Here is a 101,155-nt window from a genome sequence, read left to right on the forward strand (position 1 = left end):
CAGCCAACAGCGAGTTGCAGTAATCCAGACGGGAGATGACAAGTGCCTGGATTAGGACCTGCGCCGCTTCCTGCGTGAGGCAGGGTCGTACTTTGCGAATGTTGTAGAGCATGAACCTACAGGAACGGGTCACCGCCTTGATGTTAGTTGAGAACGACAGGGTGTTGTCCAGGATCACGCCAAGGTTCTTAGCACTCTGGGAGGAGGACACAATGGAGTTGTCAACCGTGATGGCGAGATCATGGAACGGGCAGTCCTTCCCCGGGAGGAAGAGCAGCTCCGTCTTGCCGAGGTTCAGCTTGAGGTGGTGATCCGTCATCCACACTGATATGTCTGCCAGACATGCAGAGATGCGATTCACCACCTGGTTATCAGAGGGGGGAAAGGAGAAGATTAATTGTGTGTCGTCTGCATAGCAATGATAGGAGAGACCATGTGAGGATATGACAGAGCCAAGTGACTTGGTGTATAGCGAGAATAGGAGAGGGCCTAGAACAGAGCCCTGGGGGACACCAGTGGTGAGAGCACGTGGTGCGGAGACAGATTCTCGCCACGCCACCTGGTAGGAGCGACCTGTCAGGTAGGACGCAATCCAAGCGTGGACCTTGCCGGAGATGCCCAGCTCGGAGAGGGTGGAGAGGAGGATCTGATGGTTCACAGTATCAAAGGCAGCCGATAGGTCTAGAAGGATGAGAGCAGAGGAGAGAGAGTTAGCTTTAGCAGTGCGGAGCGCCTCCGTGACACAGAGAAGAGCAGTCTCAGTTGAATGACTAGTCTTGAAACCTGACTGATTTGGATCAAGAAGGTCATTCTGAGAGAGATAGCAGGAGAGCTGGCCAAGGACGGCACGTTCAAGAGTTTTGGAGAGAAAAGAAAGAAGGGATACTGGTCTGTAGTTATTGACATCGGAGGGATCGAGTGTAGGTTTTTTCAGAAGGGGTGCAACTCTCGCTCTCTTGAAGACGGAAGGGACGTAGCCAGCGGTCAAGGATGAGTTGATGAGCGAGGTGAGACACGCCAAACACTGAGGACATGTTAGTTTGGTCATGTTGCATAGGCAGTGCCGATGAGAGAGAATGAGAATATAATTAAAGAGAAGTATCGCCCGCCCTCAACTCAGATGATTGCATATAGGTTGATTTAAAAGGGAGAATGTGTGTGTATTTATATGAGCTGATACTGTACATGTCAGTGTCCACGGCCCTGCCTATGCCTCTGTGTGTCTGCATTTGTGCATGCAGGTGTGCGTGTGTGCGTGTGTGTGTGTATATTCCGCTACACTTTGTATTTATGATATGTGTCTAACCTGACCAGGCCTTGGAGATGGATGAGATGAATAAAGGTTATACGTGCCACCTGCAAGTCAATAACTGTGATTAATATGACAGGGGCACTTAGGAGCTGCATGTGTCCTCATACGTATGTTACATGGAAAACACAGGGCACATAAAAGCCTTAAAAGGAATCACATTAATTTCTCTCATGTCCTTGGCTGATGTATGAGATGGTGATGGCATCACGTTGTGAGTGAGGGAGGTAGAGGTGTGTCACGTGTGTTCCTACTGCGTACTGTATAGACATAGATTAGGAATCACTGGCCACTTTATAGAAATGGATCACGAGCCACATTAAAAATGTTCCGTATCTAGCGTTACTCATCTCATATGTATAAACTGCACTCCACACTATTCTACGGTATCTTAGTCACTTTTAAATTGTGTTTACATATTGAATCACCCATTCCATATGTATATACTGTATTGTATTCTATACTACACCACTGACAACAGCCATCTCCAGCACATCAGAGGCTGCTGCCTATAGACATAGATTAGGAATCACTGGCCACTTTAAGGAAATGAAACACTAGCCACTTTAATAATGTATCTGTATCTTGCATTACTCATCTCATATGTGTAAACTGTACTCTATATTATTCTACGATGTCTCGTAGAATCACGTCACTTTAATTATTTGTAAATATTGCATCACCCATCTCATATGTATATACTGTACTCTATACTATGCCACTGTATCTTAGTTCAATGCCGCTCTGACATATATGTATATATATTCTTAATCCATTCCTTACATAGATTTACGTGTATTTTGGGTATACAGTTGAAGTCGGAAGTTTACATACACTTAGGTTGGAGTCATTAAAACTTGTTTTTCAACCACTCCACAAAATCCTTGTTAACAAACTATAGTTTTGGCAAGTCGGTTAGTTTGTGCATGACACAAGTAATTTTTCCAACAATTGTTTACAGACACATTATTTCACTTATAATTCACTGTATCACAACTCCAGTGGTTCAGAAGTTAACATACACTACATTGACGGTGCCTTTAAACAGCTTGGATAATTCCAGAAAAATTATGTCATGGCTTTAGAAGCTTCTGATAGGCTAATTGACATCAGTCAATTGGAGGTGTACCTGTGGATGTATTTCAAGGCCTACCTTCAAACTCAGTGCGTCTTTGCTTGACATCATGGGAAAATCAAAAGAAATCAGCCAAGACCTCAGAAAAGAAATTGTAGACCTCCACAAGTGTGATTCATCCTTGGGAGCAATTTCCAAACGCCTGAAGGTACAACGTTCATCTGTACAAACAATAGTATGCAAGTATAAACACCATGGGACCACGCCGCTCAGGAATGAGACGCGTTCTGTCTCCTGGAGATGAACGTACTTTGGTGCGAAAAGTGCAAATCAATCCCAGAACAACAGCAAAGGACCTTGTGAAGATGCTGGAGGACACAGCTATATCCACAGTAAAACGAGTCCTATATCGACATAACCTGAAAGGCCGCTCAGCAAGGAAGAAGCCACTGCTCCAAAACCGCCATAAAAAAGCCAGATTACGGTTTGCAACTGCACATGGGGACAAAGATCGTACTTTTTGGAGAAATGTCCTCTGGTCTGATGAAACAAAAATAGAGCTGTTTGGCCATAATGACCATTGTTGTGTTTGGAGGAAAAAGGGGGAGGCTTGCAAGCCGAAGAACACCATCCCAACTGTGAATCATAGGGGTGGCAGCATCATGTTGTGGGGGTGCTTTGCTGCAGGAGGGACTGGTGCACTTCACAAAATAGAAGGCATCATGAGGATGGAAAGTTATGTGGATATATTGAAACAACATCTCAAGACATCAGTCAGGAAGTTAAAGATTGGTCGCAAATGGATCTTCCAAATAGACAATGACCCCAAGCATACTTCCAAAGTTGTGGCAAAATGGCTTAAGGACAAAAAAGTCAAGGTATTAGAGTGGCCATCACAAAGCCCTGACCTCAATCCTATAGAAAATTTGTGGGCAGAACTGAAAAAGCGTGTGCGAGCAAGGAGGCCTACAAACCTGTCTCAGTTACACCAGCTCTGTCAGGAGGAATGGGCCAAAATCACCCAACTTATTGTGGGAAGCTTGTGGAAGGCTACCCGAAACGTTTGACCCAAGTTAAATCATATAATGGCAATGCTACCAAATACTAATTGAGTGTATATAAACGTCTGACCCACTGGGAATGTGATGAACGAAATACAATCTGAAATGAATAATTCCCTCTACTATTATTCTGACATTTCACATTCTTAAAATGAAGTGATGATCCTAACTGACCTAAGACAGGGAATTTGTACTGGGATAAAATGTCAGGAATTGTGAAAAACTGAGTTTAAATCTATTTGCCTAAGGTGTATGTAAACTTCCGACTTCAACTCTATGTTGTGAAACTGTTAGATATTACTTGTTAGCTATTACTGCACTGTCGGAGCTAGAAGTACAAGCATTTCGCTACACCCGCAATAACGTCTGCTAAACACGTGTATGTGACCAATAAAATTTGATTTGATTTGATAACTAGTAGAAAATAATAATAGAATGTGACATCATCTAGAGATACCGAACCTCTCTCCAGAGACTAATCTATAAGGAAGACCAGGAGGACAGTAAAACATTATGTTCTTGTGTGTGTGTAATCAGCATTTGCTATAGTGTTTGTGTGACACACTGTTCTCCCTTTTTCTGTGTGGATTGTTTTCACATGATTATACAGGTCTTTATATAGCTGTACATGACTCCCTCCATACTGTTATGCCCCAACGTCTGTGAAGAGAAGGACCTAGTTAACCTTCAGCTTGCCCAGAGGGCTAATATCAATACTATGCATGCCAGTCTCTCTTGGCTAAGAGTTGAGGAAAGACTGACTGCATCCCCTCTTGTTTTTATAAGAAACATTAATGTGTTGGAAATTCCAAATAGTTTGCATAGTCAACTTACACATAGCAATGAAGCAGGAATTCCCCAGGGTAGCTGTTTAGGCCCCTTGCTTTTTTCAATCTTTACTAACAACATGCCACTAGCTTTGAGTAAGGCCAGTGTGTCTATGTATGCGGATGATTCAACACTATACCCGTCAGCTTCTACAGCGACTGAAATTACTGAAATCACTTAACAGAGAGCTGCAGTTAGTTTTGTAATGGGTAGCAAGGAATAAGTTAGTCCTAAATATTTCCAAAACTAAAAGCATTGTATTTGGGACAAATAATTCACTAAACCCTAAACCTCAACGACATCTCGTAATGAATAATGTGGAAATTGAGCAGGTTGAGGTGACTAAACTGCTTGGAGTTACCCTGTATTGTAAACTGTCATGGTCAAAAAATATTGATACAACAGTTAGGTAAGATGGGGAGAAGTCTGTCCATAATAAAGCGCTGCTGTGCATTCTTAACAACACTATCAACAAGGCAGGTCCTACAGGTCCTGGTTTTGTCACACCTGGACTACTGTTCAGTAGCGTGGTCAGGTGTAACGAAGAGGGACCTAGGAAAATTGCAGTTGGCTCAGAACAGGGCAGCACGGAAAAGTACATGGAGAGCTGACATTAATGACATGCATGTCAATCTCTCATGGCTCAAAGTAGAAGAGATTTTGACATCATCATTACTTGTTTTCGTAAGAGGTGTTGACAAGCTGAAGGTACCGAGCTGTCTGTTTAAAATACTAGCAGACAGCGCGGACACCCATGCATACCCCACAAGACATGCCACCATAGGTCTCTTCACAGTCCCCAAATCCAGAACAGAATATGGGAGGCGCACAGTACTACATAGAGCCATGACTACATGGAACTCTATTCCACATCAGGTAACTGATGCAAGCAGTAGAATCAGATTTAAAAAGCAGGTGAAAATACACCTTATGGAACAGCAGGGACTGTGAAGTAACACAAACATAGGCACAGACACATGCATACACACACATGATAACATACACACTATACACACACAGGTACACATAGATTTTGTGTTGTAGATATCTGGTAGTGGAGTATGTGCCTGAGGGCACACACTTAGTGTGTTGTGAATTCTGTAATGAATGTATTGTAATGTTTTTAAAATTATATAACTGCCTTAATTCTGCCGGATCCCAGGAAGAGTAATGGGGATCCATAATAAATACAAATACAAATACACACTCACCGCACCAGACAAGCCACCAGGGTTCTTTTCACAGCCCCCATGTGCAGAACAAATTCAAGTAAATGTACAGTATTATACAGAGCCATGATTGCATGGAACTCCATTCCATCTTATATAGCTCAAGTGAACAGCAAACCTGGTTTCAAAAAACAAATAAAGCAACACCTCATAGCACAATGTACCTCCCCCATGTGACCTACTTGTTGAGGGTTTGTACTGGCATGTATGTGTAACTGATATATGCACACACACACTACATGTTAATGTTTTTAAATGTATGTAAATTGAAAAGTATTTTGTCTGTAATGTCTTTTTCATTATGTGCCGGACTCCAGTAAGACTAGTGGGGATTCTAATAAAATCTCAAATAGAAATCTGGAACTTTACTGGAACTCTACTGAGGTGAAATATTTATGGCCATGAACAGCAGATGCTCAGGGTTCCAGTCCTCTACTGTATATTCATTACTGATCTGCCCTTGTCTTCACCCGCCATCTCTGCCCTGAACACATGACACCAACAGTGGATGAGCACTCTGTGACCTCCATGGCCTCCACACTCAAGGAAAGGCACTGATCAATACATGTTATATGAATATGTGTTTATTGACCATATTTGCCCTTGTCGAGGTTATCCTCTAATAAGTGAGCATTACGCAAATCCCCAATGACGTGTTGTTTCAAATGTGCTTCAAAGCCTCGTAAACATCCAAGATTCCGCTGACTGGGGACAGACTGGGAATTGACTGGGCGCAAAAGACATCAGAACTTCTAATGTTAAACAAACACAGTTTTCTTGTCACTCACTATGTATGAACTAATCTAAACTCCTGGCAAGACCCAAGTAGGACCACAGCAATCAAAGCAGACATGTTGAAACATGCCCTGGCAGCAGGTCAGATTCTGCAGGCTCATGGTCTGAGCTTTTTGGTCTATTTTTACCCTGTCCATGGTTTCTTCATTTAGCTCCAGGTTCACATTTCCCCCTTCCAGCTCTCTAGGAGCCTTGCTCTAACCTCCTTTATATCCATCACCTGCCCTGCATGCCGGCCCGGCCTACACAAACGGTTATGAAGGTTTAATTGCCTAGCATTAAAATTTCAGAGACCCCTGTTCCATCCTCCTGCATGGTGTGACAGGGGAAGAAGATGAAGTGACTGCTGACAGCATTAGGTTCTGGAACCACAAAGTTCAATGCATCAAAGCGTCATGGTTTAATGCTAACTCTGCTACTACACAGACACTCAACTGTGAGATTTTCATCGCTTTATAACAGGGATGGACAACTCTGCTCCTGGAGGTCTGCAGTGTGTGCCGGTTTTTATTCCAGCCCAACAGTCACAAGTCTGGTTCAAACACTTAACTTACCATGGGCTTCAATCATGGTCTTCTTCGTGGTCTACAACACTTTCTTCCCATCTCCTTTTCTACATTCTGCTATCTCCCTCCCTGGCTATTGCACTCTCTGTACTCCTCTTCTCTAGCACCCTCTAACAGCAACCTGTGTCCTTACAGTACACCATAGAGCTAGATAGAGGACTCATTTTTATATCTGTGCCATTATAACGGCTGTGACAGCATGGGCAGCGCCGTTGAGGCTACAGCCTATAGGAATTCCCACCCAGTCGACTACTTCAAAATGGAGGAAGCATGGTGGAAGCCCTCAATGGTAATGTTCATGCCAAAACGGGTTATATCCATGATGAGTCTTCTATCGCTATGGCTCACATCCCTATGTTCCTCTCAGAGGAACAGTCAGTGTAGTGATACAGCAGCCGATGGGGAACACAGATCTGAGAGTCTGTTATTTATTGTGCAGAAATAGGCAAAAGGGATGAGAGAGTCTCTTCTAGCTCCTTCTCCCTGCTTTCCTTCCCTCCCAGCCCAGAGAATGCAATCACTCAGTAACTGTCATAGAGTATCTACAAAACATGGGACAAACTTGTTTAAGTTGCCATGCAAGTGGTAAAAGTGCTTTTAGAGTTATGGGAGCAGTTTAGAATGAGAAAACATGTGTTTTTATTGTATGTACAGTATGTATGTTGTACAATATGTTTTTATATAAAATATGCAGCCATGTGGACAGAGTTACCAACAGTACAGCAGGTGTCCTGTTATAATGGGTCATGCATAATAGTCTGTGTTATGTGTACATCTACGTGTGACAGTGTCAATCCTTTCTTGGTCTTACAAAAAAAGAAAAAAACCTTGTGTGTCCAGCAGCACAATAATGACATTCCTCTAACAAGATATTGAGAACGCTAAGCCACAGATGAGCAAAGTAAAGAAAATTATATCAATAGCCAGTGTGAAAACACAGAAAGACAGAAGGCAGACATTGTGATCTCTAAGCAACATCTACAGAGAGAGAGAGAGAGAGAGAAGGAGAGAAAGAGAGAGAAAGAGAGAGATAACGGAAATCATGTAGAATAAAGGGGTGGGAAAATGTGCTGCCCTTGATAGATGATCATGCTTGTGTTGCCTAGGTAACAAGCCCTGTTAGGTAACTAGGTTGCCATGGTGCCCATTTCTGCCAGTGATGGAGACCTGGCCTTCCTGTCCATGATCAAAGCTCACCAGCACAGAAAGGAACTCATAACACTGGACTAAACAGTGCTGCACTAGAGGGCAAATGTATTCACCCATTCACTGGTCCTCAATTGAAATTAGGGCCAAACACCTGGAACATGTACAATAACTGCACCTGCATGTCCATTGGTGATTTAATGTAGGGATACATTTGGCAACGATACAGAGTAGATACTGACACAAAGAAATAAGCAACCAAACAACCAAATAAATAACCAAGTAAACACACAGCGAGACAACCTTGGATCCTCGGGTGGATGTCCTCAGTGTAATCAAAAAAAGAGAAACTGAACTTATATACAATTCCAAATGAATTGTGTGAACACAGTACAGCACACTCAAAATAATATATATTATGGAACTAGCCACGCAAATGAGATTAACTAGCTAATTTAAAAATGGTGTAATTGCCACACAGATAGATTCTACTCCAATCGTTCACAGGCCTTGTTATGCTGCAGTAGCTGTATATCAGGACCCTAGTAGTCCCCTGGCCTTGGCCCATTATCAGTGTGCCATATACACTGAACCACTAAATCATCTGGATAGGCTGATGGTAGTGGCAGCTAAACAGTAGAAACTATCTTGCCAAGTTCAATGGGTTAATACAAGGCATATGCTTTGCTTGTCTCACAGCCTCCACATTTATTTTTCAGGAACATTTACTACTACTGCGGGTTTCTTGTAACTTTAACAGTGACTCAACCGGTGTAGGTGTGTTTGTGTGACTATGTGTGGGAGAGTTTCTCTGTTTGTTTTCAGGTGCAGCACCTCTGAGGTCATATCGTATTTGTCTGGATACTGCTTAAGCTAAATGTGTATATGTTTATCAGATTACTCTGACTGACTCCTCTCTCAAGGTGGTCTGACACAATCATCTGATTACATGTGTGCCAGTATGAATGTAATTTTTGCCTCCAATGTTCTGATGTGTCCTCCTGTGCAGATGGTTTCCATGGGAACAGGACCAGAGCGTCAAGCCGAATGCAGAGAGTATATGGATGTAATAAACATTCAAAACATGCGCTGTTCAGATAGAAGTGTGTATGTGAGAGATAAAAAACAATAAATGAATCACTCAAACAAAACATATAAGCACAAAACTCAAAGGGAGAACATATTTAATTACTTTTTATTTGTTTATTTATGTGGTTCTTTTTGTAAGGATCATCCAGAAAAGCTCAGCTAGAATACATATCTTGAAAGGGAACATAAGAATATGTACCTGTGTTGGTCGACAGATGGGGCATGACAAATTAAAGCAAACAGCTGGCATTCTTCCAACATACACTGAGTTGTGTGAACAATGCACATCATATGTTCACACAGGCAGTTATTTTAGCATCTTAAAACCCCTTCTTATACAAGCACTAACTTCAAACAATAACTAACCTCAGCACTAAGGTTGGTTAGTTGCATTCACTACTGAACATCTTTCTACCTAATTTGACATATATTTTGCAAGATGTTGGAGTATATGATATACTGTACTGTGGTTTGTTGCTAAGAAAAATAACAACCTTGGAAAAAACATGCAACTCAAATAGCAAACGTTTACTAAACACTCTGATCCCTAAAATATGGCACCATTGAAGAGGGAGGAGTCTCCCTGTTGCATAATTGTGGCCTGCACTGTTCCATGCTTCATTCCATCTCTTGGATAGGTTTGTGTTTGTAGATCAAAAGTGTGCATTGGTATGGCAGTGTTGTAGTGTGTAAATACAGCTTCATGTCTAAGTTGACTAGTTCCCTATAGGAGGAATTTAAAGTCTTTACTTGGCTGGTTCCTCTTTACCGTGTTAACTGAGCTAAGTAGTCTGGTCTAAAAACTGACTTTAGAAATACAAACGCTTTACATTATGCAGATCTCCACCCCAACCCCTTACTGATTAAATAGCAAATATTCTCAATTCAAGTTCTATATAATGAAATACACTGGTCTGTTGTTCAGTGCAAGAGATCTTATCTACTAAACCCAATAGTTTAACCTGATGTCTAGTTTGGAGCGCTGGTTGAATGGTTTATTATATAGGCAGTGTATATATTGTCTGTGGCAGCAATCTTATGCTAAGAGCATTTGTGAGCCAAATGAAGAGGTTATTAGTATTGATAGACTAGTCATATATTCCATTATTAGGCTACCAACCTTCAGTAACTATGTGGGTAATGTATCTTTTGTGTGTTTTGAAATCCCATGTAGGAAATAATGTGGTGAATAATCCCCCTGGGAGTTGGTAAAAGGAAAATGTGACGACTTTGCAGCAAAGTGTATTTTTCTTTATAATATGGCCATTCAGACTGAGTTAATGGAAACAGTGGAAAACTGTTCCTCAGCCTCCCTCACTTACACGTCTCAATGCCAATAATGGTATCTAGTACCACAACTTGCTCATGCAACATATTGGTAATAACCTGGCTCTTTGACACATTAAGCCAGCTGACAAAGGAGATATTAGTCCATATTCTATAGCTAACTAGAAAAGCAAAGCCCAAAGCTTGTGAAAACATACGCTTGTGAAAACAGTGTGGAAATAGTGTAACACATACAGTACTGTTGAAAGAGAGTTCAGAAACCAACCAACAAGTTGTCATTTACTACATAGTTACAACATGGGTAATCATTTTGTTCTTATCCCATCAAAACCAGTTTTGCGAGTGCTTATGCTTATGTGAGTGCTTGATCTCTGTTAGTCTCATGGTCACATACTGAACAGTAAGTACATGCATATAAAAACCTTGTTCTGAGTGCAGTATATACTGCATATGAAATCCACCGCACATTGTCTGGATGACGGTTTTCCACCTTGCAGCAAGTTAACATAGTAATATTTGCAAGAAATACCTCAAATAAATGTTTCTTTCCATTGCTGATAACTGCAAGGTTCCCTTTGCAGGCATAGTACCATACAGCCAATACATATTTCGGCAAGAAATGTGTCAATTGTTTGTATAACTGGGGATAACAAACTAATTTAAAGCACAACTACAGCTGAATTTAGGGCAAGTGATATTTTATGACATAAAAAACAAACATCATTGTTGCAGTCATGATCACTTTGCTGAATTCATTTTTTCTTACACTCAAACCGTAATGTGTAGAAAGTGATGGCAATCAATATTTCTCAAAGGAAAGTTGAGCGTAAATATCTAAAAAAGGCAACTTAGATGTGGTATGACAAAAACAGCCTGAAAACAAGTATTTGGCAAGTTTTAACTCAGGGATAAACTGACTGTGTTACTGGGGTCAACATGACACTCTTGATTATTTCTCCAACATAGTTACATGAAGTCAGACACAAGGAAGAGAAGCAGATATACAACACTTATAGAAAACAAACAAACTTCAATAAACACATACACGCACACACGCACACACACACAAAGACACACACACAACGTTCATTCTTACTCAAGTGTGTACAGCATGAAATCAACCAGTCATAGGTACAGCAGCCAATGAGAAAGGTTTGAGAACCACCACCAACTCTTCTGGGTGACATTTAAGGCTGGGCAGGGGCTGGCAGCATGTCCAGCTGTCCACATCAACACCCCCCTGGCACTGGTCATCTATGTACAACAAACAGACTAAGAGCATTATCAGTCGGGGGATGGGACGTTGTGGCCCACACACAGTGTGGTTGGGACACCATGGTTCATAACACAGACTGACTGGTCTGTGTTCTGTGATCGCCTGGCCCGGCCTGGGCGGGATGCTAGAGAGAAGAGAGACAGAAGCGTTATTACCCAGGGCCTGCTCCTGCTGGGCGAGGGCCTGCTGGGCGAGGGCCTGCTGGGCGAGGGCTTGGGTGAGAGTTAATGGTGGATGATGCTCAAAGTGCAGAGGGAGGGGCAGAGATGAGATAACTTTAGAGGAGTTTAATGTGTGCCGCCGGGCTGGCATCCCATGGTAAACCAGCTAGTTTTACCATGCTTCACCCATGCTTAGCCAATGCATCACACCTCTTAGTGTAGACTGTCTGTATAAATAGGTTGTTTTAAAGGGAAGTCTTATGAGTATGTTCAAACCATGCTTTCATTTATAATCCCCTTTAGATGTTGTTGAGGGTTTAGTCGTCACCATGCTGTGCATTCTGCCATGCATCTTCCAGGCCACTCTGGGTTCAGACTTGATTTCACTCCTGTTTAAGACCTCCCATTCACTTAATTTTGGTTTCCAAAAAGCTTGGTACACCAGAAGAGAGAAAGGGAGAAATACATTGACATACATTCAATCCATTCAATGAAATACAGACCCCTCTGACAGGTTTCATACAAAATTTATTTCATGCTAGAGTTGTATTCTTCAACTCTTTTTTCCTATTGATTTCATGTTGCATAACATTGTGCATGCAGTTGATTTCCCCCCATGTTCTTAATTGCAAATAATCATTTTATGTTTTAAAATATACATATATTTTTGCTGCTTTCATAGTAGCTAAAGGTTGTTAGTGAAAGATGGTCAGACACATCCTGACTCAACCAGATTCTTTATGATTTATTTTCTAGTTTTCTTTAAAAAAATAACACTGTTCAAATTATATATATAGTATGTGAGAGTAACAATGGTTCACTATGATACGTTCTCCATAAATAATTGATCGCATACATCAATACGTATAGCAGTAGACAGAAACATAGATTACTAATTTAGCCTAAATGATTCTTCTCATTAAGATCCAGGATCACAAGCATGCCAACATAAACAAGTTCAAACGTTATTTTAGCTTTTCACAACATAGAGAGCTTGCTGAAATATGTATATTCTCCATCTTTCTACAAATCTCTAGTTAGGAAATAGTGGTCAATATGACCAGAGCTGCCAGGTAACATGTACTCTGTACCACAAAGAAAAAGAGGAAGAAATGTGAAAAGAAAACACTCTGTCATTGAACACCTTAATAGTCTGGCTACATAAATTGTATGCAAAAGTGAGGAAACGTTAAAATAAAAATATATTCATCATACGGATAGTCGTAATAGCTACTAGTCCACCATGCAACTCATGCTAAATAAAAAGAGTCATGTTTAACTGATGGTATTGGGTGACATAAATGCCATTAGCAGTTATTCTTATTGTCCTCTACTTATTGATTTCATTCCACCCTTTCTTGCCATTCAGGCCAAGATATCAGACCAATGTTCCTTTGTTATTTGTCTTTCTGTCCTCCTACAGTTCTTCATTGAGAAAAAGTCCATACAAAAACAACAACGAACAAAAGCAAAAAGGACTTCATCGATCTTGATGTTTGAGAGAAAACCTGTCCTCCAAAGTGAGACGGGTGAGCTCACTGTAAGAAGCCTCTGTATCTACTGTTTCTCTTCCTCACTGTGAATGTGGCCCTGTCAAGCCTTCCATCCGTGGAATCAAGAAACGTTGGAGAGGGGGATTTCTCCCAAAGCGTTGGTTTCTCCCATTCAGAGTCAGACTGTAGTGTGCCCCCCTCAGGTCACTCTGAGAACTTCTGCCTGCATATACTTAACTAAGACAGTCTCCTCTTTACAGGGATCTGTGGTAGAGAATACACGGGAGGGTTGGGTTGCTCAGCATCAGCCAGGCATTGGTCATTCTTAAAAGGTGGAATGCATTTGAGAAAAGTAAGCCAATGGGGGGGGGGGGTTACAGAGAAAGAGGACCTCTAACAGATGTTAAAAAAAATAAAATAACTTGCTCTGTGGTGATCCAGGAGAGGGAGAGAAAACAAGGGACAGAGATATAGAGAAGTGAAAGAAAGAGACAAGCTGAGAGGACAGCAGAGGAACAGAGTGTGTCTGTTGTGTCGGAGCTGTGTCCATGCACACCACGTCCCTGAGGGGGAACAACCCCAAGAGAGAAAGACAGGATTGTAGCAGGGTAGGAAGATCGACAGAATAAAAGACAGACGAGCAGAACAGGAGAAGAAGTCAACCAAAAATAGGAAAAGTGAACTTCTCTTTGAAGTAGCTACTTTGTGGTTGTGCTTGTGGTGGGAAGATACATTCTTTACCTTGTAAAAAAGTATTATGAAATAGAATATAGATAAGCAAAAATATATATCTTGACTACTGAATCTATTGATGGTTTGCCTTCAATAAAAACATGACTAGGTTCCAATAATTGATGTGTTAGAGTACTTCACCTACAGTGAATATTTACAGCTGGGTCCTTTTCACCATTTGGATGGGCTATACAAGAGTATTTAGAGAATATTATCTCCCATTCATAGGTGTAGAGTTCTATATGAGTTCTTCCAGATCTTTTGGAATCTACCTGAGCTGACCTACTCTTTCCTATGGATGTCAAAATTCCATATTTCTGGTATTAAAGACTCTCTTCCCATTATCAGTTTTGAGAAGGGACAGTTTACAGAGACAGAGAACAAGCAACACAGATAGATAACCACAGAAAAAAAGAAGAGACGAAAGCGAAAAGCTGAAGACGGAGAGAAAGGTCCAGAGGACAAAAATGGGACAGACCGATACAACACGGTGGAACAGGAGCTAGCTGCAGATGGGGTTCCTATGGGTGGGTAACAGGGAGAAGGGCAGAGGTTTAGAGGGGACCTTAGGAGACCGCCCTGTGTCACTGACCACTCCAGTACCAGCCCCCCATGCCGACAATGGTGCTAAGGCTATAAAGCATTTGGTAACCTTTGTTTTGGGAGAGACAGAGTTTCCAGGGTGTAGTGTAACAGTATGGGACCTCTATCTTTCAAATAATTTCCTTTCACTCTTTTTTCAAAATGTATAATGTTATTGACCCAGGCCAATTGTACACACGTATTACCATTCATGCATTCTCTGTTTGATTAAGGCCCCGGAAGCATGCAGAGAGCAGTTGGGGGGGGGGGGGGGGGGGGGGGGGGTTGAGGCACGGCTCGGAAAGAGAAGGCACATCAATGTATTTTCTAGCAGGGTTGAGAACCCAACAGCCATTCTGGCTCCAGGCACGAACACTTATCTGACGCTTATTCAGCTAGTTCAACATAAAGATACATTTGTGGTTTACAATATCAAATGGAGAAGAGAGGCTGACAGTATCCAGTCTGCTTTGTAATACTGTCTATAAGAGTGCTGGCACAGAGCCATATTCAGCTAGACTTCAACATGTATCTACTGCAGTACAATTATATAGTGATCTTGTTACATAATCTTATGACATGCTGTTATTTAATAACAATAGCCTGTCATCTATTTGTGAAGCAATGATATAAAAATAGTTATTTGCTGAAGTTATTCGTTGTTAGATCAGAGGTAGGACGCTGTTGAAAATGTCCGTCTTGCTTCTCACAATACTTGTCATAGACTGTAATACCATGTGGCCTCTCTTATTCCTCACCATACTTCACCCCTTACCACCAGCTACATTTCTTCTCCAATGCCAACCATCAGCTGGACAGGACATGCAGTGTTGAGTTAAGAGTCAAGCACAACACATTCCAATATGGAGCAACAGAGAAACAGGTTCACTTTCCATTGGCAACATATACACAGACAATCACACACAGACACAGTCGCAGACATACCATACACACACTCAGAAGCACATTCATAAACACATGACATAGAATATACAACAGTGAGAGCATGTGTACTCTTAGCTGCTGTTAGTGATCATCCTACTTGATTCATGTAATGGATCAGTCTCATGAAGTGGACACAGTGGATTACAGTTGTGTTTGTGTTATGGCTCTTGAGAGTCACTGAACTTGTCCACCCAAAACAGATCATGCTCACAAAGAGCGGTTCACTATGGAAGATAGTGGGATTGTGTGACCTTTCGGACAAAAAAAGCTCCACTGTGCACTAGAAGAGGCAGGATAAAAAAGTATGTGTAAACTGTATACTGTATGGAGGCTGTAGCAGGTTCTGTCTTAGCTAGTGTCTGGGAACTTGGCTGGGGATGATGGCAGGTGAGATTTAGCAATGCTATTAGCCCATGACAACAAGATACAGTATTATGTGCTTGTGATTCATCTCCCTACCCTCAAAGCAGCTAATTTAAGAAGCTGCGGATGACACTGGCATTATAGTTTGATACTGCAACAATTGTGGAAACAGCTTTTTCTTCGTCTTTTTCAGAGTTGATTCATCATAGAAGCCTTTGGTTTGCACTTGTCCTGCCTTTGCCTGGTGTAACTGTAGACTAGAGGATATGATGAAGGCCTGATGTTATTGTAGAGCATAAGTATAGTAAGGATCTCTCGGTGTGATGAACAAGGCAATTCTTTGATTGTGCTATTCTTTAGTGTTAGAGGCTGGGGCGTCAGGTTGTGAGTGTGGCATGGCCGTCCTCTTGGCCACATACCCACCCAGCTAGCTGCAGCAGAGGGTAGCCCTGGGGGCCCTGGGGGCCGAGCGGTGGGCATGGGGGCGCCGGCTCCGCCAGTGACCTCCCCTGGGAAGGGCCGGCTACCGGCCAATTAGACACAAATCAAGGATGGGGGTATGATGAAAGGGGGAGTGATGGAGGGAGGAACAAACAGATCAGACAATGAGTAGAGGGAAAACAAGGAAAAACAAACATACGACAAAGAAAAACAGAAAAAGGGAAAGTTAAGGTTGGCCCAGGGGGCAGTGTGATAGTCTCGGTGATAGTGAACAAACCAAATGGAGAGTATGGAACACCCAGAGATGGAGAGGAGGGTTGGCAGGGTAACATAAAGAACATTTTCAAGAAAATCCCAAAACAGAAAAACAAGACCACTAATTAATGATTTGTTTATATATTTGTTCAGTAACTTATTTCATGAGGAAGTAAATAAATTAAAGTAAGAGTAATAAAGATGATTCAGTTTTAATGAAAGAGAGAGAGAAGAGTTGGACAGAGAAAAAGGCTAGCGTCCAAATGCCAAATAAGAATGTTGGGGGTGATGGTTTTTTGTTGTTGTTTTTTTTCACCTTTATTTAACCAGGTAGGCCAGTTGAGAACAAGTTCTCATATAGAACTGCGACCTGGCAGATGTTGTGTCGCTCAGCAGTAGTATGTGGGTGGGGGACCTGAAGTTGTTTGTGTTGGAACTGTATAGACAAAGATAGTAGGGACAAGACCTACTGTGAGATAGCAACAACAAAAATAATGTGTGTGCTCTCTAAAGTGTCTTTTTGTGTCACGTTTCAGACTTACAGTACAGCTGTGCAGTTTCTCCTCCCTGAGTACACATGAAAGTGTGTTTGTGCTTGACTCTAAGTGTGTTCCCTGAGGTGTGTTCCCTGAGGTGTGTTCCCTGAAATGTGTTCCCTGAAATTTGTGCACTGAGGAAGGTGTGCCCTGAGATTTAAGCCCTAGGATGTGTGCCCAGATGTAGGGCCTGTGTCAAGGTGTGTCATATTACGTACCCTTCCTGACTCTGGCCACCGTGTGGCCTGGCCGCCCGCCCATGGCCAGCAGGAAGCAGGGCTGCTGCTCGGACTGGTCAATAGGGCTTAAGATCTGTCCGTCGTCAGGTGACATGATCTGGTCTATGTGGGGACAGTCTTCATTGGCCAGTGCTGCTTTTTCTGCCTCCTTGGCTGACTCCTTGGCTGACTCCTTAGCTGACTCCTTGGCTGACTCCTCGGCTGACTCCTTGGCTAACTCCTTGGCTGCTCTCTTGGCTGACTCCTTGGACGTTTCCCCGTTCACTTTGGGATCTTGAAAAACAGCTTGTGGAGCTGAAACAGAGGGAGAAGAACTTAGTGGTGATTCCTCAATGGTGTGGAAGAGGTTGTGTTAGCACCGGCATTTATGTGCAAGCTTGGCTGTTTTTTTAATCAACCAGGTAACACAGTTTTGAAGCACAATCATCAAACATTTTAAAATGTCAAATAAACATTGACCTTTCCCAACTGCCACAAATCCCATCCACTGGAGCTTCAACAAACAAAAACTCTTCAGACTTGCTGCTCAATTTGGCACAGAATATCTGCTTTCTTTGGTTTCCCAAATCCCTCACTCTCAAAACTAACAAGCTCCTGTCCTGGAAATGTACCACCTGCCTTTACAGACATAGCAGTGACTATGTACAGGTCAATAAAATAACCATAGTGCCACACGATTCTTCATCTTCAGCATGGTAAGTAAAGGTAGTGGAGTTCTAAGCCATTACCTTCTGTACATGACCAACTCAAAACAATGGAACAGGAAACACTAACATTTGATCATCTAGGCCTCACATGTCATGCCTCGTGGGCCTTATAATCATTACATCTCCAGACTGAACCACACAGCCCAGACCACCACTGTCACCGCTGTAGTAAAACATTATTTGTGGGTAACACTTGCAGATATTAGCAATGGTGTCTCTGCTGCATTGACGCTCCACCCCATTACACATTACAGTAATCCATCTGCTCTTGTCAGCGCAGCAGGCAGCACAAAGACCCTAGCCAGCCACACACAGCCATTGTACGTGTGATGCAGACCCTCTGGGATAGAGGGAGAGGAAGAAGGGGAGAGGGAGTGAGAGATGAGTCACTTTCTTCAGAATAGTTCAATGAATAGACACCATTCTCTAACTCCCTCACCTTTTCCCTCTCTGTTCCTCCCCTTCTCCCTATCCCTGTTGACTTTTGTCTTTTTTTCATCCCCCTCTTATTTCCCCCCATCCCCTCATTCATCTTTTGGATATCTGTATCCAATTCATGGGCTCTATTGATTGGCTGTTGGCCTCGTAATCGTGCATGTCTAATGTGATGAAGTGGCAGAGGATTTGTCCAGATGGTACCTCTTTACGGGAAAGAGAGGGAGAGTAAAGATGACACAGCAGTAATGAACATATCACTGAGATCTGTCCATCACTGGCATCGTGGAGGACAACACTTCCAAAAGAAGCATGATGCATTCTGGTCATCTTGGTCAGTCATCACTACAGCCTGAAGCCATCTTACTCTCTACTTTCTACTGCACTAACAACATTTATCACAGAACCATACTCATCACTTCTCATTCAAATGTGTTGCCACACTGCACAACTACAGAGGAGATATACAGCGAGATACTGTATGTAAGTTAGCGGACCTGGTCCAGAAGTGTCTGTGTTGCACGTGTGGTTAAAAACAGCTCACTAAATAAAAGATGACAGAGGGTGGTTTTTTTTACTGCACTGGCTTGCTGACTGGAACTGCACTCTCATAGTCATCCCAATGGCATTTCACCGGGTCCTCACTGGTCCCTTACTGTGTGTCTGTGTGTTTTGACATTGATTAGTAAAAATAGATGTGTTCATTTGTTTAAACTTCAAAACAATAAGCACACACCATATTCAAGTATGCAACAAAGTAGTGGATGTCATAAATAAGCAAGTAGCTACGTTGTCTGTGTGTGTGTGTGTGTGTGTGTGTGTGTGTGTGTGTGTGTGTGTGTGTGTGTGTGTGTGTGTGTGTGTGTGTGTGTGTGCGTGTGCGTGTGCGTGTGTGCGTGTGAGTGCGTGCGTGCGTGCGTGTGTGTGTGCGTGTGCGTGTGAGTGCGTGCGTGTGTGTGTGTGTCGAGCTAGAATGCTCGATCACATCAGCTGCTCAAGGGACCAGCTTTATGAGGAGTACAGTACAGCACTTAAAAAGTTATGTAACCTTTCCCAGCTCTCTTATTCAGAGGAATTGAGCTCTATAGATAGTGTAGACTGCTGTAAAAAGTAAATTGATGCATTGCATATTTGGCAATCCTAGTCTATTCCTCATCCTAATCAAACAGCCCATGCCTCTTGTTCAAAGACTGGAGGACTCAGACAGAGTTCTCACTCCATGGGAGGCCATATATAGAAAATGCCAACTCATGTGCCAGAATCACAACATTCACATGCATTATTAATTTCCCCCTGAGCTGAACCCAACCCATCTTGAGGGCTCATGCTTAGCATGTTCCTGAATGTGTGTGTATTCATGTGTTATTACATACATGTATCCCTTATAGTAACTTTGGAATAATGTCCATGTAATGTAAAGTGTTGCTCTGTTAAATTACCATTCAGTGACATCATGTACAGTAGATGGATGAGCTGGTCAAACTGTTTTCTGATTGGGTGCTAAATGAGTTTCAGATTGTCTGCTTATTCCATCATTCTGCATTCAGCCCAGTGTGAATAATAGGAGAAGCAAGTGAATAGCTGCAGTTCGTGGCAGAACCTGAGTCTTATTGTGCAATGTGCGTTGCTTGGACACTGTTGTCATGGCAACATGCATTGGCACAGAAAAAAGATTGGGGGAAATTAAATAAATGAGACATTAAGTGTAACGATTGTTCTCCTCCTTGTCTGAGGAGGAGCAGGGATCGGACCAAAACGCAGCTTTTGTGGAATACATAATGATATTTTATTGAAACAAGACGAACACGAAACACACTTGATAAATTACAAAATAACAAACGACGTAAACCGACCTGAACATGAGAACTTACATATAACGAAGAACGCACGAACAGGAACAGACTAGACAAAACGAAACAGTCCCATGTGGTACAAACACTGACACGGAAGACAACCAGCCACAAATCCCAAACACAAAACAAGCCACCTATATATGATTCTCAATCAGGGACAACGATTGACAGCTGCCTCTGATTGAGAACCATATTAGGCTGAACACAGAAACAGACAAACTAGACACACAACATAGAATGCCCACCCAGCTCACATCCTGACCAACACTAAAACAAGCACAACACATAAGAACTCTGATCAGGACGTTACAGTACCCCCCTCCTGAGGTGCGGACTCCGAACGCACCCCTAAAACTCAAGAGGAGGGTCTGGGTGGGCATCTGTCCGCGGTGGCGGCTCGGGCGCAGGACGAGGACACCACTCCACCATTGTCTTTGTCCCCCTCCTTAGCGTCCTTTGAGTGGCGACCCTCGCCCCCGACCCTGGACTAGGAACCTTCACAAAGGTCCCCCCTAGATAGAGGACACAGCTCAGGACAGAGAGGTAGCTCAGGACAGACAGGTAGCTCAGGACAGAGAGGTAGCTCAGGACAGAGGGGCAACTCCGGACTGAAGGGCAGCTACGGACTAGTGGCAGCTCCGGACTGAGTGGCAGCTCCGGACTGAGTGGCAGCTCCGGACTGACCACTCAGGACTGAGTGGCAGCTCCGGACTGGGTGGCAGCTCATGACTGAAGGGCAGCTCATGACTGAAGGGCAGCTCATGACTGAAGGGCAGCTCATGACTGGACTGGAAGGCGGCTCTGGCAGCTCCTGACTGGCTGGCGGCTCTGGCAGCTCCTGACTGGCTGGCGGCTCTGGCAGCTCCTGACTGGCTGGCGGCTCTGGCAGCTCCTGACTGGCTGGCGGCTCTGGCAGCTCCTGACTGGCTGGCGGCTCTGGCAGCTCCTGACTGGCTGGCGGCTCTGGCAGCTCCTGACTGGCTGGCGGCTCTGGCAGCTCCTGACTGGCTGGCGGCTCTAATGGCTCGGGACAGACGGGCGGCTCTGACGGCTCGGTACAGACGGGCAGCTCTGACGGCTCTAATGGCTCGGGACAGACGGGCGGCTCTGACGGCTCGGGACAGACAGGCGGCTCTGACGGCTCGGGACAGACGGATGGCTCAGATGGCGCTGGGCAGGCAGGCAGTGCAGACGGCGCTGGGCAGGCAGGCAGTGCAGACGGCGCTGGGCAGACGAGCAGTGCAGGCGGCGTTGGGCAGACGGCCGACTCTGACCTGCTGAGGTGCACAGTAGGCCTGATGCGGGGTGCCGGAACTGGTGGTACCAGACTGGAGACACGCACCTCAAGGCTAGTGCGGGGAGCAGGAACAGGGCACACTGGACTCTCAAGGTGCACCGAGTTAGGTGGGTGGTTCTGTAACGGCAGTCTAGCTCTTCCTCCTCCTCAGACGAGGAGAGGCGAGAAGGATCGGAGGACCAATGTGCAGCGTGGTAAGTTTCCATGATTTAATAAGCACGAAAACTATACACAATACAAAATAACAAAAATAACTAACCGTAACAGTCCCGTGTGGCACAAACACTGACACGGAAGACAACCACCCACAAATCCCCAACACAAAACAAGCCACCTATATATGATTCTCAATCAGGGACAACGATTGACAGCTGCCTCTGATTGAGAACCATATTAGGCTGAACACAGAAACAGACAAACTAGACACACAACATAGAATGCCCACCCAGCTCACGTCCTGACCAACACTAAAACAAGCACAACACATAAGAACTCTGATCAGGACGTTACATTAAGAATGAGAGAGGATGTTGGGAAGGTGAAAACAATCATTGTTTTTACCACCTCCAGAGAACGTACATTATGGCAGTGCCTGGTGAAACTCTAACTCTCATTGGTCAAGATCATAGAAATAATGAGACTTATGCACATCCTGTATCATATGACTAGGCAAAGTCAGGAAGTCAGGAAGTGTTAATGTTTTTCCTCTCTCCTCCAGCAGACAAGTCATTATGTCACCTCTGGTTGTTCTCTCTGCAGGGAGTCAGGTCAGATGATAGGCCCTAATGGCTCAGTGTGTAGACGCCATCTGACAGGCTGCAAAGTAAAGGTGCAGATAGAGGTCAAGGTCATCTAAATGTGTTTGTTACAAACAAATAACTATCACTGAATAGTATTGTTGGAATCTAATCAGTAGAGACACCTTGTAAGTGGGACATCTTGGATACACAACTCTCCAGGGAAAACATTCATTATAAAGTTAAAGGATTCTATTATAAACAGTAGTACAGCCAGCGAGCGAGGGGTGCAGTGTTTTTTTTTGGTGTGTGTGAGAGTGCTCAGAGGGTTGTTAGTCATAGATGTAGCGTGGAATGATGCTTGGCCGTAACATGTGGCAGTAAATAAGGAGCCATCACCAGATGCACTCATGGCCACTTCAGGCCCTCGTGGCAGTGCATACATACACACCACTCACACTATTTCATAGAAGAGGGAACTTCATGGAATCTGTTGGGCCCTATCCCTATCATGAGTAGGCGATGTACAGTATATCAGCCTGTGAGTAACTGAGAATCCGCCAAAGCTGCTGGTGCTCACCACAGCTGGCCTGGTCATCCAAGCAGAAAAACATGAAACAGCAACACAGTCATCATCCATCCAAGGGACTTCCTGAAAATTGATAGGTTCTCTGAGGGAAACCCCCACTCTCTGCTGTCTTTGTCCAACTTCCCCTATGAGTCACACAGGTTAGACACACAGGTCTCCAGGCAACCAGGCTGTCTCTTTTGCAGTAATTTCTAGAGTGCGATATCACTGGTGCAATGTTAGTTAAACAAGTTAACTGTGAAATAATGGCATTCGCTGTTAAAAAATATATATACAGTGGGGAGAACAAGTATTTGATACACTGCCGATTTTGCAGGTTTTCCTACTTACAAAGCATGTAGAGGTCTGTCATTTTTATCATAGGTACACTTCAACTGTGAGAGACGGAATCTAAAACAAAAATCCAGAAAATCACATTGTATGATTTTTAAGTAATTAATTTGCATTTTATTGCATGACATAAGTATTTGATCACCTACCAACCAGTAAGAATTCCGGCTCTCACAGACCTGTTAGTTTTTCTTTAAGAAGCCCTCCTGTTCTCTACTCATTACCTGTATTAACTGCACCTGTTTGAACTCGTTACCTGTATAAAAGACACCTGTCCACACACTCAATCAAACAGACTCCAACCTCTCCACAATGGCCAAGACCAGAGAGCTGTGTAAGGACATCAGGGATAAATTGTAGACCTGTACAAGGCTGGGATGGGCTACAGGACAATAGCCAAGCAGCTTGGTGAGAAGGCAACAACTGTTGGCACAATTATTAGAAAATGGAAGAAGTTCAAGATGACGGTCAATCACCCTCGGTCTGGGGCTCCATGCAAGATCTCACCTCGTGGGGCATCAATGATCATGAGGAATGTGAGGGATCAGCCCAGAACTACACGGCAGGACCTGGTCAATGACCTGAAGAGAGCTGGGACCACAGTCTCAAAGAAAACCATTAGTAACACACTACGCCGTCATGGATTAAAATCCTGCAGCGCACGCAAGGTCCCCCTGCTCAAGCCAGCGCATGTCCAGGCCCGTCTGAAGTTTGCCAATGACCATCTGGATGATCCAGAGGAGGAATGGGAGAAGGTCATGTGGTCTGATGAGACAAAAATAGAGCTTTTTGCTCTAAACTCCACTCGCCGTGTTTGGAGGAATAGAAGGATGAGTACAACCCCAAGAACACCATCCCAACCGTGAAGCATGGAGGTGGAAACATCATTCTTTGGGGATGCTTTTCTGCAAAGGGGACAGGACGACTGCACCGTATTGAAGGGAGGATGGATGGGGCCATGTATCGCGAGATCTTGACCAACAACCTCCTTCCCTCAGTAAGAGCATTGAAGATGGGTCGTGGCTGGGTCTTCCAGCATGACAACGACCCGAAACACACAGCCAGGGCAACTAAGGAGTGGCTCCGTAAGAAGCATCTCAAGGTCCTGGAGTGGCCTAGCCAGTCTCCAGACCTGAACCCAATAGAAAATCTTTGGAGGGAGCCGAAAGTCCGTATTGCCCAGCGACAGCCCCGAAACCTGAAGGATCTGGAGAAGGTCTGTATGGAGGAGTGGGCCAAAATCCCTGCTGCAGTGTGTGCAAACCTGGTCAAGAACTACAGGAAACGTATGATCTCTGTAATTGCAAACTAAGGTTTCTGTACCAAATATTCAGTTCTGCTTTTCTGATGTATCAAATACTTATGTCATGCAATAAAATGCAAATTAATTACTTAAAAATCATACAATGTGATTTTCTGGATTTTTGTTTTAGATTCCTTCTCTCACAGTTGAAGTGTACCTATGATAAAAATTACAGACCTCTACATGCTTTGTAAGTAGGAAAACCTGCAAAATTGTCAGTGTATCAAATACTTGTTCTCCCCACTGTATATAAACACTACCGGTCAAAAGTTTTAGAACACCTACTCATTCATGGGTTTTTCATAATTTTTTACTATTTTCTACATTGTAGAATAATAGTGAAGACATCAAAACTATGAAATAACACATCATGGAATCATGTATAAACCAAAAAGGTGTTAAACAAATCTAAATATATTTTATACTTGAGATTCTTTAAATAGCCACTCTTTGCCATGATGACAGCTTTACACACTCTTGGCATTCTCTCAACCAGCTTCACCTGGAATGCTTTTCCAACAGTCTTGAAGGAGTTCCCACATATGCTGAGCACTTGTTGGCTGCTTTTCTTTCATTCTGCGGTCCAACTCATCCAAAAATTGTCAATTTGGTTGAGGTTGGGGGATTGTGGAGGCCAGGTCATCTGATGCAGCACTCCATCACTCTCCATCTTGGTAAAATAGCCCTTACACAGCCTGGAGGTGTGTTGGGTCATTCTCCTGTTGAAAAACAAATGACAGTCCCACTAAGCCCAAACGAGATGGGATGGCGTATCATTGCAGAATGCTGCGGTAGCCATGTTGGTTAAGTGTGCCTTGAATTCTAAATAATTCACAGACAGTGTAACCAGCAAAGCACCCCCACACCGTAACACCTCCTCCTCCGTGCTTTACAGTGGGAAATACACATGCGGAGATCATCCGTTCACCCACACCGCGTCTCACAAAGACGCGGCCCTTTGGTCTGGAGTCAAATTTGGACTCCAGACCAAAGGACAAATTTCCACCGGTCGAATGTCCATTGCTTGTGTTTCTTGGCCCATGCAAGTCTATTCTTCTTATTGGTGTCCTTTAGTAGTGGTTTCTTTGCAGCAATTCAACTATGAAGGCCTCATTCAAACAGACTCCTCTGAACCCTGAAATTTCCATCCGTAACTATAACATTTTCCGACAAGATAGAACTGTCAAAGGGGGCGGTGTTGCAATCTACTGCAGAGATAGCCTGCAGAGTTCTGTCATACTATCCAGGTCTGTACCCAAACAATTTGAGTTTCTACTTTTAAAAATCCACCTGTCCAGAAACAAGTCTCTCACCGTTGCCGCTTGCTATAGACCACCCTCTGCCCCCAGCTGTGCCCTGGACACCATATGTGAATTGATTGCTCCTCATCTATCTTCAGAGCTCGTGCTGCTAGGTGACCTAAACTGGGACATGCTTAACACCCCAGCCATCCTACAATCTAAGCTAGATGCCCTCAATCTCACACAAAATATCAATGAACCCACCAGGTACAACCCCAAATCCGTAAACACGGGCACCCTCATAGATATCATCCTAACCAACTTGCCCTCCAAATACACCTCTGCTGTTTTCAACCAAGATCTCAGTGATCACTGCCTCATTGCCTGCATCCGTAATGGGTTTGCGGTCAAACAACCACCCCTCATCACTGTCAAACGCTCCCTTAAACACTTCTGTGAGCAGGCCTTTCTAATCGACCTGGCCCGGGTATCCTGGAAGGATATTGACCTCATCCCGTCAGTTGAGGATGCCTGGTTGTTCTTTAAAAGTGCCTTCCTCACCATCTTAAATAAGCATGTGTCACGTTCTGACCTTAGTTCCTTTGTTATGTCTTTATTTTAGTTTGGTCAGGGAGTGAGTTGGGGTGGGCATTCTATGTTGTTTTTCTATGTTTTGTTCTATAGGTAATTTTCTGTGTGTTTGGCCTAGTATGGTTCTCAATTAAAGGCAGGTGTCAGTCGTTGTCTCTGACTGGGAGCCTTATTTAGGTAGCCTGTTTTCTATTGTGTTTTGTGGGTGATTATTTTCTGTTCTGTGTTTTTGTTTCACCGTACAGGAGTGTTCGTTTGTCGTTTTCTTGTTTTTGTTCAGTGTTCATTATTTTCGTATTAAAACAATATGGACACTTACCATGCTGCACATTGGTCCTCCTCTTCTTCCAACCACGACAAGCGCTACAGAATCACCCACCAACCAAGGACCAAGCAGCGTGGTATCGGGCAGCAGCGAGTTCTGGACTCCTGGACATGGGAGGAGATTTTGGACGGTAAAGGACCCTGGGCACAGGCTGGGGAATATCGCCGCCCCAAGGCAGAGCTGGAGGTAGCGAAAGCTGAGCGGCGGCGATATGAGGAGGCAGCACGGCTGCGCGACAGGTACGAGAGAAATTTGGGGGGCACACGGGGAGTGTGGCAGAGTCAGGTTGGAGACCTGAGCCCACTCCTCGTGCTTATTGTAAGCAGCGCGTTACTGGTCAGGCACCGTGTTATGCGGTTAAGCGCACGGTGTCGCCAGTACGTGCCCATAACCCGGTGCGCTATAGGACAGCCCCCCGAAAGTGTCATGCGAGTGTGGGCATCCAGCCAGGGCGTATTGTGCCTGCTCAGCGTGTCTGATCTCCGGTACGCCGTTTCAGTCCAGGGTATCCTGCGCTGGCTCTGCGTGCTGTGTCTCCGGGGCGCTGGAAGGGTGCAGTGCGTCCTATGCCTGCGCTCCGCTCATGCCGGGCGAATGTGGGAATTGAGCCTAAGGGGGAGGTGCGCTTAGTATGCACCAGATCTCCAGTGCTCACCCACAGCCTGGTTCAACCTGTGCCTGCACTCTGGAGGGTCCGGGCTAGAGTAGTCATCCAGCCTGGGGGAGTGGTGCCAAGGCTGCGCACCAGAGCTCCAGTGCTCCCCCACAGCCCGGTCCTTCCGGTGCCTCCTCCAAGCACCAGGCCTCCTGTAGGTCTCCCCAGCCTGGTGGGTCCTGTGGCAGCCCCACGCACCAGGCTGTCTCTCCGTCTCCTCCCTACAGGTGCTTCCGTCTGTCCTGAGCTGCCCGTCTGTCCTGAGCCGCCTTAGCTGCCTGTCTGTCCTGAGCCGCCTGAGCCGCCCGTTTGTCCTGAGCCGCCTCAGCTGCCCGTCTGTCCTGAGCCGCCTGAGCCGCCCTTCAGTCAGGAGCCGCCTGAGCCGCCCTTCAGTCAGGAGCCGCCTGAGCCGCCCTTCAGTCAGAAGCCGCCTGAGCCGCCATTCAGTAAGGAGCCGCCCTTCAGTCAGGAGCCACCCTTCAGTCAGGAGCCGCCCTTCAGTCAGGAGCCGCCCTTCAGTCAGGAGCCGCCCGTCAGTCCAGAGGCGCCCGTCAGTCCAGAGGCGCACGTCAGTCCAGAGGCGCCCGTCAGTCCAGAGGCGGCCCGTCAGTCCAGAGGCGCCCGTCAGTCCAGAGGCGCTCGTCAGTCCAGAGGCGCTCCTCAGTCCAGTGGTGCCCTTTACTAGGGTGTCCAATCCAGGGTCGGTGACGAGGGTCGCCGCTCCTAAGGTGTCACAGAAGTGGGCCGAGACTATGGTGGAGTGGGGTCCTCGTCCCGCTCCAGAGCCGCCACCGCGGTAAATGCCCACCCAGACCCTCCCCTATAGGTTCAGGTTTTGCGGCCGGAGTCCGCACTTTTTGGGGGGGAGGTAATGTCACGTTCTGACCTTAGTTCCTTTGTTATGTCTTTATTTTAGTTTGGTCAGGGCGTGAGTTGGGGTGGGCATTCTATGTTGTTTTTCTATGTTTTGTTCCGTAGGTAATTTTCTATGTGTTTGGCCTAGTATGGTTCTCAATCAGAGGCAGGTGTCAGTCGTTGTCTCTGATTGGGAGCCTTATTTAGGTAGCCTGTTTTTCATTGTGTTTTGTGGGTGATTATTTTCTGTTCTGTGTTTTTGTTTCACCGTATAGGAGTGTTCGTTTGTCGTTTTCTTGTTTTTGTTCAGTGTTCATTATTTTCGTATTAAAACAATATGGACACTTACCACGCTGCGCATTGGTCCTCCTCTTCTTCCAACCACGACAAGCGTTACAGCATGCCCCATTCAAAAAAAATTGAACCAGGAAAAGATATAGCGCTTGGTTCACTCCAGACCTGACTGCCCTTGACCAGCACAAAAACATTGTGTGGCGTACTGCATTAGCATCGAATAGCCCCCGCGATATGAAACTTTTTAAGGAAGTTAGGAACCAATATACAGTGGGGCAAAAAAGTATTTAGTCAGCCACCAATTGTGCAAGTTCTCCCACTTAAAAAGATTAGAGAGGCCTGTAATTTTCATCATAGGTACACTTCAACTATGACAGACAAAATCAGGAAAAAAAATCCAGAAAATCACATTGTAGGATTTTTAATGAATTTATTTGCAAATTATGGTGGGAAATAAGTATTTGGTCACCTACAAACAAGCAAGATTTCTGGCTCTCACAGACCTGTAACTTCTTCTTTAAGAGGCTCCTCTGTCCTCCACTCGTTACCTGTATTAATGGCACCTGTTTGAACTTGTTATCAGTATAAAAGACACCTGTCCACAACCTCAAACAGTCACACTCCAAACTCCACTATGGCCAACACCAAAGAGCTGTCAAAGGACACCAGAAACAAAATTGTAGACCTGCACCAGGCTGGGAAGACTGAATCTGCAATAGGTAAGCAGCTTGGTTTGAAGAAATCAACTGTGGGAGAAATGATTAGGAAATGGAAGACATACAAGACCACTGATAATCTCCCTCGATCTGGGGCTCCACGCAAGATCTCACCCCGTGGGGTCAAAATGATCACAAGAACGGTGAGCAAAAATCCCAGAACCACACGGGGGGACCTAGTGAATGACCTGCAGAGAGCTGGGACCAAAGTAACAAAGCCTACCATCAGTAACACACTACGCCGCCAGAGACTCAAATCCTGCAGTGCCAGACGTGTCCCCCTGCTTAAGCCAGTACATGTCCAGGCCCGTCTGAAGTTTGCTAGAGAGCATTTGGATGATCCAGAAGAAGATTGGGAGAATGTCATATGGTCAGATGAAACCAAAATATAACTTTTTGGTAAAAACTCAACTCGTCGTGTTTGGAGGACAAAGAATGCTGAGTTGCATCCAAAGAACACCATACCTACTGTGAAGCATGGGGGTGGAAACTTCATGCTTTGGGGCTGTTTTTCTGCAAAGGGACCAGGACGACTGATCAGTGTAAAGGACAGAATGAATGGGGCCATGTATCGTGAGATTTTGAGTGAAAACCTCCTTCCATCAGCAAGGGCATTGAAGATGAAACGTGGCTGGGTCTTTCAGCATGACAATGATCCCAAACACACCGCCCGGGCAACGAAGGAGTGGCTTCGTAAAAAGCATTTCAAGGTCCTGGAGTGGCCTAGCCAGTCTCCAGATCTCAACCCCATAGAAAATCTTTGGAGGGAGTTGAAAGTCCGTGTTGCCCAGCAACAGCCCCAAAACATCACTGCTCCAGAGGAGATCTGCATGGAGGAATGGGCCAAAATACCAGCAACAGTGTGTGAAAACCTTGTGAAGACTTACAGAAAACGTTTGACCTCTGTCATTGCCAACAAAGGGTATATAACAAAGTATTGAGATAAACTTTTGTTATTGACCAAATACTTATTTTCCACCATAATTTGCAAATAAATTCATTAAAAATCCTACAATGTGATTTTCTGGATTTTATTTCCTCATTTTGTCTGTCATAGTTGAAGTGTACCTATGATGAAAATTACAGGCCTCTCTAATCTTTTTAAGTGGGAGAATTTGCACAATTGGTGGCTGACTAAATACTTTTTTGCCCCACTGTATACAGGCAGCTAGGAAAGCTAAGGCTAGCTTTTTCACGCAGAAATTTGCATCCTGTAGCACAAACTCAAAAAAGTTCTGGGACACTGTAAAGTCCATGGAGAATAAGAGCACCTCCTCCCAGCTGCCCACTGCACTGAGGCTAGGAAACACTGTCACCACCGATAAATCCACTATAATCGAGAATTTCAATAAGCATTTTTCTACGGCTGGCCATGCTTTCCACCTGGCTACCCCTACCCCGATCAACAGCCCTCCACCTCCCACAGCAACTCGCCCAAGCCTTCCCATTTCTCCTTCACCCAAATCCAGATAGCTGATGTTCTGAAAGAGCTGCAAAATCTGGACCCCTACAAATCAGCCAGGCTAGACAATCAAGCTAGACCCTCTCTTTCTAAAACTCTCTGCCGAAATTGTTGCAACCCATATTACTAGCCTGTTCAACCTCTTTTTGTATAGTCTGAGATTCCCAAAGATTGGAAAGCTGCCGCGGTCATCCCCCTCTTCAAAGGGGGAGACAATCTAGGCCCAAACTGCTACAGACCTATATCTATACTACCCTGCCTTTCTAAGGTCTTTGAAAGCCAAGTTAACAAACAGATTACTGACCATTTCGAATCCCACCATACCTTCTCCGCTATGCAATCTGGTTTCAGAGCTGGTCATGGGTGCACCTCAGCCACGCTCAAGGTCCTAAATGATATCATAACCGCCATCGATAAGAGACATTACTGTGCAGCCGTATTCATCGACCTGGCCAAGACTTTCGACTCTGTCAATCACCACATTCTTATCGGCAGACTCAACAGCCTTGGTTTCTCAAATGATTGCCTCGCCTGGTTCACCAACTACTTCTCTGATAGAGTTCAGTGTGTCAAATCGGAGGGCCTGTTGTTCGGACCTCTGGCAGTCTCCATGGGGGTACCACAGGGTTCAAATCTCGGGCCGACTCTTTTCTCTGTATATATTAATGATGTTGCTCTTACTGCTGGTGATTCTCTGATCCACCTCTATGCAGACGACACCATTCTGTATCCCCCTCTTCAAAGGGGCCCTCTGGCCCTTCTTTGGACACTGTGTTAACTAACCTCCAGACGAGCTTTAATGCCATACAACTCTCCTTCTGTGGCCTCCAACTGCTCTTAAATGCAAGTAAAACTAAATGCATGCTCTTCAACCGATTGCTGCCTGCACCTGCCCGCCCGTCCAGCATCACTACTCTGGACGGTTCTGACTTAGAATATGTGAACAACTACAAATACCTAGGTGTCTGGTTAGACTGTAAACTCTCCTTCCAGACTCACATTAAGCATCTCCAATCCAAAATTAAATCTAGAATCGGCTTCCTATTTCGCAACAAAGCATCCTTCACTCATGCTGCCAAACATAACCTCGTAAAACTGACCATCCTACCGATCCTCGACTTCGGCGATGTCATTTACAAAATAGCCTCCAACACTCTACTCAACAAATTGGATGCAGTCTATCACAGTGCCATCAATTTTGTCACCAAAGCCCCATATACTACCCACCACTGCGACCTGTACCCTCTCGTTGGCTGGCCCTCGCTTCATACTCGTCACCAAACCCACTGGCTCAAGGTCATCTACAAGTCTCTGCTAGGTAAAGCCCCGCCTTATCTCAGCTCACTGGTCACCATAGCAGCACCCACCCATAGCACGCACTCCAGCAGGTATATCTCACTGTTCACCCCCAAAGCCAATTCTTCCTTTGGCCGCCTTTCCTTCCAGTTCTCTGCTGCCAATGACTGGAACGAACTTCAAAAATCACTGAAGCTGGAGACTCATATCTCCCTCACTAGCTTTAAGCACCAGCTATCAGAGCACCTCACAGATCACTGCACCTGTACATAGCTCATCTGTAAATAGCCCATCCAACTACCTCATCCCCATACTGTATTTATGTATTAATCTTTCTCCTTTGCACCCCAGTATCTCTACTTACACATTCACCTGCTGCACATCTACCATTCCAGTGTTTAATTGCTATATTGTAATTACTTTGCCACCATGGCCTATTTATTGCCTTACCTCCCATATCCTACCTCATTTGCACATACCGTATATATACCTTTTCTACTGTATTATTGACTGTTTGTTTGTTTATTCCATGTGTAACTCTGTGTTGTTGTATGTGTCGAACTGCTTTGCTTTATCTTGGCCAGGTCGCAGTTGCAAATGAGAACTTGTTCTCAACTAGCCTACCTGGTTAAATAAAGGTGAAATAAAAATTTATAAAATAAAAAAACAGCTGATGTTGAGATGTGTCTGTTACTTGAACTCTGTGAAGCATTTATTTGGGCTGGTAACTCTAATGAACTTATCCTCTGCAGCAGAGGTAACTCTGGGTCTTCCATTCCGGTGGCAGTCCTCATGAGAACCAGTTTCATCGTAGAGCTTGATGTTTTTTTGCGACTGCACTTAAAGAAACTTTCAAAGTTCTTGAAATGTTCCATATTGACTGACCTTCGTCTCTTAAAGTAATGATGGACTATCATTTCTCTTTGCTTATTTGAGCTGTTCTTGCTATAATATGGACTTGGTCTTTTACCAAATAGGGCTATCTTCTGTATACCCCCTTACCTTCTCACAACACAACTGATTAGCTCAAACGTATTAAGGAAAGAAATTCCACAAATTCACTTTTAAGAAGGCACACCTGTTAATTGAAATGCATTCCAGGTGACTACCTCATGAAGCTGGTGAGAGAATGCCAAGAGTGTGCAAATCTGTCATCAAGGCAAAGTGTGGCTATTTGAAGAATCTCAAATATAAAATATATTTTGATTTGTTTAAACTTTTTGGGTTACTACATGATTCCATATGTGTTATTTAATAGTAAAGATAAAGACAAACCATCGAATGAGTAGGTGTTCTAAAACTTTTGACCAGTAGTGAATAAATGTTTTATTTTTTTTGTTTCTGAGAAGCTTTCTATTCTGCTACCTGGCCTATACATCATAAAAATAAATTTGGCAATCAGCCAAATGAACAATATGTCTGCAGGCTTTAAACTTGTTTCATAGCCCTGCAGTATTTTTCCTGAGACACCACACACTCAGATAAGTTAACTAGGAAATATAATAAATGTGTGATTCATAAATTGTAATGTATTTTCCATCTGAGTGGATGAAATAGGCTATTTAACATCTGCTGTCAGGATGGCTGGCTAATGCATGTGCCCCTGTGTTACCTTTGGTGTTTTCATCACTGCATTAAACTGGTCAGGGTAGAGATGAAAAGGTAATTGAGGGGGAGATTGGTCTGGTGTGGTATATGGTTTGGTCTGGTGTGGTGTGGTATGAGGTTTGGTCTGGTGTGGTGTGAGGTTTGGTCTGGTGTGGTGTGAGATTTGGTCTGGTGTGGTATGGTATGGTATGAGGTTTGGTCTGGTTTGGTATGAGGTTTGGTCTGGTTTGGTGTGAGGTGTGGTCTGGTCTGGTGTGGTATGAGGTTTGGTCTGATGTGGGATGAGGTTTGGTCTGGTGTGGTATGGTATGGTATTGAGGTTTGGTCTGGTGTGGTATGAGGTTTGGTCTGGTGTGGTATGAGTTGATAATGTCTGGGGAGTGGGCAGTGGAGTTGATGACATATGTGTATGAGTGGAGTGGTCACTGGTCAACATACTGCCATGTAGGGGCTTTCCACATTCAATGGCTCCTGGTGTGGAGAATGGCTGTTTTTCTGACTGGTGAGTTAGCAGAAGGAGGAGGAGGTGGAGAGAGGAGGATAAGGATGAGGAGGAAGAGGAGGAGGTGTGAAGGCAGGGGAGTTCAGTCAGTTCATTGAGAATTTCTTTTCTTTTCATTGAGATTCAGATGGACATTCGGCAGAAGGTTTTCCTACCTGCTCTGTTTATTTCTAAGATCTCTTCTGGTGGTTCTTGTGGGGCCAGGGGCCATGTGTCGTCCTGCGTGCTGTGGTGAGGTGAGGTTACCTCCGACCTACAGTAATTGGGGGAGCCCAGAAGTGGGGCGCGGGGGATATGCTTGTTCTTTTTCTTTGGTAACTTCTGCTTGGCCATCGCCAGGGAGTAATACATCCCAAAGTTATTGACAATAACAGGCACTGGCATGGCGATAGTCAGCACACCAGCCAGAGCACACAGCGCTCCCACCAGCATGCCAGACCATGTCTGAGGGTACATGTCTCCATAGCCAAGGGTTGTCATGGTCACCACCGCCCACCAGAATCCAATAGGAATGTTCTTGAAGTGCGTGTGCTCGCTGGCTCGGGGATCATTGGGCTTGGCACCAATCCTTTCAGCATAGTAGATCATAGTGGCGAAAATGAGCACACCCAGGGCGAGGAAGATGATGAGGAGCAGGAACTCATTGGTGCTGGCTCGGAGTGTATGACCCAGGACACGCAGTCCCACAAAGTGCCGAGTCAGCTTAAAGATCCGGAGGATCCGGACAAAGCGTACCACACGTAGGAAACCCAGTACATCCTTAGCCGCCTTGGAAGAGAGCCCACTCAGCCCCACCTCCAGGTAGAAGGGCATGATGGCAATAAAGTCGATGATGTTGAGGGTGTTACGGAAAAACTCCAGCTTGCTCGGACAGAATGTCACTCGCATTATGAACTCAAATGTAAACCACAGCACACAGACCCCCTCTATATAGGTGAGGAAAACCACGGTCTCAGTCTCCTGGTAGACCCGCGTGCTGTTGTCCAGCGGGTCAATTTCCGTCCGGTTGATGATGGGGTTGAAGGCCTCATGTGTCTCCAGGCAGAAGGTGGTGATGGAAACCAGGATGAAGAACAGGGAGGCAAAGGCTATCCACTGCAGGGGAGAGATGAGAGGGAGGGAGAGAAGGAGGGAGAGGGAAAGAGAGAGGGAGAGATTATAAGCGAGGGAGCTTCGAATACAAACGTGAAGGAACAGAGCACTAAAACACCCCCACAGCTCTCTTCAGTTCTACAACACAAATCTAGGTCAGTACTCTTAACTGTGTATCACTTGAAAGGGCGTGCACCTAAACTGTGGTGCTCCGGTAAGAGAGTTGTTAGTGCTGTTGGAGCCTACACGGAGGAGGGGAGGGACGGAGGGGGACGTTATGTACTGTACAGGGGAAAGCTTGTTTCTGGGTCAGCTTTTGCGCCAGTACTTAAGGTATTTTTTCCGGGAGGACACTGTGTTCACCATGGCATCTGGCCCAAACGATAACATGTGACGGTGCCACCTCATCAATTTTGAATGGTGCTTTAATGCATAGTCCTTAATGTATAGGCAGATATACACTGCTCCCCATAGATTAGGGCTGACAGCAGTACTGCTGCTGCCAGAAGAGGCTGATGGGGTTGCATAACTCCACTTAACACCACTGGACTATTAAAGCGATGCTGCAGAACTTTTGTATAATTTCAGCCAGTAGTTTTGAAAGTGGCGCTCATGAGCCAAAACAGGTCCCAGTTTTTTGTGTACTACATCATCCAATTGTGTACTACATCATCCAATTTGTGTGATATGTTACGAATCCAATTCGTACACTATGTTAAGAATTTGTTTTGCTTAAGATCCCGGACTGTATCTTTAAACAGGTCCAGGTCTGAGAGGAGGCAGGCACTGCCAGGCACATACACTACAACCACACTACAGTAGTGATAGAGCCAGGGTCCTACCTGGACATGAAGGGCTTAGTGATTACATTATAGAAGAACAGATTACAATTAGGCTATTTTTCTAAGACGGGTGCACCTCAGTTATTTTTGTGCATGGTCCACAACTTCCAACATCCTTGACCTTCAACAAACTGAGCCAAAGCAATGTCAATATAAAATTACATTTACATTACATTTAAGTCATTTAGCAGACGCTCTTATCCAGAGCGACTTACAAATTGGTGCATTCACCTTATGATATCCAGTGGAACAACCACTTTACAATAGTGCATCTAACTCTTTTAAGGGGGGGGGGGGGGGGGGGGGTTAGAAGGATTACTTTATCCTATCCTAGGTATTCCTTAAAGAGGTGGGGTTTCAGGTGTCTCCGGAAGGTGGTGATTGACTCCGCTGACCTGGCGTCGTGAGGGAGTTTGTTCCACCATTGGGGTGCCAGAGCAGCGAACAGTTTTGACTGGGCTGAGCGGGAACTGTACTTCCTCAGAGGTAGGGAGGCGAGCAGGCCAGAGGTGGATGAACGAAAATGTAAATCAAATTGATCTTTTCAACTCCAAACAAGAATTTACAGTATAGTACACGCACACCTTACAACCCTGATACTTACAATAACAACAACAACCTCTCAAGAGAAAGGATTCATTGACAAAAGAAGCAAACCAGGGTGTTGAGAAATTAAGTGGTCTAGTTAACCTCCAGTGACCGTTGAGAGGCTTGTATAATGGAAAAAGGCACAAAAAAACATATTCTAGTTAACCCTTTACACTGAACCTATGCAGTGCCTTTTTCCAGTAGGTTTCATTCAGGGTAGTAAATGTACCTTGTGTTCCACTGATACAATCAGATACAGAATCAGAGACAGAAAAGACAATAAAGACAGTCTGACCGACTCATTAAATTGAGAGAAAGTCATTACATTTAAAGAAACTGTGCTAGAGCGATTCACTCTGACACGGTCTATTGTTGTTGAAGGTTTTGCAAGCTGCAGGCCCTACTGCAATGTGTACTATTGAAACAGATAAAGGGGTACATTAGATATGCCACCTCCACCCGCCTGAGGCAGCAGAGGCCTGGAGATGACAGCACACAAGACAGGGAGAGTGATGTCTGAAAGACAAAAAACCCACTGCGATATCTTTCTTAGAAACACACATTCATTCACACTCTCACTCTCATTCTCTGACACACATGCAACACACACTAGACATTGACAACAACAACCACAGCAGCAACAACAATAACAAGATAGAACATAATAACAATAACAACAAGATAGAACTGCCAAAGCGGGAGGAGTTGCAATCTACTGCAGAGATAGCCTGCAAAGTTCTGTCATACTTTCCAGGTCTATGCCCAAACAGTTTGAGCTTCTAATTAAAAAAATGTATCTCTCCAGAAATAAATCTCTCACTGTTGCCGCCTGTTGTAGACCCCACTCAGCCCCCAGCTGTGCCCTGGACACCATATGTGAATTGATTGCCCCCCATCTATCTTCAGAGTTCGTTCTGTTAGGTGACCTAAACTGGGACATGCTTAACACCACGGCCGTCCTAATCTAAGCTAGATGCCCTCAATCTCACACAAATCATCAAGGAACCCACCAGGTACAACCCTAAATCCGTAAACATGGGCACCCTCATAAATATTATCTGGACCAACTTGCCCTCCAAATACACCTCTGCTGTTTTCAATCAGGATCTCAGCGATCACTGCCTCACTGCCTGCATCCATAATGGGTCCGCGGTCAAACGACCACCCCTCACCATTGTCAAACGCTCCCTAAAACACTTCTGCGAGCAGGCCTTTCTAATCGACCTGGCCCGGGTATCCTGGAAGGATATTGACCTCATCCCGTCAGTTGAGGATGCCTGGTTGTTCTTTAAAAGTGCTTTCCTCACCATCTTCAATAAGCATGCCCCTTTCAAAAAATGTAGAACTAAGAACAGATATAGCCCTTGGTTCACTCCAGACCTGACTGCCCTCGACCAGCACAAAAACATCCTGTGGCACGAGCATCGAAAAGTCCCCGCAACTTTTTAGGGGAGTCAAGAACCAATACACACAGTCAGTTAGGAAGGCAAAGGCTAGCTTTTTCAAACAGAAATTTGCATCCTAACTTTGCATCCTAACTCCAAAAAGTTCTGGGACAGTCCATTGAGAATAAGAGCAAGCCTCCCCAGCTTCTCCTCCACCCAAATCCAGATAGCAGATGTTCTGAAAGAGCTGCAAAACCTGGACCTGTACAAATCAGCTGGGATAGACAATCTGGACCCTCTCTTTCTAAAATTATCCGCCGCCATTTTTGCAACCCCTATTACTAGTCTGTTCAACCTCTCTTTCCTATCGTCCGAGATTCCTAAATATTGGAAAGCTGCCGCGGTCATCCCCCTCTTCAAAGGGGGAGACACTCTAGACATACTGGGAGACACAAACAGGGAGAAACAAACCCAAACTTTTACAGACCTATATCCATCCTGCCCTGTCTTTCTAAAGTCTTCGAATGCCAAGTTAACAAACAGATCACTGACCATTTCGAATCCCACCGTACCTTCTCCGCTGTGCAATCCGGTTTCCGAGCTGGTCACGGATGCACCTCAGCCACGCTCAAGGTACTAAATGATATCATAACCGCCATCGATAAAAGACAGTACTGTGTAGCCTTCTTCATCAACCTGGCCAAGGCATTCGACTGTCAATCACCACATTCTTATCAGCAGACTCAACAGCCTTGGTTTCTCAAATGACTCGCCTGGTTCACCAACTACTTCTCAGATAGAGTTCAGTTTGTCAAATCGGAGGGCCTGTTGTCCGGACGTCTGGCAGTCTCTATGGGGGTACCACACGGTTCAATTCTTGGGCCACTCTATTCTCTTTATATATCAATGATGTCGCTCTTGCTGCTGGTGATTCTCTGATCCACCTCTACGCAGACGACACCATTCTGTTAACAAACCTCCAAATGAGCTTCAATGCCATACAACACTCCTTCCGTGGCTTCCAACTGCTCTTAAACGCTAGTAAAACTAAATGCATGCTCTTCAACCGATCGCTGCCTGCACCCGCCCGCCCGACTAGCATAACTACTCTGGACGGTTCTGACTTAGAATATGTGGACAACTACAAATACCAAGGTGATGGCTAGACTGTAAACTCTCCTTCCAGAATCATATTAAGCATCTCAAATCCAAAATTAAATCTAGAATCGGCTTCCTATTTCGCAAACAAAGTGTCACGACTTCCGCCGAAGTTGGTCCCTCTCCTTGTTCGCGCGGTGTTCGACGGTCGACGTCACCAACCTTCTAGCCATCACTGATCCATTTTTTATTTTTCATTGGTTTTGTCTTGTCTTCCATCACACCTGGTTTCAATCCCATCAATTACATGTTGTGTATTTAACCCTCTGTTTCCCCCCATGTCTTTGTCGGTGATTGTTTGTTGTATGTTTTGTGCAAATCATGTTCTGGTGGGTGACAGGTTTTGTACCCGTTTATATTATTTTTGTATATATTGGTTTTCTGAGTTTTTTTAGCATTTATTAAACTGCTCCGTTTATACCAAGTTCACTCTCCTGCGCTTGACTTCTCTTCCACCAGCACGCACCCATTACACAAAGCATCCTTCAGTCACGCTGCCAAACATACCCTCGTAAAACTGACTATCCTACCAATCCTTGACTTCGGCGATGTCATTTACAAAATAGCCTCCAACACTCTACTCAGCAAACTGGATGCAGTCTATCACAGTGCCATCCGTTTTGTAACCAAAGCCCCATATACCACCCACCGACCTGTATGCTCTCGTCGGCTGGCCCTCGCTACATATTCGTCGCCAGACCCACTGGCTCCAGGTCATCTATAAGTCTTTGCTAGGTAAAGCTCCGCCTTATCTCAGCTCACTGGTCACCTTAAAAACACCCACCCGTAGCACGCGCTCCAGCAGGTATATCTCACTGGTCATCCCCAAAGCCAACACCCACTTTGGCCGCCTTTCCTTCCAGTTCTCTGCTGCCAATGACTGGAACGAATTGCAAAGATCGCTGAAGTTGGAGACTTATATCTCCCTCAATAACTTGGGAGATGGGCATTTCACCGCGGTGGCGGCTCTGGTGCGGCACGTAGACCCCGCTCCACCTCTGGCTTGGCCCACTTGGGTGGCGCCTCTAGAGCGAGGACCCTCGCCACCGACCCCGGACTGGGGACCCTCGCAGCGGGCCCCGGACAGGAGGGCGACTCTGGCAGCTCCGGACAGGAGGGCGACTCTGGCAGCTCCGGACAGGAGGGAGACTCTGGCAGCTCCGGACAGGTGGGCGACTCTGGCAGCTCCGGACAGGAGGGCGATTCTGGCAGCTCCGGACAGGAGGGCGACTCTGGCTGCTCCGGACAGGAGGGAGACTCTGGCTGCTCCGGACAGGATGGCGTCACTGGAGTGGAGAGACACACAGGAGGCTTCGTGCCATGGATCATCACTGGAGACTTCTTGCCATGGATCATCACTGGAGGCCTCGTGCCATGGATCATCACTGGAGGCTTCTTGCCATGGATCATCACTGGAGGCTTCTTGCCATGGATCATCACTGGAGGCTTCTTGCCATGGATCTTCACTGGAGGCTTCTTGCCATGGATCATCACTGGAGGCTTCGTGCCATGGATCACCACTGGAGGCTTCTTGCCCTGGATCACCACTTGAGGGGAGAGACACACAGGAGGCATGGCTCTGGGAGAAGGCACAGGACTCACCAGGCTAGGGAGACATATAGGAGGGTTAATTCTCGGCGCAGGCACAGGACTCACCAGGCTGGGGAGACATGCAGGAGGTCCTTGGCCGAGGCACCGGATACACTGGGCCGTGGAGGTGCATTGGCGGTCTCGAGCACAGATCTGGCCCCACCCGTTCTGGCTGGATGCCAGCTTCCACCCGGCAACTGCGGGACACTGGCACCGAGCACACCGGCCTGTGGATGCTCAGCCGAGACACCGTGCGCATCACCCCATAGCACAGGGCCTGACCAGTCTCATGCTCGCCCCGGTAAGAACGGGGAGTGGGCTCAGGTCTCCAACCTGACTCCGCCACACAAACATTTTTTGGGGCTGCCTCTCGGGCTTCCTTGCAGGCTGTGTTCCCTCGTACCGCTGGTTCCCTTCTCCTGCTGCCTCCGCTCTCCTGGCTGCCTCCACCTGTTCCCATGGGAGGCGATCCCTTCCAGCCAGGATCTCCTCCCATGTGTAGGATCCCTTCCCGTCCAGAATGTCCTCCCATGTCCATTCCTCCTTTTTTCCACGCTGCTTGGTCCGTTGGTGGTGGGTAGTTCTGTAACGGCTGTTGGAAGGAGAGGACCAAGGTGCAGCGGGGTACATGTCCATATTTATTTAATGAACACTGAAAAAACAAAAATACCAAAGAGAATGACCGAAACAGTTCTGGCTGGTGCAGACACACAACAGAAAACAACTACCCACAAAACACAGGTGGGATGAGGCTACCTAAGTATGGTTCTCAATCAGAGACAACGATAGACAGCTGCCTCTGATTGAGAACCACACTCGGCCAAACACATAAAAATATAAAACATAGAACAAAAACATAGAATGCCCACCCCAACTCACGCCCTGACCAAACCAAAATAGAGACATAACAAAGGAACTAAGGTCAGGGCGTGACACCTACCTGGTTAAATAAAGGTGAAATATATATTTTTTAAATAACAATAACCATAACAATCACTGCAGCAACAACAACAACAATAACACTTCAATCCACAAGTGTAAATTAAATTAAATTACTTTGTTTTCACACTGACTGTTTCCATCTGTCCTGTCGTCCACATAAAAATAACCTTCTGGTTGGGTTTCTGAAATGAAGACAGGTTGTGGTAAGGCCAGAAGGAAGAGAAAAGAGTGTTACTGTCCTTGTCACCACAACATTTTCTCTCACAAGCCCAGCAAAGGTGACAGACTTGCTTCCATTCTTTCACTGGTGTGAAAACAAATCAGCAGCATCCCCGCATGGGCTCAATTACTGAGACCTGTCATTGGACTGAGAATCAATTCTAACTGCTGTCAACTTCCTGTGCAGAATATCCAACATCTAAGTCCATGTGACATTGTTCTCAGAACAACCAACATTTTCTTCAACATGGTCAACTATCCGTATCAATACAGCAACATCATTATTAATAATGTATGATATGCAGCTGTTAGAGGAAAGCCTGGAACATTGGAAAAGTATCATATTGTTCACTAATGAGGGAACTTGAGCCGTTAACACAAATTCCATGAGTCCAATTGAACTCTCCAGCGAAAGGAAATGAAACAGCTATCTTTGAAAAATGTTGACTAACCTTTCCTTTATCTTTATTCCATGAATGCCTACAGACTGCTGGTACTGAACATAGAAACAGTACGGTAATATACAGTAGATACGATCACCACATCATTGAGGAACTTCTTGACAGACTGGTATCATGGCATGTGCGCAATATGTATCCTAAATGCATTCTCTAAAAGCTTTATCTTGAGACAAACTGCTAATCTCATATTACAATACATTGAGCCAACATGTGAGCCACCCTTCCTCGTTCTTACCTCTGACCTGCAGCACAAGCAATGTGTGTGCATGCATGAAGGTGTCTGAGCGTGAGTGTGAAAGCATGTGCTTGTTAGCATGCATGGTTGTGTGTGTAAACATCATCCAAGGCAGATTGTGATGTATTTGATCTGGTGTTCTCAACATAACATGTATCAACAACATTTACAGAAAACGAATGAGTGAGTGTCTAACTATAAATGAGAGGCAAAGTGCATTATAACACACTCATGTGAATTACTGTATGTTGTCATGGTTTGGGTGTGGGGGTGTTTCCGTAATAGATGTGTGATTAGCTTGTTGAGTTGTGATAAATCAGTGTTACAGAAAGCCAGGAAGTCATTTGAATGAACCCTTAGGAAGTCAAATTTCCACCCCTGTAATAGGCAAGTGAAAGTAACCCAAAAGACATAACGTATAGATGTATGATCTTAGTTTGAGCTAATTTACTACAGCAGGAAGATAATCCTTCAGCAACAGGAAATTTGAAATATTATGTGGATTATAATTAATGGACATTTTTGTAGGGGTTGATATAATTCTTTCATAAGGGAAAATCAAGTCTGAAATGTCAAAGTGGAAATGACAACCTTCAGAAACCTTCTTTAACCCTCAATTACACTACAAGTTTTAAATGTCCTGCATTGAGGGAAAGCTCTCCTGCAACAGGGGGATCAAATCAAGATCCTTTAACTGTATTATTCCGGTTTGCAGCAAATAAGTAGAAGTGCTGAACATCAGCCATTGTCCTGTTTGCATTACAGGTGAAGGAACCACCTTCACACAGGACTACCTACCTACAATCCCACTCATACAGTACAATCCCATGCACAGAACTGACGCCGACCCAAACATAATGTCTACACTGCAGACTGACCAGAGCAAGCAAGCACTTGCACTGCACCTCTCAGCTCTGAGAGGGTGGTTCTTTTCCCTTTGTGTCTAGGCTGGCAGGCCTCGCCCTTCAGTGGGAGGGAGCCAAAGACAACGCTGAGTTTATAACTGAGAATATAACCTTCCTCCAAGGAAACCAATCAGCAGGCCTTTCTGTCAGAACACATCACACACTCATCAGAGATGGTTATAGGAGCCATACCGTTGGGAAATAAACACCCAGCAGCTTCACTACCAAGCCTCTGCTACATGGAACTGAATTAACAACAACACCACTAAATAAGAAGATTAATGGACAGAGTTTAATAAAGATAGAAATGTGACCATAAGAAATACTGTATGTAAGTCTGAGTGTGACACTTGGCAGTGTGCTGTACCTGCTAGTTTAAGGACACAACCACTGAGCAGAATACTGCATGGATATTAACATTCAATATGGAATTAAATCAATGCTATTGACACCAAAATATTTGGAGATATTTGGATTTTGCTGTGGGTTCTACCCTGCAAATTGTATTGGTCGCATACACATATTCAGCAGATGTTCTTGCAGGTGTAGCAGAATGCTTGTGTTCCTAGCTCCAACAGTGCAGTAATATCTAACAATACACAACAACATCGCAAGCATGTTGTTTGTTTGAGAGGATGCATTGAGATAGTGAATACACAATGTAATTAAGTTAAAAGGCTGCAACGTAGACTGCGCCACAGAAAGCGTGTACATGTCAAGTATATCAAATGCTTAATCAGGAAATGTTTGAAGTAAGTTACAGATGTAGGATCTTAATTTGATCACTTTTTTGTTGCTGAAATGCAAACGTGTGGTGTTTTTGAGTATTAAAAAGACTTCTAAAGTTTGGCATTTCAGACATGATTTGCCCTAACAAAAAATGTATCAACCCCTACAAAAAATGTCCATTAGTTATAATCCACATAATAATTCAAATTTCCTATAGCTGTAAGATTATTTTCCTGCTGTAGCAAACTGCCTCAAATTAAGATCCTATATCTGTATATGCTTCTGTCACAGTGCCATTGTAAGTGTAGGAGACAGCATTGAGTCAATGCTAAACAAAATAAAACTGCAACCAGACCCTTCTCTCCTACAACCCCTCCCACACTCTCCGTCTCTTTTAGACTCATGCCTCCTAGAGATGAAAGCATGTCACGTTCTCTTATGTAACGACCTTTCCCTCCATCCATCTGCCTTTCTCTGTGCTTACTGTATGCATTTGTGACAATGTATTTGCAATGCCTGTTTATGAGTGTGTATTACATGCAGTATGTGTAATTTTAGATAAATACTTTTGTATATATAGTGTATTTGTTTCATGTAAAGTGAGAGAGATGAGAAACAAAGTGTGAGGTGCCGTGTTGCTCAGTTGGTAGAGCATGGCACTCACAATGCCAGGGTTGTGGGTTTGATTCCCACGGGGGACCAGTATGAACAAATATGAAACTGAATGCACTCACTACTATAGGTTGTTCTGGATAAGAGTGTCTGCAAAATATGTTAAATTAGAACCCAGGGGACCTTTTCACATGATGAGGGTGGATAATGTTGTTTTCTGTGAATCAAGGACTGTCTCCGTGGGGTTAAAAAAATCCTGTAATATTTACAGTAACATACTGTACCGTTTTCTTCAGTAACTTACAGGTAACTGGCTCCCAGTAAATTACCTTAAAAACAACATGCATTATTTTTACCGTGTAGGGATCAAGTTACAGGCCTTGCCTAATAATTGTCCATCTACGTTTTAGTACATGAGATGCTTAGCCTTTGTGTGAACTCCCTTGCAGTTCTAGAAAGGCCTTGACTGACCGTTTAAAAGCAGTGTCAATAAATAGAGACATTCTAATGTAACTACCGACAACATAAACAGCTAAGACCTCATCAACAGTTGGTTCAGCCCCTCCTGTATCATCATGTATGTGTTTTCCTTTTGCTATATCGATGTGAATATTGATGTGAATATTGATGTGTTTGATGTGTATTGATGTGTATACAGGGCTCATCTGTGAAAGAGACTTTGGTCTCAGCATGACTCCCTGTTAACTACAATAAAGGTAATAAAAAACATTTGAATCAACGGCTAATATCATAAGTGGCTTTCATTGATAAAAAATGATATTATATCGCCAATGGTCTCAGCATGACTCCCTGTTAATGCTATACAGACAGTCAAGTCCAGAAACAAAATTCATATAACATACACAAGGTTATGCAAATGTAAAAACGACTATATTGGTTTTCTCTCCAACAAATCAACAAATAGCCTACACCAGATCCTTTATACTGTAAAATGAAAGTCATATTGAACTGATTGATTGAACATTTGTTTGGAAGACATTTGTTAGCACAGTAATAGCCATTGGTAACCATGGTTGTTTTTAGTATTAGGTTGTAATTAGATTACCCTGTCAGAGTATGATCTGAGAGTGCCAGTAGAGACAGTAGAGATTGAACCGTGTGCTGCCGAAGCTGTATGATGCCTCAGAATGCTGAGTTAGCTCAGAGCTCCACCACCACCTCCCTCCCTGTTACACTCACCTACTGCAGTCTCTGATGGGAGATAAAACATGAAAAGGTTATTGCTATGAAACAGGCAATCCCACTTAACTGATTTCCTGTATTACTGTGCACATCGAAAAGAGAGAATGCATATGTAGCATTTACTGCACTATAATGAACTATACAAATCCATTCATACATAAACCACAACAGATTTGGTCATCTGAAACTATAGGAAGAAGAATAATGAGAACTTGCACATCTTGACTATATCTTCTTCAAGCCAGCCATATTCAAATATCAAAGGCAAAGCCTTTACTACAACCGTCTATCAATTAGTTTTGGCTCTAAGTTATCTAAAACACTTCAAATAACATGACTTGATAGTGCCAACACATAATGTGGCTCTGTTCCAACTGTTCCAAAGCCTTGCTTTGGGTAAATCACTCACATCGACTATGAAAGCCTCTATTTTGATGAGAGGACAGAAATGATAGAGAATTATTCTTGAATTATGTATACTAACTTAGCTCAAGAGCCCTTATGATTACTGAGACTCAAGCACAGAGGCATAACATACTGTAACATTAATGACAATATATGTAGGCAGATCAACACCCTAGTAAATGATGAGATACTGAAGGACTCAGGCACTTGGCTGAAGTGGTTGGGATAGCAATAAGTGAGCGTTATAAGGAAGCCGTGGTCAGTGCATCATCATGCTATCCCATGGCCTGGGTTTAACGCCTGCTCTCTCTGATTATGGACTCCCCCAGCAACAGACATACAAAACATTTGCCTAGCCAGCAGCATACCACCCTGCATACCACTGCTGGCTTGCTTCTGAAGCTAAGCAGGGTTGGTCCTGGTCAGTCCCTGGATGGGAGACCAGGTGCTGCTGGAAGTGGTGTTGGAGGGCCAGTAGGAGGCACTCTTTCCTCTGGTCTAAACAAAGATCCCAATGCCCCAGGGCAGTGATTGGGGACACTGCTCTGTGTAGGGTGCTGTCTTTCGGATGGGACGTTAAAACGGGTGTCCTGACTCTCTGAGGTCATTAAAGATCCCATGGCACTTATCGTAAGAGTAGGGGTGTTAACCCCGGTGTCCTGGCTAAATTCCCAATCTGGCCCTCAACCATCACGGTCACCTAATTAATCCCCAGTTTACAATTGGCTCATTCATCCCCCTCCTCTCCCCTGTAACTATTCCCCAGGTCGTTGCTGCAAATGAGAATGTGTTCTCAGTCAACTTACCTGGTAAAATAACGGTAAAATAAAAAAATAAAAAATAAAAAATAGGCCATGTGTGTCAGTGATCCCCGTGCTCAGTGCCAGTGTGCCATTCCTCATCATCACTGCTGCCCACACCACTCACACAAAACAATTACATTTTAGTAATTTTGCAGAAGCTCTTATCCAGAGCGACTTACAGTTAGTGCATTCATCTTAAGATAGCCATAGTAAGTAGATTTTTCCTCAATAAAGTAGCTAACAGCAAAGTCAGAGCTAGTAAGAGGGGAAAATCAAATGCAAGAGTTAGATCACAAAATCCTTTTTTATTTTATAAATGGGGCGAGGTGAGGGGGGGGGGGTTGCTGTGGGATTATTTAAGATACTCTTTGAAGAAGTAGGTTTTTAGATGTTTTTGGAAGATGGGCAGGGACTATGCTGTCCTAGCTTCAGGGGGAATCTGGTTACACCATTGGGGTGCCAGGACAGAGAAGCGCTTGGACTGAGATGAGCGGAAGCTTCCCTCCTGTAGGGGTAGGAGGGCCAAGAGACCTGATGTGGCATAACGGAGTGCTCGGGTTGTGGTGTAGGGTTTGAGCATAGCCTGAAGGTAGGGAAGGGCAGTTCCTCTTGCTGCTCTGTAGGCAAGTACCATGGTCTTCTAGTGTATACGAGCTTTGACTGGAAGCCAGTGGAGTGTGCGGAGGAGCGGGGTGACATGGGATAACTTGGGAAGGTTGAAAACCAGGCGGGCTGCAGTGTTCTGGATAAGTTGTAGGGGTTTGATGGCACATCAGGGAGCCCATCCAACATTGAGTTGCAGTAGTCCAGACGGGAGATGACAAGTGCCTGGACTAGGACCTGTGCCCGCTTCCTGTCTGAGGTAGGCTCGTACTCTACGGATGTTGTAAAGCATGAACCTGCAGGAGCGAGTCACTGCTTTGATGTTTGCAGAGAACAACATGGTGTTGTCCAGGGTCACGTCATGTCTCTTTGCACTCTTGGAGGGAGACACCGTGGAGTTGTGAACCGTGATGGAGAGGTCTTGGAGCAGACAGGCCTATATCCATCAGTAATCACCTTGGCCACACATACCAATAGCAAGTGACTGCATACAGTAGGTGTATGTTATTGTCCACAAACATGCCCTGTGATATTGTTGTGGTAGTTGCATCCTGCTGTACAGTATACTGTGTGGCTATCTTGGTTATTTCATATTTGTCATACTAAATCATATTTGTTTAAGTCACACACTTAATATAAATACACTTATGAACATGTGAATAAACATCAGATGAATCTGAGGGAATTCTGACATAATACGTCTAATGTCAGATAAAAACATGACGATCCGTTGAATAGCCTCTAGTCACATTGTTGACAGCGTTATGAGGATATCCCTGCTTCCCTCAGTGAAGCCTTACTTCCCACCTCGTACATAATCAGGCTGTCACCCTGCCTGCTGTCCCTAATGTCTCTGTCCATTTCTGGTCCACCAATTAGCACGGAGCAAGAAACACATTCAGTTTGACTTAACATTCAAATGAAAAACTATCTCAATCAAAACTTAGCTAAAATCACTGTAGTTTTAATCTATTTTCTTTTCATTGAGAGTAAGCTATTGAAAGACATATATTTCATTCAATAATCATAGTGATATTTGAGAGCCACACATTAGTGTTTTCTGTGAAAACTGGGTTGTCCTTAAGTAGGGAAAGTATGTCAACAGGGAGGGCTCAACATTTAAAAAACGGTCTTATATGGGTTATATCTTCAGTGGGATAAATCTGAGTGACACCCCCATGTCAGATGGTATGGTCTGGCTGAGGTAATGGCTATGCCAGCATGTATAGCTAATGAACAAAAGTGATGAATAAACTGGATAAACACTCCCTCACCATGCCAGACCATTCAGGCCGAAACTGGAAAGACAGAAAATATTGTGGTTTTGCAGGTCATGAAGATCAAAATGTTTTTGTGTTTAGGATTTGTCAGATGACTGTTGGGTGTATGTTCAGAGTAAAGGTTGTTGGAGCCCGTGTTATCTTGTAGATGAAGGCAGAACAAGTGAGTGTAACTTTCCTTTCTGTTTGGCAGTGTAATGGTGGCGTGAGAGGCCTGTATTCTATATTTGCCCCAGTTTGAGTGCTTTTAGCTGGGTGCCTCATTCCTCTCTGCATGGAATATTAATTATACAGGAGCGTAGGGACGAACCCCACTGATTTTTAAGGGGTGTCCTGCTCCACTTCTTTTGGGAGCAAGAGCTGCGTTAGATATCTCAGTGACCAGCTTTTGATTGGTTTGTGCATTTCCCTATTGGAGTTGGACTGTGTCGATGTGTATCATGCACATGCTCACCTACATGTGCATGATGTGTGTTCATACAGTTACACGTGAACCTCAATGTACTACAGCATGCCACATGATAGACTAAGAGCTGGTGTTGTTTGATAAAACAATATGTCCATCTATCTCGGCCCCAGCCCTCCAGACGAGTCGGTCTCCGTGTGGATCTCCTTAAAGCCTAGATGACTTCCTGTTAAAGTGTGGCTAGGTTAGCCATGCAGCATGTCTTTAGTGTAATAGGATGCCTCCCTCTCTCTCCATTAATTACCAGGGTCTGTGCCCAACTCTGCTTCTGCGGCCTAATTAACGCTAATCGCTCCAGCCCCCAAAGGAGCAACCAGCCTTGCTATGTTCAGTTCAGCCTGGATCTGTTACTCACTCTGTGGTGGTTAGAAGCTGCCGTCCCAGTCACACTGTCTCTCTAGGGTGATTACGTAGACGTATAGCTACTTTCCATGTAGGTGGACTTTTCTCACTCATTTTAAGTAGAGTGGATCTCATTCTAAACTCAAGCTGTTTCATTCCAGATAGCTGAAGGTCGTGGTAGCTGGCAGGGTGTCTGTATGGTCAGTAGGCTCCTCACGTTAAAGCTGACAGGTCTCCTTTAAAAGCATGATATTGATTTCGAAGCTCTCCCTCCACATAAACTCACTGCTGTGTTTCTTATGTGACATGGAGTGAAACATTACAACCCACAGCCATGGCTGAGTGAAAAGAAACCTCCTACCCATTCACATCCAGCAACTCCCACTTCCACGTCTAACCTGAACAAACCCACATCTAACCTACCTGTCCTAAAACCCCACCAAACTGCATTCAGTCATGCACTTCCTTCTCTCCCAGCTGCACAAAGTCATTTCTCATCATCCTCACCATTTAAACACATTTTACTTAAGTATTTATTTACATCCTTACATGAGCAGCAAATAGATTGATCAATAAACTAATCTAATGACTTGCCCTCTCGCAAATCCAGGCAGTAAGGGCCAAGTCATCAACAGTCCAAGGGCACAAGATGCCTCAATGACCCCTTTCATAAGTAGGACGACAATTAGTTGTAGCCACGTGTCTGAATTATGGTCAGTCTAAGTTCCCTCAGATTGATTTCCAAACTAAAAGCAGGTTAATTTAATGGGGCGGCAGGTAGCCAAGTGGTAAGAGCGTTGGGCCAGTAACCAAAAGGTTGCTAGATTGAATCCCCGAGCTGACAAGGTAAAAATCTGTCGTTCTGAACAAGGCAGTTAACCCACAGTTCCTAGGTCGTCATTGTAAATAAGAATTTGTTCTTAACTGACTTGACTACTTAAATAAAAAATGTATATAGTGCTCACTGGGAGTGTGAGCCATGTCTGAACGCAACATGAGTAGCACTACACAGACATCTAGTTATACAAGCTACACCTGCTTCACATACACAGGTACTGTATGTAACTGCATTTACTTACATCACCACTGCATTAATCACCATGTAATACCTAGGTATTAATTCTGCATGTCAAGTGGGATATAGAGTGGAAGCGCAGCATGTCCGTCAGCAGGGCAGGAGGGTGTATGAGGTGGCAGAGGTGAGGTTGGGTGTTTATTAAGAAAGGTGATAATGAGGCCCTCCTTGTCACCCAGATGAGGTTGGGTGTTTATTAAGAAAGGTGATAATGAGGCCCTCCTTGTCACCCAGATGAGGTTGGGTGTTTATTAAGAAAGGTGATAATGAGGACCTCCTTGTCACCCAGATGAGGTTGGGTGTTTATTAAGAAAGGTGATAATGAGGCCCTCCTTGTCGCCCAGCACCAACAAAAGGGATATAAAAATGTGATTATTTCCTTTCTTCCTTCTATAATTATTATTTACATAGGAGGAAACCAACGTTACTGGAGCAAAAGATAAGGACGGGTGGTCAATATGTTCTTCCTCTGAGATCAGTGTTACGTTTGCCCCTGCTGACCAAAACTGGGCCTAATGAGGATTTAATAACAACTAATCGACTCCCTGGCTAGTTCATCTCACATAATTGATCAGTACAGCAGGATTGTCACAGCAAAATAATCTTGCTGCAACAGGATTTAAACATTTACTCCATAATGTTGCTTGATCGGTCGTTAGGCTATTAGCTGACCAAATTTAGGCTACATGAAAAGTGCAATACTGTTAATGTTAGTGTGGGTTTTCAGTGAATTTATGTAAACCCCAAAGCTCAACTGCATTTCCTGAGGTGCATTCGCAGCAACATAAGTGATCAAATTAAGATCCTACAACTGTAGCTTCACGTTTTGCTCTCACAATGCTCTGTGAAGGCCCTATGGTGTGTCTGTGTACACTGCATGGTCTCTATGGTTCATGTGATCGGCAGTTGCTAAGGCACCGGGACATGGTCATTCATAGTAACTCAACGATTTACTGTCACAATGAAAGACTGAGAATGAGAAACAGGTAAAGAGAGTGAGAAAATGGGAAGGAGGCTATATGAGAGAACCAGAGTGGAGACAATAGACTTAGCTAGTGGAAGAGAGAGGGTAGACTATACTGTTACTGAACCCTGCACTATTGTAATCACTGCCCCTCAGGAGAATTGAGAGGTGCAAAAGATGGAGTCAAGCCAGTATGCTCCAGTCTAAACGAGTAAGCAGATGCACTTATATAAATTGATCTAAGCATTTATGGAAATTGCCAGAGCCAAAGCAGAGGCTATTGCTTGCACTTACTTAATTTGCAAACTGCTCAGTCTCCGAGGAACAGCAAGGAGACCAATAACTAACCAAAACATAACATATATGCTGCATAATGCATATTGATTGATTGAACAGTTGATTGATTATAGATACATTCTGAAGATGTTATATCCTGTGCTGAGCTAGGGGAGGATAGATTTCTGATCCCTGCATCTCCTCACAGCTGTCTCAGGTCAGTAGGTCAGGATCCTTTTGGGTCAGTAAGAGACTACTTTTGAATTGTTTTCAAGTGAAACTAAAATGAATTGGAAATGGGAATACCAGGTGTGATAGGTGTTGTTGTTCAAAGCTAAGTTCATTTACAAGGAGAAGAGACAGAAAGGTCAGGCAAAGCTAATAATTAGGTTCTAAATACAGCTACAAGCCTACAGAACATGGACAGCTCCAAACAGGCAATGTAACTATTGACCATCACAAATATTAATCTTCTTGATCACCATTCTGTTCCAGCCTAGGAAAGAGCCAAGTGCATGTCTTGTTAACTCCCCCACACATCCTGGTCCTCATTAAAAACGGTGAGGGGCATATAAACAATTCAACTCTCATTCTAAGTTTTATTTTATCTAGACCTTGTGAGGTAATTCATAAGACCTCACATGGACTGAAAGCAGGGTGGCTGCATGTTGCACAGCTGAACTGCAGGAAAGGAGGCAGTCGATCAATGCGACAAGACGCCCAGAATGCACATCTCAGAGAGTGAGCGCAGTGCATCATCACTTTGCGATACGTTTGTGTGCGGCGATGGACCGATTAAAGGGGAAATCTGTAGTTCAAACAATAACAAAGCCTTTACCCCACCACTGTTCTGGTAAACAGCTGAGAGACGGGGCTGGAGAAATGTAACCACTTTCAAATTTCCAGACAGGGCTATGGATGCAAGTTCTGACCATTCATGATATCAATATTTTAGGGGCAATACAGTGTTTGTTTACAATTGACTTGTTTAACAATTAAGTAAAACAAGCTTATATTTTGGGTTCTGATGGGCTACGACAGTTGAACTAAGCTAATCAGGAATTTGTAAGTTATATTATTCAATAATCAATGGGTATATGTCATTCATTTAAAAGTCTAAAAATGTAAGTACCAACTTCAGATTTCAACTTTATGTACCAACTTCAGATTTCTATCTTAAAATCCCAATTAATTTTCACGAGCCCTATTAGCAAGATACTATGAATCCAATTTTTATTGGGTGAACGTTGGATGAGCGGCGTGAAAGGAACTATGTTAAAGCAAATATCTCTCTTTCACACACACACACATGCACGAGCGCGCGGGCATGGAGAGAGAGAGAGAGAGAGAGAGAGAGAGAGAGAGAGAGAGAGAGAGAGAGAGAGAGAGAGAGAGAGAGAGAGAGAGAGAGAGAGAGAGAGAGAGATTGTAAAGCATTGTTTTTTTCAGGCCATTAGTAGGCCTATCTAAACTTTTATTGACTCAAGATGACTGATTTCAACCCTTACTTACCCTTGCATATTTAGAAGAATAGGGATCCTCGAAGAGTGCCCAAAGCAACCGCTGCCAACGTCGCCAATGCCCCCCGGATTTGGCATCTGGTCCATCAAGGGCCAACCTATTGATCATTCCCAGCGTTTCCTCATCCCCATCCTCTTCTGAATTCTCGGGGGGCCCACCCCCAAAACTATCCAATGCCTCCTCGGCCTCTCGATGTTGCCGATAAGTCATCCAACAACATGGTTCCACGTCAGTCTCATCGATACCCCAAAATGCCAACTCCTCCTCGTACAACGGGCCGCAAACATCTGCAGGGCAGTGCAACTTCCCGGTCCTATAGTAATTGAGGATGTGGGCAAACACACCCGGGTGCCGGTCAAAGAAAAATTCTTCAATCTTGGGATCATAGTCAAAGTGACTGTGGGCATCGGGCTCGGCGAGCCAAGCTAACCGGGTGCCCGGTAATGTACGAAGGGTGCTACGGTAGGTCTGGTGTCTGATACCTCCCACGTTAATCACAATACGATCGTTCTCGTCGCCTTGGCCCATTGCGTCGCTTAGGCATGTCTCGAGCAGGTTCCAGGCATTAAATTGCAAAATATGTGCGAGGCAACGCAGTGAGATCTGGCCGACACATGAACTCGAGTTGAAAGAGGAAAAGAGAAGGCAGATTTCTTCCCGACTTCTTTTATTCAGCTTGCAAAAAAGCACAGGCTCCACTCAAGCTTTCAGATAAATCCCAACTTTGAATAATACAAAATAAAGCAATGCCTCAACGGATGTTTGATATAGTTGCAAGGTAGGCTAAAGCAAGAAACAGCCTGTGCCTGCCCCAGAAACAGGATGGAAAAAAATCTAAATGTTCATGGTTAAGCTACATCACAAAACCAAAGATGAACACCCCTCGGAAAAGCGTTGATGAAAAATGTGTGTAGGCTATGACTCCATATAATGAAAACCTAGTTCCAAATCCACGCCGTCTTTTAATTAGGGAAACGTACACCCCTTGTGGCATTCAACGAAAGATGAGGGCTGTGGTGCTGAACGGACAGCACCAGTCTCTCTGAGTGCACACTCCTCACACTCCCTCCCTTCCTCCTCCTCTCCTCCTCTCTCTCATCATCCCCCTCCCACTGTCTTTGAGACAAGACTCTTGCACTCCCTAGTCCCTCTTCTTTCTTTATATTCTCCTCCTTGATCCCAGATGCAGGACTGCTACAGGGAGATCAACATTGATTCTTGACAATTACTGTACATGTTCTGTATTCAATAAAGCTCTTGAATTCCTATATGCCTAAAACACAAATCCTTGAATGAGTGCCACTGCAACTTAATGTGTTCTTTTCGAAATTATGTTCACAGGAGAATGAGGAGAGAGCCTGCAGTATATGCTGTATACCATGAGGCAGGGTTGTATAGACTCCTTGTCATGGTTTTGTAATAAACATTAAATAACATTCATTAGTTCGAAAGGATGCACATGTGCATGCAGCTAAATTGATGAGGGGTGTGTCGCGGACAGCTTTTTGGCCTCTGTCAGCACCATGGACAGGTCACATACTGGCTTCCACACAGGTGAATCACCTACATAAATATTTTGAGCATGAAGTTGAGTCAAGTTACTATTTGTAACAGTTAGTGCTCCATATATATATATATATACACTACCATTCAAAAGTTTGGGGTCACTTAGAAATGTCCTTGTTTTTTAAAGAAAATGGGCATCTACGCCTATGTAGATATTCCATAAAAAATCTGCCGTTTCCAGCTACAATAGTCATTTACAACATTAACAATGTCTACACTGTATTTCTGATCAATTTTATGTTATTTTAATCAACAAAAAGTCCTTCAAGGCAGAGTTGCAAAGAAAAAGCCATACAACGCCATGCAAAAGTATTCCTCAAAACTATGAAATAACACATATGGAATCATGTAGTAACCAAAAAAGTGCTAAACAAAATAGATTTTATATTTGAGATTCTTTAAAGTAGCCACACTTTGCCTTGATGACAGCTTTGCACACTCTTGGCATTCTCTCAACCAGCTTCATGAGGTAGTCACCTGGAATGCATTTCAATGAACAGATGTGCCTTGTTAAAAGTTAATTTGTGAATTTCTTTCCTTCTTAATGATTTTGAGCCAGTCAGTTGTGTTGTGACAAGGTAGGGGTGGTATACAGAAGATAGCCCTATTTGGCAAAAGACCAAGTCCATATTATGACAAGAACAGCTCAAATAAGCAAAGAGAAATGACAGTCCATCATTGCATTAAGACATGGAGGTCAATCAATCGGGAAAATTTCAAGAACTTTGATAGTTACTTCAAGTGCAGTCACAAAAACCATCAAGCGCTATGATGAAACTGGCTCTCATGAGGACTGCCACAGGAAAGGAAGACCCAGAGTTACCTCTGCTGCAGAGGATAAGTTCATTAGAGTTACCAGCCTCAGAAATTGCAGCCCAAAAATATGCTTCACAGAGTTCAAGTAACAGACACATCTCAACTAGAGGTCGACCGATTAATCGGAAAGGCCCATTAATTAGGGCCGATTTCAAGTTTTCATAACAATCGGAAATCCGTATTTTTGGGCGCCGATTTGCCTATTTTTTAAATATATTTTTTTAATATATATTTTTTTACACCTTTATTTAATCTTTATTTAACTAGGCAAGTCAGTTAAGAACACATTCTTATTTTCAATGACGGCCTAGGAAAGTTCTGCCTCGTTCAGGGGCAGAACAACAGATTTTTAACCTTGTCAGCTCGGGGAACCAATCTTGCAACCTTACAGTTAACTAGTCCAATGCTCTAACACCTGATTACATTGCACTCCATGAGGAGCCTGCCTGTCACGCGAATGCAGTAAGCTAAGGTAAGTTGCTAGCTAGCATTAAACTTATCTTATAAAAAACAATCAATTCAATGACTGTCATTGCTCCAATGTGTACTTAACCATAAACATCAATGCCTTTCTTAAAATCAATACACAAGTATATATTTTTAAACCTGCATATTTATCTAAAATAAATCCAGGTTAGCAGGCAATATTAACCAGGTGAAATTGTGACATTTCTCTTGCATTCATTGCACGCAGTCAGGTTATATGCAACAGTTTGGGCCGCCTGGCTCTTTGCGAACTAATTTGGCAGAATTTTACGTAATTATGACATAACATTGAAGGTTGTGCAATGTAACAGGAATATTTAGACTCATGGATGCCACCCGTTAGATAAAATACGGAACGGAATAAACGTTTTGTTTTCGAGGTGATAGTCAAAGGTATATGGTTTAGAGAGAAATAGTCGACGCGTTATAATTCCTGTAATAACTTGCGGCTGAACTTGAAAGGGGTTCCTTCGTTATTTTACCGTTCATGTCTTCCATAGAGAATGTCTTGATCTACTTCAAATAAGGTATGTGTTTCGCGGAGGAGCAGACTGACAGGGGACCATGCAGACAAGCTCTGCTTTCTGCACTACAACCTAAAACTTAACTGGGAATATTGAAGACCCATGAAAGCTGGTGGTTCGTTTTAACATATGTTCTCATGTTATTTGAGACTAAATTGATTTTATTTATGTATTATACTAAGTTAAAATAAAAGTGTTCATTGTTCATTCAGTATTGTTGCAATTGTCATTATTACAAAAATGTGTGTGTGTGTACGATATATATATATAAATACATTTTTATTATTATTAATCGGCCGATTAATCGGTATCGGCTTTTTTTGTCCTCCAATAATCGGTATCGGTATCGGCGGTGAAAAATCATAATCGGTCGACCTCTAATCTCAACATCAGCTATTCAATGGGGACTGTGTGAATCAGGCCTTCATGGTCGAATTGCTGCAAAGAAACCACTACTAAAGGACACCAAGAAGAAGACGAGACTTGCTTTGGCCAAGAAACACGAGCAATGGACATTAGACCGGGGGAAATCGTATTATTTATTTATTTTTTCAACCGCTGTCTTTGGGAGACGCAGAGTAGGTGAATGGATGATCTCTGCATGTGTGGTTCCCACCGTGAAGCATGGAGGAGGAGGTGTGATGGTGTGGGGGTGCTTTTCTGGTGACACTGTCTGTGATTTATTTAGAATTCAAGGCACACTTAACTAGCATAGCTACCACAGCATTCTGCAGCGATACGCCATCCCATCTGGTTTGCGCTTAGTGGGACTATCATTTGTTTTTCAACAGGACAATTTCCCAACACAACTCCAGGCTGTGTAAGGGCTATTTGACCAAGAAGGAGTGTTATGGAGTGCTGCATCATATGACCTGGCCTCCACAATCACCGGACCTCAACCCAATTGAGATAGTTTGGGATGAGTTGGACCGCAGAGTGAAAGAAAAGCAGCCAACAAGTGCTCAGCACATGTGGGAACTCCTTCAAGACTGTTGGAAAAGCATTCCGCATTCCTCATGCTTTAATGTTGTAACGGTCGTCATAGTCGTTCTCCTCCTCAGACGAGGAGGAGCATGGATCGGACCAACACGCAGAGTGGGTAGTGCTCATGATAATTTATTAAATCGAAACTGAACACTAACATGAAACAAAATAACAAAATGAATACAACCGACAACAGTCCCGTGTGGCACGAATACAAACACGGAAACAAACACCCACAACACACACGTGAAACCCAGGCTGCCTAAGTATGATTCTCAATCAGGGACAACGATTGACAGCTGCCTCTGATTGAGAATCATACCCGGCCGAACACAAACATCCCAACATAGAAAATCACACATAGACAAACCCACCCAACTCACGCCCTGACCAACTAAATAAATACAAGACAAAAGAAAACAGGTCAGGAACGTGACATAACCCCCCCCCTTAAGGTGCGAACTCCGGGCGCACCAGCATAAACTCTAGGGGAGGGTCTGGGTGGGCGTCTGTCCACGGTGGCGGCTCTGGCGCTGGTCGTGGGCCCCACCCCACCATAGTCAAACCCCGCTTCCGTGGCCTCTTCTCAATGGCCACCCTCCATATAAACCCCATTGGATTAAGGGGCAGCTCCAGACTGAGGGGCAGCTCCGGACTGCGGGGCAGCTCCGGACTGCGGGGCTGGCTGGTCCTGGCTGGACGGCTCTGGCTGGTCCTGGCTGGACGACTCTGGCTGGTCCTGGCTGGACGGCTCTGGCGGATCCTGTCTGGCGGAAGGCTCTGGCTGCTCCTGTCTGGCGGAAGGCTCTAGCGGCTCCTGTCTGGCGGAAGGCTCTAGCGGCTCCTGTCTGGCAGACGGCTCTGAAGGCTCAGGACAGACGGGCGGCTTTGAAGGCTCAGTACAGACGGGTGGCTTTGAAGGCTCAGTACAGACGGGCGGCTTTGAAGGCTCAGTACAGACGGGCGGCTTTGAAGACTCAGTACAGACGGGCAGCTCTGACGGCTTGGGACAGACGGACAGCGCTGGGCAGGCAGGCAGCTCAGACAGCGCTGGGCAGGCAGGCAGCTCAGACAGCGCTGGGCAGGCAGGCAGCTCAGACAGCGCTGGGCAGGCAGACAGTTCAGACAGCGCTGGGCAGGCAGACAGTTCAGACAGCGCTGGGCAGGCAGGCAGCTCAGACACTGGCTGCGCTGGAGAGGAGGAAGGCTCTGACAGCGCTGGACAGGTGGGAGCAACTGGAGAGAGAAGATGGAGAAACAGCCTGGTGCGGGGGGCTGCCACCGGAGGACTGGTACGTGGAGGTGGCACTGGAAAAACCGGACCGTGAAGGAGGACACGCGCTCTTGAGCACCGAGCCTGCCCAACCTTACCAGGTTGAATGGTCCCCGTAGCCCTGCCAGTGCGGCGAGGTGGAAAAACCCGCACTGGGCTATGCTGGCGAACCGGGGACACCATTTGTAAGGCTGGTGCCATGTACGCCGGCCCAAGGAGACGCACTGGAGGCCAGATGCGTTGGGCCGGCTTCATGACACCCGGCTCGATGCCCAACCTAGCCCGGCCAGTGCGGCAAGGTGGAATAGCCCGCCCTGGACTAAGCACGCGTACTGGGGACACCGTGCGCTTTACCGCATAACACGGTGTCTGACCAGTACGACGCCCTCTCACTCCACGGTAAGCACGGGGAGTTGGCTCAGGTATCCTACCCGGCTTTGCCACACTCCGCGTGTGCCCCCCCCAAGAAATGTTTGGGTCTGACTCTCGGGCTCCCAACCGCGTCGCCGCGCTGCCTCCTCATACCAGCGCCTCTCTGCCTTCGCTGCCTCCAACTCCGCCTTGGGACGGCGATATTCCCCTGGCTGAGCCCAGGGTCCTTTGCCGTCCATGATCTCCTCCCAAGTCCACGAGTCCTGTGTCCTCGGTCTCTGCTGCTGCTGCTGTCTGTTCCCACTCTGCTTGATCCTTTTGGGGTGGGTGTTTCTGTAACGGTCGTCATAGTCGTTCTCCTCCTCAGACGAGGAGGAGCCTGGATCGGACCAACACGCAGAGTGGGTAGTGCTCATGATAATTTATTAAATCGAAACTGAACACTAACATGAAACAAAATAACAAAATGAATACAACCGACAACAGTCCCGTGGGGCACGAATACAAACACAGAAACAAACACCCACAACACACACGTGAAACCCAGGCTGCCTAAGTATGATTCTCAATCAGGGACAACGATTGACAGCTGCCTCTGATTGAAAATCATACCCGGCCGAACACAAACATCCCAACATAGAAAATCACACAGAGACAAACCCCCCCAACTCACGCCCTGACCAACTAAATAAATACAAGACAAAAGAAAACAGGTCAGGAACGTGACAGATGCCTGCACATCTAATCAAAATAAATAAAAAACCTGAATGAGTAAGTGTGTCCAAACTTTTGACTAGTACTGTATATACAGTGGGGAGAACAAGTATTTGATACACTGCCGATTTTGCAGGTTTTCCTACTTACAAAGCATGTAGAGGTCTGTAATATTTATCATAGGTACACTTCAACTGTGAGAGACGGAATCTAAAACAAAAATCCTGAATATCACATTGTATGATTTTTAAGTAATTAATTAGCATTTTATTGCATGACATAAGTATTTGATCACCTACCAACCAGTAAGAATTCCGGCTCACACAGACCTGTTAGTTTTTCTTTAAGAAGCCCTCCTGTTCTCCACTCATTACCTGTATTAACTGCACCTGTTTGAACTTGTTACCTGTATAAAAGACACCTGTCCACACACTCAATCAAACAGACTCCAACCTCTCCACAATGGCCAAGACCAGAGAGCTGTGTAAGGACATCAGGGATAAAATTGTAGACCTGCACAAGGCTGGGAAGGGCTACAGGACAATAGGCAAGCAGCTTGGTGAGAAGGCAACAACTGTTGGCGCAATTATTAGAAAATGGAAGAAGTTCAAGATGACGGTCAATCACCCTCGGTCTGGGGCTCCATGCAAGATCTCACCTCGTGGGGCATCAATGATCATGAGGAAGGTGAGGGATCAGCCCAGAACTACATGGCAGGACCTGGTCAATGACCTGAAGAGAGCTGGGACCACAGTCTCAAAGAAAACCATTAGTAACACACTACGCCATCATGGATTAAAATCCTGCAGCGCATGCAAGGTCCCTCTGCTCAAGCCAGCGCATGTCCAGGCCCGTCTGAAGTTTGCCAATGACCATCTGGATGATCCAGAGGAGGAATGGGAGAAGGTCATGTGGTCTGATGAGACAAAAATAGAGCTTTTTGGTCTAAACTCCACTCGCCGTGTTTGGATGAAGAAGAAGGATGAGTACAACCCCAAGAACACCATCCCAACCGTGAAGCACGGAGGTGGAAACATCATTCTTTGGGGATGCTTTTCTGCAAAGGGGACAGGACGACTGCACCGTATTGAGGGGAGGATGGATGGGGCCATGTATCGTGAGATCTTGGCCAACAACCTCCTTCCCTCAGTAAGAGCATTGAAGATGGGTCGTGGCTGGGTCTTCCAGCATGACAACGACCCGAAACACACAGCCATGGCAACTAAGGAGTGGCTCCGTAAGAAGCATCTCAAGGTCCTGGAGTGGCCTAGCCAGTCTCCAGACCTGAACCAAATAGAACATTTTTGGAGGGAGCTGAAAGTCCGTATTGCCCAGCGACAGCCCCGAAACGTGAAGGATCTGAAGAAGGTCTGTATGGAGGAGTGGGCCAAAATCCCTGCTGCAGTGCGTGCAAACCTGGTCAACAACTACAGGAAATGTATGATCTCTGTAATGGCAAACAAAAGTTTCTGTACTAAATATTAAGTTCTGCTTTTCTGATGTATCAAATACTTATGTCATGCAATAAAATGCTAATTAATTACTTAAAAATCATACAATGTGATTTTCAGGATTTTTGTTTTAGATTCCGTCTCTCACAGTTGAAGTGTACCTATGATAAAAATTACAGACCTCTACATGCTTTGTAAGTAGGAAAACCTGCAAAATCGGCAGTGTATCAAATACTTGTTCTCCCCACTGTATAAGCTACTTATACATAGTATACATACTTATAAATAGTATACTCATATACATTTAGTTGCCAGTATTTTAGGTACACCCCTCTAGTACCGGGTCGGACCCCCGTTTCCCTCCAGAACAGCCTGAATGCTTTGGGGCATGGAAACGTTGCTAAATTGGTATCAAGGGACCTAATGTGTGCAGGAAAATATTCCCAATACCATTACACCGCAACCACCAGCCTGTACTGTTGGTACGTATACATGGTATACTTATGTGGAAAAAGTACTTATGTGGAGAGAGGTATGTATATTATGCAGTACAGACACTGCCCTGTTGTGGCAAAAGCTATTACGGGTCATTTCAGTTGTGCCCATTCAATCGTCTGTGTTAAAACAGCTTTCAAGATCATATGAGTTTATTAGCTTACAGACAGAATCCATTACCTTAGCAACATCAGGATACTCCAGATCAGTGATGTGATCTTAGACTGGACTCATCTATTGTCTTGGCCCACGGGTGGTTTTATTTGGCCCCCAAAAAATTCTGAGCTACAACAGTCACTCCCTCCCTAGGAGAGGGGGTGACCTTGATAATTTATTGTTAAAATGAGAGGCTGCTTGGATCTTTAACTTAAAGACCCTTGCTCCCTTCGGTCTCAATGTGGACTTTGATCTGAAGCCATTCTTGTGATTGTTGTGATTGTTGTGACTTTGCCATTGTGGTTGTTTGTAGGCTTGTGTGGTCTTAAGTGAGTCTATGATCGTATGCTATCCATTTGTATTTATTGTATGCTGCTCTTTCTATGCCATTTTAATATTTGAGAAATTAACCAATGATATTAGGCCACTCTTGGCCATGATTACAGACACCTGTGTGTCTTGACACTATATAAAAAAGTAATCCCGCAGTGTCTGTGATTGTACCCTGATGAAGACTGCTTGCCTGTCGAAACGTTGGTAAATTAAATCTTTTTGCATCTGAGCTCCTAGAGTGTGCGGCTCTGCTTTATTTTTAAGTGAGCTACAACAGTTAACAATTTGGTAAAAAATTAAATAAAATAAAAATGTTTATTGTTGGACCTTAAAGACTGTAAAAACACCAGGAAATAATTTCCAAGTGATTTAAATGTATGGAAATCTGTTCCCAAGTAAACCGACGCATAACAGAGAGACAAGTGATTGTATACAAACACATGTAAGCAAGGTTTGAAATGATTATGTTTTAGTCAAATATTATATCTGTTTGAGCTTCTTGCGGTCAATTTGCAGTCCGCAAATTATGTTCCCTCCCCCCGAACAACCACTCAATAAAAAATTCTCCCGCAGTTTAATCTAGTTGATGATCCCTGACCCTTGAATAGATTAGGCTAAAGAGATATTGTTACCGGCCATTAAAATGACTACTGATTGATGGAGCATTCATTACCATATCCCCAGGACCATTAAGGACGCAACTATGACCCACAACTATGACCCACAAACACACAACTTGAAGAGTGTTGCATATAGTATGCTCAGCTATCCTCTTCATACATGATTCATGAAAAGTACAGTAAAAAATGGCAGAAAACATGAACCCATTAAAATGAAGATATAGTACAGCGCTGACACCCAGTGGACACAAAACAGCACAATCTGGAAGATTCCCTGCTGTTCAATTGTCATTTCAATATACCGAAATAGTCATTTATAAATGAATATGAGCTAGTGTGACTGCCTTACTCTATCCCCAAATCTAAGCTTGTATTACTATGTTAATTATAATCTTTGTTGTTATTGTGTCTTTATAACATACTGTATATTCAAATAGCTTGTGCCTATTGTATGCTGAAATACTTCCATACTAGATCTGCGCTCTATATCCTATATATATTTGGTGGTGATTTCTAGAGATGTGGTGTGAGGTATAGCTTCCCAAAGAATCACAATTGATGAATTACCCTATTCTAGAAGACTTCCAACTTCAAATGGTTCAAATGTAAAGACTCTATTTGGGTCTTTGAATGAGCCATGAAAAATGCATGCACTACAAAGGTCTCAGTAATTGAGCTTCCACCTCCATCTCAGAGCTAACCTGTCCTGTCAGGATGTCAATGAAAATATCACTCTATATGATACAGCAGCCTGTATGTAGCCTCTCTATAGGCCAAAGTGAATGGCTACACCTTAAACTAGCTAGCCTACTAACATGCAAAGCTGAGCACTACACAGACCCCAACAGTTTGAAGCCATGCTACCTGGAGCGCCAGTCACAGATAAACCTATGGAAGAAAAAAGTCAACTCTATGCACACTCAGGGTCTTGTAATAGGCCTAACAATGATTGTATAATAGCGGCCCCACTCACCCACTGGCCCAATAGACATAGCCCCCTAAACTGCCATGCCCCACTTTCTCTGTAGGCGGCACCGTTGTACAACCATATTGTTCGATTTGTGCAAGGAGAGAGGCTAATTTTAAAAAAAAACTGAGGCGGGGTCACGCGAAGGGATCGCGTACCCTACATATTTTGTAAGCAAGCAGTCTGAGTCTCTTCCTCTTCCACCTAGTTTTTAAGGGGCGGGGAGTACTTGGGTGTTGCCCATTTGCGTCGACCTCGACAGAGTCCAGTGGCTAAAAACATCGGAATATTTTCATTTTACAACCGCCTGGCCTTGTGTCTCTTGCCCGTTGCCTCACCACCGAAAGGGATCTGAATACTTCAACTATGGGAGTCGAAGGCTGCACTAAATGTATCAAATACATGCTTTTCTTCTTCAACTTTATCTTCTGGGTGAGACTTTTTTCTTGTAATATAGACTTTTAACTGTCCAAGCATTTGGTTGCTTGTCTGTAGGGGCAGTAACCTCCCCCTCTTCCTGCTAAAAATAGTTGTATTAAAAATAGATGTTTTTGTTTTTTTGTTGTTATTGTTGTTGTTGCCAAATAGGTATACGATCTGGGGAAAACCTCACCCAAATAGGCCTGCAGATGCCGAGGTAGTAGTCTTATTTATAGTTGTTTTATTTATTGTCTTATTTTTATATATTAAAATAAAAATAGAGGTTTTGTTTTTAAATAGACCTAGAATCGTAGCCTATGCTGCCATATGGCGATATGAGGTGCATTCTTATTTATTACGAATAGCTGTACAAGAGCAGCCATATTTTAGGGACCGCATCGGGAACAGACCGTCATGATATGTGAAGATTCGAAATTATGTTGCTGACTAAAGTAAATCATTCTATAAATAATAACCGAGTGCAGGATATGATTGACCGGAATATGACTGTGCAGGAACTAAGAACATAGTGTGTATTCCAGTACATAGATTGTGGTCCGTTTTCGACTACAAATCACATTTCAGTCATTGTTTTAGATTGGAATACCTCGATGTTGTCCCTCAGTAATCTCATACATACACCCATAATTGTCAGTGGTGTTTTTGCCTCCAATGAACTTGATTAAATTCTGGAATTTTTTATTTTACTAAAATAGGCCCGTTAATCATTGTGAAGTTGTGTAAATCGCCTGAAATGCCTTTGCCTCTGTGATTCATTGGGTACATTTGTTAATTATGGATGACTCATTGGGATGGAGGGAAACTTTGACTAAAAGACCACAAACATTTATGCAAATTTTTCAAAACCCAACAGATTGTCACACCATCCTTTCATTAGTGGAAGTGAAATGTTCCTTGCTCTTTTTATGTCCCTGGCAAGCCAGCTAAGAACAAATCCTTATTTACAATGACAGTTTACCAAAAGGCAAAACGCCTCCTGCGGGGATGGGAGCTGAGATTAAAAATAAATCAGATATAGGATAAAACACACATCATGACAAGAGAGACAACACTACATAAAGAGAGACCTAAGACAACAACATAGCATGGCATCAACACATGACAACACAGCATGGTAGCAACACAACATGACAACAACATGGCAGCAGCACAAAACAGGGTACAAACATTATTGGGCACAGACAACAGCACAAACGGCAAGAAGGTAGAGACAACAATACATCACTCAAAGCAGCCACAACTGTCAGTAAGAGTGTCCATGATTGAGTCTTTGAATGAAGATAAAACTGTCCAGTTTGAGTGTTTGTTGCAGCTGATTCCATATTCTTCTGTCTTGAGATGTATATTTTTAATATAGGGATATGTTATTGATTGATGATTAGGCAGAAGTATTCTTAAGAGCGTGTATGGAACCACAACAATCAGAAGGACATGTATTGGTAGACCTCCGGACTATTGTTGTAAACACATCCTCACTTTAGGTGACCCCAGATTAGGTGAGGGCACTGAACTTGAGAAATCATTGACTGTGCCAAGACCCGCACTTGTTCATGTGGGTTGTAATGTGGGAGTGAAATTCATTGTGAGTCTTGGCTCAGTCATGAAGAAGGTTGGAAAGGATAAATTATAGGGCTGGGGTGTGGCATAGCAGTCATCTGTGGAGACTGAGAGATACTCATTTTAAGATTCATGATTGCTTAAGTGGTTGCATGGATTGATGTGTCAGGGTCTTTTGCTTGCTCAATGACCATATCCATTAGACTGGACATGTATATCATCCATTCTCTTTTCTCTCAAGGGTAATTCATCCAAAGGCTGTCATTGTAAATTTAACTAAAAGCCTTCCCCAAAAAATGTTTGATTAAGGGTTGCTACCCATGCCATTTTGCATATGTTGAACAGGTGGCAAATCACTTCAAGAACAAGCTGGGGAAAAAATAAAGATCTATCTAATTACCTTTAGTTTGAACACATCCTTTCACATGAAAACCTTTCAATCACTTTGTTCATTCCTGTGGATTGCCTTTTGAGCCGGAACACCATGTCATTGAGATGTATCAAATACAATTCTGATTTAAACAATGCCAGTCAGTGTTCTCTTGTACACCCGCATTCGAAGGACAAGACTCATGAGCCTCTCAGAACATAAATCAGAGTTGAGTGGAAAGGGGCCGGTGGCTGACCCGTGGTTTACAGGATCTGTGGCTTCTGCATTTGAGCCATTCCCATCAGCAGCACCAGTGTGCCAAGCATTTTACAACCCCCTGCATACAAGACATGTGGCAGAAATAGCCCTCTCACTAGACTGCAGTAAAAAGAGCTGAGGTGCTAGGGAGGTAAGGTGGTATGTTATCTGGTCCCAGACAGATAGCAGCAAGACATGTAGTACTGTAGTGTCAGGATACAGTTATAATACAGCAAAGGGGAAACACAGTGGGTACTGGCACTGAGGTATACTATGTTGTGTTTGCCAGTCATAGTACAGGAAGAACACGTACTGTACTTTCTCACACAGATAAGTGACACATTTATCTCTCGAAGTCGGTGAACATGCTGAAAATGCTCTTTCCCAGGCAAGAGTGGAGGGAAGTCAGATAAGCAGTTCATGATGTGTACTTGAAGATAGTAGCTGTTTTGGTGTATTGTTATTTTTTTCTGTGAATTTAACATTTTAGCTAGCATTGAAATGACATGATTAAGTTCATCGGATTGGGTTAATATAATGATATTGTTGGTTGGTCTCCCTGAGATTTTCACAAGACTCAGTTGCAAGTCACTTGGTTGGCCTCGTACCACTTTGATAATATAAATAATCATAGATTGGATTTGAATGCTCACACCTGTGTCATATCATTGTAATTACTATAGTAACAATATTGTATAAACCTTTTGTTACCTAATAATTATGTTAGTGGAATAGTGACTGTTGTCTGTGGCAACATCTTTTTTGTAGCCTATAAAGCCAACTCTAAGTAGATCTGTGCTTGATCAGTACATGGATGGGATGAGGCAATGGAAAGAAGCACTGTACTTGGGATAGAACCTTGAAATACTTTCCAAACTTTTTAACATCCTACAGTGGAATCTTGCCGCAGAAACCACACAGAGAATCAAACACAGTGGACTATAGGACTTTGGTGTCCAGATAGGAAAAGGAGTCTGAAGTTCCCTTCTTCAATGAGACCCCCTGGCGTGGAAGCAAACTAATGACTGTGCACTGACACATGCTACCTCTGTTATTTTCCCCATGCAGCCACCTGTCTCTGCAGGTTGCTCTCAGGCCAGCATGTTGGAAAGGCAGGGGAAACCTGACTTATTGAGGGGGTGGAGGGAGGTGGGGGGTCCTACTGTGTCTACAGTAGACATCAGAGCAGCCCTCTTCCCATACTGGGAACAGCAACAGCTGACAGGGGTGAGGGAAGACACCCGAAAGAGGAGGGTGACAACAAGGCTGCAGAGAACTGGCATGCATTCCCAGTCACTGGACTTCATTTCTGTCCACTGTTCTTATTCATATTTCTTTCCCTAGCAACACCTAAGGAATTTGTATTTAGCTTTATATATTATGGAACCATTAGGCCTCAGTATAGAATTTGGAAATAAGTATGGACTCTTTCCATTTGTGAGAAGAAAAAAAGTTAATAACAGGTTTATATTAAACATTGTATGATACAGTACAGTATCATATTAATGTAATGTATGTACACTATACTGTGCCTCGGGGTCTGTGTCTCTCAAGTACTAGATACAGTATATTCATGTCCAAATTACAGAAATCCCAAAAGAGACGACTGTTCAGATGTCTCTCTTGGCTGCTCCAGAATGCAACTGTTCAGGAGCCTCACCCTTTGGCAGGCTGCAGTGTTGATCTTGTTGCCAGGCAGCAGCGAGCCTCAGCAGTGGAATGGACTTTGCTGAGGGAGATGTGGAGGAGAGAAGAGCAGAGAGGCTGGGTAGGGGAGGCTGTTTTCAGGCAGAATTTCTGATAGTCTCCATGAATGAACTCAACCAGAGGGATCATGATTATTATACAGCTAACTTAGGTTAAGTCTTAAAATATTCCTGCTGGGAAGATATGGGTTAGATATATTACATTTCGCTAACCTTATAAACCTTTTGGAGTTAAGTCCAGTTAGATGGATTTTACCAACTGCAGGGCAGAGGTACAGTAGTAGTTTGTAGAGACACTGACTCCAAGTACAGGAAGTCTTAGTGAAAGCTCTCTTCATCTGAAGCATTACAGCCACCACCCCACTGTCAGAGAAGGTGGGGTGGTGGTCTCTTCCAGTGTTCTGTGTTGTTATGCAGCTGTTAACAGATGTGGCTGTGCTTTCATATCATAAGGTAGGGCAGGGGGCTAACAGGACTCTGGGGGAGTGGGTGGTTGAGCAGAGCCTCCTTTGTCCTCCACTTGTTGGGACATTCGTTAGTCAGAGTTGTGCTGCCTGTGTTTGTTGGGACTGCGGCAGAAGCGGTGCTGTGTAGATTAATTACCTAACACCAACGCTCCCCATCCTAATAGCAACCGTAAAGATCTGTCAACACCAATCCACTCTTGGCATCCCCAGCTGCTATACTGCTGAATAGAATCAAAAATGTATGCAGAAATGAATCTTTGAATAAGGCCTCACTTTCCCTACTTATTCTGTCCTCCTATGTTCAGCTCTGTGCAGTTTTGGAGAGGCACTAGACAGGGGGCTAAGAAGTCCCCCATTCTTGGAGCCAAAATGGAGCCTATGGTAGAAAAGACTTCACTGTTCATCCAAATTCAGGGAGAAACCAGACACTGCTGAAATAGAAACCTGGGCTGTATAAAAGTTCAGTCAGTTTAGGTAAAGCATGGAGTCACAGGGATTCCACCATTGACTCCTACATTGGCAGGGAGATGAGGCAGAGACACTGTTGCTTTAGAGAAGAGGGTGGTGGAAGTGACAATGTTCAGTCTGCAAAGAACATGAACAACACTGAAGTTCTATTCGCTACACCTAAAATAAGGCTTCAAAGTGAATTATGCAAGGTCAATTAATGTTGGTTTTTCTATGTGAGTGCATGTGTCTATTCCAATTTTCTCATTCCCTCTCTTCTGTCCAGCTCGCTGGAGGTGTGGTCCTGGGCGTGGCTCTATGGCTTCGACATGACGGCCACACCAGCAGCCTGCTAGAGTTGAAGTTTGACGGCCAACAAGCACCAACCACCTTCTTAAACAGTAAGTACTTTAACACTCTCCCTCCTTGTCTTCAGAATATACTGTAACATGCATTTAACATGGTGAATATGTGTGTTATAAACATTTTATTGATGTTCCATAAACGTGATGTTGTGAGCTGGGTTCTCTCTATTTGACACCTGGTCCATTGTGTCGTTGTACTCCCCTGGAGTGCTCAGGGACAAGGTCAAGCAGAACAAACAGTATCCCAATGCTCCACTGATCAGCTCAGTGTTTTCTAAAATGGCAGATTCCACTTTTCTACTACTATGGCCAAAGTGATCAAACGTAATGGGAGTTCCTTTAGGGTTACTTAAGTAGTTTAATTAAATGATAAAAAATTGGGATTAATTTGATTTCTGTCAATCAGGGGTGTGGGTTCATTTGGAAAAATGAATGCCATCATTGAGGAATTGTAAATTCCCTCAGTTAACCTTTTTATGAAGGGGTTTACAGAATGAAAAGTCCCCTGTGTTATCAGGAAGAATGTAGCCTATGTTGCTCACATGTTGAGAAAGAAACATGTTTTCCCAGAGAGCAGTGCAATGTTTATCCAATATCTTTTAGACAACTACTATCCACACATACTTCCAGTTTCAGAATAAAACTTGTGTATCTACCTAACATTTACAGGTATAGTACCCTAAGGTATTTTGGGAGTTTTGTTTAGTACAAGTACTGCGACAGTAGTATTGGGTTTATACCTCACAATTCACTGAAAAGTATCTTTCTTGTGGCAGTCCACTATGTATATATTCTGGACTGAGGTTGCCAGGAATTTTCCCACTGCACTAAAAAGGAAGATCCCGCCTGGTAATCGTGTTATTCTTAGTTAGCAGCTGGGTGTTATGGGCTATGACCAAGCGTTCTATAGCTGAGGTCTTTATTTCTGTCTGACAGAGGTAGTTGGTAACAACTGGACCAACAGCACCCTAAACAAGTGTCACAGCACTCTAACCCCAACTGTTCAAGTGTCACAACAGACCAGCTATATAAAACCTTCTCCATCATCACCACATCCTGCAAGTCATACCCATGTAACAGTAGGGAGGAATTTAAATAGAAGCAGCCATAGCGGTGTTTATGCGGTATCTCTGTTGAGAAACTGTTGCTGGGCGCACACACACATTTCTTATTCTGAAAACTGTAAACATCATTTTTATGTTGTCACTTTCCTAGCCTACATAAAGGCTTTGACGTGTTTTCTTGTTTTGGAGTCTTGCACAATTCTCCAGAGAGGATCAACTGTCTGTTTTTCTGACCATGACAATGATTCCACACACGAAGTGGATCAGGTTTTCAGTTTCACTATTATGTCCACTTTGATATTCTCCAGTCTCACCCTCCACTACTCCTTGTCTCTCACTAGGCCTCTCTCTCTCTCTGGGTCCTCTTCCCTCCCTGTTCTTAAAGGAATCATGGCATAATGCTGACCATGATTATATTTCCGACCTAATGGAAATCCCGTGGCTCTTAGAAACCAAGTTCTGTAAGAGGCAGCAGGAAAGGGAGTAAATAGCAGCAGGAAAGGGAGTATTTGATTGTTGTCATCACATCCTCTCTTTCCTAAGGTTACGACATTAAAATCAGTCAAAACGTTTTTCTAAGTCATTTTTGTGAATAAGACTGATAAACACAGCCTTGTATAGAGTTTGTGCATTCTTACACTAGGTTAATTGTTGTTTTATAAGAGACAAAACCTCTCCATTTTATCACTGTGGTCATTCGCCTGTCATGATTAACGAGAGGTTATTAACATAGATGTTAGTAGGCTAATATTTTATCTTACTCAAGTGATATCTAACTGTATAATGCATGACAGTTTAGGGTATTCTTCTTGTGGGAAGTGCAAGTGTGTGAAATGTTTTCAAGTAGTACAAAATTACTAGTGGAAGTGACACTAGTAGGTCATTCATACGCATTATCAGCTTCCATTTTGTGTGTTCCGTTGGGTGTGTTTCACACAGTCCCAGGGAATTGATGTGTACCAAATGGCACCATACTCCCTACACAGTGCACTACTTTTGGTCAGGGCCCATCAATAATGCAATATGAAAGGAATAGGATGGCATTTGGGCCATGGCCTGTGAAGTTGTAATAGAAGGGAAGTTCCAGTGTAATGGCCTGGGCAGGCCTTGACCTATAACCTCATGGGGCTCCATGGACACAGCCCCCTTTGTCCCAGCCCAGTGGGTTGCCATCGATGGCTGGGGACAGCTGAAGGGGCTGCTCAGCCATGATAGCAATACCTGCTATGGCAAGGGTGGGCAAACTTTTGGTCTCGAGGGCCACATCGGGATTTCGAAATTCAACAGAGGGCCGTACAGAATAAAAACATTTTTTACCGATTTGTTTGTCCAAATTAATTTGCGGGCCAGAAAGACGGCAGTTATTAAAAAATATATAGGCCCATTATAATTTCTATTAGAGGTCGATCGATTATGATTTTTCAACGCCGATACTGATTTATTGGAGGACAAAAAAAAGCCGATACCAATTTATCAGACGATTATTTTTTAAATATTTTTTATTTTATTTATTTTTTAATTATTATTATTTATTAATTATTTTTTAAATATATATATTTGTAATAATGACAATTACAACAATACTGAATGAACAGTTTTATTTTAACTTAATATAATACATAAATAAAATCAATTTAGTCTCAAATAAAAAATTGTTTAAGTTCCTTGCTCAGAACATGAGAACATATGAAAGCTGGTGGTTCCTTTTAACATGAGTCTTCAATATTCCCAGTTAAGATGTTTTAGGTTGTAGTTATTATAGGAATTATATGAGTATTTCTCTCTATACCATTTGTATTTCATTTACCTTTGACTATTGGATGTTCTTATAGGCACTATAGTATTTCCAGCCTAATCTCTGGAGTTGATAGGCTTGAAGTCACAAACAGTGCTCTGCTTCAAGCATTGCGAAGAGCTGCTGGCAAACGCAGGAAATTGCTGTTTGAATGAATGCTTACGAGCCTGCTGCTGCCTACCACCGCTGAGACAGACTGCTCTATCAAATATCAAATCATATACTTAATTATAATATAATAAACACAGAAATACGAGCCTTAAGTCATTAAATTAATATGGTCAAATCGGGAAACTATCATTTTGAAAACAAAACGTTTATTCTTTCAGTGAAATACGGAACCGTTACGTATTTTATCGAACGGGTGACATCCCTAAGTCTAAATATTGCTGTTACATTGCACAACCTTCAATGTAATGTCATAATTATGTCAAATGAATTAGTATTTGTTAGGAAGAATAGTCTTCACACAGTTCGCATCAAGGCAGGCGGCCCAAACTGCTGCATATACCCTGACTCTGCTTGCACAGAACGCAAGAGGAGTGACACAATTTCCCCAGTTAATATTGCCTGCTAACATTATTTTCTTTTCACTAAATATGCAGGTTCAAAAATATACATGTGTATTTATTTTAAGAAAGTCATTGATGTTTATGGTTAGGTATATTGGTGCAACGACAGTGCTTTCTTCACGAATGCGCTTGTTAAATCATCACCCGTTTGGCGAAGTTGATGTAGGCTGTGATTCGATGATAAATAAACAGGCATTGCATTGATCATATGCAACGCAGGACAAGCTAGTTAAACAAGTAATATCATCAACCATGTGTAGTTAACTAGTGATTATGTTAAGATTTATTGCTTTTTTATAAGATAAGTTTAATGCTAGCTAGCAACTTAACTTGGCTCCTTGCTGCACTCGCGTAACAGGTGGTCAGCCTGCCGCGCAGTCTCCTCGTGGAGTGCAATGTAATCGGCCATAATCGGCATCCAAAAATGCAGATTACCGATTGTTATGAAAACTTGAAATCGTCCCTAATTAATCGGTCAACCTCTAATTTCTATCTAGTTTTAGACATCCAACAGTGGCCTGATTGAATGGGCTGTAGTTTTTCCACCTCTGTGCAAGGGGATATCATAAGGCTATTGATCTGCTTTGTGGGAGTAGCAGTAGGAAGTACTGCAGCCTTGCTACTGTACAACTGCATCTTGATATTGGATGTATATTGTAGAAATGTTATACATTGGAAAATAAGCAAATAAGGACTCAATTTCATCGTGCTTGGGAAGGTTAAGGTAGTTGTACTTGCCTATTGCACCAGTGAAGTCTGTCAGTGAGAACAGATCCAGTGTATTATGTTTGCTAGTTTGATAAATTCTGGTCCAAAGTGTAAATGTTTCATGAGACAATGTCTGGTTATGTTCAGATGGAACTGGGTGCCTCACCACAACACACATTGTATTGCAGAGAGCAAGAACCTATGTGTCACGCTCGTCGAAATGAATGGACCAATCGAAACTCACCAAACAAAAACAATCAAGCACAAACAAAACGTGAAGCTAATGGCGTGCACACAGGCAACTAACCAAAAAACAAGATCCCACAAACTAAAGGTGGAAAAAAGGCTGCCTAAGTATTATCCCCAAACAGAGACAATGATAGACAGCTGCCTCTGATTGGGAACCATACCCGGCCAACAAAGAAATAGAAAAACTAGAATGCCCACCCAAATCACAGCCTGACCTAGCCAAATAGAGAAATAAAAAGTCTCTCTAAGGTCAGGGCGTGACACTATGTGGCGAGCACATGAGGTTAGAGACACCCAGCCAAACAGGAAAATACAAACATAGACATTTCCTCTGACCTATAACCACATTACCAACATAACCCACATGACCTTACATTACGCATCAACCCATATTGAGGGACATAGAAGGAGAGCGGATCAAATTTAAATAAGTGTGAATACATTTTACATTAACTACAACCAATAAAACAACCAATTTTGTCAGGACTTGGGTGGTACTCAGGTCCCTCTCGTGCCTTGTGAGATTGGAGAGAGGTAAGAGGGTAATTCTACTGGCCCATTAAACACTCAGTGGGAGTAAACACACGGTACAATGTCCACTTTTCTGTTGATAGATTCCAGTAAAGGCCCACCCATGAGGGGAGAAGATGCCAGAAGATGCTTATTAGCGCCACCCCTGCCCCAGGAGTCTAAATTTGCACTCTCACTCATACCTCTCCCTACCACTTCTTCTAGATAATGTCCTTTAGGTAGAGATATTATAGAACATTAAATGAGCCTCGATGGTTAATGTAATACTGAGCTGCTTCCATAGTCTGGACTCGGCGTGTCTTAAAAAGCTGGTGTTCCACTATATGACCCCCAGATGCACTCCTCTGTCATGTTCAGCTCTAGTGTAGCATCACTCACACTTCACTGTCAGATACTGTGTAGTTGGCCGTAGTTATGTGACTAGGTTGAGGACCCTGAGGAAGGCACAGTGATGCCGAAACGTTGGTAAATACCCATTAAATTACTGGGAGTTTATACATGGAGTGTGCGACTTTCTTTATTTTGATAGTTTATAGTTTATTCGCCGTTAGTCAGCACCTCCACACAAACAACTTTTTCTGGGTGTGCGCCAGCTCATGTTTTTTTAATCTAGGTTGAGGTTACTAACATCAGCGAGGGATTTGTCCTGCTTCTCGGGGGGCCAAACTTGTTGCCCTTTTGTATACAACACAAATTCCTTCCTTGTGCGGTCAACTTCCTTCATAAACATCCTCTCTCTCCCCTAAACTTTCACTAGCTGCAACATTCAAAATCTACATTCAGTGTTGGCCTCATGAATCATCTTCCTTGTTATCAGTCATTAATTTTATCATTCATGAATGCAGGTCAGAAGGGTAAACAGATATCACATTAAGGAAGGAGGGAAAATGGAGGGGGAAGTGAACTTGCAGTAGAGGAAACTACAGCCATTTAGCCTTGATTCTGATGAAGATACACAATGTCCATGCAAATGTAATAAACAGTAGCCAACTGGAGCACAATCCATCCTCAGGGGATTTCCAATGATGTTGTGGATGTTTTCAGGGCATTCATTTTAGAATGTATTCTTTAAAGTTGATTAAGAGAAAGCAAGAGACTGTGGTTGTTTTTCAGCAACTGGGTTTGTATGTTCTTCAACAATTTACTCGCTTGTTTAAAAATAATCACAGCCTGCCTGTTACATAAAGTATTTTTCTCTCCAGAGCATGGTCCTTGTTGCTTTTTTTCTAAACGAAAGGAAAAAATTCCTCACCAGTCTCCCCCTCTCTTCCCTCATACTGCCCCACCCTCTTTCCCCTCTAGCCTGTTACTTTCCACTGAAGTTCAGCTTTGTCCCCATCTGTTTGTGTTTAACGTCTGTGTTACACTCTCCCTCCTCCTCTTCAGCTCTGTCTACCTCTCTCTGTCCTTTCTTTTCTCTTCCTCCTTCCTTTGATTTTGTCACTCCTCTATCCACCTCCCTACCACTCTCTCTATCCTCATCTCAATCCTCTTGTTTTTCTCTTGCTCTGTCCATCTCTCTCTCTTGCACTGGTATCCTCCTCCTCTCTCCTTTCTCTCTTCTCTTTTCCATTTCTTTACGCATTACAATTCACTGGCGTGCACACACGCACGCACATGGACACACACAAGCACATACACACCTTTTCTGGATAATAATGTACTATCCAGTACCACAGTGCTGTATCAGTTTTCATGTGCACAGCCTCTACATGTTTTTTCATAGCCAAAGACACATTCAAATAGTGACATAAGCAGTGGCATTTCGGTTTGTACAAGGTAGCGGAACAGTACGGTAATTCACGTCACACCCGTACCTATTAAGTTTAGAATGTAGTCTATGGTATATTGAATTCAATTTAGTGTACATTGGAATCTAACTCCAAGTTTAGTGTTTATTACACGCAAAGAAAGTGTATCCTCCAGAGAGGCCGATAATAGTTTAAATAAAACAATAACTGAAACACAATGAGGTCAGGAGTAATCCTTTTTCTAGATGATCTGGGGGTGGTCAGCACTTCTCCCTGTTTCTCATATAATTTCCGTACAAGCAATGACCGGTGATGACTCAGTGGAAATCCATTGTACTGTATATCCTTGGTCATGCACCCAATAACAATGTATGTGCTTCAAATAAACATAAGATCCATTTGAAGCATCTTGTATTCTCTATCTTTACCTGAAGGATTTAACACATACAGTACTTGACAAAGTGCAGTTTTCAGAATATTATTCTGTGCCTATAGTAATCAAACTTCCCTAAAGAAGTCAAATGATATGTACAAAAGGCGAAGACTGAATAGTATCCTTAGAATGGGCCCCCGGGTTTCTTCAGGGCACTACACTCTTAGAAAAAAAGGTTCCAAAATTATTCTTCGGCTATCCCCATAGAAGAACCATTTTTGGCTCCAGGTAGAACACATTTTGGTTCCAGGAAGAACCCTTTTTGGTCCAGGTAAAACCCTTTTGGGTTCCACGTAGAACCCTCTGTGGAAAAGGATCTACATGGAACCCAAAAGGGTTCTACCTGGAACCAAAAGGGTTCTACCTGGAATCAAATAGGGTTCTTCAAAGGGTTCCCCTATGGGGACAGCCAAAGAACCCTTTTAGGTTCTAGATAGCACCTTTTTGTCTAAGAGTGTAGGTCACCATTCATCCACTGTGAGTGAGGTCAGAGTAGAAGGTCACATCAGGGGCTCTGATGTTTGGAACCTCCGGATTAATCAACCAGCAGAAATACTGTTTACCTCAGACCAAAGCCTACATTATTTCACCATATTTGTGTTATTACACACATTATTTGTGTTCTAACATTACTTTTTTGGTAATAATAAAAACATCTAGTTTGGTTGAAATGTCCTTTTCTACCCAATGGAAAGACTGTGTAGGCTCTGTTCACTCTTCCCTCAAATCTAGTGGTATCCAACAATGTCTTATGGTATCAACCATGTTCTCACTAGTACACGAGTGGGTAGGACGGATGATTCAAACGTTGGTCATAAGAAATCTAGACAGCTACCGTGTGTCATCAATTCCACCGCTTCCCACAGGAAAAATGTTGTTTTTGCTCTCACCACAGGAAGCACCTGGGTCACAAAGACAAAAATGTTGATATTCCTCTGATGCTTTTCGGATTAATTGACTGAGACCTCCAGTCTAGTCTGCTGTTTTAGTCAACCAGTTGACTCTCAGAGCAACATTTTTTGAATTTCTATACAGATGAAAACTAATTTGAAAGGAAATAAATTGTTGATCACACATAGATTGGTCAAATGCATGAATGGATGGATATAGCTCAAACAAGTGGTAAGGAAGAAAGAAAAAAGAAAGAAAGAGTGCGAGAGAAGCGTGTGATACTGCATCGACCCACTGCTAAACATGCCGGTCACGCCCCTGTTTTGTTCTGATGATGTCATGGTAAGGGATGGCTGAGCAGCGCTCGTAAAAAGCTCCCCATCCGTGATTCAATTCCCCCGCCGCACAGCCACAATCAAGGAAATAGAAGGAGCACTTGGTCAGCCTCCAAGCCATCGATTTTTAAATGAGCCAGGCGAGCAGGCAGGAGAGGCGCTGTTCTGGCTGTCTGTGTCCCTTCACTGGAATATGAGGGGATGGGAGAGGACGAGAATCCAATAAGCTTTGCGATTACAAAATGTAGGACAAAAAAAACATTAACCCAAATCGTGACCAGGCCCCTCCTTGTATCCATCAAGGACAGAGTAGAGGGATGGAATGGCAGTGTAGTCTGTGGGGTGTGGGTGGAGGTCTTAAAGATGATGGATGGGGAGAGGGAGAGATCATAGAAGACAGTGGCATACAGTACCCCTACTTAATAAAGCCCTGTACAGTGAGGGAAAAAAGTATTTGATCCCCTGCTGATTTTGTACGTTTGCCCACTGACAAAGAAATGATCAGTCTATAATTTTAATGGTAGGTATATTTGAACAGTGAGAGACAGAATATCAACAAAAAAATCCAGAAAAACGCATGTCAAAAATGTTATAAATTGATTTGCATTTTAATGAGGGAAATAAGTATTTGACCCCCTCTCAATCAGAAAGATTTCTGGCTCCCAGGTGTCTTTCATACAGGTAACGAGCTGAGATTAGGAGCACACTCTTAAAGGGAGTGCTCCTAATCTCAGTTTCTTACCTGTATAAAAGACACCTGTCCACAGAAGCAATCAATCAATCAGATTCCAAACTCTCCACCATGGCCAAGACCAAAGAGCTCTCCAAGGATGTCAGGGACAAGATTGTAGATCTACACAAGGCTGGAATGGGCTACAAGACCATTGCCAAGCAGCTTGGTGAGAAGGTGACAACAGTTGGTGCGATTATTCGCAAATGGAAGAAACACAAAACAACTGTCAAACTCCCTTGGCCTAGGGCTCCATGCAAGATCTCACCTCGTGGAGTTGCAATGATCATGAGAATGGTGAGGAATCTGCCCAGAACTAAACAGGAGGATCTTGTCAATGATCTCAAGGCAGCTGGGACCATAGTCACCAAGAAAACAATTGGTAACACACTACGCCGTGAAGGACTGAAATCCTGCAGCGCCCGCAAGGTCCCCCTGCTCAAGAAAGCTCATATACATGCCCGTCTGAAGTTTGCCAATGAACATCTGAATGATTCAGATGACAACTGGGTGAACGTGTTGTGGTCAGACGAGACCAAAGTGGAGTTCTTTGGCATCAACTCAACTTGCCGTGTTTGGAGGAGGAGGATTGCTGCCTATGACCCCAAGAAACCATCCCCACCGTCAAACATGGAGCTGGAAACATTATGCTTTGGGGGTGTTTTTCTGCTAAGGGGACAGGACAACTTCACCGCATCAAAGGGACGATGGACGGGGCCATGTACCGTCAAATCTTGGGTGAAAACCTCCTTCCCTCAGCCAGGGTATTGAAAATGGGTCGTGGATGGGTATTCCAGCATGACAATGACCCAAAACACACGGCCAAGGCAACAAAGGAGTGGCTCAAGAAAAAGCACATTAAGGTCCTGGAGTGGCCTAGCCAGTCTCCAGACCTTAATCCCATAGAAAATCTGTGGAGGGAGCTGAAGGTTCGAGTTGCCAAACGTCAGCCTCGAAATCTTAATGACTTGAAGAAGATCTGCAAAGAGGAGTGGGACAAAATCCCTCCTGAGATGTGTGCAAACCTGGTGGCCAACTACAAGAAACATCTGACCTCTGTGATTGCCAACAAGGGTTTTGCCACCAAGTACTAAGTCATGTTTTGCAGAGGGGTCAAATACTTATTTCCCTCATTAAAATGCAAATCAATTTATAACATTTTTGAAATGCGTTTTTCTGGATTTTTTTGTTGATATTCTGTCTCTCACTGTTCAAATAAACATACCATTAAAATTACAGACTGATCATTTCATTGTCAGTGGGCAAACGAACAAAATCAGCAGGGGATCAAATACTTTTTTCCCTCACTGTATAGTGTTTCAAGCAAGACAAAGGGTGTGTTTTTCGCCAAGTTGGTTTATAAAAATTGGTACCGTAATACTTTGCATAAAGTCCCCATGAACTGAATTTATCTGAGAGATATAGAGAAAGGTTGCAGAAAGAGAAAGGGGACAAGACAGAGAAGAGGCCTGTAGACTAAAGCATAAAGAAAGATCTTTCTTGAGGTAAAAAGTGACATATTGTCTGGTTAGTGAGTCATTTCTACCCCGGGCTGCATTCACTGTTCAGCCAGTAAAAGGGTGCCACACATATTCACCACACAGCTCACCTCACACCAACCCTATCTTCTCGGAACTACTGTCCCCGCAAAACTTTAGGGCTATCGTCACGGAAACAGCAGTGAACAATAATGTTACGTGCCTTGGGAAGCGGTGGCTCAGGCAACTGTTGCTCTGGACCACATGCTAAAGTCTGATGAGGTCACAGGAAGAGAGGGGAAGAAAGAAGAATGGTGGGTCAGAACAAAAGATAATTAACCAATCAGCATTCAGGATTGGACCCACCTGTTGTATAATATCACCTAAACCCCCTGATTGACATTCAGAGTGAGGCCCTAGGCATTAAATGCATAGTGGGACTATTTCTAAGCGCATGTTTTATGATTGAATTTATGGGTGAAATCAGTCCAACACACCAAGGTCAGCAGAGCTACCATGGGTTTCCATGGTTACCATGCTAGCCCTGTCTGAGCATCTGATGGATGAAAACAAGGCATGATGGGAGGGGCTAATGAAATCTGACCACACCAAGGAGCTGTAAAAACAAAACATTGCACAGCCTGGCGAGAGACGACTTTGATATATTATAAACCTTTCAACTGAAAACAAAATATCATTCCCCACTCCTGCATTCTCTTCAATTCTTATGCCATATGTTCTTCATAAGAACAACATTTATCTACAATGTTTGGATGCGTCTTGACATGAGACATGAATGCTTATTGCATTGGATTGAGAGCCAAGCACCTTGTGTAAATATAACTGCAAAGTTCCCATATTTAGGCAGAATTAAAACATGCTAAACCAAATAAATAACACCAACTCATGCCACCTGGTGGTAGTTAAGATGACTGCACTCATCATAAGGTAGTAGACACACTAGCAATGTTCTGTAGAATATTGACTATTGACCAAGTTGTCTTTGTTTATTCTCTCTCTATCTCTATTTTAGGTGTTCACATCCTGATTGCTGTTGGCGCAGTGATGATGGTTGTCGGGTTCCTCGGCTGCTATGGGGCCATTCAGGAGTCTCAATGTCTTCTTGGAACAGTGAGTCATACAGACAGAACACCATGCAGCAAAGAGTCACTTGTATGTGGTCTAGCCAGCCCATTCCCGGCTATCCCCTAAATTGTCCACTGAGTGAATGGCTTTGTTTTCCTCCAGTTCTTTGCCTGCTTGGTGATCCTGTTCGCTTGTGAGGTGGCAGCTGGAATCTTTGGATTCATGCACAAAGATTCGGTGAGGAAGCATACTAACTCTGATCTTACACACACAGAAACACATTGCACACATACACAAAAACAAAATGTATGTTGAATCACACAGTGTATTATACAGTACTACATGATAGAGTTAAAAGCCATTTGATAATGTCATAGTGTGGCATTAATGTGATCATGACAAAGTAACTGAGGGCGGAATAACTACATTCAGTTATTCCTTCGGAGTTCCATATCTGTCATAACCTGACCAGACACATCCTGTCCTTTTGGTTGTAGATTTCCAAAGAGCTGATTACCTTCTATGACAATGTTTATGAGAACTCTGTAGTAAACACTATAACAGACCAGGACAAGGACAAGAAACAGGCTGCCGCTGCTGTGCTGAAGGTCTTCCATGAGACGGTAAGTCAAGCTCATACTTAAACTAAAATCATAACTGTCCAAAACTCACTTGTAAGCTGATTTCAAACACACAGCAAAGTGAATCTCATATCAACATCCAGACACACATCTCACTAATACAACTCCACTAACACATACCTTTTTCTTTTAGTTGGAATGCTGTGGTAGGGGCATCAGCAACGTGTTCACTACGTTATTCACCCAAGGTTTTACAGACATGTGCCCCAAGTCAGTCTCCGCTTCCACTACAGTAAGTACTCTAGGGCCAACTATGAGGACACTACAGAATGTTGGTTATATAGTACATAAACCACAAAGTACAATTTCGACTCAAATGTGTTCTTTTGTTTGACAGGACTGTCACAGTAAAATCAGTGAGCTCTTTAATGAGAAGGTTTACCTGATTGGCATCGCTGCCCTGATAGTTGCTATTATTATGGTGAGTATCAAGAAAGAGAGTATGTAGCTTGTGTGGAAGTGTAGCTCATACAAGATAAAGGATCCTTGGTCTCTCTATGAAGAAACCCATAATGCCCCTCTCATTTCTTTGTTCTCTCCTGTCAGATCTTTGAGATGACCTTTAGTATGGTCCTGTGCTGTGGGATCCGCAACAGCCCGGTGTACTAAAGTCCAGGGGGAAGAAGCAAGGGCTAGTGACCTCTGGAGATACTAGCCAATGACTGAAGGAAAATATAAATTTTCCTTTATTTTGTTTTTATAGCCTGTCACTTCCTCAAATAGTTGCTTGCTAATTTTGTCAGTTGTACAAGATCAAAAATGCATCTTCTCACACAGTTTTTGATAATACAGTACCAACTATTCTTGTCAGTCACAGATAGCTGTTCAATATTTTGACTAATGTTAGTCTGTACAAAATGTTGAGGTTTACATTGGCATGGCTTTTAAACACACACACACACACACACACACACACACACACACACACACGAATACAGATCCTGGAATTCTCGTGTTAATTGTGAAGTATTGCCATATGTTATGCTGGAGTCCAAAACATTGTATTCTGTTGGTTAATCAATCTCTTTTCAAATGTATATGTATAAACTGTATATATTTGCAGTGCTTTATGACTGTCAAGCATGGGTAATGTATTGAATCCCTTCTCCCCACAATTTTCTGTACTCACTGCTTGTCTGCCTGAGTTTTCTCCATAGAGAACAACCACTAACAGTGAATGGATACTATTGATTTGTCTGTCCCATCTAAAACCAAGATAATAGAAGTGATAGTTTGTCCTGTGCTTTTATAACACCTACCAATCCAAGCCATAAAGAGACCCCATGCCTCCAAGCCTTATGAGTGGAATATCCCATCCTCCCCAACAACACCTTGTTCCTGTTAAACTACATTGAATGTCCTGTCCTTAACCTATTGCTGTGTACTATGCATACCTATAGAAACCTCACCTCTTTGGGTCCTAAGCTGGCGCAGAGGTAAAACGCACTGCACCGCAGTGCTGAGGCGCCACTACAGCATGGGGTTTGATCCCAGACTGTCACAACCGGCCGTGACCGGGATCCCCATAGGACGGTGCACAATTGGCCCAGTGCCGTCCGGGGTAGGGGAAGGTTTGGTTGGTGGGGCTTTCCTTGGCTCATCTTGCTGTAGCGACTCCTTGTGACTGGTCTGGACGCCTGCAAGCTGACTCCAGTCATCAGTCGAACGGTGTTTTCTCCGACACATTGGTGCGGCTGACATCCGGGTTAAGAGAGCAATGTGATAAGAAGTAGGCAGCCAGATAGGTCATGTTTTGGAGGACGCATGACTCAACCTTCACCTCTCCTGAGCCTGTTGCAGAGATGAGCCAAAGTACCTGATACGGTGTAAAAAATACGCTTGTGGCCATACCACCCTGAACACGCCTGTTCAGGGTCGGGCCTGGTTAGTACTGGGACGGGACATCGCCTGGGAATACCAGGTGCCATAAACGCAAAACAAACGTGACCTCTTCAGCCATTCAGACGAATCTAGTTTATGTTCAAATAATCTTTTTTACCCCTGCTTGTTATACTTTGACAGTCAAACATCTTATTATGCTGGGACTTGCCGGACGATGTTGTATCTGTGCTGTATGATGATACTGTATAATACCACTGACCATGCAGTTGTGAGAGGTTGTGTTTGTGTGTCAGGAAGTCCAATACTGGCCTTGTCAACAAGTCAAGTCCACAACCAACCAACCACTAGGGGGCAGACCTGTTGTGATGCTTCATGGTATTCCATGGCTATGGTTCCAAAGCCAGGGGGAGCGCTTGTCATACGTTCTTGCTCCACTGTGACTAGGGTTGCCTGCTCAACTGCAAAGCACTTCTCGACCGGTTCCATTTCCATCTTCAGCTTCCCTTCAGAGTTTACAGATTTGAATCTGGTTCATTAAAGAGCTAGGTGGAGCTATCACCCTATTATCTACACCCATCCAGTCCTTTCAGATCTGTTAACATGGAAGGGGTATGGGCTAGGGACTGAAGTGGAACCAGGCCCACACATACTCACTCCATCATCATTTGTGTAGTCCTACATAATAGACTGTACGGCTTTCTAAGCCAACCAAAACCTAGTCTTGTTAACACATAATGCCTATGCTGATATATGGTTAAGTGTCTTGTAACATGTACAGCTATATATTATTGTACTAATGACCATGTAAAGACAATGTAGCTATGCCTTTCATTGTGATATTTTGTCTGGTACGTTGTCAAAAGAAAAATGGGTGTCAGCTTCAGTGGCAGTGTGCAGGACTGAGAAATCAGTTGAGTTACTAAAGGTTGGGAAGATTAGCAACATGGCTGTATATGCTGTACGACACAAAGGTGAAGAACAATGCCAGCAAAAGAGTGTCTCTCTTTAGTATCTATGTCACTGCCCTACTGTAAAAACACTATACACAATGTAGTGACTGAGACTCAAAAGCCCACTGCTGCTCAAATCTGTGCCCTTTCTCTCCTGTTTTAGATTTTGATTTGGTTATGTTGCCCAAGTATTAAGGGATTAAATGTATTTTACAAATAATAAAGGAATAACCTGTCTTTTTCACATCTTATACAGTACATGAGTTGTTAAAATCCTTAACATATCCTTGACAGGTAGGCCCTATGTGGCAGTGTTTTCTATTCTAGGCTAGAGAGGAAAGTTTTAAACCAGGGTTTTCTTTCTTCACCCTAATTTCCTAGAAATATATTTCCCAAATTACAAAGTTATCCTAATTATATGGATATAGAGAAAAACATCTATGGATTGAAAAGTCAGCACCATTGATCGTAATTTGTATTTGGTTAGCAGGTTTAGACAGGAAATCAAGATATGATCAAACTCTGTAAGGAGAAAATAATAAATGCAACATCAACAAAAATATAATACATATAAATATGTAAAATATCCTGGAAATGTTCTATAAAAAATGTTTTGCGCACATTTGTTTACATCCCTATAGTGAGCATTTCTCCTTTGCCAAGATAATACATCCACCTGTCAGGTGTGGCATATCAAGAAGCTGATTGAACAGCATGACCATTACACGGGTGCACCTTGTGCTGGGGACAATAAAGGACACTCTAAAATGGGTAGTTTTGTCACACAACGCCAACGTGAAATTGATATGCTGACTGCAGCCATGTCCACCAGAGCTATTGCCAGAGAATTTAATGTTAATTTCTCTACCATAAGCCGCCTCCAATGTCATTTTAGAGAATTTGGCAGTGCGTCCAACCAGTCTTACAACCACAGACCACGTGTAACCATGCCACCCCAGGACCTCTATATCTGGCTTCTTCACCTGCGGGATCCTCTGAAACCAGCCACCAGTACAGCTGATGAAACTGAGGAGTATTTCTGTCTGTAATAAAGCCATTTTGTGGGGTAACCATGGATGCGCCCCTGCCCAGTCATGTGAAATCCATAGATTAGGGCCTAATGATGTATTTAAATTTACTGATTTCCTTTTATGAACTGTAACTCAGTAAAATCGTTGAAATTGTTGCATGTTGCATTTATATTTTTGGTCAGTATAGATTATCAATAGTTACATGTACACTGAGTATACCAAACATGATGAACACCTTCCTAATATTCGTTTGGGCATGGACTCCACAAGGTGTCGAAAGCGTTCCACAGGGATGCTGGCCCATGCTGACTCCAATGCTTCCCACAGTTGTGTCAAGTTGGCTGGATGTTAATTGGGGGGTGGACCATTCTTGATACACACGGGAAACTGTTGAACCCAGCAGCATTGTAGTTCTTGACACAAACCGGTGCGACTGGCACAACAACTCCATTATGCTGATCCTCAACACAGGAGCACCACAAGGGTGTGTGTTCAGCCCCCTCCTGTACTCCCTGTTCACCCATGACTGTGTGGCCACACACGCCTCTACTCAATCATCAAGTTTGCAGATGACACAACAGTAGTAGGCCTAATTACAAGACATCCTAGAGGGAGAGGGTGAGGGCCCTGGCAAAGTGTTTCCAGGAAAATAACCTCAACGTCAACAAAATGAAGGAGCTGATCGTGGATATCAGGAGACAACAGAGAGAGCATGCCTCTATTCACATCGACAGGACCGCAGTTGAGAAGGTGAAGAGCTTAAAGTTCCTCTGTGTACACATCACTGACAATCTGAAATGATCCACCCACACAGAGAGTGTGGTGAAGAAGGCGCAACAGTGCCTATTCAACCTCAGGAGGCTAAAGAAATTTGGCTTAGCCCCTAAGACCCTCACAAACTTTTACGGATGTACAATTGAGAGCATCCTGTCAGGCTTTATCACCACCTTGTACGGCAACTGCACCGCCCGCAACCCCAGGGCTCTCCAGAGAGTGGTACGGTCTGCCCAACGCATCACCAGGGGCACACTGCCTGCCCTCCAGGACACCTACAGCACCTGATGTCACAGCAAGGGCAAAAAGATCATCAAGGACATCAACCACCCGAGCCACGGACTGATCACCCCGCTATCATCCAGAAGTTGAGGTCAGTACAGGTGCATCAAAGCTGGTGCAGAGAGACTGAAAAACAGCTTCTATCTCAAGGCCATCAGACTGTTAAATAGTCATCACTAGCCCACTACCACCCGGTTACTCAACCCTGCACCTTAGAGGCTGCTGCCCTATATACAGTGGGGCAAAAAAGTATTTAGTCAGCCACCAATTGTGCAAAATCTCCCACTTAAAAAGATGAGAGAGGCCTGTAATTTTCATCATAGGTACACTTCAACTGACAGACAAAATGAGAAAGAAAAATCCAGAAAATCACATTGTAGGATTTTTTATTAATTAATTTGCAAATTATGGTGGAAAATAAGTATTTGGTCAATAACAAAAGTTTATCTCAATACTTTGTTATATACCCTTTGTTGGCAATGACAGAGGTCAAACGTTTTCTGTAAGTCTTCACAAGGTTTTCACACACTGTTGCTGGTATTTTGGCCCATTCCTCCATGCAGATCTCCTCTAGAGTAGTGATGTTTTGGGGCTGTTGCTGGGCAACACGGACTTTCAACTCCCTCCAAAGATTTTCTATGGGGTTGAGATCTGGAGACTGGCTAGGCCACTCCAGGACCTTGAAATGCTTCTTACGAAGCCACTCCTTCGTTGCCCGGGCGGTGTGTTTGGGATCATTGTCATGCTGAAAGACCCAGCCACGTTTCATCTTCAATGCCCTTGCTGATGGAAGGAGGTTTTCACTCAAAATACATGGCCCCATTCATTCTTTCCTTTACACGGATCAGTCGTCCTGGTCCCTTTGCAGAAAAACAGCCCCAAAGCATGATGTTTCCACCCCCATGCTTCACAATAGGTATGGTGTTCTTTGGATGCAACTCTTTATTCTTTGTCCTCCAAACACGACGAGTTGAGTTTTTACCAAAAAGTTATATTTTGGTTTCATCTGACCATATGACATTCTCCCAATCTTCTTCTGGATCATCCAAATGCTCTCTAGCAAACCTCAGACGGGCCTGGACATGTACTGGCTTAAGCAGGGGGACACGTCTGGCACTGCAGGATTTGAGTCCCTGGCGGCGTAGTGTGTTACTGATGGTAGGCTTTGTTACTTTGGTCCCAGCTCTCTGCAGGTCATTCACTAGGTCCCCCCGTGTGGTTCTGGGATTTTTGCTCACCGTTCTTGTGATCATTTTGACCCCACGGGGTGAGATCTTGCGTGGAGCCCCAGATCGAGGGAAATTATCAGTGGTCTTGTATGTCTTCCATTTCCTAATAATTGCTCCCACAGTTGATTTCTTCAAACCAAGCTGCTTACCTATTGCAGATTCAGTCTTCCCAGCCTGGTGCAGGTCTACAATTTTGTTTCTGGTGTCCTTTGACAGTTCTTTGGTCTTGGCCATAGTGGAGTTTGGAGTGTGACTGTTTGAGGTTGTGGACAGGTGTCTTTTATACTGATAACAAGTTCAAACAGGTGCCATTAATACAGGTAATGAGTGGAGGACAGAGGAGCCTCTTAAAGAAGAAGTTAAAGGTCTGTGATAGCCAGAAATCTTGCTTGTTTGTAGGTGACCAAATACTTATTTCCCACCATAATTTGCAAATAAATTCATTAAAAATCCTACAATGTCATTTTCTGGATTTCTTTTTCTCATTTTGTCTGTCATAGTTGAAGTGTACCTATGATGCAAATTACAGGCCTCTCTCATCTTTTTAAGTGGGAGAACTTGCACAATTGGTGGCTGACTAAATACTTTTTTGCCCCACTGTACATAGACATAGAATCACTGGTCACTTTAAATGGAACACTAGACACTTTAATAATGTTTACATACTGCTTTACTAATTTCATATCTATATACTGTATTCTGTTGTACTGTATTGTAGTCAATGCCACTTCAATGTTGCTCGCTCTAATATTTATATATTTTTTAATTCCATTCTTTTACTTTTAGATTTGTGTGTATTATTGTGAATTGTTAGATATTACTGCACTATTGGAGCTAAGAACACAAGCATATCGCTACGCCCCAATAACATCTGCTAAATACTGTATGTACAGTATATGTGACCAATACAATTTGATTTGGTTTGACACAATCCATGTCACAATTGTCTCAAGGCTTAACATGTTTTATTTAACCTGGATTTAACAAGTGACATCAATAAGGGATCATAGCTTTCACCTGGATTCACCTGGTCAGTCTATGTCATGGAAAGAGCAGGTGTTCCTAATGTTTTGTATAGTCATTGTATACAGTATCTTGTGATGGTATTCCATTGCTACAAAACATGAATGAGGCTTTTTAGAGCATGCTAGCAAGGAATCTGCCACTATGGATTACTTTCTAGGAATCTATAAACGAATGCATAGCACTCTCCAACACAATTATTATCCTTGATTTGTTTTCCACTTCTTTATTCAAGTCACTCAAGACTTAAACTCAATATGTTTGTAAATTACAATACTTAGATCTATTAGTAAGGACAGGCTTCTTGTTTTATCTGCGTTAATGTGAACTATGACCTCAGATCCTAAAGTCTTGGGAAGATCTGATGTAGCCTAGGTAGGGCTGGGACCAGGGTTGAGTAAGACTAGATGTCCACACTAACATTTACAGTCCTGAGTCTAAAGATAAGCAGACCTTTACAGAGGACCATCTAGCAATCCTACTGGCTAGAGCAGGATAACACAGATGCTCAGATGTTCAACCTGCTCATTAGGCAGGCGTGGAAAGACTAGTGAAATATCCTACTCATGTAGAAGTACTATTATTTTAATTAAATTTGACTCATGTACAAGTAAAATTACTGGTGTAAAAAAACGACTAAATTAAAAGTAAAAAGTACTCAGAGTAAAAGTAATTGAGTTAATTTTAAAATTAAAATATTGACCTTCATAATTAGCTAATTTCGCGAATGTTGTTACACATGATCTTTTCCATGCGTAACATTTTTAAAAGGAAGAGAGGAAATGAACTACGTTAATTTATTTTATGAGTTGCAACAAGGCACATCTGTACGTAAAAAAATAATAAGGATTTGTTAAAAAATATACTTTTAACATTTGAAAATAAATTAAACATAAAATCTATTGACAAATAAAAAGCAATACAAAATTAATTGAATAAATAATAATGTTGTCAGACTTCAATATATTTCAGACTCCAGAAATAAACGTTTCTAATTCTTTCACCCATTCAATTACTCATTCACCCCTCTTTTACTCATTACTTGTCCATGTGACCAACTGACATTCACTCACTCACCCATTCACCCTCCCTCACTCAGTCCCTCTTTCCTCACTAACTCACTCACTGACTCAAGAAACCCCTCTTTCACTTACTCACCAGGGGTGGAAAGAGTACTGTAATATCCTAATCAAGTAGAAGTACCGTTACTTGAATGAAATTTGACTCAAGTAGAAGTAACACTACTGATTTGGAAAAATACTGAAAAAAGTACAAGCAGAAAAGCTACTCAATTACAGTAACGAGAGTAGTTAATTAGTTACTTTACACCTCTGTCATTAGGACATCTCAACTCACCCTCTTGTGGCGAGGCACTTTGGCCGTCCTCAGCCCGGATTTAAGGCCTCACTGTAAGGATGAAGAGGCCACTCCCCTGACCCGACAGTGCTGCACAGATTCTTCACATACCAGAACAGTTTAACAACCTTACAACCAGACCCATTAGGGAATAAAGACCAGGCAAACTCCAAGAAAACCTCTAACACTACCTAAGAGAGGGCAGACAGTATACTGTATCTGGACAAGGTTCTATGTGGTCCATGTTGTACTGAAGAATCTCACCTTATGAGAGTACTCTAATGTCTTTGGTCCAACTTATGTTTTGGGTCCATTTCATAGTAAATTATAATCATAGACAAGGGTAGGGAATTATAGATTCTGGACCTGCACATAGGGGACAACACCTACCATTGATCAAACTCCAAGACTAAAGGTAACAATGGGAACCAGCTGGCTTCATGCGCTCATGGCTTTTTATCATTACTATCTGTACACAGTGCAGTGGATCTGTCCCAACAAAGTGTTTTTCTTGTTTAGTTCTCACCTCAATGAAGGCTCTATATATGTGCCTCGCTTTGTACCTCTCAGCCTTTTTTAGCCAATGGCTGTGGCGCAAATCTCATGAGGAGTGTGTATGGTTGGTGTCCATAGTGTTTTGTTTTTGTACTTCAAATAAAGTGTATCCATCAAAGCCCTCTCTCAGTGGTCTCTTTGGACTACAGAGTCTCTTTATAACCCACGCATAACATGGTCCAGTACCAATAGGTTTTCAAGATGCCTTTGAGACCATGTGTTCTAGGTCCTAACATGGTTACGTTCTGAATATACCTAAGCTGTTAGATACTTTACACACAAAATGCTTCTTGATTCTTGTTGGTATTGTGACACTGGAGTGGGGGAGTGGCACAGCTTCCATACCAATGTCACATCCTCTGCAATATGTGATAAAGTATACTAGCTCCATGCTGTTACTTTATGGATCACTACTTCACTCAATGTCAAAACTAAAATGGTCCTGTACGAAATAACCTGTGTCACACCCAAGCAGCCTAGCCGTGGGCGTAAGACCTCTCTAGTCACAGAGATGATGGTTGTGAAATACTCACATTGGTCATTACTTTTTTTTAAAGGCTTGGTGTGACAAATGCCACACATTTCTGACATTACAGGGTGTGGCTGGCTGGGAAGTGAAAGGAGGTGGGTGTCAGCAAGCACATTCTGGTTTTGTTTTGGAAGGATGGGATGGTTGTGTTCTCCATTAGGAATGGGAGAGAGAAGAAGACAATCGACATGTCTCTGACAGTGACAGCCCTGTTGGAACTGACTGTGAAAGAATGACGAGGAGACGATTTGATTGGGTCACAGTGACAGTTGTGTGACAGCTGTTATGACCATCCTGAGCACAAGCCCACAGTCATGCCTGATTTATAGACCCCTGCTATCTGTCCCTCATGTTAAACTGTGGCTTTGGCAATCATGATCTTAACACCAAGCAAATTAATCATTCCAACATCTGATCTAAAATATGAAAACCAATGAATTTGTGTGACAAAATAAGCCAAGTAGCTGATTACTGCCAGGCAGAAAGTACATCAGCAGTACACTGAGAAAACAGAGTTTTGTATTCTAGAGAACTAGATGTATTGATGAAGCAAGCAGAAAGATATAACGCTCATCCAACCTTGCCAACATCTCCCAGTGTTGTGCTATCTCTACGATATGTGAGACTAACATCTGGTATAACTGCTGTTTTATGCTTTGGTTAGCACGCTCAGAATTTTTTTTATTTTATTTTATTTAACCTTTATTTAACCAGGTAGGCAAATTGAGAACACGTTCTCATTTACAATTGCGACCTGGCCAAGATAAAGCAAAGCAGTTCGACACATACAACAACACATAGTTACACATGGAGTAAAACAAACATATAGTCAATAATACAGTGAAAAAAAAATATATAAAAAAAAAAAATAAGTCTATATACAATGTGAGCAAGTGAGGTGAGATAAGGGAGGTGAAGGCAAACAAATATATGTATAAATAAATAAAAATATAAAAGGCCATGGAGGCGAAGTGAGTACAACACAGCAAGTAAAATAAAAACTAAAAAAAACAATGGAATGGTTGGTTTGCAGTGGAAGAAAGTGCAAAGTAGAGACAGAAATAATGGGGTGCAAAGGAGCAAAATAAATTAATAAATAAATACAGTAGGTAAAGAGGTAGTTGTTTGGGCTAAATTGTAGATGGGTTATGTACATGTGCAGTAATCTATGAGCTGCTCTGACAGCTGGTGCTTAAAGCTAGTGAGGGAGATAGGTGTTTCCAGTTTCAGAGATTTTTGTAGTTCGTTCCAGTCATTGGCAGCAGAGAACTGGAAGGAGAGGCGTCCAAAGGAAGAATTGGTTTTGGGGGTGACTAGAGAGATATACCTGCTGGAGCGCGTGCTACAGGTAGGTGCTGCTATGGTGACCAGCGAGCTGAGATAAGGGGGGACTTTACCTAGCAGGGTCTTGTAGATGACCTGGAACCAGTGGGTTTGGCGACGAGTATGAAGCGAGGGCCAGCCAACGAGAGTGTACAGGTCGCAGTGGTGGGTAGTATATGGGGCTTTGGTGACAAAACGGATGGCACTGTGATAGACTGCATCCAATTTATTGAGTAGGGTTTTGGAGGCTATTTTGTAAATGACATCACCGAAGTCGAGGATTGGTAGGATGGTCAGTTTTACAAGGGTATGTTTGGCAGCATGAGTAAAGGATGCTTTGTTGCGGAATAGGAAGCCAATTCTAGATTTGACTTTGGATTGGAGATGTTTGATGTGAGTCTGGAAGGAGAGTTTACAGTCTAACCAGACACCTAGGTATTTGTAGGTGTCCACATATTCTAAGTCAGAGCCGTCCAAAGTAGTGATGTTGGACAGGCGGGCAGGAGCAGGCAGCGATCGGTTGAAGAGCATGCATTTGGTTTTACTTGTATTTAAGAGCAGTTGGAGGCCACGGAAGGAGAGTTGTATGGCATTGAAGCTCGCCTGGAGGGTTGTTAACACAGTGTCAAAAGAAGGGCCAGAAGTATACAGAATAGTGTCGTCTGCGTAGAGGTGGATCAGAGAATCACCAGCAGCAAGAGCGACATCATTGATGTAAACAGAGAAGAGAGTCGGTCCAAGAATTGAACCCTGTGGCACCCCCATAGAGACTGCCAGAGGCCCGGACAACAGACCCTCCGATTTGACACACTGAACTCGATCAGAGAAGTAGTTGGTGAACCAGGCGAGGCAATCATTAGAGAAACCAAGGCTGTCGAGTCTGCCAATGAGGATGTGGTGATTGACAGAGTCAAAGGCCTTGGCCAGGTCAATGAATACGGCTGCACAGTATTGTTTCCTATCGATGGCGGTTACGATATCGTTTATGACCTTGAGCGTGGCTGAGGTGCACCCATGACCAGCTCTGAAACCAGATTGCATTGCGGAGAAGGTGTGGTGGGATTCGAAATGGTCGGTAATCTGTTTGTTGACTTGGCTTTCGAAGACCTTAGAAAGGCAGGGTAGGATAGATATAGGTCTGTAGCAGTTAGGGTCAAGGGTGTCCCCCCCTTTGAAGAGGGGGATAACCGCAGCTGCTTTCCAATCTTTGGGGATCTCAGACGACACGAAAGAGAGGTTGAAGAGGCTAGTAATAGGGGTGGCAACAATTTCAGCAGATAGTTTTAGAAAGAAAGGGTCCAGATTATCTAGCCCGGCTGATTTGTAAGGGTCCAGATTTTGCAGCTCATTTAGAACATCAGCTGACTGTATTTGGGAGAAAGAGAAATGGGGAAGGCTTGGGCGAGTAGCAGAGGGGAGGGCAGTGCTGTTGTCCGGGGTAGGGGTAGCCAGGTGGAAAGCATGGCCAGCCGTAGAAAAATGCTTATTGAAATTCTCAATTATAGTGGATTTGTCGGTGGTGACAGTGTTTCCTATCTTCAGAGCGGTTGGAAGCTGGGAGGAGGTGTTCTTATTCTCCATGGACTTTACGGTGTCCCAGAACTTTTTTGAATTTGTGTTGCAGGAAGCAAATTTCTGCTTGAAAAAGCTAGCCTTGGCTGTTCTAACTGCCTGTGTATATTGGTTTCTGGCTTCCCTGAAAAGTTGCATATCACGGGGGCTGTTCGATGCTAATGCAGAACGCCATAGGATGTTTTTCTGTTGGTTAAGGGCAGTCAGGTCAGGAGAGAACCAAGGGCTATATCTGTTCCTGGTTCTAAATTTCTTGAATGGGGCATGCTTATTCAAGATGGTGAGGAAGGCATTTTTAAAAAATGACCAGGCATCCTCTACTGACGGGATGAGATCAATATCCTTCCAGGATACCCCGGCCAGGTCGATTAGAAAGGCCTGCTCGCTGAAGTGTTTCAGGGAGCGTTTGACAGTGATGAGTGGAGGTCGTTTGACCGCTGACCCATTACGGATGCAGGCAATGAGGCAGTGATCGCTGAGATCTTGGTTGAAAACAGCAGAGGTGTATTTGGAGGGCAAGTTTGTTAGGATGATATCTATGAGGGTACCCGTGTTTACGGAATTGGGGTGGTACCTGGTAGGTTCATTTATAATTTGTGTGAGATTGAGGGCATCAAGCTTAGATTGTAGGGTGGCTGGGGTGTTGAGCATGTTCAAATTTAGGTCGCCTAGCAGCACGAGCTCTGAAGGTAGATGGGGGGCAATCAGTTCACATATAGTGTCCAGAGCACAGCTGGGGGCAGAGGGTGGTCTATAGCAGGCGGCAACGGTGAGAGACTTGTTTTTAGAGAGGTGGATTTTTAAAAGTAGAAGTTCAAATTGTTTGGGAACAGACCTGGATAGTATAACAGAACTCTGCAGGCAGTCTTTGCAGTAGATTGCAACACCGCCCCCTTTGGCCGTTCTATCTTGTCTGAAAATCTTGTAATTGGGGATGAAAATGTCTGAATTTTTGGTGGTCTTTCTAAGCCAGGATTCAGACACGGCTAAAACATCCGGGTTGGCAGAGTGTGCTAAAGCAGTGAACAAAACAAACTTAGGGAGGAGGCTTCTAATGTTAACATGCATGAAGCCAAGGCTATTACGGTTACAGAAGTCATCAAAAGAGAGCGCCTGGGGAATAGGAGTGGAGCCAGGTACTGCAGGGCCTGGATTCACCTCTACATCACCAGAGGAACAGAGGAGGAGTAGGATAAGGGTACGGCTAAAAGCTATGAGAATTGGTCGCCTAGAGCTACTAGAGCAGAGAGTAAAAGGAGGTTTCTGGGGGCGATAAAATAGTTTAAAGGAATAATGTACAGACAAAGGTATGGTAGGATGTGAATACAGTGGAGGTAAACCTAGGTATTGAGTGATGATGAGAGAGATATTGTCTCTAGAAACATCATTGAAACCAGGTGATGTCATCGCATATGTGGGTGGTGGAACTGAGAGGTTGGATATGGTATAGAGAGCAGGGCTAGAATCTCTACAGTGAAATAAGCCAATAAACACTAACCAGAACAGCAATGGACAAGGCATATTTACATTAAGGAGAGGCATGCTAATCGAGTGATCAATAAGGGTCCAGTGAGTAGAGGTTGGTTGGGGTCGTGGCGATCCAGACAGCTGGCCGGGTATATGGCTATCGGTAGCAGCATAGGATGGAGGTCTGTTTGTAGATACCTCGTGCGTTTCCGTCGGTAGGTTAGTGGGGTTCCGTGTAGTGGGGTTCCGTGTGGTAGAGGGGATCAATCCAAATTGGCAAAATAGATATAGTGACCCAAGGAAAAAATAAAATAAATAAATAATAATAATAATAATAGTTGTCCAATATACTTGTTCAAATAGCAGCCGATAAGACAGCTAACGATTAGCGGGCCTCAGATGAGCGTTCAGGTAACGTCGGGACGGAGGTGCCAGTTGGATAAATCCCTCGGGCAGATAACGTCGGCAGTCAGTCGCGGCAGTCAGTCGTGAAGGCCCGGTGGGGTTCCGTATCTGCAGCAGCAACAAAAGAAACGGGTCCGGATGGTGATGGAACTCCTCAGCTGGCTAGCTCCAGAATGATTAGAGTTTGCTCCGGGGTCGACGTAAGCCAATAGTCACACGGTTTGCAGCTAGCTAGCTGCGAAATCAAGGTACAAGTGTCCAGAGCCTGCGGCTGGAATCCGGGGAAACTGAGAGAAAAAGAGTCCCGGAATGCTCCGGTCCGAGTCGCGTTGCACAAAAGTGCCGGTAGATTATCGAGCTAAAGGAATAGCTGATGACCACTAAACGTGGGCAGCTGAAACACCAACGCTAGCCAGCAAACCGGCTAATTTCGGGGCAGCTACAGATTAGCTTCTGGCTAGCTATCGGAGTAGCTTCTGGTTAGCTTTCAGGCTAGCTTCTGAATTAGCCCCTGGCTAGCTTCCACGATGGATTTTCAGATTGAGGTAAATAATACTTTTTGTAATTGGTGAAGCGGGTTGCAGGAAAGCTTTTGCAGGAAAGCTTTTGTAGTTGAGTTCTTGGATAATAAAATAGATAAAAGATATGCGAAGAAAGGTGTAAATATATATATATACAGGACACGAACAATACGGAACAGAAAAAGATGTCTGAACTGCTAAGCCACCTTGGACGATCAGGGGAGTGTGAGAATGTAGTGGCTAGCAGCCCATTCCCCACCGGCCTGTCAAACACTAACCCTGGGTGTATCTGCATGAGCCCCTACTGGGGCTCCAAAATAATCCCCCAATGTTTCTAGGGGGTCAAAAGCCTTCACTTCTTATTTTGCAAAACCTGATTGAGTTGCTATTTAAAACTCATAATAATGGTTTTGGTGTTGTTCAACCTGTCTTGAATCTGTTTACTCAGAGAGGATTACTGTTTGTCTATGATGAGCTATGAAATCCAAGAACTCAACTGAGTTGTTATTGTCTTATTTCAGAACATCCTGTGGTTTCATTGTCTAAGGCAGAGTGGACTGTTCAATCACTTTCCCTGGGTTTCTATCATTCTGAGACGCAAGTTATTTCTCAGCCTTGTCGTCCCAGACCACAACCTGGTCTCTCTGGATTGGTCATGTTGTGATTTAGGGAACACAGCTATAAGACAATAACATACAGTGCCTACAGAAAGTATTCACACCCATTGATTTTTTTCACATTTTGTTGTGATACAAGGTGGGATTGAAATGTAATTAATTTTATTTTTTTGTCAACGATCTACACAAAATAGTTTGTCATGTCAAAGTGGAAGAAAAATTTGTAAAAAATATTTCTAAAATAAAACACTAATATATCGTCATTACATAAGTATTCAACCCCCTGAGTCAATACAGTATAGAATCAGAGTAAATATATATATTTTCTTCACCCATCTACACACAATACTCCATAAAGACTAAGTGAAAATAAGTTTTTAGACATGTTTGCAAATGTATTGAAAATGAAATACAGAAATATCTCATTAACGTAACTATTCACACCCCTGAGTCAATACTTTGTAGAAGCAGCTTTGGCAGCTGTGAGTCTTTCTTGGTAAGTCTCTAAGAGCTTTGCACACCTGGATTGTACAATATTTGCACATTATAAAAAAAAATATTCTTCAAGCTCTGTCAAGTTGGTTGTTGATCATTGCTAGACAGCTATTTTCAATGTCTTGCCATAGATTTTCAAGCCAATTTAAGTCAAAACTGTAACTAGGCCACTCAGGAACATTTAATGCCATCTTGGTAAGCAACTCCAGTGTATATTTGGCCTTGTGTTTTAGGTTATTGTCCTGCTGAAAGATTTTGTCTCCCAATGTCTGTTGGAACGTAGACTGAACCAGGTTTTCCTCTAGGATTTTTCCTGTGCTCAGCTCCATTCAGTTTCTTTTTTTATCCTGGAAAAACTCCCCAGTCCTTAACGATTACAAGCATACCCATAACATTATGCAGCCACCACTATGCTTGAAAATATGGATGGTATTGGATTTGTATTCAGGACAAAAAGTGAATAGCTTTGCCACATTCTTTGCAGTATTACTTTAGTGTCTTGTTGCAAACAGGATGCATGTTTTGGAATATTTTTTATTCTGTATCCTTCTTTTCACTCTGTAATTTAGATTAGCATTGTGGAGTAACTGCAATGTTCTTGATCCATCCTCAGTTTTCTCCTAACACAGCCATTCAACTCTGTAGCTGTTTTAAAGTAACATTGGCCTCATGGTGAAATCCCTGAGCAATTACCTTCCTCTCCGGCAACTGAGTTAGGAAGGATGCCTGTATCTTTGTAGTGACTAAGTGTATTGATACACCAACCAAAGCATAATTAATAACTTGTTCAAAGGGATATTCAGTAACTTTACTATGCACAAAGGGATGGATATTCAATGTCGGGCAGACATCTACTTTGCGAGGCATTGGAAAACATCCATGGTCTTTGTGGTTGAATATGTGTTTGACATTCACTGCTCGACTGAGAGACCTTACAGATAATTGTATGTGTGGGTACAGAGATGAGGTAGTCATTAAAAAATAATGTTAAACACTAATATTGCACACTGAGTGAGACCATGCAATTTATTATGTGACTTGTTAAGCACATTTTTACTCCTGAACTTATTTAGGCTTGCCCTTACAACGGGGTTGAATATTTATTGACTGAAGGCATTTCAGCTTTTCATTTTTTATTAATTTGTAAAAGTTTCTAAAAACATAATTCCAATTAGACATTATGGGGTATTGTGTGTAGGCCAGTGACACAAAATATAAATGTAATACATTTTAAATTCAGGCTGTAACACAACTAAATGTGGAAAAAGTCAAGGTGTGCTTATTATTACGCACACCTGTCACCATTGTTACGCGTAACAGCGCCTCATCAGAATCACCTGGACTCCATCACCTTCCTGAATACCTTCCCTATAACTGTCACTCACTTTGGTTCTTTCCCTAGGTGTTATTGTTTCTGTTCCTGTGTTCAATATCTGTACTCTACTCGTGTTTCTTGTATTGTTCCATGTTCGTTTATTTATTAAATATTCACTCCCTGTACTTGCTACCCGACTCCTAGCGTACACGTTACACGGTGTCACACTTTTTTTGTATAGTCCAGTTTTTCCATCTGAAGAATCTCTACAGATGATCATACTATCAACAAATTATCTGTTGGTAAGCAACTGCTTGCTAAGATTACGGTCAGGGTTTGGTTTAGGTTTATAATGAAGGTAAAAGTTAAGGTTAGGGTTAGTAGATAGTTAGTTAGTTGAAAATGTTACTGATTAACTATCCAAATAAAGTGTTACCACAGCCTGTAATGAGTAGCCATGGATTCTGAACAGACTCCCAAAGTGATGTCACTGTTTCAGAGTAAGGAAAGGCACATGTGATGACCTCACTAATACTTGTTTTTGTTCTCACTCAAAACTATGCAATTAGGGACTGAAATCAGTCTAGCTTGTGTCCTAATGAAATACAGTGGAAACAAAGGATTGGACTTTTTAAAACCAATGCTTTGAATGTATTCATTCATACAAAAATGCAAACAGCAATATAAATGTCTCTTATCCAATGGGCCGCTTTTCCATCACAATAATGATTTTCTATAATTTCTTTAATTTCAGTAAAATTTCAGGCCAATGGTGAGTTTGAAGGTAAGGTGTGTTAGTCTGAACTAGCTTGTAGGCCTATATCTGGATACATCTGGAAGGGAAAACATGAGCTGCTTTTCTGGTTGAATGCCCCCCCAACAGATAAAGTTATTGTCAAGACCTCAGTGTGTGTACCTGCAATCACCCTCAACCTGAGTTAGCTAGCTGCCAATGATCATGACAGGTCGTGACAGGTTCGGTCGTCCAACGGGAATCATTGATAACAATCTGTTCCTGAGAAAGACTTCATGACACACATTGCCACCCATAGAATCACATGATGAATTATAGGATCTCTACGGTGCCACCTTTCTGCATCACCTTGACAGGCCTTGGCATGGTCCCTACACTACATAATCAATGACAGCAGCCTGTTCATGAGAGAATGTTAATGACATACAGTGCAGGCTATGCTAAGGTCAACCAAAGTGCTCAACACTTTTAACCCTCTGGTCCAACCCTCTGATGTAACCACACACTCATACAAAATCTTCACCAAACAGAACCAGTACACTGACATCAAACCCATTGATATCACCATAACAATTTTGGGCCC

General features: G+C 43.5%; 2 protein-coding genes across 4 annotated transcripts; one reads left to right on the forward strand and one right to left on the reverse strand.

Moving 5' to 3' along the window:
- Positions 1-9,182: 9,182 nt before the first annotated feature.
- Positions 9,183-54,954, reverse strand: LOC139562976 (voltage-gated potassium channel KCNC1-like). 3 transcript variants are annotated; one of them, XM_071381195.1, is made up of 4 exons: positions 53,892-54,954; positions 34,360-35,299; positions 17,388-17,702; positions 9,183-11,785 (listed from the first exon to the last, which is right to left on the reverse strand). In XM_071381195.1, exons 1-4 carry the CDS (start codon positions 54,426-54,428, stop codon positions 11,670-11,672), a joined length of 1,908 nt encoding a protein of 635 aa, XP_071237296.1. In that variant the 5' UTR covers positions 54,429-54,954; the 3' UTR covers positions 9,183-11,669. The 3 variants fall into 3 exon arrangements, with proteins under 3 accessions (XP_071237296.1, XP_071237297.1, XP_071237295.1); XM_071381196.1 differs by lacking the exon at positions 9,183-11,785 and adding an exon at positions 12,333-13,579; XM_071381194.1 differs by lacking the exon at positions 9,183-11,785 and adding an exon at positions 14,916-16,460.
- A 9,886-nt stretch (positions 54,955-64,840) lies between these two features.
- On the forward strand, positions 64,841-85,575 carry LOC139563100 (CD81 antigen-like). Its single transcript, XM_071381382.1, has 8 exons — positions 64,841-65,089; positions 70,190-70,304; positions 81,839-81,936; positions 82,054-82,128; positions 82,389-82,514; positions 82,666-82,764; positions 82,870-82,953; positions 83,079-85,575. Exons 1-8 carry the CDS (start codon positions 65,024-65,026, stop codon positions 83,139-83,141), a joined length of 726 nt encoding a protein of 241 aa, XP_071237483.1. The 5' UTR covers positions 64,841-65,023; the 3' UTR covers positions 83,142-85,575.
- Positions 85,576-101,155: the final 15,580 nt, after the last annotated feature.

The sequence above is a fragment of the Salvelinus alpinus genome, chromosome 33, assembly GCF_045679555.1.
Source record: "Salvelinus alpinus chromosome 33, SLU_Salpinus.1, whole genome shotgun sequence".
NCBI lineage: Eukaryota > Metazoa > Chordata > Actinopteri > Salmoniformes > Salmonidae > Salvelinus > Salvelinus alpinus.

Coding starts and splice junctions, on each gene's coding strand:
- LOC139563100 (XM_071381382.1), top strand. CDS start 65,024: ATGGGAGTCGAAGGCTGCACTAAATGTATCAAATACATGCTTTTCTTC. Junction 65,090..70,189: donor TCTTCAACTTTATCTTCTGG/GTGAGACTTTTT, acceptor TCTTCTGTCCAG/CTCGCTGGAGGTGTGGTCCT. Junction 70,305..81,838: donor ACCAACCACCTTCTTAAACA/GTAAGTACTTTA, acceptor TCTCTATTTTAG/GTGTTCACATCCTGATTGCT.
- LOC139562976 (XM_071381194.1), bottom strand. CDS start 54,428: ATGGGCCAAGGCGACGAGAACGATCGTATTGTGATTAACGTGGGAGGT. Junction 17,703..34,359: donor CTTAGAAATAAACAGAGCAG/GTAGGAAAACCT, acceptor CCTCTGTTTCAG/CTCCACAAGCTGTTTTTCAA. Junction 16,461..17,387: donor GGTGGCCAGAGTCAGGAAGG/GTACGTAATATG, acceptor ATTGGCCGGTAG/CCGGCCCTTCCCAGGGGAGG.